The following is a 119,397-nucleotide window of genomic DNA, read 5'->3' as shown; positions in this document are numbered from 1 at the left end:
AGCAAACTGCAGTGCAAACTCCCAAGAGCTGAGTCCTGAGAAGTTTCTCCATGAAAGCCTTTTTTTAACTCCGAATTCATGCCTTATTAAAAGTTAAGATTTCAGCAAACTGACAGTTTCTGTTAAAATTTAAAAAAGGAAAGCAAACAACCCCCCCCCCCCCCCCAAAAAAAAAAGAAAAACAACAGGTAAAGCTGAAAGTCTCTTAGTTACTTCTTATTTTGGTGTATTTTTTATGTTTCTGGTGTATGCAGATGTCACTCTGTGGCTCCTTATCTTTCAGTTGCTGAAGGACTTGGAAGGCAGTGAAGTTACTTGATTTGTTATGAGTTCCAAATTTTCCTTTAATTTGTAGGCCTTCAGACAGATCTGTTTCAAAGGATATAGAGTTACAGCTCCAGCACACAGCCTAGCCCAAGGAAGCAGCTTGTGGGAGCAAAGCTGTGGGAGTTGCCAGAGAGCCCTGATGTGCTCCACAAGCTCTGCACAGGGAGGTTTCTTAGGGCTGGTCCAGGATGCAGTGACTGAAGTGCAGCAGATCCAGCTCAAAAACAGTTTGGCTCTGGAAGGACAATAGTTCAGGCACGTGGTTGGTGATAAAAGCCACTTGAGAAACTGGAGAAACTTTCGGAAAATTATTGTGAGCTCCAGGCTCCTGAGGTACACAAGATAAACAGGATGACATGGGTATGTTTGTATAAGAGCAGTTCTGCAGCAAAGCATTACTTAAAAATAATTAAATGGAGAAAAAATTTCCTTGCTCATATTGGGCTGGCTTTGGCCCTCACCTCCTCACCACTCCCAGATATTTCCCAGGAAGAGACTTCCCTCTCCCTGCCCTTCCCTCTCCCTGCCCTTCCCTCTCCCTGTTCAGCCTTGCTTTGCCTTCACCTGTGTTTGTCTGCCACTCCAAACATCTAAAAGAAAACCTCTTTCCTCCTCTGTTTTGTTTTCCTTTCATTTCTCCCTGATACAAGACTAGAATACTTGGAAACAGCATCTTGGAAAGCTACCAAAAAAAAAAAAAGAGTAGCATTGAAGGAGGAAGTGGAATTGTTTAAAATGGGTCTTTGGAATTCTTCTGCAAATTGATTCAAATATATATTAAAAAAAATCAAAGACAGAAAAAAAGGGAGGCAGGGCAGGGGGAGGATCTGTAAGGGCAGCAAGAAAGGGAGAGGAGTTATGTGTACATCTGACACATTGAAGAATTTCCCACTGGAATCTAAATTTTATCATGTACTCTTTTTGACTTCTGTCATACACAGTGCAGCTCTGGTGATTTGTGGCATTCAGTATTTCCTTGACAACGTATTTCATGCACCTGCATTGCTTAGTCAGTCTGGAAAAGGGTTTTCTTGTCCTCTATGTGATTGTATATTTACACAAGGCATTCTCTCTTCAGTGAAATTCAGATGTTTTCTGGGTGACCATATCTGATATGAAGTGGTCTGGGAGGCCCAGAAACCTCCAATGAAAAATGGTTTGACACAAGAACTGCTTCATCATGACCATAAAACCAGTCATGATGGTTTCTTAGGCAACCTTTTCCAATCATGGCAAGCTTTGGCTCTGCCTCAAGCTGCTGAACTTTGATTTTCCAGTTCACTCAATAAAAACCTCACCATTTAGTGACTCCCTACTGATGCTGTGTGCAAGTAACACACCAAAGAATCTAGAGCAGGAAATCCCATGGGGTTTCACATATGGGTAAGATCATTTCTTCAGCCTCAGGTTTTATTTGATAAAGATATTTGTCCCAAGGTGGGAGGAATCCCTCCTGTCTACAGACACCTGACTCAGCCCTGCTCCTGCATCCTGAAATCAAGGAAACCAGAAGGGCTTATTCTTGTTTCATGACTGACCCTTCTTTATTCCTGTTTCCCAAGAAGGATAAGCATAATGCTTTTCTGTTCTGGAGATGCTTTTCAGAGTTGGGAGGAAAATGAAAATATTTGCACAAATGCCACTTTTTTTTTTGTTGTTGTTTTCTATATTTTTGCAATAAATGAAATGAAAATTTGCAACATTTCTTTGTTCCAAGACAGCTGTGTATAAATTTTTGCCTCATGAAAAGTAAAGTCTGAAAGAGTGAGACTGGAAAATGAAACAGCATTTTTTTGTTTCCAAATCTCCAGGGTCAAGTCTTAATGCTCTCTGTAGAACCCTCATTATTATCCATATCACAAGATTACAATGTGAAATAAATTCAAATTTGCATATACCAATGGTAAGGAATTTCTGAAAGCATTTGATGTAGTCAAGGTGCAATGTCTTGCAGAAACTGCCTTGCCAGTACTCCTGGAAGACAAAAGTGTTTGAGGGGGATGGATGAAAGGCACAGTGCAGCTCACATTTGGTTTTACGTGGCTTTTCAGGGATTTCTGCTGGCTGGCATATTTTCAAGACAGGATGCCTTTGTGTTCTAAGAGCTGTGTAGTACTGCAGGACAGAATTGCTTTCTGGTCTATTTTTAGCTGTATTAAATCTTAAGGAATAGTTCAAAATGATGAATTTATGGAAACAGTTTTGCTTCCAAAGTTTCTTGCCATTTCTTTCTGTTTCCCCTACTCTTTTCTCCCTCTCCCTAATTCCTCCCCCAAGTGCTTGATATCAGCATTTTTAGAGCCCAGTTAATTAGGGTTTGGTGAATGTAGTCAGAATTCATGTTGCACAATTTTATATGAAGAATTTCCTTGAGATATTTTTGTCTGCTATTGCAAACATACAAAATGGTCCCAAATGTCACACTCAGTTTTGCTCTCCTCTCCAAATTGTTCTCCATAACTTATGCAGAATCAAAGTTTCTTTCATTGCTTTCTAGATGGATAGTCAGCACTTTTCAGATGAGTTATCACATCAAAAACAGGTGAGGCACTAGAGCAGGTGAAAATAATTTCAAGGAAGGATTACGTTCTGTTCAGTGGTTTGTCTAAATTACAGATTAAATTTTCCCTTCAAGAGACAGAGGCAGGTCTTGAAATTTTAGGCTATAATTTATTTTCTCTTTTTTATACAACAGTAATGCCCATATATTGATAATTTCTGCCTAACATAAACAAGCTTTTCACTGAAATATATTAAAAAAAATTTGTTTTGGTGTTGGCAAGCCCCATAATTTTAGCAACTTGTTTTTAATCCCCTGGTATCCAGGGGAGAGGAGTCCTTATGCAGCAAAGGGCACTTTGCACAGCTTCAAAGTGTGCACCCTGTCTGATCATGGCCCCTCTGATAAAGCAAAGGCCCCACATTGGGAAGATCTAAACCCAAAAGAGAAGCAAACAGGGGAGCAGATACTGGGACAGCTCCTGTGTTTTCACTAATCAACACCAGGGATAGAATAGCAAGTGCTGCATGTTAAACCACATCAGGTGCTTTTGGAATTTTGCTGCATGTTTTTGAAAGGATGTAAATGTTGTATTGTTCCATTGAAAACCATCAGGTTAATCATCTGAAAAGGGAGCATCCCCTTTGGCTTCAGTTTTAGCATGTTAATGTGCTTTCTTCAACTCATCACAAGGTGGGTTGGGATACAGCTCATAATTCAATATAGCTAATTGAATTATGAATTTTTGATCAGTAAAGATGAGATGAGTTCTTAGATGCAAAAATTAATAGAAGCACCTCTAGTGGGATGAATAAAGATGAGAATAAGGCTTTTGTCACCTTTCCTGTTAGGTATCCCTTAAAAATCCTGAAAAAATCTCAGCAGAGGCACCAAAAAAGATGCCTACAAGAGAAGTTTGTATCACAGAGAAACTTTATGCTTCACTTTGATAAATGTTTGCATTCCAAGTAGAAATTTATATGACAGAAAAACTGTTCATTTGAATTGATGGTATAATTCCCAGCAGAACAGCAGGGAAGAAGGACAAAAGAATGGGTTTCTAAATAATATCCTTTACTAAACTTTTAAACAGAGGTAAATTGCTATTTTGTCTGTATTTTTATCATTCCACAGCATTATGTTTCCCCATGCAAGGATGTGGATGTACAAAAATCAGCTGCTGCAGTGTCTGCAGTTGTAGAATGAACTCACTTTCTAAGTGCAGCAGCTCTTTCCCTTGTCCTCTGATGTGTCCAAACAGGAGTAGTTGATATGAACAGAAATGGGAAATGCTGTGCAGAGGAGGGAGGCTGCACATCCATGCTTCTTCCCCAGCAGCCTTTGTGTATTGCAGGGTCTCACAACAAGGGGGTAGTGGACATAGCATGATAGAAAAGAGAATTTCATGGAGTAGAAATCTGTATTTAGAGTTGTTTTCTTTCTACAAAGTATGAGTGTGTGCAAAAATAGTCAAATAGTGCCCACCCAGTTGGGAAAAGGCAGAATTAGGGAAGGGAAATGGGAGGAGCATGTCCATGTCATGTCCACAATGATGTGTAAGCAATAAACCCTCTGTGGGTGCACTGTGCCTTCTCCAGGCCAGTGGTGGGCTCAGGATGATGGGCAGAGTGTCCTGGGGCACTTTTGGTAAACACCATGAGCAAGGATGGCTTGTTTACAAGGAAATTGTGTGGAATTTGAGTCTAACCAGCACAGAATTGTTCATGAAAGTATTCTAAATGCTGAGGGCTGTAAATCTGTGTCAAAAGCAAAATTGCTTGTATTGAGGAGGGAGAAGCATGACACAATTGTAAATAGTGTGTGGAGAGGCAAGAATATTGGAAAACTGGGATACTCTGCTCAAAGGTGTGAAAATGGCATAAGTACAAATGCCATCCACTACTTGTAAAGTGCATATAAGTGCTTTCTTGTCACTTTGCTAATTGCCTAGAGGAGCCTTGATGTTGCAGCTGTGGCAGAAAGTAAATACTTGGCTATTAGTAGCTGAGAATGAAACTTTATTCTTTCAGAAAGAAAGGAAACTAATCTGTCTGTGTTTGCTGTTGATTTTATATGGTAAATTATATCTTCTATCAACAAGTTACTGTTGGCAGGCTATATATATTTATCAAGATGTTTGTGGTTCATTAACTCCATGAGGGTAGTCAGAAGCTAAATTAGCCTTGTGTTTTACCTGTTTGTGCATTTTCATCCTCTTGTCCCAGCCCAGATGAAGTGGATTAGTAAGAGACTGTGCCAGCTGAGGAGGTGCAATCTTACCTTTTCAGATAGATTTTTTGAAGCGTGTTTTCCTTATTGCAGCCCACAAGGGTTGACTTCACTGCAAAGGGAGAAAATAGACTGTGTTTTCAATCTTGGTCCCCTGTACTAGCTTTCATATAGATCACTAAAAGAGCTCTTTGTTATATACCATGAAAATTATTTTGCTCAGGACTTGACTAATTTCACATTTAAAATCCTCATGGCAAAAGAGTTAGGAACTGATTTCAGACAAAACTACTCTCACACTTCCAGATCTAAGATTCCTCTTTGGTGTCTGCTTGGCAATTAGCAGCTGTGAAAATCAGCTCGTGGTAGGAGGAGCTGAGACACCAATTTGCACTGTTTAAAATTGGGGTCTCAGCAGGCAGGGCAGGAGCAGAGCAGCCCAGCTGCCCTTGGGCAAGGGGAGCTCTTCCCTCTTGGGCCACAGGTAAGGGCTGCAGCTCCTCAGACCCCAGGGCTGACAGCTGAGCACAAGTGACACTCAACATTTGTGCTCTGATGGGATTTTTAAAAAATATTGTCCAGGTAGGGAAAAGAAAAGCTAAACAGAATTAAGAAACAAGGAAGAACTATTTTGCAAATGCAATCTGATGACTGTTGTGTGGTCTCAGATCTCAGGTCTATAAATAAGACCTCATTTTCTGTTTAATCTGACACATGTTTTCAAGTATTAAATTTTATTGCAGCGAATTATTTTGTGTCTGTTTTCTTTTTCTTTTCCTAGTCATACTGATTAAATTCTGCACTCTATTAGATGCTTGTTAAATCTTCAGTAAAAAACCCATTAAGGGTTTACCATACTGTAATTGTCATACTACATTTAAAGTAAAGAATACTTGAATACAGGATTTTTAAAAGCCAGTATAACAAAGAAATAATAATGAAATTGTTAAAAAGGAAATGTGGAAGGCAGATAGAGTTCCAGTTTCCCTTGCAAGGCACTGGCAATCTGTTTTTGCAGGTCACTCAAGCTCTAATACCGCAGAGCATTTTGCTTCAAATGTTGTGTGTAAAACTCCATTTTAGGTTCTGACCCTTTATCTCCCTCTGCCTTGTGAGAAAATGAGTATTTGCTGTAGGGAAATTCTTTTCTGGGGCCCCAAGATTTTGAAATTGAATGGGATTGGACACATTGTCTGTCTTGTCTGCTCATCTCCTAGTCCTTCATGCTTTCTGTCAACTTGTCTATTCATACTGAATTATGCCTGCCTCCACATGAAGATTGAGACACACTGATTAGAATCAATCATCTATAATTGATGACCATGTTTGATTTAGCTGTTTATGACAAAATTATTTCTTTAAAGATGCCAAATTTGTATTGCAAGCCTGAAGTGAATTATAGCTGCCTGTGTTTAATTGCAGTTGTTAGCCTGTTTGCTATTCCAGCTGCTGTTTAACAAACTTGTGGTGTGAGTTTGCAGTCTTGCAGGCAAAAGTGCATTGTTCCTCTAAGAATTCAGAGGATATTGGGTGGAGGATTACGTGACCAGCATCAGAAAGAACGCTCTGAGAATGTAGAGTGCTGTGTGTGACCCATAGAGAAAATGGTAAAGTAGCAGCCAAAGTTCATCTGGGGGGTTTAGTAAGCAAATATCCCCACTAGTGAAATAGGATCATTTTTCATAGCACTTTTCTTTCCCCTTTGGGGCCTGCTCAGACATCATGCTGTTTCTAAATTATTAAATTAGGTCTTCCTTGATCATCCAAAGGTCATGGTGCCTAATGTGTGTTAATGTGATGGAAGTGTCAGGCACAATTAATTTCAGCAGTAAAACATGGGTTTATAGTCCTGAACGCAATAAATTCAATGTGCTCTGGACTGCTGGAGTTGGGGAAATTTCTGCACCATTAAGGTTTGATGGGGAAGTTCATGTCCTCTTTAGGCAGGAAGGGGGAGCACTGGGTGGAAGGTGGTGGGATATGCCTCAGCTCTGTGATTACTATTGCTCCTTCTTTGAGAGGTTATACATCAAATGGACATATAATCTCAAAATTCTGCTTTCCCTCTCAGGCAGAGCCGGGCAGTAGGGTTTTACACAGTTTGCATATTCTCTTAGCTGGTATCTTTATGTTGAGAACATTCCAAGGCACATTTTAGGCATCAAAACATCTTTAATCTTGATTCTGGGAAGAGTACATGCTGTCAGAAACAGATCTGTTCTATACAGCTTGCTACTGAATTTCAAACTTCTGCCATGAAAAATTCAGGTACAGCTAGCTGTGGATGATAGAAATGGGTAACCCACAGGGGAGTAGTAAAACTGACTAAATTGGCATGCTCTGTAATCTGTCTAATGGGGCAAGATATTATGATTTACTGTAACTGTATCCATTTCCTGTCTATAGGCAGGAGGAAAAAAGCAATAGTAGCAGATAGGCAGAAGGAGATGGATCAATTTTAATTGAAAATTCTGGTAGCTTTGCTATTGAAAGATGAAAAGCAATGTCTAATTGGGGTAAATATCACTGACAAACCAAAGATTCCTGTATAAGCTCATTTACATTTGCAGAATACCCTGAATTGTTGAAAATTTAGGACAACATATACAGAAACAGCACTTTGAGTAGCAAGGAAATAAACAGTTTTCTCTTATGAAAAATGATCCTTCTGGGAAAAATCCTGCCCTCCTAAGTGGCCATTTGATGTTTTTAATAGTCCTGTATTATTCATGGGGAATCATTTCTCATAAGTTGTGGTTTCATAATGGAAAAAAAGAAGCTTCCTCTTCTCTGGGAAGAAGGAAGAGACCGTGCAAATCTTTTTGCACATAAAAGAAGTTGGCCAAATTTTGATGCCTGGCTTCCTCTGACAGAGGAATTCTCTTTGGTTGAGAGCAAAAATGAAAACCTTGAATAAAAATGTTCAAATATGAAAGTTTGTGATGAGCAAAATTCTAGCTCCAGCTTGATGGTTCTTATTCCAGTGTCATGCAGTTTTCCAGGGAAATCTGCTGAAATACAATGGTGACACAAATAATGGGAGGCTTATTTAATTTTGAGGCAGACAAAGAAAAAGTAGAGAGCAGTAGGCAAATGAGAAGAGTGAGGCTGAAAAAGAGTAAATGCCATAGTGATCCCTTTGGGAGCAGTTAATCAAATGTATAAATATAAACTCAGAGAGTGCTGATTAGGAGATGGAAATGAGGAATTAATGGAGGGGAAGATGTAGTTTAGGGTGAGCATCAAATTGAACTTGACTGTATGTGTCAATAGTGCCATGACCTGCAATGTTGTGGTGTATAAACAGGAGAACTTGGTGTGGGAGGGCTGTCCCCAGAGTGCTCAAAGTACACCTGGAAAGCCCCTGCTTTGGTCCCTGCACTTGTAAAAATAACTCAAATGACTGCTACAGCAACAAGGAAAATCAAACCTGAAAGATGCAATGGGAATAACAAAAGTCCTTTTTTCTCTCATTTGTGTAAAGAGTGCCTGGCACACTACTGCCATCATATAGATGCAGAAAACAAGATGTGTAAAGTCAACCAGTAGTGGGAGGTCATGCTGTTTAAAAAGGACAGTCTTTATTCCCTTTTCATTAGAAAAGAAATAAAGCTTCAGAATCTGTGGAGGAACCCTAGCTTTCCTTGATGCTTTTAGAATATTCAGTTCTAACTTTCAGCTTTTAGTTCCAGTAAACAGCCATCTAAACATAGAACAAACAAGGAGGTCATGCTACACTGGCAACAAGGATGTTAAACAAGCCCTTCAAAAGTTATCAGTAATAGCAGACCTTGGAAGCAAATCTCGCATAATTTCAACAGTGATTTGTTTTTTAACAAAACCAGAATTTGGAAAAATTGAGTTTCTTTCCAAAACATGTCAAACTATTTGTTTAGAGATAAAGTATTTACTGTGGAAAAACTTGACTTCATATTTTGACAAGAAATGCAGAATGTATTCTGGTAGGACATTTGTCTGCAAACTATGTGGTAGATCTCACTAGATTTCTTCTGCAAATTTCTTCTGGTTTTTGGATTTGGGTTTTGGGGCTTTTTTCCTAACATTGGTACTAAATGTATTTATGAAAAACAAAAATGAAAAAGCCCATGTAAATCACAATAAAGCCCTAAGTCTAGCCCTAAGTGCATCAGCAAGTTCTGGATCTCATTGGTTTTAATATATTAATTTAATTTTTTAATCTCAGGATTTAAATTTAGGTATGTGCACCAGGTGATTTGCAAAATCAAGGCCATATTAGAGATATTATCTGCATGGATTAGTTATTAGGGATTTAATTTCTGTTCTGTTGTGGGGGTGGCTGATGTCCTGCATGTCAGTTTTATTGTGTACAGGATTCACCAATGCTGCCGTGTTTAGGACATTGGCACCCATTTAGGAAGTTCCTTACTGGTTAGTGTTTTGCAAAATTTTGTATGTATGAGGTGAAATCTCTGCCCTGTTGAGTCACACTAGAAAGTACCTCAGCTGAGTCCTCTTTTCCATTCCGAGACCAAATCCTTCTCTTCATGTTTTTGCTTTGAGCTGCTTTGTTACCTTCTCAGGAGACAAGAGTTTGTTACATTTCCTTGGTGGCATTTTTGATCTTAACATGCAGCTTTCTTTCATATCTGCAGACTATTTTTAAGAGGGTAACGAAGCCAAAAGGAAAATGTAAGTCTGACTGAGGTTGAAAGATTATCATGCAGGAGTTCAGCTTGCCTGGAACATGCTAAGAAATTTGGAAGTCAAAAGAAGTTGACATCTGTTTGCATGAAACTCTGACCTTGTTATTTTGGCTTCTTACAAAATGGAAAAAACTGTATGGGAGCTGTACAGAAAAAAAATTGCATTCTGATGATGCTTTTACTTCCTCAGAGAAACCTGTTCTAGTAGAAGTTTACCTGATTCTGTAGTACTGTGTGTTTCTACCATCCCAGGCTGCAGGCTGGCTCCAGGATGCTCAAAATTTGGCTAAGACATGTTCCAAGCTCCAAAAAAAAAAAAAAAACAGCTTTTTAGGAAATCTGCCCAGATTTCCCAAAAGGTGCTCCCATGTTCATCTTGCAATCTTGACTTCCATCTTTTTGTGATGAAAGGTGAATTCAAGCAGCCTTGGTGATCTGGAATTCCTTAGGTAATGTTTATTGGTTTCCCCTCTACAAATGGGATATTTCTTGTGGTGTTAGGTGTGTCCAAACCTTTCTAGCTGTTCCTATGGCAGAGTAGAATGGGTTCTCTGAAGCCTTCCCATTCCCCTCAGCCCAGGGTGTCACAGCAACAGCTCTGATTTTTCACTTCTTGTAAGAAACCAGGATGGCAAACAGGAACTTAACACTACAAGGAAAAGAAACAGACTGCAGGTTTGAATGAGGCAGAGCAAGAATGTCCAAGTCTGCTCCTCTTAGGGCTGTATTTTGGCACTCTGACTCTTGGCCAGCATATGTCCCTGTTCAGCAGAAGGAATCATTCAAGCAATCTGTGCTAAGACTTGTCAAAGTCTAAATTAAAATGCAGCAATCTTATCCTGGCTTTTTTTTTTTGTCCAAGGCTTTTACAGCATGTTTCCTGCTAGTAAATTAGAGAGTGGGGAGGCATTTATTTTGGTGATAATTGGGATTATTGATTATGTATTTTACATCTTGTGCATCTTTTAATCTATGAAATGAGTGGGGTTTTTATCATTTGTGTCTTAAGGGAAAAAGAATCAGGTGATAACATGGCTTCCACACAAAGACAGTCCCTCTGGTCTTTTGAGACAAATGTAAATGTACTGCTCTTTCAATTAGCTGCATTTATGATGATGATTTTGTGTGTGTCTCTTAACCTGCAGAATCTCCACTGAATAGTATCAGAATTCAGTCCTGTGGCTCATAGCTGCATTGCAATTTATTCCAATCACCTCCATTATAAGAAAGCCTCTTAATTATGCTCAAAATTCTTTGAAGTTGAGAACAGTGCTGCAATGAGTCAAGATGTATATATGGTGTTTTCCCAAATGGCACAGAAGTGAAGAGTACAAGGCGGTGTAGGAACATACAGTGCTGTGGAACTTTGAGGGTTTAGTTATTTCAGGGAGCAGAACTGTTGACTAGAATTCAGATATAAACTCAGATTAAACTCCCTGTGCTGTAGCTGACTAGTTGAGTGACCTTAGGGAATGCCCTTATTCTTCTTAAACATTTTCCCTTTGATAAAATAAGAATAATGTGACTGCAGAGAGGCACAATGGTTAAATCATACTTTCCCTAAGTGCTTGGAGATCTCTTAAGGAAGGGTGTGTATAAATGTGATTATTTATTTTTCCATCACTTTAATCTTTTGAAGTGAATGAGTGTTGCTAAATTCTGTCAGTTTAGAAGCATTTAGATGTAGTAAAATTACAGGTACAATTTTTCTAAATAGCAGTATTAATGATGTTTTGAATCTGCAGTTCTAAGGGAATTGGGAAAAAATTAGGGTTACAGGTGTAGTGATAGCTATCACAGAATATCTGTCACAGAATTTCAAATATAGTCCCCAAGGAGAGATGCACAGGGTCTTCAAAGAGCTTTAGGAATGAATATGGCAAGCTGGTCTGCTTTGTTCACTTGGTTTCTTACATTTGTTCTTTGATCTTTTAATGTGCAAGGATTGGTATTTTAGTCTTAAATGCACTTTGGGTTATATTTGATTTTTAAGCTTGGAAAGTAACTACTTGAAAGAAAGCTTGTGTTTTTGTTGGCTTGTGGAGGGGCAGGTGAGAGAGGGAGGCTGAACATAAAATCTGTTTTCAAGAAATACTTGTGAGATGCTACAAAGCTGGCCATCACAGAAATCCTCATATTAGCTTAGCAAGAAGTGCTCCCTGTTGTTCAGAAAATTGCAACTTTTTGCAAGGACTCTGGCCTCAGAAAGCAGCCATAATAGCCAGTTCTGACAGATGGTATTAAACACACAGGCAGGGAACCAACATGGTTTTGATACTTTACTCCCATTCCAAGCTCTCTCAGTGCATGTCTCCTGGGTTAATTGCTTGAGCTCTCACAGAAGGAATCCTGGCTTCTGGTGCAGCAGCTTGTCACAAGAAGTGGTAAGAAATCACACAGGATTCTGAGCCTGGAGCCTGTGAATGTGTCACCCTGGAAACCACTTGCACCTGCAGGAGTGAGTCATGAGCTGAGCAATTGGAGGGTGATTTTTCTGGTAGGCTTCTGAGCAGCAGCAATTCCTCACCGACAGAGAACAGAGAAGAGCTTTGTTCTGGCACCTCAGCTGCTGGGTGGGCACGAGCAGGGGCAGCAGCTCCCCTTGTCTGTGTCCCACTGCAGCCCTGGCCCCAAGGGTCCCTCTCCTTGCCTGCCCTTGCACTCCCCTGGGGGGTGATCACTGTGCCTGTAGGTGACATACAGGAAAACAAAACAGAGCCTGGCAGTCACTACAGGATTGCATCTTTAAGGTTGTCAGGCACTTGTCAAAAAAACAACCATGAAGACCTTGACTGCAGTTTAAGGAAGTCACCTCTCAGAAGTGTATTGTAAAATTCAGAGTCAGTACTACATTAATATTGATAAACTGGTCTTTTATTCTGCAGATAACTTTCTAATCAGAATGGTATTTGTCCTCTTACAAAGCTCATTTGATTTGAGAAGCAGGTGCTTATAAATTAGATAGCTTCAGTGACTTTAGAGTGGAACAGACAATTAACACCAGCTGAAGATTTGTGCTTGAAAGTTTTACCAACCAGATATTGCTGTTTTGTAGCACCTTTCATCCATGTCTCACAGTGATTTGCAAACATTAAGTTTCATAGCACCCCTCTGATGTATGTAAGTGTTGTTAGTCTTAGAAATGTGTGAAATATTCATGACAAAATTGGAGGCATTCAGTTTACCCCCCTCACAAACTCAAAAATATTAAGGAAATGCAAAGTTATTTAAGGTTATCTGCATTGGAAGATTTGTCTATTTCCCCTCTTTGCATATATCTGTTCACAGTCAAAACATCTATAATATTTATGATAGCCTCCTTGTTATTGTTGCAATTTTCATTAGGAGTGATTGGTTTTCTTTCACGTAGTTGTTACATTTTAATTCTTTGCACTTCCTTGTTAGCCAGTTCTAAATAGCTGCCCACTGTGAAAGGAAATCAGGCAGGTGTCTCCTGTTCTTTCAGAAATGACATCTTTGGGTAGAATTTATCTGGGCACATTTATGGCCAAACTGAAATGGAAGAAGGAAGCTCTGTGGCAGGAGAATTTGCTGTTGTTTGATTTCACCAGAACTGCCAAGGGTTTTCCTCTCTATATCGCAATGGATGTGCCAACATTAGTAGTTGAGGTGAATATTGAGGATTTTAAGGTGAATTTCCTCTCCCCATACTTTAAGCCATGCCACACAGAAGTCACAAACCCAGAGCCAGTATTTCTTTGGGATGAAGCTGAACTAAAAGTGCACCCTAGCCACAAGTGGCCCAGCTCATGGACCATGGCATTTGGCCACTGCTGTTTTGTTTCCCAGAACCACTTGTCTTGCTCTGCACTAATGGGGGCCTGCACGTTCCAAATATGCCCCCTTTTTTTGCCAAACTCTGTCTCAGCTCCCTGATATTTTTTAGGATGGCCAGAGTTTAAAGAACAAGTGCAGCTCTTTTTTTGGGTCTCCTTCACCCCATGTGGTAGGGAGGGGGTGTATGAGGGATTTGAGTGACCTTAATTATTTTCTGCACTATAGTTTTTTGTTGGAATATGCTTCATCTTACGTTGAAGTCTGATTTGTTTACTCTCTGTGCAATTTAAGCACTGATTTTTTTTTTTTGTTTGGGTTAGTAGGTAATTCATTTTGTACTCTTTAAAACTAGTTTGCATGTTTTAGTGTGGCTCTAAAATAGTTTGGGTTTTGCTGTTCTAACCATGCTGAAACTAAACCACGTGTTGTCAAGATTGTCAATGCTCTCTGTTTTAATACAGTTTTTCAGTCTAATTGACTAAGCAGCAGGAAGAGGAAGTGTTGGTTACTGAAAAATGTTTAATTGGAGCATTAGGATTGTCCACATTATTCTCTGGACTCTGGGATCTCGCAAGTGTGTAGCAAAGAGGACTACAATGAAACTAAGATCCAAGATACTGAATGATTCATTGCTTCCTATGTCTGCTGTAATCCATATAATTTATCACAACTGTCTCTGTGAACTTTGTTCGCTGTATTGGGGTCACAATGCTCTACACCCTCCATTTCAGACAGCAGGACTTGGGAGAGTTTTCTTTAGGAATAGTTGACTTTCCTAATGAAAATTAAGAAAAGAAGTTATGACCATTGATATTTTCAGGACATTTTGCACTGTGTAAGTATTTTAAGCTGGGGAATGTCCTTTTAATATTCTATATTATTTAATTGCTTTGCTAAGGCTTGGAGGGTTGAAAGTTGAGTCAGTGTGCAGAATACAGAAACAGAACTCCAAAAGACCAGAAAAAAATACAGTATTTTAGAAGTTTATTCTAATGTGTAGTTCAGTGTCAAAAGGAACCTCCCTACCCCCACACGCATCATAAAGGAAATAGTTTGACTGTTATTTTTATTTGCTTATTTTCAGCAAATGAAATGATAATGAAATTTCACATCATCAGGCAGCTGTGGATGGTAGAAGAGGAAAGGAGGCTCTGCAGCCATGTAGACATATGTGAACATGCTATTTTTTAACCCTTTGTTTGTTTAGATACCTATGGATGGAATTTGATGGGTTAGCAGAATTTGGGAGAATTTTTTCTCTTTGATAATTTAACAGTAACATTTCCCTGTAATGCTAATACTCTGTATTTGCCAAGAAAATTCAGGCTTTGCAGTAAGCCTGCAGTGGTAAAAATAATTTTTAAAAAATCAATATTGTCCTTTTCCTGTTATTTATAGAGTGATAGTGGTACTGAGCAACTATTTCTGAAAGGCTGCAAGCAGCTTTTTGGAAATGAGTTGCAGATTTCCTTGGTCAGAAAATGATGCACTTGCTGAAGTCATGTTTGAGCTCAGAATGGTCACACACTGCAGTTCTGCAGTGTTTCCCACCAGGCACTTTGGGACTCTGGCTTGGACCTGTTTGTCTCTGGAAGGGATCCTGCAATGATGACTGAGTAGCATTTCCCCATCCTGGAGCTGCCAGGAGGATATATGGGAAATTACATCAGTTCATGTAGCAGACGTGGGGACATTCGGCAGAAATATTCTGCTGAATCACCCTGGTAACCAGCCCAACTGCAAATCACAGTTCTGAAAAAAACCCCAAAAATGTCAGGACAGAAGGGCAGGTGGTTCTCCAACAGGAAGGAAAACCAGCCTGTCAAACCCAGCAGGCTCCAGTGGCATCTTGAGTATGTAGGAGAAAAGGAGGTGAAAAACGGGGTGCTCTGTAACTGCAGTTTTTGGAAGAGGAAGATGAAACAAGCTCAGATGCAACCTTCCAGCTCCCTAGTATATTGAAGAGTTTGTCACCCAGGCAAATATTAGGCAGAGAAAATCAAATATATTTTGTTGCTGTTGATTTTTAAGGAGCAAGAAGACAGAAAATTTTAAATTCTAGTAAGGTCCACATGGTGGGCGTAATGTTGTGTTGTGCCATAATCATTAATTTGAGGAAGAGTGTTGTGTTGGAATCTAATCTAGTTAGGATCAGTTCCCTTTTTAGCTACTACTGTATTTTAAAAAGGCAATTTTTCAACCCTTTACTAATGTAATTTATCACCTACATCCATGGCTCTGACAAGATACTGGCTCTTGTGTTATGCATAGTAATTGCTGCTGCCCTCTCTGAATTTACTGTGTTTTTATAGCTAGGCTACTTCTGCTCCCAGATCTGCTTTTCTGGCAAGGATATTATAATGAAACACAAATGCCACAATTTTTCATCACATGGAACATATCCAGTCTGTGATTCTCTCTGTAAAATGAGGCATAAAGATACTTGGTATAAAGTGTGTTATATCCTCAAAATGAAAATGTAAATTTGATGTACTAACTGAGTAGGGGAATGACATATAACAGGGTAACTCATTAGGGACCAGGTACAAAAAAATGGCAATCAGATCTCTGATTAAAAGCTACTTACCAGTGACTGCTGGATGCATAATTAAGGCAGATTCTTTACAGACTTCAGTTTATGCAAGATGATTACAAATACTTGGTATTTGAGAAGTTTGTTCACATAATGATTAATTTTAGGCTTCTTTAGCTTTCTTAAGAAGAAAGGGCATAGCACTGACATAATTTAGACACAGAGCTCCAAGCTCATTTTTTCAGCCCGAGAATCTAACAAATCATCCAAATTTCAATATTTACCAATTATAATTTATCGTTACAATTAAGTTGGAGAGGCCTGAAAATTAAAACACAACTCAGCTTTGATACATTATTAACTTAAAAGCCATCAGCCAGGGTAACTGTAGCATATCAGCTCTCCTTATGGAAAATGGAAAATCTATGAGATTTAAATCTGTAGGATTTACCAGGACCTTTAAGGTCATCTTTGGTAGAAATTTCATTGGAAAACAATACTGGTGCAAAATATTGCATACAATGAGTTGTATATAGTAAAGTTCTTCACCTGAATAGCTCCATTAATTATAAAAGCCCTGAGAAATCCTGTGTGCTTTCTTGAAATACATATTTAAGTATTGAATGCAGAGCTTTTGATCATAGGGATGACAAGCAATTTCAATTCCTTTGCAGCCTTACTATCTCAGATGCTCATAGAGAGAATTTGCAACCTCTTTGCTTATTGCTAAAAGTGAAGTTCTCCTGTTAGGGCAGCAGAGATCCAGAAATTGCAATCTCATAATGAATATGAACATCCAGCTGGGATTTAAATCCCAGCAATGGAGCACAAAGGGTAATGCATTAAAGCTGAGTTCTCATTAGTGAATTGAACCTTGGCATTGTGGTAGGTACAAAATGTCTATTTTGTAGCTAGCCAGAAATTAAAGGAGCAAGAGTAGAAGAAAATGAGCAAAGCTTCTAAGAATGTGGCCTTGAAAATTACAAATGTGTTTGTTCAGGAAGATATTTTTAATGAAGTGCTTAAAACACCAGTCATACCAACTCATTTTCCTGCAGTTTGGATAATCGAGGTTAGAACTATTTTAATCTCATCTCCTCCTCTTAAATTTGGTGGCATAGACAAGTATCTTGGCCTGAAGACAATTCTGTTCTGCAGAACCTTTAGTCTTCTATTACCTCTATGCTATGATAGAATCAAAATTGTACTTAGGGTTTACATAATGGAATTGTGTCTAAACAAGCATTTGTTTTAAATTTCTTTTACCAAATGAGTCTACAGGTTTGTGGCCACAAATCAATTGAAACGGAAAAGTTGACATATGAAGTAGGTGTATGTATATTTGCCAGCCCACACTGTATCTTGTGAACAGGGAAGGGTTTGAAGCCCACCACATTTATGAGAGTATTCACTTCATTTTTCTGCATTGTCAGCCTAGGCCGCTGACTTCTGTGAACTTGGTTCAAAATAATTGTTCTCCTCAGAACTGCAGCCATTGCTCATTGTCTGACAAGGCAGTCAGCACAGACAGCTTGGCCATCCAAAAGAAGAACAAGCCAAAAAGAGAAAAGTTACAGGTTCTGGGATATTTTTCCTGTATTCAGCTCAGCCCAGGAAATGCATAGTTTCACAGGTAGAAAAAGAATATTTTGTCCTCAAAGCATATGAATGCAAATGATCTTCTAGTACATATAGAAAGTATGGATATGATTTTGTAAGTCAATAGCTACAAATCCAAACTGAAAATGGTTTACTATTTTGATCTCTCCACAGGGAAAAAGAAGGAATCCAAACAGCTATGTCTGAAATGCCAGATCTGGAAACAGAGGTGAGAGCTGATATCTGTGCATCAATTGCTGTGTACAGTCTAGTGCTGCTCTGTTTTGACATGTGGCTAATTGTGGCTTTTAAGAACAAGTGGAAAAAACCAAACAAACCTCACGTGTGTCTCATCTGTCACCATGTTAATTAGTGTGTAATTCATCTACTACACACAGCTCTTCAAAGCAAGGAGGCTTTTCTCAAGATCCCTTCTGATGCAGAGGGCAGTGCTGTGCACAGAAATGGTGCAAGCTAAGTAGTGACAAAAGTCAACCCTTTTAATCTTTGAAGACCCCTGTCACTGATGCTCTGTAAAAAGCCAAAAAGATTCTGTTATCAAGTTGCTTTTCTACAGCTGGAGGCAGTGGAGTTTTTAAGGATTTATGCTGTTGTGAAATAAAACTTATCGGTGTTTATTTATTTCCTTGTGGCTGAGAATGTAAAGAAACTTTTGGCTTCCCATCTTTCCAGAATGGAGATCCTTGTCCTACAGGAGAGAAGTTGAATAATTCAGATGGATATACTTTATTTTGTTCAATTAATAACTGAATTACAGATCCATAAAGCAGCTTATGACCACTTGTACCATTGTATTTCATGTGCAGTGTCATACCAAGATACTGATTGGTACTGAGGGTTGGCCAGTTCACTTTGCAAACCCAGTCTTGAATTGGTTGTGTTGGCACTGTAATTTTCACAGTCTTGTGAAATTACAAATGAAGATATGAGTGATGCTCTACAGTGTCTTTCAAACTGTTGATAATTAAGTTTTCAAATTCTGTGTACTTAGTGTATTGCACACCATTCTGGTGTATTATCGGTAAATTTTTAAGGGAAAGAGAGGATCTTAATTTGAGAAGGAATTTGAATTGGATGCCAGTTTGGTGACATACCTAAGCATTGTACTGGGCTTGACAGTTGTATCTAGTGTCATCTTTGGTATGTCACATCTCAGGGGAAAGAAATCAATATATTTTGATGGGGAACTTGCACTTCTGAACAAAATTTTGATTGTGGGTAAATCTATTTAATTAAAATTAAATGGATTTGCTGTGGATTTCATCAGAGTGAACAAGATAAAATCTGGCCCAGAGCCCACCAAATGTTCCAGAACTGCCCACTTCCTATGAGACGTGATACTGTTTTCACTATATTTGATGAATTTATGCAGCAATAAACTCCCCTCTTCAGAAAAATCTTTTTTGAGCTCTCCTTTATGAAGTGCAAAGGTACTCTCCCTGCCTTGTTATCCAGATCCCATTCACAATGTGTGAAGTTATGACATTTTATTCTTTGTGTAAATGTATTATAGGGAAGTAAAGCAAATAAAAGGTAATGAGAAGATGAGCTTTGATGGTATTGCAGGAGTGCAGTACTTCAGTGAAACGAGTGACAGCCAATAGTGCTGCCCTGTTTAATCTTTTCAAACACATTTTGCATTTAATTCTAATGCTCTGCATTAATTCATGTATAATATGCCTGTTGATAACAGGTTTATTTAAAACTCATTTAAAGTTATAAAAAATGAGATTTGCATGGAAAAAGTCTTTGGAACTTTGTATTTCCTCCTTTTTCCCCCACTCAATGTACACAACAAAAGGCTAATGTGGTAGATGTCCATCAAACTTCTCTTGGCATTCCTAGAAAATACATTCTGTATTTCTGAAAACACTGAAATACATTCAGTATTTCCCAAAAACCTTTATGTGAAGGAGGCAGGCAGGGGAGCCAGGGCTGCCAACTCACCAAGGCTGGGAGCCTGAGGCAGTCCTAGCTGCCCTTACTGGGAATGGCTGCCGTGGAAAAGGGCTCCAGCATGCTGGAGAGGCCCCATGGTCCAGTGACCATTATTCCTGAGCAGGAGACTCTGGTGTTTGTGGAGGTGCCAGGCAGAGGGCCTGGAGGGGGTGGCTGGCAGCTGCTGTGCAGAGCAGCACCTGCTCGGCTCGCCCGCCTACCCAGATCACCCTTGTGCTTCTGTGCATCCCCTCTGGCACTAGAAATGCAGCTTTTTCCCTCCTGCTCATCCAGTTTTTGGCTGTATTCTTAATTCTGCCCAGGAGGAGGCATTTGAGTAACAGTTGTTAAAAATTTGGGGATGTGGATACCTGCCCATTTGACACTGGGGCAAAAAGCATGAATAAATCATGAGGTATCTTAGTCATGCCTAAGTGTCCAAAAGCCTTTTCCTTGCTGCTGCCCTGCAGTAAATCTTCCATTATTCATTGTGCTGTTTACACTCCAGTATAGGTATTTATGCTACAGTATGAAGCTGTTTTGTTGAAAACACTGTAACCTTTTTAACCTGCTTGCCTCTCCTACTTACCATATTTTTTTATGTTTTTTTCTGTGATACAATAGGGAGCAGTGGTTGCCACAGGAACTGCAATTTTGAACAAGCAGACACGTAGTTGTCACTTTGCCATCCGAGAGCAGAGGGACAGCACAGGTAACTCCATGAGGGATAGGGGTCATTCTGTCCCTGCAGTAGAGACATCAGTTTTCTAGCTACATCTTTCTCGTTATACCATGTTTTTGGGGTAATTTTTGCTGCATGCTTTCTGCAGGTCAAAGCATTAGGTGTTGTCAGCTGGCTTCAAGGAATAAATGTCTTGCTTTTGAAATTACTAGATGGAAATTGGTGAGCTCTCTGCTGGCAGCAGAGGTGTTTTGGATGTGTTGTCTGCAGACTAATGGGCACAGCACTCTGGGACCTTGCAGCAGGTCAGCTGTAAAAAGTCAGGCTTGTTAAGGAGCACACATTTCTCTCACACTTGGAATCCAGCTATTGACATCAGTGCTTCACTGAATCATGAAGCAAGTGAGTCCTGGGCTGTTGGCATTTAACTGGGTAAACATCTTCCATGGGCTGAGCTCCTTCAGGGAGCATGTTATGAATGTTTCTTCTTCTTCCTAGGAAACCATTTTCTGTACTGCCCATGATATTCTTGTCCCTTTCTTCTCCACTCCCATAATTTGGGGTGATCACAGCTCCCTCAGTGGTCCTTCCTTTATAGTCTGATGTTAGCAGCTGGCACCTTGCTGGAAGTACATCCTAAATCTACCTGCTTTGTTTCCTTGACTGGCTGCCAGAGAAAAATTATTCCTCACCATTTTGGAGAGAGGACTCCTCTTCATTTTCCTCTGTAGCCTGCTGATCTCAGTGAAGAAATGAAACAACTTTCCTCTAGCAGTCCATAATGGCCACAATGAAGGAGGAAATCATTTAAGGGGAGAACAAAGCTGGGAAGGACAGGAATGTGTTTGAAGGGGTGTGGGGAGGGGAAAGACAAAAATCTTTTCCTGTTATTAGTAAGTCAACGCAAGCGTTTCTTTGGCACATTCCTTTTCCACTTGATATGTTGCAGTATTTATTAGGATTTCCCCACTTCTGTATTTTTTTAAACAATTTAGATACAAGCAGTTATAACAGCTAGTTCTTTTCATTGGCTTGCAAAGCAGAAATCGTCAAATTAAAATGATTTGTTTGATGATTTTTTTACAAGTTATTTTTAGAAAAACATGTGCTCTTCCAGAAGTAGAACAAAAAAGACAAACTTGTGGGAAAAAAATAGAGCTAATACAGAGGTTGGACTGAAACAACCTCTGCAGTACAAATTTAATTTATCAGTCCTAGAAAGCAGGGGTTGTGAACCAAAGTTAATGAAAAGTCAGGACTAGTGTTATTTTATGGAACTCATTCTATGTGAGGCTGCTTGAGAACAAGCATTGAGCCTCTAAAGAAAGGACTAGGATGGCTTATAAATGTAAAGTGTATTCCTGGATAAAAAAAATCAGCTAAAGAACTGGGTAGATTTCAGCCAGCCAGTTGTTTCTACGCCATGGCTTTGGTATAATTCCATGCTAGTCATGGCTTTATAACATGTTAGGATATAAAAAAGGTGATTTGTCTTTGGCTGTGCATGGTGACTGCCAAAACAGCATGAAGCTGTTTTAATTATCTTCCCAGAAGACTAAAAGAGAAATTACAAATCTTAAGGGAATAACAGACACTTTTGAAATTAGATTGCTGTCACTTGTACAATATCTGACCTGGTGTCTGTCTTGTGAGGTGAAGCAATTGGGTAGATGCTAATGTAAAAGTGAAGGAATGGAAAAAAGTGGTATTGTACATATCTATTATTGAAGATTCTGATTTACTTTCTTAATGGAATTTTCCCATGTTAGCAGCATGTTCCAGCTGTGCAATAAGTCTTATACAATCCCCAGCATTTAAAATTACTACATTAAATTTAGAGGATGTGTGTCATCTTTTTAATACAGCATAAGATATCTTTTTGGTACTGTTCACTACAAATTTTTTCTTATGTTAGTTTATGCATTTAGCTTTCATCTCTGAAGAACCCCATTATAAGTGAATTAATACAAAGTGCAACTGCCATTAATATACTATAGTGTACCTCAAATTTTTCCTTTCTGATAGTTCAGGATGTATGGATTGCATAAAAATGTCAGTTTTATATATAGAAGTTTGCTAGGCAAAGAGCCCAAAAACCTTTGAACCAAGGGGCAGGCATAAAGACCCTATATCAAGAAGTGAATGTACAAGGTGGCTTAGGAAAGCAACTAAAAGTCTGATAAGTCCAGGAGCCAGCCTTGGGAACCACGGATAATGCAGGAGATGCACTGGAGTGAATGAAAGTGATGATGATGTGGAGAATGAAAAATGCTTTGAAGAACTTTTGTCCTAGGTTGGAAATTCAATTGGTTTCCTTTTTCCAAAGTATTTTGAAAGGCTGAGGTGGTTGCTTCTGAAACAGGAATTGAAGAAGAATCTTAGTCTTGATATGTGCTCTCCAGAAGGAAGAGATGGCAAGGCACCAGGAAGTGATGCCATCACATGAAATTTACAGGAAGACATAGTTTATCCTTATTGTTCTCTGAATAACCAAGTCCACCCAGAAAATATCTACTAAATGACCCAAACAGGTTGGTCCTAAATCAGTGTTTCTTGCAATTCTTTACAGAAATCAGGTAGCTGTCCACGTTCCTCTGGCAGCCCTACAAAGTCAGGAGTGCGGGGTAGAGGTAATGTATTTTTTATGAGAGTTAAAATATTCATAGATAGCAGCTGAGCTGCTGGAGACAGCAGACTGCTTTCACCTGGGAAACCTGCCAGATGCCAGCTTAAAGCCCAGGCTGCCCTCAGGTGCCTGCCCTTGGTGGGGCTGGTGTCAGCCCTGCATGGGCCAGCACTGCCCAGCCTCTGTGTCTGCTCAGAGCCTGCTGCTGCCTTGGGGCTGGGTGGGTTTTCATGCCTTCCTGGTGTCAAACCTGGCAGGGTGTGTTGTTCACAGGCTCCAGTGCACCTGCCAGCTCATCTGCTATCAGCGTTTACGTTGAACTTTTTGTCCTGAGTTTGGGGCTGTCAAGTGGAGGGAGCAAATTCTGGATGGTGGGATATGGCAAAAAAATCTTCTGTTTAGCTTTAATTCTAGGCAAGATAAGTATTTTGGGGTCTAAACCAACCCTTCAGGATTTTCTGCTTTTTGTAATGTCCTTCATTACATCATAGAAGTTACCTTTGCTCTTAAATTATTTTTTTGAGTTTAAAAATGCACACAGTTTTGGTGTGGGTTGTCATGCCATTGTACTCTCTAGCTAGCAAATGTTTTAACTCAAGGTCTTATTCTAAATATGAAGTTCTTTTTCTCAGCATCAGTTTGTGGTGGCTGGATATATTGTTGTTGATTATTTGGATAGCATATAGAAGGACTCTGGAACAAAAATGCACATCTTTTAGAAAGAAAACAGAGATCTAAACCAAGTTCCCTATGCCATGGCATAGATTCAAACAGCTGGTTTTATCTGTTCTTTGGTAGTACAAATAAGGAGGAATTCAGAAAGCAGCAGCTGGGTGTATTAGGGGATCAGTTCCTTTTTTGTCTGATGCTACATAAATAAATCAATGCCTGATACTGATTAATGTTTTTATTTGTCTCTTGCCATGCTTGGACAAAGAAGTTGCTGGTGGTAGTTTTCTGAGGGGGTGCCTTGGAGTGGGGTTTTTAAAGTGAATTTTAGAAAAATTTAGAGCTCTCTCCAGAAGTCTAGTTTTTTTAGATTGGTGGAGTGGAGATGAAGTAATTTTGTTAATTTTTTCCTTAAGAGGTAAGAAACTTGGTTTTGCTAAGACAAGTCATTTTTCCATGTCACACATTATCAAGGAACTGAAATGTGCTCTGTAGTTCAGTTCCATGGGTTAAAATACCTTTCTGCCATGGGACACCAATCAGTCCTTTCTTACACTCCTGCTTTCTTAAAAGCCTTTCTGTAACCCAGTGTACCTGCATTCAGGGCTGTTCCTGAGTCAGCTTCAAGGAAAATAATTGTATTTACCTAAGCAAAGAGCTCTACTGATAATATTCCCCTGTAGTATAGGGATAAAGTGCTTCTAAATGAAACCATGCAAGGAGAGTTTAGAACTCTCTTTGCCATGATTTTAATCAAATGATTGCTTTTAGTTTTGTGATATTTGCTATTTTGTCCATAATTAATGGTATTAAGCCAATGTAAATAAAATAATTGCTGAGACAAGATTTATTTGACAGACAATGCATGTATGATTAAAGTCCAACTTTGTTACATTTTTGTTTTAGATATTAGTTTTAAATAGATTTTTTTCTAATTAGTATAACCTAATTTATCATTCATGTATAGTGTCCTATAAATAAGGTGGACTAACCCCGTGATTGATTGAAAAATTGTTGAAGAATAGCTCAGTGTTAAATGAATTATCCTCTTTTTTAAGACCAGGTATTGTTCAAGGGAGTGGTTTCTGGTAGCTCTGTTGAATACAAATTGCAAAAAAAGCTACAAGCTACAGATACTGATCTTAACTTTCAAAGCAAGGATTGAGTGTTCAGGAAAGTCACTGGAATAGCAATTCTACAGGCTTTGTTGCACAACCTGGTTTAAAATAGCAGCCAAGCTTTCAAGTTTCTCCTCTTTGTTGTGCCTGTGTTCTTTGTAAATAAAGTTGAAGGAAAGGCTCAAGTATAAGAATAGCTATTTCTCATTCCTACCCAATTATTGGCCTTTCTGGCAATGCAAACACACTGGTTTCAGGTACAAATACTTCCAGTCTGCAGGGGGGTGTGTGTGTGATTGACCCAGCTCATTAAGCTTCCTTAATGTCCTGGTAACCAAATTACATTAGTCAGTGTCATCTAGATTTGTACTGATGGTTCAGCCCTAAAACTTTCCAGTCTCTTTAGTCCCTTGAAGAAACTCTTTCTTAAGAAGAGTAAGCACTTCCCATTCAAAAGCTCACTTTGTGGAGAAGTTTTACTCTGAGTGACTTAAGATTGTTATGGAAAATGTAGGAAGTTGCAACAGAGCAAATGCTAAGCCCATGGTATAGAATGACAAGATGAATAATTTATATGTCCATGTATGTGTGTTTTTAAAAATCAGTTTCTGGTGTACCTCTGGAATCTACAAAGCTGCTATTGCAGTTGTATGTCTCATGACATGTCATTATTGGAGACAATGTTGTAACTATGCAGGTTCGGTCTGGTTTGTTTATTAAAGGAAATTCACTGTCTTGGATACATAATTTTAAGTTAATTTCTTTTTGGTGTTGGTGTTCATGCCACTGCACATCTACTGCTGTTGCTGTTCTGATCAGGGCACCTTTCAAAGCTCAAAATATTTCCTCAGTGTTGAGCCAAAGAGTAAGTGAGAATGGTTCACAGAGTGGAAGAGAGATGATGTCACTGTAGGAGACCCTCCATTTACTTCTATTTATTTGCATCTTTGCATGTGTGTAACCATTTCTTGTGTGTCTGTATTTATATATCTTTTAAGGAGGGGCAAGTAGCATATATCAATGTATATTGACACTATCAATATACATTGTAGTAATACATACATTTATGGGTAGGGAAGCTCCTCATTAGTACCAAAGTTTGATCTAAACAGAACTTAAACCTCTAGCAGATAAGGCAGTGTAGGGTGAAATATTTTCCTGTGGGATTCTAGGCCTTTCTTTCCTGGCAACTGGCTTCCAAATACTGGCATTTGATTATATCAGCCCATTAAAAAACCCCAAATAGTAAGGTCTTCACACATACTTTTTTTGCTCATGGGACTTAGAAATTCTTTGTACTGAAAAGATTCAGGAGTGTCCAAAGGAAATTGATTCACCCAAAGTCAAGGACACCATCCATTCTTCCCTGGGTCTGATGGATAAATTTTCATGAAGGACCCATGGTAGTTCCTCTAGATCCCCTTCCAGCTTATCAATTACATTAGTAACTGATCTTGCTTAATGTAGGAGTATCAGAGCTTTTTCATGTGACCTGTCAGGACGAAGTTCACAGCTGCTAAAGATATATCTTGCAAGATCAGCCCCTCTACTAGTGCTAGATGAGTCATGGAAATCAGGAAAAAATTAATGTGCTACTTAGGTTAGTTCTACCTGGAATGGAGTGGAAGCTGTCTCTCTTTTTACAGGACTTGGAAGTACAGTTGTGCCTAATATTTGTCTCAGAAGTCCCATTTATGAGTAATTCCTTTTTACTGATCAGGCAGTCTGGCATGTACAAGCACTTGGTGTCTATCCACCCACACTTTGTCCTTTCTGTCTTCATCTGAAATATTCCACTCTGGGGCTCAGTAATGCAAATTTGATGAACAAATGATATGCTGCAAGAGGGAAAATGCAATATGAAGTTAATGAGTTGGTTGCTGCTGCTTTCCAAGTGCCTGAGCTCTTAGAACAACTCACAAAACCAGAGATTTTCAGTTTTCTTTTAATGTTTCCCAGCTCTTTATGTTAAACTATATGAACTCAAAGTATTGGTGTGGTAAAGCTCTTTTATTCCATTGAAGGAGAAAAATGGGAAAGGTATTACCAGGATATTATTAAAAATACAAGCACACCTGGATTTTTCTAGAACTCTTCAGTGTTCACCATGTACACAGTACTGCTAATCATGACATAGGTTTGTACATTTTTTGAAGGCTTAAAATATACTTTTTCTTTTCCTGGCAATTACAAAGCCTGAAAGACCCCATGGCATTAGATAGGCTCTGAGTGTGAGCTGAGATTTCTCTCTGCCTCAGGTACATGCCATGGGTCTTTAGGTAGGATGCAGTGACCTAGAGCACCAATCAGGATAAAATGTGGTTGTTGTTATTAATAGCCAGAATTACAGCATGGTTATGCCATCTTGCTTGGGTCTGCAAAGCTATCTTCTGTGATTTTCAGTGCCATAAAAAACACTTTTTCTGTTCTATCATCTTTTTCCAGTCAGTTTCCTGGGGCTGCATGTGCAGAAGCTTGAGGATTTTTATGGCAGGAGAAGGAAGAGTCCTTCAAGTTCAGGATGGGCTTTGTTGTGTGTTAGGTTCCAGTGGTGAAAACTGACCTTTTTTGAGCTTAGCAGTTTACTGGAGTCTCTAATGGGATTAGAAATGGAAATGGGAGATAGAAGGGAGGTCTGAGGTGACCAAAGGAGGCAGGTTTTGGTACAATGAAAAATTCAAAGTGTGCCAGCTCCACAACTATGTAAGAGTGAGATGGGTGTTAAGAAAGTCAGTGAGGAACAGGTTACTTCAATCAAAATGGAAAATGGGCCTGGGCTAGAGGAGATGTCAGAGACAGATGAGGTAATTTATGATATGAGTGATATAGAGCATCATGCATTGTGAGTTATTGAGTACAGCTTCCCAAATGATTCCTGATCTCTCATCTTCTCACTCTCCCTTCTTGTTAACTCTTCTCAAGTAGTGCTGCTTGCTTAGCTGTTTCCTTAGACCTCTTTCTTTCAGGATATTCCAGCATTCCCTAACTCTGTTAGTGCTTTTTGTATGAATTAGCATTGATGTGCTGAGGCACTGGGAAAACCCAGTTTAAAAAAAAAACATTAAAAAATATCTTGATTTCTTGTTTCTGGAATACTTCTTTCAGGAGAATAAATGAGGTCAAAACAAATTTTCTATGGGAGGTTAAAATCCTGTGTTCAATATACCTGTACAGTCTGGTGATTACAGCTGCTTTTCACACAGTGTTCTGAAAGGAGAGTTTGTCCCTGCAATTTTGAAGGTGAGAGGAGTAGAATTAAGACTTTGCCTAATTAGTGCTACCTTTCAAAGGTCTATTTTAAGCTGTCTTCCTTCAGCCTCTGAACCATGTGGTAGTTTCCAAAAATGTAATTTAATCATATCTGATTGCTCACTGGAATCTGCAATTAACTTAGGTGCAAGGGAATTAACAGTATTTGCCAGGTGCTTCATAACTTACTGGGAGCTGCCTGTGCCACATATATGTTAACAGTGTTGTTGGCTGTTTAAATTTATTGCCTAGAATATTTTAAGCTTGTGATTGAGTAATTTTTATTGCTTCCTTCCATTTCTATTCTTAGGATGACTCAGATATGAAATACCATGTAATTATATTCTGTATACTATCAAACTATCCCTTGCAATTATGCCACATTGTAGTTGTTCTTTTGAAATATTAGAAGCTACCTATCTAGGAAGTTATTTTTGGGATGCAATTGGTTGCTAGAGTAAAGATGAATTTTCAAGTAATTCTAGATATATGTTGAATTTAAAAAAAAAACCTTGAACTCATTTTTAAAAAGTAGTTCTCATCTTAGAAATCCTCTGAAATCCAATTCCATCAGAAAAAGTAGAAGTGGTTTTAGAAAATAAATTTTTCTGTAGGGACTACATTTAGTTTTAGAATCAGTTCTTGCATCAGTTGCATAATTAAAAATGGGAAGAGAATGGAAAGATTGGCCATCTGCCTGCAGGGAAATAATTTACTTTGTGTTTGGAGTGCATTTCTGAGACCCAGATTAGTACTCTAATCTCTCTCTGAAGCTCTCTTGCATTACAGATTTCAGAACTGCAGGACAATCTCAGGAGACAAAGGCTTTGTACTTCATTTAGTTCTAGAGTTTCGTGAAGGTTGAATTTTGGACTAAAGTAAACCTCAGCTTAGTTCTTGGTTCAGAAGTCATGATTGTTACAAGTTTTCATACCTCAGTATCTGGAGAAGGGGTTTCTGCTGTCTGACATCTCTCTTTGTCACACTTGGAAAGGTGCCACTCATTAGTGTCTGAAATTCCCTGGAAAATTACTGTGAAAAGAATTGTGAAGACAAATATTTTAACTAGAATACTTCCTTAAGCATAGCAGCAACTCTGAGATTTAAAAGTTTATCTGTACTCTGGTGGCCAGGGATTTATCAGAAACTGTGGCTTCAGACCACCACTGAGATGGAAGATATCACAATAAGCCAGCATGAAAGAGAAAAATCACTCTTGCCCAGTGATTTCATCAGGCACTCAAGATGATGCAACTTTCATTTCCCCAGCACAAAGCAGCAAGTGTGTGCCAGAAGCAAAAGCACGAGGGGATCTGCAGTGAGTTCTGCACGTCCCCTGTTACCTGTTATTTGCATTGGAACCAGGAAGAAAATTGCTCAGTCCATTTACAGCTCTTTTTTACTGCTTACAGAACTCAGGAATACTGCCTTTCACTGAAAAGGCTGTGCAGATCTTACATTTCCCAAGGAATAATGCATTCCCATAAAGCTGTCAGATTCTGAAAAAGCAGAAGATAAGGGGAAAACAGCACAAACCAAACAGATTTGACAGTTTATCACTGTCTGAACGAATTGCAGTTGATGCAACCATATCAGAGACTTGCAGGTGTTTAGATTTTGAGATGACATTTGAGACTGTAAAAGTAGTATTTGCAGCAACAGCCTTGATAAATATAATCCTGTCTGAAGCTCTGTGTGCCCCCCATACTGATAGGACTTTAGAAGGGGAGAAAAGGTTCATTTATAACCACATACAAGGAAGTCAACAAAAGTTACTGAAAGCTTTTTTGAGACTGTGAGCTGCCAAAACCAGCTAACTCCTCTAGCCAATATAGATTGCCAAGAGATTTGCACAAAGTGTGTGTGAAGCTCCAGAAAGACCAATCTAGAAATTTGCATCTAAATATTTTGGGTTTGAGTTTTTTTTTCTTTTCTGGTAAAATCTACAAACTTAAGGGAACAATTGTCTGTGGAAACTGGTTTTCTCTCCAGTTTACAGTCTGGAAAAGCCTGATCCTGACTGCTGAAGTGACCCCAAAGACTGGAGAACAGGATATTGTACAGCACTTCCTTGTGTCCATACCTGCTTTTAGACATTTGGCAGGCTACTCTTCTGCTTATAGAGAAGCAAGAGGAACAGTTATTCCTACATTTGCCCCTGAGCTTTCTTCCCTTTCTTCTGCTGCTTTCTACCTGGTTTTGCCTTTCTGTTTTAACTTTCTCTGTTCTCTCCTATTTTCCTTCTTTCTAACCTTTATATAATTATATGTTGTTTTCTTCTTTTTCATTTCAACACTTGTCTAATTCTCATTATTATTGCTAAGTCACTAAAAAGGGCTTCTTTCCTGTCTTGCAGAGTCAGACTGTTTGGAGAGGTTGTCTGTGATGAGTGATTTCCAGAAACACTAACGTGATGGAGTCATGGAACAATCAATGAAGGTTAACTGTCCAGAGGTAATTAAAAACCTCTGTGTTATTTTATTACTATGAAAGCCAAGTTCCTGCCAAGGCCTGTCTTGTTAAGAAGATGCCAAGTCTCAAGGAGATGGTTCAGTAGTACAAGTCATGCTTTAGTAGACTGCTGAGCAGAATGTAATGGATCCTGAGAACAGACAATAGGTAATGCCTGTCTTGAAATAGAACTGGAAGGCAGTGATTCTTTTTGCATGTAAAATACTAGAGAAATGATCTTGCAATGATTATTCATTAAATATTTTTAGATTTCAAGATCCTAAAGTGATGTTTATACATAGGAAAAACTTGCTTCAGGCAGTTTGCAGAGGTTCCTCTAAGTCACTAAAAAAAAAAGTTGATTTTCCAAAAGAAGCAAATACCACTCAGTCTATGACAAAAAATAATATGCTATGCATAGTAAAAATGGAGTAAGTTGGGGTTTATTTTTTCTGGGTTGTTTTTGCTGTGTTTTTAAAATGCTTTTGTTAAGACTTTGCATTCAGCTGGGTTTGCAGAAGTGTTGGTGCAGAGCTCTGCCTGACATTTTGCTCAGGCAGTGCAATAAAGGATGAGCTGGCACTGTTAGAACTCTGCAGGTGGTTGAGTATAGCAGGAAATATACATTTCACTAAGAACCTGGAATTCAGGCTTTCATGTGAACTATCACAAACATGGACCAAGTACCTTAGTGTGCTGATTCTGGGTTTTCAGTGTGGTCCCAAAAATTCATCGCCATTTATTGCTTGAGCTGAGTCTGAGGAGACTTATCACCATCCTTTAATCTTCTTGCAGGTTTTCAGAAAAGCTCTTAATATACTGCTGCATGTTAGAAGTTGTCAGCACCATTGGCAAGCACTAAAGATGAACATGAAGGAGTTGTTCTTTTCTGGATGTGATTAATTCTGGCACAGCACTTGTTCCCATGGCTGAGCCCTGTGTGCGCTGCTGTTCTTGTCAGGTTCGTTATGTGTGTTTTCTCTTTCCAAGGTATTGTGTCTTCACTGTGAAACATTCACTCAGACTCAGATTTGGCAGACAGAGTCTGAATCTAGCAGCATGCTGGTTTCCAGGAAAAAAATAATTTGTTCCTTTGGAGGGAGGGAAGGGATTTGGGTTTTAAAATGCTTCATTGTATTTTATAACACAGAACTTGCTTTATTTTTCTGTATATAATATTTCTTGAGCAGTTGCTTAGGAGTGACCTTGATGATTGCTGAGTAAATTATAACATATTATGTGAAATTTCAAGTTCTGTTCCTAAATGTTAAATTCTAAAAAAGTAATAATAGCTCAGAAGTTAAGATACTCTTAATATGACTGTTGACAAAATGGGGTTTCTTTTCCCAGCTTAGGGCAGTATTTCATGAGTGTATTTTTAAAGTACCTTTTCCCCTCTAAGAAGTCTTGAAATTTTAACATGGCTAAGGAAACTAAGTAGAGACAGGTATTGTGTGTAATCTCCCTGGTCAGCTGAGAGAGACTTGAGAGGAAGCAGAAGGTGTTTAAAGATCTTCTAAATTAGATACTATTTATAGAGATACAAAATCCTATATGGTGTTGAACTGAAGGTTCAACTAGTTCACTCTTCTATTTCTAACAGAGACTACATAAGAAAAAAGATCAAAGAATCTTACATAATTGTATTTCTCATCTCAATTTGCCAGGAAAGCACAGAGGTTGTTAGGACACCAATATGAAGAGGTATTAGTATTCAATACCTGTGCTAACAGTTTCCTGTCAGATTTTCTCATGCTACATAAAGTGAACAATGTAAATAGTTTCTAAATATCAATAGATTTTTATTGCTGGGACCAAAAAAAGCCATAATCCTAAAAATATTGACTGATCAGTAATAACTCTTTGGGTGTTTATATTTGCATTGCAACATAAGTAATTTATAGACAGTTGTTTTTCAGCTTCTGTAATGCCTTAAGACAAATGCATGCTTTTCTGCAAAACCAAAATCCATCATAGCCAGGGCAGATTTGTGGTAAAATGAGGCCAGTTTAGTAATGAACTTGAAGGCTATAGGGATGTTTCTCATCAGTGGTTTCAATACACTGATCCATACTTCTCCTTTTTATTTTGGGCATAATTTATTTTGCTTTACATAATGCTGACATTCTGGGAAACTTTGCCTTCATGAAGAACCTTTAAATGATAACAATGAATATTTAACTATGTGAATAGTTAACTATGGGCTTTTGCCAGTTTAAGAAATAAAATATTCCTCCTCAAAAGCACATTTACATTAGGACTTCCTATTTTGTTGATTCCAGCAAACTTTTGATTTAACACAGATGAAGGATGCCAAGTACATGGTCCAGGAGTCTGAAATTGTGCTTACTCCCAGATTAGATCAGGAAGAGATTGGAGCAGTGATGCCCTCTCATTTAATTCTTGTCATAAGGATTAGGACTTTAGAACAGCTGTCTATTTTTGTCAGCAATATTTGCTGTTCTGAAGCTGCCACCTCAGATGCCTCATGTATGGTGAATGATTATCACTGTTAGGCCTGAGGTGAAACCAGTTTCACAGAAAATAGATTGATGAGTGTATTTTTATAATAGAATCATCTTGAAATGAAAGTAATTCTTCTGTTTCTTGAACTACAATTTTATCTACTGGCAAGTAAGGAATTGCATATTGCAGTCATTCTTATTTCAATCAAATCTGTGTAAGTTGGGATACAGACTTCAAGCCAACAGGAGTGGGGTTTTAACATCATTACTAGGTTATTATATTTATCTGTATGATGAATTCCTGGACTGTGTTATTCCACTTGAATACAATCTTCTGAAAGTTAAGGGTCTGAGTACGAGTTGCTTGAAGCCACAGCAATGTGGCTTTCAGCCAATGTATTTGTAATGTAGTTACTTGTTAAGAGAAAATACCATTGTACATTCTAATCTTCTATACTGCCAGTACTGAAGGAAGCCTCCCTCATCTTTTTTGCTCAGTGAGATAATGTGGCTGATAACCTTTGTATAGTTCAGGGACTTACTTCATTGCTTTCTAATGGAGTTTCTGGAGAGTATAGATTTAGATTACAATGTGGAATGGCCATAGGGCCTCAGGGAAATATGCTCTCATTAATGGACTTGTTAATGGTTATCATTGGAGAGGCTCTAATAGTATCAGATGTAAATGTTGTCAGAGCAGTCCATCTTTATCATGCAGATATGGAGATGCATCATTAATTCACACAGAGATTCTCAGATCCTCAGAGCTGTGCACATTGATGCAGGATGATAAGGTCTGAAGGAAATTAAAAGCCGTCCGTTATCAATTTAATATTTCAGATTTCTGTTTCCAATTAATATGGTCTAAGAGATAGGAGGAATTGAACCACAGCAGAACTGTGGGTCATTCAGAAGAGATCAAATGCAGATTATTGCTCTGTCAGTTCCAGCTTCATTATGCTCATTGCATTCTCTCTGAAAGGTAAGAGACAATGCAAACTTATATCAATGAATTCTCACAGCTGAAAAGTTAAAAACATATATGCAAGCACAAAGTTATACCAATATAAAATAGTTTACAGAATCTAAAAAAAAAATTTAAACAGTTTTTTGGCCTTTTTTCCATTATTAAATTACAATAGTTTCTTTTTCCTTTATCATGACTTTGGGTATATTCATAATGCATTGAACGGAACAAATTATAAAATGTCTCAAATTTGTAGCTTTAGACCCTCTACATTAATAACCTGTTTGATAATTATTTGCTGAAAAGGTGAAAATTCGATTACGAATATTTGGTTTGGAGTTTTGGGGTGGACTCAGGCTTTTTGGGCTAAACACAGCAGATTGTTTCTTTGTAACCCTCTGAAATAGCAGTGTTTTCAGAAAAAAATAAGAAATGCAATTTTTCTGTATGCAAATATAAAGGTAGGTTTTTAAAAATAGTAGCAGATTTATAACTCTGTTGTCACTTGTTTTGGACATAGTGGCTGGGTGCTAAGATAGAATCAAAAATTGGCTTTTCAATGGCCTGTTCTGATATCAGACTGTGTCCTACTGGATGGGTCCCCTAAATGCAAGGGAGAGGGGGGAGTAAAAGAGCAGATATTACAAATTATGGTGGTGATAAGTCCTCCTAAAAGGAGGACAAAGTATGAGTAGATAAATGTCATTTATGCTGAATTGTAACCAGTTGTGGATGATAGAATTCAATTCCAAACTTGCCAAGAACAAATGACAAGGTGTAAAAGACTTTGCTCCTGGAAGGTGAATGGGATATCCCTAATGAGAGATAAACCAGGTGAACAAAGGATGGAGACATTATTTTAGATCAGTGAAGATCAGTGAATGAAGCATGTACATCAGACTGGGTAGCTCTGAGAGGAGCACATGGAATAGGGAAAACATGAACAGCACATGACTGGAACTGGGAGGTCCAGAGATTCTCTTGACTCTGTCTAATGATGTTCCCATGTGGGGGAAAATTTTAAGAACATTTTTTGTGCCTATCTCTGAAGTATAAATCAGCTACAGCATTTATCTGCTGCAAACTATGGAACTGAGAGTTTCACAGCAATTTTTGAAAAGAGTAAATTGTAAGGTCCATGTCTGGAGGATGCTATCTGTATCCAACTGCCAGGTGTTTTTATGGCTACAGATGAAAGGTTGTGGAAAGTGAGGTCTTGCAGGGCTGGAAAAAATTTAAAATTTAGTATTAACATAGGCAATCAGACACTCTTCTTTTATGCAGAACAGCAGTAAGGAAAGTCATCTGTGAAATCAGATCTTAATGCAGCTGTGGTGAGAATTCCCACTCGGTGCTCCCAGCAGCCAGGGTGGAGACACCTGGGCTGGGACTGTCCTGGGTCAGGCAGGGGCAGGTGCCACAGATCCTCTGCTGCTGCTGCTGACACAGGGAGTGAGCAGGAGATAAAACACACAGCTCTTAAGTAAGGCTTCAGTAATTTTAGCTTCATGAGAGGGAGAAACCCTGTAAAAAGCTTTATTTCTAGCATTTCCTGCCCACACTGATGTTCACTTGAGTTTCACATGGCTTTTAAATTATTGATAAATCTATGAAATGAAGGATTCAAATGGTTCATCTCCAATGAACAAGTGCAAACATCTGCTATTGGTCCATACTGCTATAAAATATAATTTTATTAAATTGCTGCTACGTGTCAGAGGAATCAGTGCAGTTTTCCCAAAATCTTACATATTCCTCTGGCATTATTTCTTGTTGCAGTACACTTTGCTCATTTTTGCATCCCCAGACTAAAATATAATGCTCACTTGCTTCTTCTCAACTGTTTGGGCATTGTCTTTGCTGGGGGGCTGCCAACCCTTGCAGGTTTTTGACAATGTGGAGTGTATTGTAAGGCCTGTAACAATTACCTGGCTTGCTGTGAAATTTTGGAGGAGTTGTACATTAGCATTATTTGTGCCATTTTACCTCAGAGGATGTCATCTCAGAGGATGTCTCTCTTATCCAGACTCATTTGTTGTGGGTTTTGTGTTGCAGCCAATGCAAAATACAAAATTTGCCATCTCAGCCTCTTTGTCACACTTGTCACCTGCTTTTAATTTCCTCCTAGGAAGTCCCTTCCTATCCCCATTGTATGGTTCTAATTTTGATAATCCCAGTCCTTCCAGAGCTGTTTCCCCAAAGAAATATTTCACTGTACACACCACTTAGTGTGTTGATATTTCTTGTTAGTATGCAGCGTTGTGTTAGCTCCTCTAGATAACCTTGATAAATTAAAAATTGGCTTATCAATATTCAATCAACCTAGCTCATTTTTCCAAATGTCTGATTTCCTTTCTGTCAGAGCAGAGCTAAAAAGGCACTGCAAAAATAAATGGAATTAAAATTGCATATTTTTCTTTGAAACAGAAATTAAAAATAAATCTTCTGCTAATGCCACCTTAAATGCATTGGTTTATCAACAGTGAAATAACATACAGTGGCAGATATGACATAAAAAATCATTAGTTTTAAGTAATGAGTTGTTCTTTGAATACAGTGAACATCTAATCAAGGCATAATTAGGAAAATTTGGGAAAGCTAGGCTTGGTCTATTCTGTTCTTTGTATAACTATTGACTCTTGCTAATTCTTCTGCATATTTTTTAAAATTTCTAGAGGTTTATATATTCCAGAGATCCGGGAGGTAGGTGGAAGGAGCATCTTGTGGACTTGTAGCATAATGACAGCAGCATAATTTTCATCTTGTGTTTCATTGCCTTTGCAGTTTAGAAAGCCTCAAAAATTTCGCAATCCTTTTGTGTTGCACCATTGCTATTCAGTAGCTCTCTGTGACTGTCCCACTCAGCTGCTTTCACTGCTTGGGACCAGTTCTTGTGTCTTTTGCCCATCACTTTGGTACTTGGAGTATCAGTTATTCCAGGGAAATGACAATGTTGTTCCAGCTGTATACCAAAAATCTGGCAGTGCATCATGTGAAAGGACAGGCTCACAGGAATTCACCAGGCCAAGCTTTGCAGAAGCCCCAGGGGTTTGGGGGGCCTGCACTGCAATGCAATAAATAGACCTGATTGTCAGTGGGCACATGGGCAGCAGCAGCACTGTCACTGAGGGGTCTCACATTCCTCTCTGCTCGAGAATGGCTTCCTTTGGTGTCCTGGCAGGGACCCTGAAGCTCCAGGATGTCCTGTGATGTGTTCCTAAAAACATGGATGTGCTGTTGTTTCTCAATGGCTTCTGAAAACAGTCAGCACTGTCAGTCAACAGAAGGCAAACAGAGGCCAATCCTTCATCACAATATATAGACCTCATTAATTTATATATAGTAAAATATCATTAATTTATATTTTATCATTAATTTATATATAGCCTTGAAGGCTCTAATTCATCCATTAAAGTTTCCTGGGAGTTTATCGGCTAGGTTCATTCTCTATTGTAGCAGCTGTGCTGGAAACAGAGGCCTTCAGCAATTCTTTGGCTTGCTTCTGTTCTGTGCTTTAATGACTTCTAATTTTGTGGTGAAAATATATTCCTTTTTTTGGGGGCTTCTTTTTGGGGTTGTTTTGTTTTGGCTTGTGTTTTTTGTGGGCGGGGGGGGATATCTGTAGATCTTGCATATCTGTGTTCCAAAGTCAGTAATGCATTTTGCTGAGTTCTGCATATTGTACTACAGTTAATCTACATAGGTTTTACATTAAGACAGTTAAAATTATTTCATCTCTGCCAAATTAAAAAACCCAAGGTCAAGCAATTTCCCTAGAATTAATTTATTCAAAATATTTAAACAAAGTCCTCTGGGTTTAAAACCTTAAATTTAAAAGGAAAATTAAAAACCAGTACTTGAAAATTAAGTAAGATGACTTTTGATTAAACCCTGACAAGATTCAAGAGTTTGCTTTGCTTTAAAGGCTCCGGACCATTGTTGCTAATCTTAAAGGAACCAAAGAAAGTGCTTCAGATAGTGTATATGCCCTACAGAGAAAAAAATACAAGGGGGAATGCAGGCAAGGAACTGCTGTTCAAACATTGTATGTCTTCAAGCTGTTGCAGTTTTATATTAGATGAAAATTTGTGTGTGTTTCCCAGTGGGACTGGCAGTGCATTTTTCAAAAGTGAGGAATTGTAAAGCATATACAGCATCAAAGATGCTATTTGATATCATTAAAATCTTGCTCTACTGGTTTTGCTATCATCTGTGGAGAAATGGAACCTAGGAATGACCTTATGGTATTTTGCATCAAAAGCTTCTTTGTACCTTGGTCCAACCACGTTCACCCCGGATTAAAGCTGCCAATTTGAATTCTATAGAACAATGTCCAGTTTTGTTACCAAAACAGTGCAGAGGAGCAGTGCCATCCTGCTGCTGGTGTTGGTGTCCACCAAAAGGATTTTTAGAAGGAGGAAGAAAAAGTGTGCCCATTGCAGAGTTAATTATCATCTATGTTTAGAATGTCTGGTGCTTCTTTAAAGCACAAGCCCTGCAAGTTTTGCACAGTTAATATGTACAGGCTCAGTATATCAGGCTTCTCTGCTATGGCATTCCTGCAAGGGTGCACAGTTTACATCCCTGGAGATGTGTGGTTGTAACTTGTTCCATGTCCTCTGCTTAGTGTAATTAACTTCCTTCCACTGCAAGAAATGGGTTTTTTCCTGTAGGGTTTGGAGTCAGATGGAATCAATGGAAACACCCAAAATTAATAGCTGGTGAGAAGGGGGCCCAGCCTGAGACACTGCACACAGGATGGAAGCCAAAGACTGCTTTAAAGGTAAACAGTGCTTTGTTGTTTGCATTACAGCAGATAGAAAAGAAAAAAACATTTATCAGTAACAGAAGCTTGAAATATGCAAACTGGAACAGAACTGATATTCAGCTTCAGTGGCAAGGAAACTTTGGTAACCACAGTAACAGTAGGCAGATTCAGCCTCGTGAGTTATTCATCCTTGCAACAGGAATTCAGTAGAGCAGTGGTGAAATTTTTTGCTTGTCCTTTGGAAAAGAAAAAGCAGACCCCAAGGATGATAATGGGCAAGAGAAAACTCTTGAGTTTGAATTTTAATAGAAACCCAAGTTTTAATAGAGAGCCCTAAGTTTCCCCACAGTCACTGTCTTGTATGTACCTGGTCAAATGGCTTCACAAGGAAGAACTGAGAGAATAATCTCTTTCCTTCCATTTTGCAGTTTGTTAGCTTAGCTCTGTGAAATGCAGATTTTCATGATACTATACTGGAAGCTGTGCTATTTATGTGCTTCCTTTTAAACAATGTTTGGATTTCATAGTAATTCACATTTTGAAGTCAGCCTTAAAATCTGCACTTCTGTTGATGTATAAGGAATGGTTTTCTGAGGTGTGGAGTAGTGGCATAGCCTGTCAAACCCAAGAGGCTGTCAGTGGCAAGATCCACAATGAGAGAATTCTCTTTCTCCTTTGCAAGAATTCCTTTGTGCAGTATCGGAGTGGTGGAGGGAGAGAAAATTTATGAGAAATTCTTTTTAGCCCTCTATGCACTGGACTTCAGTCCTGGAACTAGACTACAATTATACCTTGAAAAATAAGCTTAACCTTTGATGAGGATGCATACAATTGAATACAAAGCCATGCACATTTTTGGGATAAAATAAGGAAATTTTAAGTTTTGTTTAAACACCTTTGTTCTCAGAAGTTTTCTTTTTATGGTCACAAAGATGTTGTTGCATGAAAAAGTAATTTCTGGCCAGTGATCCAAAATGCATTGCCAGGCACATCTGGGGAAGCAGTAAGGCTGCTGGGAAAGGACCTGCTCACCTCTGGAGTGGGATGGCACTGGTGCTCCTGGCCTTCTCCTGTAGCTCACATTTCACCCTGTGCCTCTCCCTGCAAAGTCCCACTCTCCTCAGCAGAGGCTGAGTGAATTTCTTGGGGCAGGTTGGCAGGGTCAGGCTGCTGACATGCTGAGGTTGGAGAGCCTCAGTGTGCACCTTGGAACCCCTGGGGCATCCACTGGGCTGGCTCTGCCCAAGTAAACCCTCAAAATTATAAACTTATTTTAAAATACTAACAGGCAAGTAATGAAAATCCTCTTTAGACAATTCAAATGCTACACAGAAGATGGTGGCCAGCCAGTGCTAGAAAAGATTGCTGGTGACTCTTATTTTAATATAAGAAATCTAATAACTGAAACTTCTTGCTAGGATGAGAAAAACACTTCTTTGTTTTAATGCTGTATTGTGCATATTTTTCCACTTTAACAACAAGTTTAGCCAAAAAACACGAAAAAAAATCTATAATTAGCTCCAGCTTTACAAGTATAAATCCATGTGCTAGTTAGCCTTTAGTAAATAGCCATTTGTGTTAAATTCATCAAGAATTTCTCATTAAAAACTGAGCACACATGAATTAGCTTGACAGGGAAGAACTGCTGGAGCATTTGCTTGGATTTGGCTCTGTGTGTTCCCAGCCTTTGTCTTCACTGCAAGTGTAGCTGGCAGCTATTTCACCCAGCCTAGCCACAGCCTTGGAGCCCTGAGTGATCTGATTAACAGCTGATGAATTATGAGAACTCGAGCTGTGGCTTGTGCTTGAGGTCCCACTGCATTAAAGCTTTGGTTCTCAGCTGAGTCTGAACTTCATGCCACAGACCCCATTAGCTTGGCTTGGCTGGGCTGGAAGCCTGTATTAAAATTAAGTCTGAGGCATCTGTGATTGGATGGGAGGTAATTCATGGAAAACAGAGATGTGTGCAGCTTTTGCCATACTGCAATGAAAGAAAGCTGAATAAAGATGTGAGGAAGCAGCTCATGAAAAATGTTTAAAGCTGAAATAGATTCACTTGAGGCTGAAGCTCTTTCATTATGGGGTGTCAGAGTAACCCTCAAACAAGGTGCTGCTTTACTTTTTTCTGTTGACACTAGGAAAATCTCCCCAAAAATCTAAAAGTGCTTTTTTTCTTTTCAAAGCACACACACTGAAAGGAGAAGTGAAGGTGATGAAGGAGAATGCTAAAATATGAATAGAAGTTATAATTATAGCAGCCACTATTCTGTTAAACAGAGTTCTCTGTTTTACCATAGATTTCTAAGCTCTCTTGAGGAGCTGAAACACTAAGACTAATTTATTGTTAGCTTTGTTGTAAAATGCTTTAGATAATGAGTTTAATTATTTGATTAAGTGAGATGTTTTCATATTGAGTCATCCAAACCATGGATAGTGAACTGCCTACTATATTTATTGATTTATCTTCATGAGAAATTCAGGTCTTTTTCCGGGTAAGTGTGCGAAGAGTTAAAAAACCCTCATAACATGGAACAAATACTCTATTTCATGTATCTTTCACCTGGTTAAATTTCCTTAGCATTGGCTGATCCACATTACTCTGCACACTTTCCTCTAAAATTTAAATAAATTGAGTGGGGCTTTATTATTACCCCCCGGTTCAATATCACCCAGGCTCAGCTTGATCAAGGCACAAGTGATGGGCAGGATAAGCTAGAAAAGAAGATAAGCACAAAAAAAGAAATTATGGTATTGCCAGAAATGCCTTAAAAATGCTCATTGGAACACATAGAAATAAATTATGTTACAAAGAACATTTTGCCTCCCAACCTGTGGATATTGCATTAAGCTCCTACTTTGTTTCCAAGTCTATTTATAGTTCCTAGATTATGTGAAATCCTTATGAAATTGTTTAGTACCCATGGTTACCAAACACGTTTCACAAACTAACACAATTCTAATGCTGTGATATATCAGCAAGTTTTTTCTCTTTTCCTAGCCGTAGGTTTCTGGTAGAAATCCTCAGAGGTATAGATGATAATAAAACCCAAAAATATTTCCTGCATTTGCAGTAAGCTGTATTTAACATTACCATTTCTGCATGGCTTTACTGTCAGTGTGGTATTGTGGCACCTTGGAAGCATAAATGTTCTTGGCCTGCCTTGTATTCCAATGAAATGTGTCAGTCTTTAGGTGCTGCCATTTCTAAAGAGATCACAGCTAAAAAGCCTTCGTGCCTAAATCTGAACAGCACCTAAACCACATAAAACTTCCTTTATACTGTCCTTTTCTGTTGCAAATGTAAACAGACAACAGCAAGTGTTGCAGCTGTAATAATTCTCATGCCAGAGGTCCTGTGATATTTTCTTATTGTGGTAGGATTCACACATTTTTTAATGTTTTGTTCTTTTCATCTGATGATTCAGGAAACGTGTGAAATTGAGGCAGGGGTGCTGTGTCTTACGAGTTCTCTGTGATGTAAATATAGGATATTCACCAAAGACTTTTCCCGCTATGAATGATGCCCTGTGAAGGGCAGAAAGCTGGCACAATTGACATAAGACAATGAAACTAAAGCTATTTCTCACTCCTGTTATTTTTCCCCTCCTTTTTAATGCTTTAAGCCATTATTTGCTTTTAATTTTGTCCCTCTCCCATTTTGACACCTCTGAAATGTATCTCACGGACAAGAATTGTGTGATTCCAAGGAGCTACAACAGAAAAAAATAATAATATTTACAAACTGTCTTATTTACTCCTTTGCTGTTTTCCTCTAAGGATCCCTTCATAGCCCTACGTATACATCTAACTAAATCAAGTGGCAGAAGCCAACATGACACCCATATGTGCAGTAATTAGCAGGTACAGGCTGATTGCCATCAGAAGTGGGTAATGTTTCAGGACTAATGGGCCGTCACAATGGGAGGGCATTACAGCCTCGGCACCTCTTTGGTGCAGTAATGTCATCCTGGGCGTTTTCTGCTTTTCTTGCAGACAACAGCTTGAAATACGATCACAGCTAAACCAGGTAATCCACCTGATCGAAATCTGCTCGCTAAGGAAAAACACTTGGGAAAAGCAAGCATTTGGAGTAGCGTTAGTAGTTCAAAAGTATGTTAAATCATTTAAGGCTTGTATAGTTTTTCCCTCCACTCATGCTACTTGTTTGTTAAATAAAAGCTTCCAGGAATCCATTCAATTCACAGGAGAGCTACAAAGCTGATGTTTGTGTCCATTGCTGTGAACTGTTTATTATATTGTTGCAATTCATCTCCTCCTTCAGATCTGTGTGGTAGCTGATCAACACAATAGTTGGAAACACATGTGAAATGCCGATTGCTCGGTAGATTTTGGAAGGGGGGGAAGTAAATAGTTCTCATGGAGCTTTATTTGTAGGACATAGATCATAGTTGCATTTTATCATTCTCTATAAGGAGTACACAGGGATTGGTAGGTGCAGTGGTTTTATTTTTCAGTGGATAAAAAATAATTCTGTTCTGTTCAGTGCTGCCATTGTTCTGTTCAGTGACTGGAGTAGGTAGGGAGAGGATCATTGCTGCTTCTGGCCCTGGCCTGGCTGCTTTCACAGCCTGCCAGGTGCTGAGCCTCACCTGCAGCAGCAGCAGCTCCTCTTCCACCCTGCAGCCTGGGGCTTGGAGCCAGGGGAGTTATTTTGCAAGGGCTCGTGCAGAGTGCCTTCCCATCAGGGGACGGCTAAACAAAGATCCACTCTGTGAGTTGCTTAGGAAGGCAGAGACTGTTTATGTCCTGCAAAACACATTATAGCAGGGATAAAGAGTATTTTCCCTACTCTTTTTAGCCTGCCTCTGAAGCTTAAACAAACTTGCCTTAGCTAGACCATGGAAAGTCTGCCTGTGGAAGGAAGATATCTGATATCTTGAGATACAGGATGCCAACAGCTATGAGCCTCACTCTTCATTTTATTCCTGCCTTGGGAACAGGCCGTGCAAGCAGACCAAGAGTTGGCAGTGGGGAATGACTAAGCAGAAAACAGGCAGCTGCTCAGAAAGTCAAAGTCAGGATGTCAAAATTCCTATGTGGCTGCACTGCATTCCTCACCCAGCCATGGAGGAGCTCTAAGCCTGAAGCCCTAACAGAGGAACTGGCACCCAATAAGGCCAGCAAAGGGTCTGTGGTCAGGGTGTGGTGGGCTGCTGGAGGCAGGAGCCTGGCTCCCTCCCCTCTTCCCCAGCTGCAATTGCTCTTTGCTAAAAGCTCCTCGTTAAGGCCCCTTTCTTCATGAGCTCCAAGTTATCCAAAACTGGGATGTGTCTGCTCAAATGCTTAGACTCTGTAAATCCAGGGCCATGCTGAGGTGCCAGTATTTGTGATCTGAGCCTCAGAATACTGTAGACAATCTGATCTCAGCATCTGCTGTGTGAGATAATTGGTGTGTCTTGGCTGTGAGTCTGGTGTTAGGCTGAGCAGAAAGATGAACACACTGTGCAGATTAAGGTGAAGCCAAGAACAACATTTCCGTGAATGCGGCTGGAAGTGAGTTTGTCCACAGCATGATCTTGCAAATGTGATGTCTCCCCATGAATCATTCACTCTCTTTCTTCCAGATACTCTAGACTTCCAAGTAGTTTTGTTTCTTTTGTTATTTATGAGGAAAAATACCTATCCCTGTGTTTACAGCCTCTAGACACAATTCTAAATGTCACCATCATCTGAGCCGTGTGAACCATGCGAGTTCACCCCCATTGTGCACTTACAGGGCCAGACTCTCTTAACGAGCTTGATTGGATCTGTTTGCCTAAAGTTTGGCACTACATCAAGTGTGATTAAACCTATACCTACAATCACAGAGCAGTAGAAGGAATAGCAGGAAAAACAGATACTCAGGAAAACAGTTCATTGGAAGAGAAGTGAATGATGCCCACTTTGAACATGAGGTATTTGATTTATAGCGATTTATGGTTTAAAATCTATGTGCTTTCAATGCTATTTGCAAGTGTAAATAATAGTTGTTAATATGAGGCCTTTCTGTGGGCTCTCAGTTGTGCTATTAGAACAGCAGGATCACAACAAAAGTGATCAGATGAAACATTTCTTTAATTGTAAGTTTTAATTGTAAGAGTTGTTTTAATGTCACTTTCTCTTTTGTGAATTGGGGCTGACTGTGTCCAGACACTCATGAAGGCCAGTACACCTTCAAGTCATTTACCAGAATTTTGAAGCTAAACATATTGGAGTCTCAGTTGACTTCCTTTTGCCTTGGCACAAACCCTGAGATAACTGTGATTGGAACTGAATATTTTAGTTTCAGATTTCCCTGTTCTACAAAAGGAAGAACACCTATCTTACTGTGATCCTAGAAATTCTTAAAACCATTCTAGAGACGCTTGTGCTCAGATGTAATTTCTACTGTAGTAACTGAGTTTTTTTGTGAATTACTTGCAAACCTCTCTGAAGCTCTTGACTCTCTTATTTTCTGTTGTGATTATTCTTCCTCCCTCTTTCTCTTTTTTTCTTTTTTGTTCCCCTGCCAATGCAAAGCACATTTTAAAGTCACATTTTCCAGACATGTACTGGGGAAGATGGATCCTAAAATATGAGTTTAAATTCACTCTCTACATTTTTACAGGGCTCACTGCAAATCCTGTGTACAACAAAAGAGACTTTGCATCAGCTCTAACAGATTTCAGCTGGAGAAAACATTGTATTTTCCAGTAAAATGCTGTGTCTCCATCCTCTTTTTTTTTCTTCACTCTTAATTCTCTCAATTTTTTTAAGGTTTTTTTTTAAATCTGGATGCTCTTTGCTTCACTTTTCTCCCTATTTTATTTTTTCCTAAGTGGGATTTGATCCCAGTAGAGCTGGGGTTCAAGATGATATTTTAGGAGCAGAATATGACTGAACAGCTCATTAACTACAGTGAGTATATTTATCTCTTATGAAATAATCCCATACTCAAAGTGAAAATGTTAGTTTCACTTTAGAAGATGCTGTTCACACTTATGTAACTTTATTGTTTAATAAGAAAAAAAAAGACCTAGAAACTTGCTTTTTTCATACTTGACAGTATGAACAGCAGTTTCACACTGTAAATCATACTGCATAATACTGCAGTTTCACACTATAAATCTGTAAACCATAAATTATAAATAGAGCCTATAGCTACATGTCTGTGTGCCATTACCACATTTTTATAAGTTTTTCCTATAGTAGTTTAACTCTTTTTTAGAGTTTCTCCTGCAGGTACTGCAGGTAGGTGATGATTTTCTGTGCCCACAGAAGGTGTAGCAATGCTCTGTGCATGCTGATCTTGGCCTGGCCTGCTGCCCTTGCAGGGAGCACTCAGTAATTTCATTTCTGCCTTTTGCAGGGTTTCAGACCAAGGACTGTGCAGGCCATTCCCCCACCAGGGTCAAATGCTGACCACGTCCATGGAGTGTCACAGCCTCTGAGGGTGGCTGAGCATCATCTTCAGAGACATCAACAAACTGTGTGAGCTCCTCCCAGGGCCAAGGCATTTGCTTTCCAGCCTTGAAAATACAAGGTTGGTTGAAATTATAAGCTTACTTAGAAATAAGCAGGAGGTATTCTTTTGCCTTTAATGAAGTGCATTTCACCCCTTACATTCTACAGCTTTTGAAATCAAAAGAAAAGACAGAGACAAAAAAATTCACTTATTTTTTTACTAAAGCTGTCCCTCAGACATGATTGACCAGCAAGTATCTCTTGGAAGGATGGTGGATGCAGGTGCACTGCAGGTTTGTGCCTCTGTCTTTAGTGCTCTCTGACAATAGTTGTTCCATTTTAATTTTTTCCAAGTTAATTTCTTTTTCTGCAGATGTCCTCTTTTCTTTTTGAAGTTTTTGGCAATAAGAAGGCTTTCCTTAAATTGTAGTGAGCTATGATATAGTTTCTAATGAGTATGAAAGGCATCAACATATCAGAGGCTGCCTGCAAAAGGCCAGGCAAGTGTTGAACTGGTCCCTCTAAGACTTGAGGAGATTATATGCTGTTGTAGGAGCCCACTGTGCAATTACTTCACTTTCATTGTCACAGATGGCTACTGAAATCCTTCTGTCTGATAGTGTTTGATCAAGCATTTAACATTTTGAATCACAGTGGACTAATAAAATTCAGAATGAATCTTGAATATTTTAACTGGATTAAATGTCTGAGAATCTTTTTGTCTCAATGTGCCATGCTTTTCTACCTTAAGAAAACCTCAGGCACTTTAAAGCTGTGGTATTAAAAATGCTATTTGCTGCTGAAGATGATATAGAGTGATGAAAAGAATCCCACCTTTCCTTGGTGGCTCTGGCTGTTCCTTTCTCATCATAAAGTATGTATTAGCTCTTTCAGACAGCTGAACAGTCCCATTGTCCTGGGCACAGAAAAGCATAAAATGACTGCAATCACTTTGCCATTGTGTTTGGAGATTAAAGGACAGGACCTGACAAATGAGGCAGACCTTGAATCAGAAGAAGAGGTAGCATCAGATAATGCAGCTAAACAGTATGTCTAGCACAGATCAGCTCTGAATGCATTCTTGGCCAGCCATTCCTCTGGCAACCCATTTGCCAAAGAAGGGTCCTGATTTATCTTTCAGGTAGTATTGATCTTTAGTTCTAGTTCTAAATATTACTTTGTATTCAGCTTTAATTAACATTTGTGATAGCCTTGTAAACTTCCAGGAATGCTCAAAGAGCACTCATAATCCAGAAAATTATCTGGCTGCTTATTTCTGTGGTTGTTCTCCTTACTCCCATCTTGCCACCCTCATCCTGGCAGCACATATTTGTATCAATATCAGTTTTCTAATGTAAAAAGCAGTGTACAAGGATTTGTGGGAAGGTCTTGGGATGAGTCAACTCTTGGCTGCTGTCTCAGCAGCAGAAGGCTGTGGTTTCCATTTCCACCTCATGTACTGGGCTCACACCCAACGCTTGGCACTGTCTTTTGGTGACAGGGGGTGTTTCACTGAGGAAGATGTCATCCTGAACATGACATGATGAACCCAGAGCTATTGTTTCTCCATCTGGAAATGAAAACCCCAAGGAATACTTCAGACAGTGCAGGAGCTCAGCTTAGGGCATGGCCAAACGTTCCCAAAATCGTTGCTGTGGCCATTCACATGTGAGATGTTCAGGACATGAGGTTTCTGCCTGAGGAGTTTCTGCAGCATCACTGTCTGCATTGTTCTCATCAGTGCACAGCATCTGTTGTGCCATTTGTAAAACACTCAGATTTCTGTTAGCAAAGCAGAAGTTTTTCTTCTGTGCAAGTTGCAGGAGCTGTAACAAGTCAGCTTTGCTGCTGCCTCTCCTTCCCACCTCTCTGCTGCTGCAGGGAGAAAGTCACTTAAATGTGTCTGCCAAGGGAAATACTGCAGCTGATTCCAGAGTTTTTGGTGCTATGGAGATGGAAGTTCTTTAATTATGGAGCATGTTGGAGGCTGGAGCAAGGGGCCAACACTGACTGTTTAAAACTGTCTTTAGTAAAGGAGATTGATGCACCTAGGGAAAATTGAACATTTTTGGCTCATTATGATATTCTGCTTTCAATTGAATTTTAAAAAAAATATCTTTCTATTATCTGTGTCTGACTCCCTGTTACCCCAGTTTTCTGCAGTACTCTATAATCTTACTACAGATTTCTGCTTGTTTTCTTCCACTTGTCAGAGAAAGAAACAAGGAAAGAAATCTTCCAAGTACTTTCTCTTTTTTCCTTTTGTTATAAACATGGAAAATTGCTGTGTGAGAACAGTGATAATAGCCAAGGACCAGACTTCAGCCCTGTGTTTTCATGCTTTTCCAGGGAACATGGTGATGATTATGAACTGTTGCAGTCTCAGCCCATTAACGAGTTTGCTCTCATACAGAGAGCTGATAGCAGATTTCAGATTTGGGGCTAGACTCACACAAAGAAAACACTTCTGTTTGTTCTATTCTCTTCATGCTGGATGCCACACTGTAAAGCACCAGCCTTGCTGCTATCAGGGGTGAACTTCCCTCCCTTCACCACAAATCTAATCTTAAAGAGCAATTTAAAATGCACTATAAAAGTATCTTATGGTGTCCTCTTATCCCTAGGCAGGGGACACCAGGATCCTACCAAGGACACCATCGTGTTCTAAATGCCCTGATATTCACAGCCTCTATGTGGTCACTTTGGAGAGCTGAATCTTCCTCTCTGTCTGAGCTCAGAAATAACTCTTGATGGAATTTGGTGGAAAAGCAGTTCTGAAAAGTATTTAAAAGTGAGAATAAATATATTACTTGGTACCACGACAAATACCTTTCATCTTTTAGGTGCTATGAATGTGCAAGTAAATTGGTTTGCAATTCTCATGACACAAAACTAAGCTGAGAACTGTAAATAAAATTTGTTTTGCAGATCTCAGAAATAAGAAAGCATAAAAGAGAGCCTGATCTGTGAGCAAAGTTGCCTATAAAACACACTCCTCTCAGGGAATTTAAGTAGTTTTCCTCTTTAACAAAAATATGGCAGTTAGATGCTCTGCCAAACTTTTAGTGGCTGAAAGCTCCAAGATCTCTGCAGAAATCTGGAAAGGAGCCATTTTGGAACATGATTTTTATCAACAGGGATTAGAAGGAATGATCAAAACAAATCTGAAGTTTTAACAAACAATCAAGTTTCCATCTTCACTGCTTAGATTCCTGCAGGTAGTACTAAATTGCAGGTAGCAGGTGGGACTCTTGTTTTTCATTAGACTTTAATTTCAATTCATATATATTTAAAATTTATAACAGGTCTCATGAATTCAAATGAGACATCACAGTCCACAGATAAAACTGCAATAACAGTTATAGAGATTTTAGAAAATAGCCAACCCCAGGTGTTGACTCATGAATATTTATACACATCAGACATCAATGAAGCAAAACACAATTTAGACCTGATCCTATTCCAATAAAATGGATAAAAAAACCACTCAATACTAGAAAGACTCCTTTAAAAGACATCTGAGAAAAAACCAACAATTTTTCCCCATCTCCATGTGTATCCCCAAATATAGGGTGTGGTAGAGGGATCTTAAAATGAAAATATGGTTTTGCTTTTTTTACTTCTTGAGATGGTTATTCTTCTTCCTCAGTTTGGAATATATTCTTATCTAAGTGCATGTAAGCAAAGCTATTTTTTGCATACAAAATTTTTTAATTGTGTCACAATATTTGAGTTTAAGCGTATATTCTTTGCATGATAAATTTCATGAATAAAAGCCATCTCTGTGACACCTGTGAAAGGAAATACATACATAAAAACAATTTAAAGTCAATAAAGATTTTATTTATATAACTGGAATACAGCCAAATGGATTTTTCTCACTTAAAAAAAAAACCCATTCATTCAAACTGGAGAAGTTTCCATTCCAAAAAATTCTATTTGGAGTGTTGTAGGGAAGGAAAAAAAAACAAGTCTGGAACTCCAATGAGATAGATACAAACACCTGGTAAAGTATGAGCTCTAGGTCAGATTCTGACTTTATTTGCACCTTTGTACATACTTGGATATTTCCATTAAGTTACATTGTTAAAGATTTATTTCATGGCAGTGAGACCAGGATCATGCACATGAATGTCTGACAAAACAGAAGAGACAGTTTGACAGATCAGGAAAGTAGGACCTGGACTTTATCTAGAACTTAGACTTTCCCTCTTCCCTCAGTTCTGCTTTTTCCTCCTGAAAACAAAATTCCATGAACCAAGGGGACAGTCAAAAGGGGAGAGAAAATGCTTGTGGCAATAAAAATAATGTAAATAAAGGTTCAGAAAACATGATCCATTGCTTAGAAAGACCCAAATCTGTTCTTTTTTCCCTAGTGACTGCGGATGACAGGGGAAGTTGTGCGTTCTGTTCCATTTCCCAGGAGTCTGACACTGTCCTGCCCTGGCAGGTAAGGATTTACCTCGTGGCAATCAGATTTCATGAGGTCAGAGGAGCAGAGCTATGGATTCACAACTTTTTATGTGTTCAGTAGCCTTTAGCTTTCTATTTTGCGTCAACTTCCAGAACTGGCTACAGTTCCAGGAACAATATTAATTGAATAAAACACATAAATATGAGGAAAAAAATTTTTGCAAATATGGCAGAAGCGATACCTCAGTTCACGGTGGTTTGTCTTGAGCACTTAACATATGAGAGTTTTTTAGGAGCCTTTATGTATTTGTGATGAAGACTTTGAATCCCAGATTTGCAGAAAACACTTAAGGATGTTATTCCATTAGTGTTCCATTTAAAGTATTTCACACTTAATTAGGTAACAGAAACAATATCAGACTTTGGTGTTTACATTTTAATCTGGGTAAAGTCACAGTGAAAAATTAATGCTTTGATGGAAAAGAATTATCTTGGGAATTATTTTGTTATAGACAATAGGGCCAAAAATAATTGTTTAAGTTCTGGTTTAAAGGAAATGCAAGAGGACATAAATAAAAATTCTTTCATGTGTGGGATCAAATGAGGACATTAAAGTAGGCTGCCCATCTGGCTACCTTGTAGGCAATTTTGCATTTTCTTTCATTTATTTTCATTACCTTTATTTTTAACACAGAATAAAGTTCTTTTGCTGAGCTTAGTGTTGCATGTGAAGGGGTAAATGTCCAGGTGACACATGACAAATGTCATTACTTGGTTCACTGCAACTGTGTAAGGAAGAGCAACCAGTTTTCCTCACGTGGTGTCCAGGATGAAAATCGGGTACAGGCAACTTGGCATCGATCCCACACTTGGGAAGGGACTGATGTCAGAGGGAACAACTGGCTTAGGGGAATAGAGGAGTTAGATGGATGCTTGCAGCCTAAAACCATGACAGAGCCTCATCTGTCTCTGGATATCAAGGTAAAAACAGGCAGTGGCAAACACCACGGGGCTTCTTTACATCAGCAGGGAATGTACTTTGTGTCTGCTTAGTCACTGTAACTGCTAACAGAACTCTGCAATATCTAGGGAAACAGCTTAGTGCATATTAATTTCTTGGAATCACTCAAATTAAAGCAGAAAGTACAGTCAGCTTTCTATAGACTCAAACAATTAAGGCAAATTTAAATAGATTAAACACATCTGTCTGTACTTAAGAAGAAAAGGGATTAGGACTTAAATGTAACAACATAACCCTTGTTCAGCTGTATGTCAGGCACAGTTTGGAGCTCTGTGCTGCATGATGATTAAAATTCATACAGAAGTTTTGCTAAGAGAGGGAAGACATTTCAATTCATATCTTCTAATTAATTAACAACTAAATATGACATAAAGACAGCATAAGAGAAGGAAAGGCTCTGAGTCATCTCATACCCTGGCACTTTGTTGCCATAAGGAGAACCATCTTTGCTACAGTTTCATGACTCTGCACTGCTCGAGCTGAAAATTAACAGTGTGCAGGACTTGTATGGAATCTAGTGAAATTAGGTTTCCAAAATGAAATGGGAATGACAGAATGTGTGCCACATTCAGATGAGCAACTCAGATGTCAAACAGTCCTTCAGAGAGACCACAATGTTCTGTGTGAAAATCTATTTGAAGTGCACCAGGAGTACATTTAATCAAAGCAGCAGTGCTGGAGACTGCTGTGTGCTGTGGCCACAGAGCAGGGATGTGCTAATGGAGACAAGCTTTGCTCTGTCCTCTGCAATGTGCTTTAACTCTGGCACTCAGCTGGCACAAGTGGATCTGGAATGGATTTCCTTGCAGCAGCAGCATGACTGTGTCTGAGGGAGCATCGGTGAGGGCAGGACAGCAGTGTGGCTGTTTCATGACTTTAGTCTGTATTGTTGGGGCTAGAAAGCACGGCGTGATTTGTAGCTGAGAAATCAAAGTATTAGCAAGCTGAGGGAGAAATCTCAGGTTTTTCTCAGTCTGTCACCAAACCTGGTAGTAATGATATTAAATATAACATACATATACCCACTCATGGGAGGGAAGCAGGTGCACACAGACAACTTGCCTACCCAGGCAGATGTGCACCGCTGGATTCTCCCGCTGTCAGCACAGCGGCTCTTCCAGCCGGGAGCGGCCCTGGCACCGCAGGGCAGCCGCACCGCCCAGCATCCCAAACCTGCAGCTCCGGGAGGGGACTGCGGGACCGGCGGGGCTGCAGCTCCGGGAGGGGATTGCGGTGCCGGCTGAAGGATGCGGAGCTCCCCGGGGCTGCGGAACCGCGGCGCTGCCGCTCCCCCTCGCGGCCCCGCCGGCCCCGCTCCCGGCGCTGGATACATCAGGAACGTTTGGGTTTGGAACACTGATACTGGGATGCATCAGGCACATTTGGGTTTGGAACACTGATACTGGGATGCATCAGGCACATTTGGGTTTGGAACACTGATACTGGGATGCATCAGGCACTTTTTGGGTTTGGAACACTGATACTGGGATGCGTCAGGCACATTTGGGTTTGGAATGCTGGTGCTGGGATACATCAGGCACATTTGGGTTTGGAATGCTGATAGTGGGATGCATCAGGCACATTTGGGTTTGGAATGCTGATAGTGGGATGCATCGGGCACATTTGGGTTTGGAAGGCTGGTGCTTGGGTTTCTCTCTGTGGCACCAAGCAGCTCAGGCAGTTGTCACTGCTGGCAGTCACTGCCCTTCCTCAGGGCGTTTGGAGGCTGCAGCAGGGCTGTGAAGAGAGGCAGGGCTCCAGCCAGGAGCTGCTGAGCTCAGGGAGAGGTGGGGGTGTTGGTACCACACGTTCCAGTGGTGTCAAGATGAAGCAAGTAGGCAGCATTGCTTTAAACACAAGAGATGCTCTCCTGCCTGCCCTGGCTGCCTCTCTGAATTCCCCCTGATGTTTGACCAAATCATTTGGATCCTTTCACCCTCCCACACTGATTTTTTTTCTCCCAAGATTTCTCTTGTTTTATGAAACATGTAACTATGACAATTGAACTTCAGAGCACTGTGGGAGTTTACAGAAAATGAACCAATGCAGTTTTTTTGTATTGTGTTTAGAAAATTGTTTACATTTTAAAAACAATGCTGTGTGCTTCTGGACATTAGTCACAATTTTTTAATGCCTAAGAGGGAAAATAATGAACTTATTTTTGTACCTAAAAGAAATATTAGTATCTAGAAGTATATCCTGCATGAGGTACATAGCTAGACATATGGCCAATGAGCCACTTATTTTAGATAAATACTGCATATATTTTATGCTCATTATTTGCACAGATATTGATCCATCAGAAACTAATTAACCAGTATCCTCAGATAACTTATACTCAGTGTTCCTGATATCACTAGGTTAGATTTCTTGTCAAAAGATTGATGTGATGAATCAATGAAGAATTTTTAATGAAGCAAAAAATAGCATAAAAAAGAATCCTACATAATGTAATCACAGGTGCTGAGCTCAAACACCTGCAGTATGACAGACAAAGGAAGAGATCTGATATCTTTATTAGAAAGAAATAACTGTCTTGTTTCCTTTCAAGGTAGATAATTTATTCATGACATGAAATTTAGGGAGTCCAGTAGTGACTTGTTTCTTTTCTTAGTCGGTCAAGTACAAATTAAGTTGATTTTAAATATGTTCTTTTTATGCAAAATGGCAACAGATGTTGGAGCAAATATTCCAGCATCACATAGGTTTGTTCCAATTTCAAACTGGTTTTGACATTAGCTTGTAATATGTTCCTTCCTCCACTGGAGGAATCAGAGGGTTCAGGGTGACCAAGTGTCATCTCAAGGTCTCATTGAAAAGTGAAGGAAAACGGTGAGATTTTAACTTAATAGTCTGAAATAATTATAGGGTCCACTACAGTAAATCAGTTCCTGCCTCCCGAGTCTACTGAAAAAGAGCTGTACTCGAGGTTTGGGATACATCACAGCTCCCCCAGTGAGGATGACCCTGGGCAGCTGATGCACAGCAAGCACTTTTGGGAAAGAGCTGATTGTAAAATGTTCCAGTGGCCTTGTAAGGACAGCTGCCACAGTAGCTTTGCCAGTGTAAAGGGACAAAAGCATCATGGTTCCTTCATCCCTATGCCTCGTAATCTCAGTGTAAAGTATAGCTAGAGCATATGTGTATCTTTCCATTATCACCATTCACTTACACCATTGCTACCTCTTATGCTCTGTGAGGTTTTTATCCTCTATAAGCCTTTTATTCTCTCTGTGACTTTGCAAATGTACTTCACAATGCTTTGAAGATTAATCCTGTAATTAAAGGGCATAGTTAAATAATAAAATTCTGGCTTGCTTATACTGAAGAGATATGTACAATCTTCAACCATTAAATTGCATCTAAAAGCATATTTCACTCAAAGAAACAAAGTACCAGCAAATATTTTCAAAGGAAAGATTTAAAGCTGCTGATTCATGACATACCACCTAAGCATGAATGTTGTATAGTATGCTTTGTCTGGAATACACTTTAGTTAAGGTGTAATGTTTAATTCATCTCTACTATTTTTATATGGCAGTAGAAATACCTTTCTTTCTTATTAAACACAAAAGGCTTCATTTTCCCAGTATATCAAGGTAAGAAACCACAGCTGATTCACGAGGCAGTGATATGTGCTGAATAAAAATCTAAATATCCTACAGAACAAATTACTCCAATCCCTATTTGATGCATTGTCTTCCTATAGACAAGCAGTTCATAAGCTCATTCAAGCCCTGTTTCTTCAGTTACCAATTTGCTCTGATACCTGCCTTTGTTGGAGAAGCTGCCCCACATCCCCTGCCATAACAAAGTCATCCTGCTGCCTGAGCAACAATAGACTGAGCAGTCCAGCCCTCTGCCAGAATTCAGCAAGGCACATCTGGAAGTTACAGTCATACAGTCATCAGATGTTTGGGCAGCAGAATACCCTGCTTCTCCTCATTTGTATTGAAGTGTTTCACCTGGGGGATGATTTTATCCTCTTGATCTTTCAGTTTTGGCTTGAAATAGAACCCTGGTGGTGACTTTTTATAGTTAATGGTCCATCTAAGTCCACTAGGACTTTCCTTAACTTGCAGCCATAAGAAAAAGAAATGATGTGTTAAGCTCAAAATATTAATTCTTTTTTTTTTTTTTTTAGGATAAAAGGATTCATCTGATAGAGTATTATAGGAGTACTGAGTGAAATGCTGTCTATCCTGTGAGTAAAAGTCTGAGGGTAGAATGGACTGAATCATAACAAATGTTTTGCTGAGTAGCAAATACCTGTAGGAAGCATGACCTCATTGAGTAATTGAGCAGTACATGTAATTTTGATTTAGCTCAGCAATATCATATGCATTACTTAAAACAGATTGAACAAAATACTGCAATGTACCAACTCTGTACAGGCTGTATAGGGTAAGGGGGAATTTTGGGCAAACGCAGGGGAGGGAAAAGCAACAGTGGAAAAGATTTGATGGGGAAAGGGTTTTACTGAGTCTGAGTCCTTGATCAGAGAAAAGGGGACCAAGAGAGTGTTTATAAGCTGTGGGAGGTAAAGCTGGTCAATGACCCAAGGATTATGGGCCCTGCTCAAAAGGTCTTGGCCTCAATATAGCTCAGAGAGCCAACATTGCTGAGGTATTTCAGTCTTATAAACTGTCCTGCACAGATATATATGTCTCTCTTTCTTCCTCATTCTCTGCCTGGAAGAAAAAGCACTATTTTAGTTGCCCTGTGTGATCTTTTCACTTTTGCCAGTCGGTGCTGTAAGGGAAAACAAAGAATTGAAAAGCAGTGTCCTTTCTATGGAACAGGTAGCAACAATCCTGTAATCTCTATTTGAAATCTATTGGTAACTGGAAATAGAAATAGGGTGGTCTTTCTCTTTGAGTCTAAAGAAAGGTGCTGGACTGACAAGATTAACTCTTGGTACTAGTGTTTGTCCTCCTGGGTTTCTCCTAAAAAACTTCCTGTTACCATAAACTCAGGTTTCTCACTTCCTAATTGCTACTCTTAGTGAGGTCAGGCTGTAGCCTGGTTTTTTATCTGGAAAGCTATAGAATTTAGATTTCTTAAAGGCTGTCAGAGGCTGAAAAATAAAGAAACAGTTCCAGTGGGAAACATTTGACAAGAGCAGTGTTAAAGGGTCAGCCCTTGTGAAATCCCAGGGTGATGAGATGCTGTCAAAGCATAAATTGCCTTCTAGCAACTTACTTTAATGTCTATATGCATGCATGCATATATATATATATATATATATATATATATATATATATCTCCATAATTTTTCTTTTTTTAATCTTTGTGCATCTTTAGAGCAGAGTGTGAAGGCAAGGAGGGAGCACAGGCAAGGGATGTCCCTATTCAATCACAGCCTAGTCTGTGTTTTATACAGAAAGAGGGTAGTAACAAAAGAACTAATTTCAATGAGAGTAGCAATCCCACACCAATTGAAGTACTTTGAGGAGAATTTTTTGGAGATTCTGTGACCTTTGTAAATAATTGCTCCTCATTGTTGAAAAGCCAGGTGGCACACAGAACAACCTGCAGCACATGAAGCAGCAATCAGTGCAGGGTGCTTTTTCCTTCCTTCCTGTGTCAACACTAAGCTTTACATTAGTTTTGGTCTCTCTTGTCATAACTTCACATATGGCAGGTGCCATTCCTGCTTCCTGTAGACTGGCACAGCTAGGACACCACCAAAGCTCCTGTTAATTCAACCATGGTGTACCTGTGCATGAATGAAAAGCCTGATTCTAAGGAAAGGGGTTATTCTGAGGATCTTTTAATACAAAATTTAAAAATTACTTCTTTTATCTTTCACTTAATTAAGTTTTTTAAAGATAAAGCAGTGCATAATTTCCCAAAATTTTTTTTCTTCAAATATTTGTATTTTAGATATTAATCATGGAACTCTTTTTATGCGGTATGTGTTCATACCTTGTTTTGAACACTAGCACTGGTTTTTAATTCTTCTCCTTTCCTGTATTTGTGCTATTAAAACAGAAAATATGAGACCTAAATGACTGTTAGAGCTGATACAAAATTTTTCAGTGGACAAGTATGCAATTGTGACTGCCAAGCATAAATATTGCAAAAATCTTGGTTTTAAATTGTATAGCGTGAGGCTACAAATACAGCATTTCATTTTCTTAAAAATTACTGCCTACCTAAAGGTTGCGGTTGTACAAATAGCTCTGTACCATGGAAATGGCAGGACAGGAAAAGGATGTTCCAGTGCTAAAAATGTGCCCCCACTTTAGTACAAATTATAAATTATTTAGAGGGCAAATTCAACAAAGTGGCTCTTTCTACAGACATAGAGTGACAATGTCCAAATCTGAGGAAGTGTTCAAACATTTAAAATTTAACAGGATCTGTCTGAAAGAACAAGGAATAAAAGCTGTATGAGTGGTGAGAGTTCTGTTTGCATGTATGCATGCAATAGCTCCTAGTGTAGATGTTTAGCTTGTCCTTGGGCATTTTGAAAGATGCCTGTGCCTTATGTTGCACCCAGACACCCAGCACAAGCAGCAGCTGAATGATGCTATAGTAGAGGAAATGTATTGTATTTGAATATTTGTATTTGAATATCTGTATAGAGGCTTTGCCCCAGAGGTCCCGGTTGTCCTTGATGGGCTGAGCTGCGATGTCCTTAATTGGGCTGCAGCTGTGACCAATGAAGAGAACTGAGATAAAAGGGGGTGGGTTGGCCAGTCAGGGAGAGCCTTTAGGAGCTCTGAACTGAGAGAGAAGAGCATGTAGAAGAAGGTGTCTGTGCTGTGAAGATCTGCAGCCATAAGGACACACTGAGGAGGTATGGACTTTAGAAATCTGATAACAACAATATAAGACTCTAGAGAAATAATAGAACAACAACATGATGCTGCTGCTGCCACCAGCTTCACATCCTCCTGTCCTGGTGCAGGCCCTGAAGGAAAACTGCCAGCCCTAATCCTGCTCAGACTTTCAAGCAGCCCAGTGTTTGTGTACTAATGAAGACATGGTTGCTTTAAAGGAGAAGAGAGATGTTTGGATATGCAATTATTTATTTTATGTTTATTCATGGCTCTAACTTCTTAAGTGGATCCAAATGATTGCTATTTAAATTATGTAGTGCTATAAATCTGTTTAAATTTTTGCTCAAGAATACATAAATAGAAAAATACATCGCTGGCATATTTCTGATCCCATCATAAACATTCTTTGCAGATTTTTGTTTGAGAACCATTTCTGGCTAATGTAAAGCTGGCTGCCCAAGCTTTAGTGTCTTCTAACCTGCTAGAAAACTCAGGTAAGTACTAGAATTCAGCCTTGTCATCGTGGTGCTGTTGTAGCTGCTTAGAGGCTGAAGTACATTTCTTTAAACTCGAGTGTCCATAGTGTTTCTTAAAGTCAGTGACTTTAAATGGCATAGCAGAGGAGGGAAATCCAGAGCCATTTTTATTAGAATGCTAACCTACTCTTGCAAGGTCTTTGAACATATTAAAGCAAAATTAGAAACACTCCAGGTATCCCTGAAAATATGATCCCTGATGAGAAGATGATTTTAACCCTAAATCAGATACGAGACTAATATAAGGAAGAAATAGAAAGAGCTTACAATCTAATCTACACCCAATGCTAACAAACATGTTAAAAATAAATTCAGGCTTGTCATTTCTGTCAGATTTTAGAAGGTAGAAACTCTTGTGTTTAGACTCTCTGTAACCAGATATAGGAGGGCAGCCTATAAAGCACTGTCTCCCCTGAGGCCACAGGAATGACTTGGGGTCAATATTCTCCTCTGATAAACAGTATAAAATCTGATTTTTCAGTGCTTGAGTAGTGCTAGCTTCATATACTGCCAAGATTTTTATTCATTTTAAACTGGGTTAAGAAAAATCAGCTTCTCTGTCATTTTTCAAAATCTTTCTCTTAGGCCTCATAATTACTGAAACTGAGTTAGTAACTTGGCACACCCTGCTTTTATTAATCAGGGCTCAAGGACTAAATCATTGCAATTTAGATGTATGTGGAAACAGTTGGAAGACACAGCTGAAGTCCTCTAATGACTAGTTGTGGTAGACAGCCTTATAAAGCCCTAATAATATTTTGATTATTCAGCTCTGATAGCTCTGATATTTCTGAGTACTGGGCTATCAATTAGTGAAATCATGAAACCTGATATTTTGATCAGGGAAAAATGGTGTATGAAACTGAAAAGAAGCATCATTAGTTCTTTCACCACTGTGCTGTAGGTAGGGATATCTCTGTTGAATGTCTTCCACAGCAGCCCATAATTAAATATCTGCTTTATACAACAGATGATAAAGTGACAGCTGGGAGTGGGTAAAAAATACTGGGAAATCCAGATGGGATCTGAAGATCATGAGCTTGAGGAGAATATATTGCAAAAAAAAAAAAAGAAAAATATTTTCTGTTTGTATTTCAGATTTTGTATTTACTGCTAAGTTCAGCATCATGCAAATTGACTCTTGACAGAGGAATGAGCCAGAATTCTTGCATTCCACAGAAACATTTTCCTTGCTTTCATTATATTTTTAATCTCTCCTAAATGTAGAATGTGTGTGGGCAGAATTTTCACAAGCATTGTTGCTGGTATTATCAAATACTCCAGAAGCCTGATTATGATATACATTTGGTCTCTATTATATCATGAATTAGACATATCAGTTAATTAGTTATCAGCTGCTGTTCCTTTGTTTGTACAATGTATTTATTTACCATGAAAAGAAATTAGATCATTTGTTTAGATTAATTGGGTAAATGTACATACAATAAAGTGGCATGGGGGAGGAATTTGAGATCATTCTATTAATTGCTTAGTGGCTAATGGGAGGTTGAACTCCAAAATTATTTCTGCTTGAAACTTCTCAAAGCAACAAAAATGATGGGGTAAATAACTGAGTGCACTCTCTGCCTCTGATTTCCATTTTTGTCTTCTTTCGATGGAGCTGCATTCAAAAAAGGTTTCTTGAAAATTCAGAATTGTATTTATATAGATGAAATTCTGATGGCATACCTTGTGTAATAATGTTAAATTTAACAGAATAATTTGGTCATTAACCCTTGCAGGCCAGACTGAGCCAGTGTTGAGCACTTCAGTCCCAGGAACAAGTGGCATCTCTAGAACTGCAAACATATTCCAGGCTGTGGCCCTGCTCAGAATGCAGGGCCAGGCAAAGGGAGCAGAAATAGAAAGAAATGGGGATCAAAATGGATCCAGGTACAGTAAAGTGGCTTTCCCACAATTTATCTCACTGGTAACTATGTTCAGCTATTCTTCATTAAAATTATGCTTAGTACAGTCCTCAACCTTCCAAGCATGGAAAGAATGTTTGTGACCATTGCTGATCTGAAGGTTTATAAAATCTCCTGATTTCATGCAATTCTGTGGTAAAACACTAGAGGAACTTGAGGGCAGCATGGAAAATGAGGGTGGAATACTCCACAGGTAATTAATCTTCTATGGCTCTTTCAGTTCTAGATTACCATGATTAAATGTGCTCTAGACTGGTAGTGAATTAAATCTGTTACTAGTGTTGTTCAGAAGGTTTTTCACAAATCCTTCATACCTTTTTCTAAGGCAAACATGGTGCTGTAAGATACATAGCCCAGTTCAATATTTTACACTAATATGGGAAGAATCTATAAGCATTTAAATGTATTTTTTTTCCTAGAATAAAAGCCAGAAGGAAATTAAAGGCCAAAAAAGGGGGAATTCTATCGACTTAAGGATGTTTTTTAGTCTAAGTTGTAACTAACAATTCATTAGCTATTTGAGAATGCTCAGGCAAAATCCTTACCAAGCATGCTCAAAATGACCTACAGTTAAAGGATTTCTGCTCATGATTAAGATAATTAGAAATTAGCCAGTGTTAAAACTAAAAGAAGCTACTCAAACAATTACATCTTTCTGGACCCATGAAAAACATTATCCTGACACCTGTTAAATGCTGCAGAAATCTCATGTATCTAGAGGGTTAGAAGAAGGAAATTTAACTTCAGAGAAGGTCTGAATTTCCTCAACACTACCAAGTTGAGGAAAAAATAGAACTCTAATGCAAATATATGTGTCATAAGAGATGGAGTACTCAGGAAATGAAGCTGCTTGCAAGAAAGTACTATTAAGGCATTAAACCAGTGAAAAAAAAGTGTAGAAGAGAGGGTTACTAAAGGTTATGAAAAGTCACATAATCCATCTCTCTGCCTGAAGGAAGGCTAGAAGAGTAGTGCCTTCAAAGCCAGCCTTGAGGCACTGTGCTTCACAGCTCCACTGCAGCTAATGAGGCAGAAAAATTAAACCTTTCTGATTCAAGCAAGCAAGAATTGCCACCCCTGCCCCAGCTTTGGACACTGGTGGTGGCACATCTGTCCATCCATGCAGGCAGGCAGCAGAAGGGACACGGGAACCATGAGGGAGCCACAATAGCTGGGCACAGACAAGCAGCCTCATGCAGCACCACTGCAGCTTCAGTGGCAGGAGAGGAGGCAAATTTGCCCTTCTGCCTCACAGATCAGTCACTGCATTAGCCCTTCCCAAAAGCCTTTCATAATTAGTTACATATTTATATAATTAATATATATACAGATATATAATTTTACATATATATAATACATATATACACATATATATACATATATATAATATATATACATATATATAATATACATATATATAATTAATATATATACATAATTAATTACATATTCTACCTCAGTTATGGCTTCACATCCCTCAGTGTGGCTTCACACCAGTGCTTGTGGTTTCTTTGGAAGCAGCCTGGGGAGGATGGAGGAAATGCCTCTCAAATATTCCACACTTGCACCCAGTTCTTAATCCTGCCATTATCCTCCCAAGACAGGTATTTCAGGAATAATTTATTTTTTGCCTTGCTTTCCTATTTTTCTCTTTAAAAATGTCACTGGCAAAACCATCTAATGCTATTCTTTGCAAATATAAGGAAAAAGGAAACGAATGTTTGCATTTTGCAGAATTCTTGAGAACAGGTGAGGAGGATAATAAAGATAGGCAGACCAAGATAAAACAGCAATTTTGCAATCAGAGGAGCCTCCAAGCTCAGCTACTAATAGAGACTAAAGTCAAGACAAGCTTCTAATAAGGCCAGTAGTAACTCACCATAATTATACCTTACAGTAATGCCACTTCATCATCATGGCACAGCTATAAATAGAATATCATCACTTCACATTTTCCAATAAACTCAATACATTCTGAAATAAGGTAATAAAATCTGTGATTTCAAATAGTAACATATAGCAGCTGCTATTTACCACAGAAACCCCCTTAATAAATGCAGTATTATATTTCAGAAGAGAGACGGAATTTTGTTCTGAAATGATGACTTATTTATTTCTGGTATATCTAGGTCAGTGCTTGGTCAGTTGTTTGGTGCATGTGGAAAATTGATTTCTGTGTATATTATTCTGTGATGAAAGAAGAAATCAACTGCATAGCACTGAAGTATTTTCACTGTTTTACCTCTTTCCATCAGGTAACTTTCCAAAATCTTTCTGGGAAAACTGCAAAGAAAGCAATGCCTCATTTGCACTTAAATAATTTTACTAAGGCCAAAAGGAAGACTTAAAGGGCCACTCAGCAATCATAGGAATTTATTCAAGCAGGATCTAAATGCAAATGTCTGAACTTCTTGAATATATTCAGTTCAGCAATTCCAGTTAAGATCCATAGGTATCAAATATTATACTTTGCATTTGTAGTAAAAGACCAAGGTTTCCTTTTATTAGTTATAATCTGCATCCTAGTAGTTTTAAGAGGAAGCTGCAAATGTTTGCAAAGTTGTGAGATTAATTATTTGCTTCATTTGCACTGTTTCTCTTCAGCTTTTGTGATTCAACTCATTGGGTGATGAAGTGTTGAGGTTCTCTTTGGAAACATGGACTGTGTGGAGCACAAAGGACAGCAGTCACAGACATGAGAAAAGCTGGGTGGCAGGGGTCAGCCTTTTCTAAGAGGAAGTAAAAGGCCCATAAAAAGTGTAGGCAGACAAGGTAAAGTAAACAAACCTGATCTAAAGGGAAGAAAGGCCCAATTCCTCTTTCCAGGTAGAGATAAGGTCCTTGTTTAGACAGGAGGCACTGATGAAGCATAGACAGGGCATTCTGCTAGATGCTTCCCTCATGCAGCTGCCTTTGGGAAGACCAAGCTTGGGTTGGGAGGTGATTTGGGCAGGTTTTGTTGTGCCCTCAGCTGAGGGATGCAGCCAAAATGTTGCATGCCCAGTGGTGATTACTGACGGCATAAACAACAGCAAATTATTGTTTACAAGAAATGCACTATTCCTCCTAGAAAAAAACATTTCCCAGAGTTACTGCAGCTTTCTCAGAGATCTGACAGAAGTAATTCTTCAGGATCTTAGTAACAAGAGTATTGATGCAAAGACCATCTCACGGGGTCTCTGGTGGTTCCAGGGCCCATTTGATCCTGCACCCCTAGATCTTTGAGAGCTACAGAGCTGGAAACCCCTTCATAAACTCTTCATTTGGAGCAGCAGCACTCAGCTGTGCTGACATCAAAGCAAATTGGCAAATTAGCCATGCATTTATTTGTATGCAGTGTTCTCACATGTGGGGCACTTTGGGAAATGAGGTGGCCTTGCTAGCAGGCTCCCAGAAGCTGCCACTCTGCTCTGCTGTGCTGAAAGTAATTTAGATGTATTGTGTTTCTGGGTCCTCTTCATCCTCCTGTTCCCAAAAGGCAGGAGTGCTAGTGGAAAATTATTAAAACCTGCTTTTTGAAGGTGACTTGAGACATCAAAAGCACTTCATTGCCAAGCTGCTGGGCTGCTTGCTTCTCCAAGGAAGTCAGCAGAGAGTAGTGCTATAGAATAAATAGCAGCTCAGCATCACCATCACCTGAAATGGATGATATGCAGGCAGGAGAAATGCTTGAGCATCCTAATATTCAAAGTGAGATCAATAGAGACAGAGTGGTAAAGAGAGAACAGTGGACAAAGGTGTAAGTGAAAAGATGGATCCTGCTGGTAATTTCAGACTCTAATCTACCTGTCACTTGGTAGAAATGTGCATGTTGCTTCATAGATTGCCAATATATCATATATAATGTTTTTTATTATATTGCATAAATGATGTCCCCATTATGCCTGTACTGCATCTCAGTAACAAATTCACTACTTTAGCATTCCTGCTTGGATTTCACATTGAGGTTTGTCAGCTACATGAGCCTTCATTCACTTTGTCATCAGTGAAAATTTACTTTCTTGTATGCTGCTCTTATCACTTTCAGACAAACAGAAACTGTGTTTGGTGACTCACTAACAGGAAGAGAACATTCCCTCTTACTGTGAGGTGATATTAATGACAGTAAATCTTCCTGTGACCTTAGTTAGCTGTCATTTGCTAGGCAATTCCTGTGTGTCTGAAGAGCTGTAATGTAGCCTATGGTTATCAAAAATAAGATTAGGAAAGGTGTGAAAATGATGATTATTTTTTTAATTTTCTCTTGTACGCATGAAAGCTGTTTGGGATCTATTTCACATTTTTCAGAATTCTGCCTATTTAAACTAACATACTGAAATTAGATTTCATTTTAAAAAATGAAAAAAAATTCAAAAATTTCAAAAATTCTGAAAACTCACAGCCTTCATGGAGGTAACAACTCCATTGAGGTAATTGAAAACTTTGGGGCACCAAACTTTACAAAAAGATGAGAGCTGTGTTTGAGCTGTAGCAGACCAGAAACTTACTTATTGCTCAGCTACTGGAGCAATTCCTAACAGAAGCAGTCTGTGCCAGAAGATCCTGTTCTGTTATACACTTCAGCTGGTGGTGTAAATTGTATTTAAACCAGGGTCATTTAAAGATTATTCAGACTGTCCAGGAGAAGTGACTGGCAGAGTCACAGTCATTCTTAGTGCACTGGAGCTGCAAAGCTCCTGTCAGACAGGACGTGACTGAGAGGTATTGGAGACTCCAGGGGTGCTGTCAGAACACATTAACAAACCCATTTCTGCATTTCTGTCATCACATCAAGATATCTTTGGCTCACTGTCTTTGGAAACATTTAGTGTTTCAAAATCCTGGGTCTGAAAAATCTTCATGACTTTGATATTTTGGCAGCTACCTTTTAAGAGCAGTTAGGATTCATTCCCTAATATTTTTCAGATACCAAGACATATACTGTGGAAAGGTACTGTAGAAATGCAGCAGCTTTGATTTCTAGTGAGAAGCAGTGATAAAAGGTTAATGACAACAGCTAGCTGTTTGGTTTGTTCCATAAATTAGCCAAAACAGAGGGGAGGGGGTTCAAATCAAACAAATTTTTTTAAGAGTCCATTTTGGTTTAGTCCATAACGTGGCGAAATTGTGCATGACAATTATAAATGATAAAATTTCATCTCTGCTGTCCTTGTATTCCAAAGAGTCAGATCTAGAGGAGGCACTGGAGAGGAACAGCTTGCTGGGCATTGCTGCCCATCCGCTGTGTGACAGCCTGTGGCTGCATTGCAGGGAAGCAGCAAAGCCTTGCAGCATTCCTGTAAGGGAGGTCAGTCTGCACAACAGCCTCTGCCCTGTGACTAAGCTGGAAAACTACTTCAGGACTATTCAGAACTTTAAAAGTGGTTTTGAAGTAAAGAGGATGAGTAAAGAAGACAGGATAGGAAGCTTCTGTACAACTCACATTTTTTGGCTGAAGCGAATACAAGAGGACTGGTGGATATTAGTGGAAAGTAGGTAGCAGGTACTCTGCTTGAGTAATTTTAATTGTGTTTAATTTGTTTGTAAATATTGGCTGTTCATTTTTTTTTTCAGTTCAGCATTATCCCTGTCAGAGGAAAGGGAAAGCTTTGCAGTGTCTCAACTGTTGGTCAAGCAGCCCGAATACTTTAATTAAATTCAGATGGAAGAGACAACTATTTGTGGAAGCCAGACTAGTTATTTCATCTATTTGGGTAATAACTTTTTGAGGATGATAACTGGGGGAGGTGTTAGTTTGTAGATATTCTCTTTGTGGACATTCTCACAGTTATGTCCAACTGTGTAAAAGCATCTGGTTTATTAAGGCTTCTATATAATATGAGAATTTACACAATAATAGTTTCAATATTGCTTCAGCATAGTGCACTTGTTTAGTTCAGAGTTAGCACAAAGGAGTGTGGAGTTACTGCAGATAATGTAAGTCAAGCCACCCCTGATGCTGCTCCACAGGAAGCTCTGGTACATCAGTTCAATCTGGACCACCCTGTACTGCAGTACTCTTAGCCTGAAATGTTCACTGACACACTCAGCGTCCAAGGGAGTGCAGCAATGGACAGTGGAAGTGTTTTACTAGAGGTGAAAAGCTACATTCCCCTTTGTCTTTATTTGTTTACTAAAAATTCAGAAATGTTGATCCTAGAGAAGAAATGTAGCTCTTTAGCACAAGAATTCAGTTGACTTTGTTGCAGTTGAATCCTAAATATTTTAAGAACACTTCAAAAGCAGTGATTTCACCTCACACCCCTCCTGCTTGGTGAGAGCTCAATCAGATCTAAGTTCTCCATCACAGCATTTCAGGCCTCAGCTCTTAATAGATATGCTTATTAATGTATATGCTAAAGGAAGCATATGGCTTTGCAAATCAGGGAAGATTTTATTTAGCAATAGAATTTTATTTAGAGATTGCTCATTAATTCTTTAAAACAGCTTTTGGTTACAAGTATTTGCTTAAGTTTATGCAACATAAATTGCATATAACTAAAACTCAAATTATTTCTTATGAATAATGTATTTGAACAAATATAGGCCTTCAATGTATTTGCAGAGCATTTGTAGTCAGCTCACAATTTTTATGTCTGAGCCCATTTTTTCAAGTTGTTTACTCGTTTAGGTTAGAAGTGGGATTTTATATGTCTCCAAGTGTTTACTATGCAGTTCTCAAGATGTGTGATTTACTGCTTGAGGTGCTTTTTTCCATCTCCTTGAAAATCTCTGGGAGTCCACCTGCCTAATAGCATCCTGAAACATTTATTGTGTTTGCTGTGCAGGTAATGGAAGGGGAAGCATAAACTGATGAAAAACATTTCTCTGCTTCTTGTGCAAATATTGAATTCATGCAATGGTTGTGCCATCATCTAATAAACTCTTTTGCATTCCTCCTATATGAAAATGTATGTGTCCAAATATTCATGGCTAAATAGAATCACCCTATGCATGAATTAGCATAATTCAGATTAAAGCAGTGGAATAAACCTTGAGAGATACTTCAAGAGGAAATAATTTTGTTGCCAAGTCATGTTTTCTGAAACAGAAATGTTTCTTTCAGATCAGTTTCTGAGCACCTGCTGGAAGTGTTGCTGTTCTGGACCCCGATGTCCTGGTGTAGCCCCGCTCAGCCTGACTCTGGCCCTTCAGAGCTGGCATGGACTCAGGTACTTCTCATTTCTTTCAGCTGATGCATTTCAACAGTTTCTGCTCCCCACTCAAGCCCTTGCTGGTCATTCAGGACTCAGGTACTTCTCATTTCTTTCAGCTGATGCATTTCAACAGTTTCTGCTCCCCACTCAAGCCCTTGCTGGTCATTCAGTCACCCCAAGGCTCCAGTCACACTTGTGCTTTGAAAGGGACAGCTCAGGGATGACAAGCCCATGAAAATGAAATGGCTTTCTTCTGTGGCACTGCTTTTCCTGGGCAACAGGATTTCCTGGGAACCAGAAACTCTGTGGCCAAAGGGCTGCTTGTTCTCCCAAGCATTCAAATAACCTCTCTGACTGGTGAGAGTTTCCTGTCCATGCAAGGGATGGGGGGAAGCCACCTGTGGGGGCTTTCCCGTTCTATTCCCTTTCCACTCAGGTCTCTGAGAAAAAATGAGTCATGGATTGGTTTCCACAGATCAGTGGCCACCACCCTCTGCCAGGGGACTGAGTTGCCAGGACAACTGTTGCCAAGACATGCTGCTTTTCCTCGGGAACCATTTCAGAGTGTTATTTCTGTACAGCAAACCATCTCCCATGTCTATTGTTACACCCACGTGAGAAGCTATCAGAGTTTTAGTTCCATGTGGAGATTGGGAAAGAGCAGCAAGGGAAAACAAGTCCAGTTACCAAAGGGGAATTTGTGATCCTAGAGGGATCGGCACAAACTGTGTGGTCTGTCAGACCATACATGCACTCTGAAAACAGAGATCCCAAAGCCCAGAGCTGGGAGCCTCTTCAAACCATGAGATCAAAATAAATTCCCAAGCTTGTAACAGTTTTTAAAAATATTTAGTTTGGAATAGGATAAGATCCCTGGGGATATTCTGCCCTGTAATAAATAGCTATATAAGCTCTTGTGATTGAGTACAGTGGCTCTGATCAACCTCTGCATGTGCTGGAAGCAGCAGGTATCATCACCTCACCCAACCTGGGACATGTTTTTTGTAATGACTGATGTGTCCTCAAAGGATCACTCTTTTCCCTTGGGAACTCACTGCTTGTGAGTTTTATATCACCTGAAAGATTGTCTTAGCTTCACTTTGTTAGTGGTACATACACAGCAATAAAGAATCCCATTGTTACAGATGATTTTAGAGTTTATGATTCAACTGCATTCATTTCCTTTTCTTTTTGTATCAAATTCTTTTTGTTCAAGTGGAAAATGGTTTTGATTATTCTGTAATATGAGATAGCATTCAACTGAATGGCTGTAAGTTAGTTAAATGGATAAATGCCTCTGTTAAAAATGGAAAGAAATTTAACACTCTTCTTGTCCACCAGAGGTCCCTTACAGGCCACTTTATTCATTGGTGGCTGAGCTTTCACTTGCCTAGTTAGCTTCCATTGTTTTCCCTATGGAGTACTTTTGGATCAGCTCTTGAAATGCAGGTCCTGAAGACCCTACTAATGACTTTGAATCTTTTCCAGAATCATTAACTTAAAGAAGCAGAAAGGAAAAATTCTGCTGAAACATAATAAAAATCATGAAGAACTGTAGGGACTGCCTTGATCCCATAACCTTGGTAGGTAATCTCAGTATTTACACCTGCTTCACAAGTTTTGCTGGGCATATTAAAAGTTCTTGAGTGTGAGCCAACTCTATACCCTGTATCACTAAATCTATATGGGATCCTTATCTGGATTCTTATCAGCTCAATCTTCACAAAACCTTTCTCAATATGCACTTAAGTTGAGAAGCAAAATGTGTTTACGGCTTCTGATACTTCAACTGTATTTGAATGTCAGCTCTTGCATAATAGTGTAGGCTTCTGCTTCATAAATGTTTGCTGCAAAATGATGAAAACCCTTGAGAAATCTTTATTTGACAGATCAGTTGTCAAATGTGAACAACTCATACAGCTTTGGCAAAAGCTGCCATTCTGCATCTTCTGTTGCAGCCAGAGTGAAGAGCTGGACATCTGCCATGGTGTCTTATGAGCCCTTAAGCATCAAGATCACCTCTTCATGGCCTGTGTTTGAAGGAGTCTCAGCAGAAAAGAATGTCCTTCCTCTTACATTTCATTTACAGTAGGTGAAGGAAAAGCAAAGGAACAGAGTGGGAATATTCCTGTTCCTCCAAGCTGAACGAAGGACAGAAATTTCCCAATGGTGTATTTAGCTCAACAATTAGATAATGTGTTCTGAGCTTTGTATGTATGGCCTTTGTTTTTGTTTTGTTACTGTTTGATGGCAACATTTAACCACTTGCTCAGAGCAATATAGTGCTGAACAGTCCAGCATCATACAGGTGTATCAGCATCAAAATATTTTTGTTTGATTCAGTTGAGTAAATATCAAGGTGTAAACTCAGGTTTAACCATGAAGCACTGCAATTTACCTTTGTATGCAGGTGTACTGGAGCAGACAAAAACCTGCAATATTCTGTCTCTCTAGCTCCCTAATTCTTTTAATGCTGGGATAAAACCTCAGCTATTCTCAAGGATAAAGGCATAAATATACAAAGATTTACACTGTGCTTAGTTTTCCAGTTGCACTAAGCAATGAATTCTTTGCAGGAGTCAAACAGGAAGCTGAGTGCAAAGTGGTCTGGAGCTGGATAAAAACTTCTGTGGAATGATGGGTGTCCCATATGCAGATGCATTCCAAATGTGTAAGGTAAGATCCCTTAAAGCTCCATGAAGCTGAAGAGAGAAGTTCTTGACTTTACAGTCAAACTTTTTTGACTTTATAGTAAAAGTTTTATAATGTAATTAAGTAGAAGAGCTGACTAGGGATGGTAAGAAGAGCATCTTGATGTTATTTTTCTTCATTCAGAATCTCATGTTTTAAAGCTCACATGTCTTTAACCTCAGATGACAGGAAACTCAGCAGATTTTCAGAAGAGGAGGAGAAGAAGCTCAATACAGGTGTTCTTAATAGTCAGTATCCCAAGTGAGGGATCCTGTGGGAAGCAACGACTTTGAATGTCAAACAGAACTTCCTGTGAATTAAGCAGGTGGTTTGGATTTTTTGGTCTGGTCTGCTTCAGAACTGTCTCACTCACTTAACAGCTGCTGTCAAGATTATGCTCAGCCTTGCAAGCTGTGTTATTCCTGTGGCATTGTTCCTAGTGTGTCCTACTGTAGAAATTCCCTTCTCCCTCACAAGAAGTTGATACTTTTACCTTGCTCTTAATATACCAAGCAGTCACAGGACAATTGAAGATTATATCACTAATGAGGATTGGCTATTTCAGGATAGAAAACAAAACACAAAGCAACTGTTCATGCGCACAGTCCCTTTGGCAGGCTGACAAGTCAAGAGAAATAAAGAACTTCAGCTCTCCTCCATCCTTCTGATTGTGCAGAAGCATGGATGCATGGTAGGATACACAGGCAAGAGATAAATCACTACTAATTCACAAGAAAATGATCCTGCACAGGACAGCTTCCATTTTATATATTTCTAAGAGCTCTAATTATGCTCACTGTATGAGTACCTATTAAGAGTCATGCTCCATGATGCCTGCTCTGAGGTTTTTTTAAGGCAAGGTTATTCCTAGAGTTTTGTTCTTCCAAAGTCTTTAATCCTGTCTCTAATTGTCTCAATGAAAAGTGTGAAACACTTTGTGAACTCCTGGTTTCAGAATAAAAGCACTCTGATGGTCTGACATCAAAGAGAATCAATGAGGTAGCTGTGCATTTCTTCCCAGTGCTTTAACCATTTATTCTTTTGCAAGTGTCTGGGAGCTGTCACCCTGCTATGTTGTGATGAAAATAATTGGGTATAGCTCCCACTTCTGTTATTCCCATATGATATTGCTGCTGGTGAAGAATACTCAAAACTGATGGCTCCAAAGGCAAGTTTGAAACTTCAAAAGCCAAGTGTTCTCCTGTGCTGAGCTGCTTCCTTCTCCAAGGAAATCTGCAGAGTTTCACTAGATAGTCAAGAATACACAGACATAAAACCACTCCCCCAAAATAATGGTCTGCAGAAAGAAGGTACATTCAAGGATCTAAATAGTGAGGAGCTCTCTATGCATGTATAAATCACAGCCAAGTAATTCTGGAGAAAGATGTAGAGATAAGCAGATAAAGAAATCACAAACTCAGCTAAGAAAAACATTTAATAGTTTGTGAATACTAAGCCACCTGCCCTTATTATTTTTATTTCTTGTTTAATGCAGATATTTACAACAGTCCTGTAAATTTTGTTCTTCATATAAACATGCTGGGTTTGGCAGAGTTTAGTGAAATTTCTGCTGTGTGGAAGAGCTATGTTTCAGCAAGATGGTGTCTTGACCTGGTGGGAACCTAGGGGTGGGGAAATGGCTGACAATCCTGTCTGCTTCATACTTCTGCTTTTGCAGGCAAGCAACCTCCAGGGAAGTTCAACAGCTGTACAACAAACCAGACATTCTTGTGGGTCACAAGGTTACGAGTTGAGCCCTGAATGCTGCATTTTGACAGTGTATAAATCCCATGTCTGCTTCTTGGCCAAAACAGCAAAGGTCAGCGTGGCAATCTCACCTTCTTATTTAAAAAAAAACCCAACAGATCTCTAATTCCAAATCTCTTTTTAATGATGTTGGCTCTACAATGTTTTTATCAAATCATATATGACAAGTAGCACTGCTCTGAACTGATGTGTTCATTATATTTTTACAGACACTAAATTTATCCTAGCTCTTGAATAGGAAAGATACAAGGCAATAGCTGACAGCCTACAACTTCTCTATCTGATGCCACCAGAAAAGAGAACAATAGCCCCAAAAATGGGATCCTGGGAACAAAACCCCTCCTGACACTGCTGCAGGGATTGAGAGGTTTAATTTTTGCAGCTGGAAACATCTAACAGAACTTATTCATAGTAAGAAAATTTTCTGCAAGCAAAATTGCTAAGAAGTCTCTTCCTCAGCATCAAATCTTATGTTATTAATGTTGCAGAGCCACCTAGCACACACTGTATTTTCTGTGTCCACACAATGGCCAGCTGGGCAGTGCCAGCTCTGTTGCAGGACAGGCAGTCACTGCAGTAAAACAGGTCTCAAAGAGCCCTCCCTCTCCTAGGTTACTGAAAACTGGATCCACTGACTGAAAAAAGGGGAAAAACCTTACAGTCAAAACTCAGTGCCTGCAGTTGTGCTGATTGCTGAGTTGTTCATCTGTACTGTGCCACAGCCCAAGGCCAGGCAAAGAGCAAAGGGCTCACCCCAGGCTGCCACATGCAGCCCCTGTAAATAGGGGTGGGAACACTGAGGTTGGCAATCATCAGGATTGTGCAAGGCAGAGATAAACCACTGAGCAACCCCTTGCCAAAACCAAGCACAAAATAACAGCTTTTAGTAGAAATGCAGAGGATATACCTTTTTCTTTTGGCAGCCTTGTCCTCGTGCTAAAAATTCAGCCGGTTTCTGTTTCACTTGTTCCCTCCAGCTCTCTGTTGTGCTGGCTGCCAGGCAATCAAAGCTTCCCTGTGTACTGCTGTGGTAAAGGTGCTGGGAAGTGAAGAGTTCCCTTGCTGGGATGAGTGTTTGTGCTGGGGCCTTGCAGCCTTTGCGGGTTGATGCAGACATGATGGTTTGGAAGGACTTTGGTGGGCTGGGCCCAGCCAGCTGACAAGGAGGGCTGTCAGGAGGGTGCAATCTCACAGTCTAAGAGCATTCTGCCCCTGAGTAGTCTGTGAGTAAATACGGGGGTTTTAGGACTTTAATTCAACCTCTGCTGTCAGGTTTTGGGCTTCTGGGCTGATGACCAAGAGCTGTCACCTCCAAGACCACATGTGGAAAAAGGACTTCCTGCTGCCTCACCAGGTTCCCCTCTCTGCCATTACCTGCATTGGGTCAATCATGGCTTAAAGCATATTTTAAGGAGGAAAAATGAATTACCTGAGACATCTGTCTTCAAAAAGGACTTTGCAAACTAGCTACCTCCTAAATATAAGTTTCAGGGCATCTTTCAAAGCCTAATTCTGATCTCTGCTGAGAAATTTCAAACTGTGTAAGCCTTGGGACCCGAAGACTCCAATTAGATACACACAATGTGATTCTCCACATGGCATTCTCTATCCTTCTATAAGTGTGGATTGCAAAACCTGTTTTGGGGTGAGTTTTATTTTTTCCTTTTCAGCTCCCTAAGATTTATTCAATTTTTGTGACAAATTTGGTGCATTTTGCTTTTTTTCTTTTAACCTAAGCTGTTGTTGGTGTTAATTGTCATCAGTTGCCTTGGAAAGTGATGTAATTGCTAGGAAAACCCACCACCATTTTGCCAAAGTGTAAACAGGCACTTGGGCTCTTCTAGAATAAAGGATTGGAGCACCCTGGAAAAATATGGATGTAAATAGATCTTAGCTCCTGGCTGGCAAAACCAACAGAGATTTGTGTGATGTTGAATCCCTGCGGGGAGTGAACTTACCTGAAGGCTTACATTTTGTTTACAAGTTTTCTTTTATTTTGAGCTTTGTCTTGTTACCTTCAAGGGAGACACCAGCAATGCCAACTTCCCTAGTATTGTAGAATTAGCATAGTGTAGAAAATCGGCAGAAGGAAATCCTTACAGGGTGTTAAGAAATGTCTGGAGTCCATGAGATTGGATAAGAAATGGAAACCAGGATTCAGGTTTGTTATACTAGTTAGCTAAATACCTTCCTTATTTTATTTTAGTATGTGCCATTGCTCTAAACTTTGATGGGAGCCTAATGGGGGAAGCACAAAGAAGAATATAGAAAAATGGTGCTTCTTAACCTCTGCTTTTTATCCTAATTATAATGTTCTTACAGTAATATTCTAATGATTATACTCTATATGGTACTTTATCAGATGAAACCTGACAGGGGAAGCTGCTCTCTGTGGGAAATCTTTTCTGAAGATTAAAATAAAGAGAAATAATTGAGGCGAATAGCAGAATTCATGCTAGATCTCGTTACCCAAATCTGTCAACCAAATGGTGTTTCCCAAGGCTTCTCTTTTTTTGACTGCTAGAACTGGGACAAATTAAGGCCACTTGCCTTTAATATGTAGCTTATGTACTATAAAAGTTTGTCAGCACACGCTTGTGGTAGTTTAATTTTGGGGGTTTTTTTCAGTTAAAGAGAATACATGGGGTGTGATTGCCTCACATTTGATGCTCATATTGCAAACAAGGGCAATCCCTGTGGTGCAGCCTGTCAGAGCTTTACCTTGTGATGTTTCTATCTGTTACTGCTGTTCTGCTCAGAGAGGGCAGCAAAGGATTGCAGATCTTTTGGAATCCAAAAGGAGCTCAGCTCTGAGATGTAATACTGAGGAAAAATGTGTCTTTTTAATATACAAAGGAGAAATAGAGGGGACATTCAGATCATTGTTGCTCAAACATACTTGAGCTTTTTGTCCTTTCTAGGTGTGGGTGTATTAGTGGAGATTCTGGTAAGAGAAGCACTTAATCACTTTGAGCTTAGGCATTACCTGATAGGTGTGAAGAGTCCCAGCAGAAGCACAATGAGCTGTTGAGGATTCATCCTCAACTGGAATATTGCATGACTCATTTGGCATGAAGATAAAGGCTGTACATTTCAACATATAATGAACAAAACACTGAAATTAATTTGTAGCACGGTGAGATTAATGACTGTTGTGATATTAGGTGTTTTCATTAGACCTCAAGACTTTCAGACTGTTATAAGTTTGGTTGTTTCTTTTCAATATGCACAGATACCATCAGGGGCTATATGACATGATTCAGACACTATCTCTTTTGCCTGAAGACAGGAGTGTATTTTCCAGGTAACACCTCAAAATTATGCAAATGGAGAAATTTATTAAATGACTGATTTGTCATGGATCTGTGGACTTAGCAATGATTCTTTTTCATCCTTTCAATGCCTTGGCTTTCACTGCTAAGAGTAAGTTCAGTTAGCACAGAAAAACCTGAAAAGACAATTTATTCCTGCCCAGAAGTTCAGTGCAGTGCTCCTGCAGCCAGTGTCTTCCCAGCTAGAGATGGTCCCAAAGGTGCAAAGGGTGAACAGGTACAGAGCCATGACCATTTAGCAGTACTGTAATTTTGACACTCCCTATCATCCCTTTACTCTTGTTTCATGCCTCCTCCAATCTTTCATTTAATCTCTTCTCTCATTTTCTTCTGCCCCACTAGCCTTTTGTCGGCTCTGCACAATTTCAGGAAGCTGAACATGCTTTCTGCATTTATAATGCTACTCTAGATACTTGGCTTTTAATAAATAAAAAAATAATATTGTACATTTTCACAGCAGCCCATAAAATAGAGATGTAATGAGATTTTAATCTGATCGTACCATTTGTACTCTGAATCACTTCCTATTATCTCCTACTAAATTATTACTGCTCCTTCTTTCCAGGGGCCAGCTCTCAAAACCAGAAATCATGCTTGCTAGATTTGCCTCCTAATCTGATGGTCATAACTTGATTGCTTCATACTCTCTGCCCCAACAGCAGAATTCCCCTAAGATGTGATTTGTCAGGTAATTTTTTCATGTGCTGCTGCAAGCAGCAAATGGCTCCAAAATGCTTTCTGTCATGTGGCAGAACCCAGTCACACTCTCTGCCAAGTGACCAAATCAGTTTCTGCCCAAACTCTTAATAAGTAGATATGAAATTGTACATTTTCTTACCATATCACATCTGTGTTATCATGTGTAACCCACCCACCTTGGAATGAGGTGCTGGCCTTCCATCCACAAAAGAAATTCTCAACGTTATCACTCCATATGAACTGTGACATAAAATTCCAGTGGCATGCACTGAGATTCTGCATAGATATTTTCTGGTCCACTACTCCTCTGTGTGCCCTCTGCAATTCCATGGTTGAAATAAGCAAAGCCAGCTTATTTTGTTGGAAGATACTTTCAACAAACTACTCCAGAGAGGAATCCTTAATAATGCTGTGATTTAGTTCATTTTCTAGATCATATCCTGTGATGTGGGATTGGATTACACTGAACAAGACTGGCTTTCTGGTTTAAGAGAATGGAACAACATGAGGGCATTTATTTCATGGATTTTCAGTGCCATATGTAGGGGTAGTAAAGGCTTTTTCATCAAAGTAATGCATTTCCTAGGAAATGAAGATTTCCATGGGAATAATTCAATTTTCCTGAGATGTTTTTATTTTCCTGGGGTTGGGCAGAGCAAGGGGGAAGGAGTTGGTGTTTGGTGCTCTCTTAAAGCACTAAGGAAACAAAGTGGGAGAAAAATTTAGGAAACATTTGAATAATTTTTTATTTTAAGTTAAATTCTAGGAGAAGAATTGAGAGGCCTATAGAGTTTCCCAGGAAAAATGAGACATTCAGGAATAAAAGGAACTTTAGAACAGCAAGGAGAGAGAGGAATAAAAGTAGAATATGGAGGTAAGAAATAAATTGCTCATGTTTCTATAGTCTGGTTTTCAAACTTTTAGTATATTCTCCAAAAAATATTTGTGTTAGTGTCTGGTATTCCTATAGCACCATTTCAGGAAAGGTGTGAGTTTCAGAAGTGTGGGGAGCAGATAAAGAAACCATCTGTTACATAGGAGATGAGCTGCCCAACAGAACTGGAGGGAGAAATTGTCTGGAATGAGTCATAAGCTTGTTGTTTTCTGTGGGTGAAATATCAAGCCCTCTATCTCATGTTATAAACAGCATTTTTTCTTCTCTCATTCTTTGCCTGTTCCTGCATTTTTTGCTCCAACTTTAATTAATTTTAAAATGTTCACATGTCTGTTTTGCCTGTGAGAACTGGGCTTTTCCCTCTGAACAGAAGATGACTTTGGCAGCCCTGAGAATTCAAAGCCTATCCAAGTGTTCACTTTGGTCAGGGACAAGGCACTCCCAGTTGGACAAATTCCCTGAACAAATCTGCAGTGTGGCCTGTGATTTCTGCTCTGGAAACCATATATCTCTTTTACGTGGCATCAGATTACAGGAGAGCTGAGCATCTTGGAGACAGGTGTTGTGCAGTCATTTTAGTATAAATTATTTAACAACAGCCTTGAGTCCCACTTATAGTAACTGATGACTTGCAGAGACAAGTAACTGCTTTGGAAACAGAAGCACAGGTTTTGGAGGCTGAATTAAATAGACACAAAAAAGGTAAGGTAAAGGTAAGTATAATTTTTGGCCTGGTAAAATGATGGATGTGCTTGTGCTGTGCCTCTAAAAGGGGCCTGGAATACCCAGAAACAGGGTGTATTTATAGTTGTTCTCTCTTGAACATTCAATTTTGAATCTCCTAGTAAAATACAGATTTCATATTTTCAATCATTATGTGTTAAAATGTGTGTTTCAATAAGTTATGGCATGCTCAGCAGGCTGGTGGTTCCTTCTGCCTGAGATCCTCATAAATACAGCGTGAGAGAAGCATTTGTTAATAATCTTGAAACAAATGAAAAATTTGTCTCTATTTCATCTTTGAGCTGAGGTGTAAACTTGGAGATTACCCTAATGCAGCTTCTGATACATTCTTTTATGATGTAAATAATGGACAGTGCATACAGTCCTATGTTTCTTCAGTATTTAGTGATGCCTTTGTTCCTGGGGCACTTTTATTCTAGTTCTAAAATTGACTGATAATGATCACTTAGAGCCCAGAGTGGTATTTATCCTCTGAGTACAGAAGTCCACTGCAGTAGCTACTGACATGGAAATAATTTCTTTTTTGAAGTTTCAGCTATTTTCATGCAGCTCTTCCCATGTGATTGGAAAATGAATTGTGCTGTAACTACAAAGAGGAATAAAACAGTAAACCAGCCAGGCAAGTTGCTTTGTGTGCAGTAGAAAATCATGAGAAGAGAACAAGATGATGTGTTCTGGCAATCTATAGGCATCAGCTGAGGTACAGGGGATGTAAATCAAGATTTAGATGCAGTGGAAAGCAGATTTTTTTTTGTCTTAAATTAAATACAAAAGCCTGCTACTGAAATGTTCTCCAAGTGGAATTTAGCTCATGCAGAAAAAAAAGCAAAAGGCCCTGTTTGGTGTGATAGGTCCTTAATGTGAGAGAAGTGATCCTATTAGCTTTTATGATTTTCTTGATGGGAGCTTCTTTCACCTCAGGTGAACTACAAAATTATGGACTGTATTCACTAGGAAGGGGTGGATATCATGGCAACAAAGCCCAGTACTACGAGTCTGACAATTAAGAAAAATGTTTCCATTGAAGGCTGTAAGTGTTTAACCATGGAGGAGCAGATTTTCAATTTGTCTTCCACTTAGTTTAGGACTAAGCTAAGTGCCTCTAAGGAGAGGAGGATTGTGGCTACACTGGCAAGTTATGGACCCATGGGAACATAGAAATGTGTCTGTACAGAGGAGCAATTGATGCCAAGCTCATCTGTTTTATAGCTGTTATTTTCATTGCCTAATTCCCTGTCTACCTTTATAAGTAATGACATTTATTTTCTCTGCACTAGGTTATACAGGTACAGCAAAAAAGCAATTACTGAAATTGGTGAAGGATATGAATTTTCCAGAGTATGATTTATCTGCTGATCTGCTTCATGCCGTCCTTGTCATTACTGGCAAAGTATCTTTGCAGTTCTTAAGTGAACTGCATTCCTTTTCTGCATTAATTGGTGTCCTGCAGCTATGAAAAACAGAGCATTTAAAATTTTGCCTGGGAATTTTTAATCAATATTTATTACCTAAAACCACAGGAAATGGTGCAATATCTAAAAGATGTATTTGGGTTTAGGGATCAGAAATAATTCAGTCTTCAATGCATTCATTTGGAATGATTATGTAAGTCTATTTTGAGACACAAAAACCACTGTGAACTGTTTTGAGACCATTTCATCTGGACCTGAACTAAGAGCAGTGATATGTTTTGCCCCCAGTGCATCAGCCAGTAGGTTGCAATGACTAAACTACTGATTTGGAAAAACAAACTGGAGTAGTATTTTGAAGATATGAATGGTTGCTTTCTTTCAGCTGGTTTTTTTTTTTAGTAATACTATTCCTGATGCCATTTCAGCCACCTTCTCAAGGGTTCAGCTTTGAAGTGTAATTTAGACTGATTTTTACATTATTTTTCCCAGCAAATCTCCAATGGAGCTGAGAAATTTATGAAGCTTCTTGTAACCTTAAGTTAATGTTTATTTTCAGAGAGCACTGTGCTTCATTCAAATGACATCTATACAAACCACAAACTGGTTTGCAGGTAAGTGCAAAAGTACTCTTATGCTAAACACACTGGAAGTTCTCAAAAGCAGAATGGGAAAACATTCCTATTGTATGCTCAGTTTCCTACAGCCCAGAGTTGTCAGGTAATTAACTTTTAAACCAGGCTCTGTACAGGAAAGGCATATTTGGCCCCAGCAAGGATTGGATCTATAGAACATCTGAGCTGCACTTCTTGGCATAAACTCCCAGTCCTTGAGCTTTTAGGTTCCTTCTGATGCCACTTCTCATTTCCAGCATTTCCTGTCCTGTAGGCTTACCCTGGTGTCACCATCTCAAGGGAAATGCTCCCCCAGCTCTAACACCTCCTGTGCAGAAGGGAAGCTGCCAGATTCCCTTTCTTTTGAGAAAACCAAAGTGCTCTTTATTACATTTTTATGGTGAAAGCCCATCTGTGCTGGAAAAGCAGCTGTGCAAGTGTGGCTCTGTCAGTCTGGGCTTACCTGGTCACCTCTCCTGTCCTGAGGCAGTGCCCAGAGGAGCAGAAAAGTAGTGCTGGAATCTGACAGCCTGCAAGGCCATCATGTAGGAGCAGGCTGATCTCAGCTGGACAAAAGTCTACAGGGCAGGAGCCACACCTGGAAATAGAAAATGAGCTCTTTACTAATTCATATTACTTGAAATTTTACAATTGAGCAAGGTGTTATGAGATGTGCCCTAAGTTCTGACCTTTTTCATCATTTATGTCAGGGACACCTTTTCTTCCTTGAGAAACACCTTTCTTCAGTAGGTGCTAAAAAGAAAGAGTCTGAAATTGTGGTCTATTGTCTTCCAGAAGGCTCAAATCAGCATTCCTGATGACCACTTAATTTTGCATTAATTATAAACTAATCTGTATTTGTTGTTATATCCCTGAATAGAACCAACTCATATTGTGCTAATATGACCTCCACAGGGCTTATAAGTAATTCAGGATGAAAGCAGCATTTGTTAATCAGCTGCTGGGTTTATCTTTCTAAAACACAATTTCAGGTTAAGTACATACTCAGGAGGAGCTATCCTGTCACATGTAAAAAACCACAATCATTGAAAGGCTCTTTTCATTCTCTTTACTTTTCAAGTGGCAATTTTTAGTGGAAGCTACAAGGTGCAAACAGGAAGCCATTCAATCAGTAGCAGCTCATACTTACTGCTTTAATTTTTACTTATAACACATAAATATGGGGGAGCAGGTGGCTAATGTACAGTTAGAACAGAGGAGAGGTGAGTTCTCTGCTGTGGCTGGTTTCCTGGTGTGAAGGCATCAAACTCTTCAGTTTAAACATGCAGAGGAGAAGCTTTATGCAGGGCCTGTGAGTGTAGCACTGCCAAATGGCTCTGCTCTGTTCTTAGCACCTGGAGACCTAAGGAGTGAAAAATAATTCTTGGGTTGCAGTTTGGCCAAAAATGCTCAGGGGAATAAACAATGCAAGATTGCCTGGAAAGCTGGGCACAGCCTTGTGTCTCTTTTAAGCTCTGCTGTATCTCTCAGCACCAGCAGCACGACTGGATACTCTGTGCTCTCTCTAGCACAAATGACTTTTTCCCGAGGCACCTACAGTTAAAATCTCTTTTTATGGCCTGTGACCCCAGTGAAGATTCAGACATCAGTTGAGCTGTTTAGATCAGTGCTTCAGGGTAGACACCTGTAAGAGCTTTTTCCTGGCTTTCTGTGAGCTCTGGTTTGTTTATGACTTCAGCTGGTGGCACAGTTTGTCCCTCTGAGCTGAGCTTCTGTGCTCATCCTGCAAAGAAACTTCTGGCATATTTGCAGTGGGAGGAAGACTCTACAATGTGCAACTGGCTGGCATCCTCTTCTAGAGTGTTTAAATTCAGAAAAAAATTCAAGCAGCTGGACTAAATACACAGAATGTGAGAGCAGCAGGTCGACCCACGTTTAGGTGTCTGATTTCAGAGCCTGAGATTGCTACCTTGGGCTTCATGCAAACACACCTGCAGCTGCTCAGCAGTGCAGCAGCCTGAATTTCACTGTTTCTTTGTGCCTTTTCTCATCAGGCTTTCTGGGCTTACTTGGGAGGATCCTTGGGAGAATCTTTTCCCTTTCTTCCCAGCTGCACGGCTGTGCTGCAACACTTGGCCACCTTTGCCTTGTGCTTCAGGGGTGTAGAAAAAAAAGTTCTATGCAAATTTCCATCCTGCCCCAACAATTATACCCAAGCACATTTGTAATTCACAGTTTTGTTTTGATGTAAGAGAAGTTAAACCATGCAAGTTTCTTTAGCTGAGATGGACAGACACAGTTTCACCAAATTTAGCTTGAAATCCTGAAACCCCTTCAGCAGAATCATATTGTCTACATTAGTTACTCTCTTGATTATCTCCTGTCTTGCACTTTATGTGTCCAATGACACCCCTGTGAAGGTGTCCCATTCAGAAGTGGTTTGACCAGCACTACATTGGCTACAGATCACAAACATTTAACTTGTCTATCCCCTTACACCCTCTCCACCCTGCCTAAGCAACCATACATATTCACAGAAAGGAAAGACAGGAGGAAATTGTGCACTATTTAAATCCTTTTACCTTTTTATTCTAGACATGCAGCTAAAATGGAAAAGGGGTTGTATTTATGGGACTTCCTAAGCCTGTTAAGTAGATCTTTTATTTACGCATCAAAAAGTAGTGGAGCAAATGTTATCTTGAAGTCTCTGATTGTCCTCTATGGGCTGTTATTTTCTACTACATGGTATTTAGTTTCAAGCTGCAATTGCCACCCTCTGGAGAATCTCATCTGTCATTTTCATGAGTGAAGTGCATTTCTGGGTTTCATGACTAATGGTGAATAGAAGTTAAAAGCCTTTCAATGGAAAAGTTCTACAAGCAAAGTGAAAATATTTCTATTCTTGTTTCTTTATAACATCATGTTTTAAATTCTATCTTAAAGCAAAACCTGTATTTTTAATAAGTGTTGGCAACAACATGGCAGGACTGGATGACAAGAAAAGTTTTCAGCTTCTCACACAATAGCAGTTAAAAAAGCTATTTAAGAAATATTTCAAATGTATCTGCAGTGCTGAAATGTATTATGTATATCACTTCACTGAAAATTGTATATTACTCTTTGTCTCAAGTTACTGGGAGCTCTCCAGTGGTTTTGAATACTGCAGTCCTAAGGTTTATTTTTGTCAAATACTCTCAAAATAGTTCTGAATTTGGTCTTTATTGTGGCAAACTGTGTGAGTTGTTGAAAATATAATAGTTTACATCATTTATCTCTGTAACAATAACAAAGTCTGTTCAACAGGAAAGGTAAAAAAACCATAAAAGATTGCAGTGATTAAACTGTTGGGCCCCCTTTGTGTGGGAAAATAGATTCTAGAGAAATGCAGTGTACTACTGGCATGGTGACACAAGCACCAAAACAGGAGCACAGTTGTTCTCAAGGATTTGAAAACTAGATTGTATAAGTTCATACTTAAAATCACTCCAGCTTTAGGGGATTGTCCACAGGAACAATGGCAGTGGCCTGAGCCTGTGCAAGAGGAGCTCTGCTGTACCCAGCAGGCTGGGCTGTGCACAGGGCTGAGCACAGGCACAGCTGGGGAAAACTGGCTTCTAGCTTGGGTCCCTGAGATGTTCTGGTAAGGCAGACAAACAGTGAGACTTCTTGAAAAACGAGAATGTTTGAGGAGTTCTTGTGTAGATTCCCACTCCTGGGAAACTCCTGTCTGCCTAGAATGAGTCCTCAAATCCAAGTAAGAGTGCCAAAACCAATTTATAAATAAATATAATTAATACTTTCATTATACTATAAAAGGTATATTTCATACTAGAATAGGTAGCTGAAATGATTCTTAATAATTGTATAGAGTTTCTTTTGTCTTATTAAACATTATTTTTGTTAGTCTTCAAAACTACATATAAAGCCACTTAAAGGCTGTAAGAGGTGACCCCCATGGAATAACAAAATGATATTTTATTAGTTAAGTGGTTGACATTCCTGGTTATTACATTTCTCAAAGTTATTAAATATTCTCTTTGATTTGTCATTCAAGTTAAGTCTGCTGTGTTTTAATAACCGTTTAATAAACGTTTTCAGTTTGAATCATTTTGGCCTCAAGCAACATTCAAGATCTTCCCCTCTCTTGAGAGGGAATCTGAGGGTGTAGAACTCTGTTCATTCCTGTTTGTTTTATTTCTATTTCTTTGAGTCTTCATCTGTTCCTTGTTTCTATCTATTAGCTGAACTTCAAGGGGCTTTAAATAGAGCTTTTCTCATTTACCCTTGCAGGAACCTTCCAAGAGTATTTCTGCACCAAAGCCTCTGCAATAACTGCACCTCAGGTAGTTTCAAGTCAGCTGGGATGTATCAGTCAAAGGTAAGGAGATGAATCTGCCTCCTTGGGCACTCACAGCCTTTCCTTTGCATGTCAGCCCTTTGCACAGAACCACCACGTGCAATTGCAGGAGCTGGGTGGATGCAGGCTGAGCCTCACCAACCATCAGGTGCTCAGGATATCTGCTTTTCAGGGGAACTGAAATGGTGAAGTACTTCATTAGCTGTCTGCTATAAAATGCTCCTCTGCTTTTGCACGAATTAGGATCAAACATGTGCAAAAGAAGCAGATTTGGTGTGTTAAGCTCTACGTGCTTCCAACAACACAATCAGCTAAAACACTGAGAATTTTGTGTTCGCTCTCCTGAAAAAATCTGTGGAAAATGGAATTCTGTAATACCTGTTGTCCTAATTTTCAGCTCATAACAGCAATAAAAACCACAATAGGTGGTGTTTGCTGAGAATTCATTAATGATTGTGTCCCTTCAGTAAAATACAAGGCAGCTTCATTTCACTGTGATCATCAGACCTTAACAGCAGCTTGGTGAGTTTATTATTTTCCTTTGCTACTCTGTATTTTCTGCCACGTGTTTTCAACCACAAGTTTCTCCCAAGGACTTTGAATTTCTATTGCAAATAAAACACTGACAATGCTTTTGGATACATATGTTCTAACACTCATCAGTGAGACATAACACAGCCATTTCCCAGCAATAACAACATAATAAGAGCTTGGCAGAATTTTTTTCCTATCAGCAGGCTAGATTATTTTAAATTGATAACAAGAGCCAGGTGGCTATTCATAAGGGCAAGATATGAATTGCAAGCACATGTTTCCAAGGCAATGTTGGCCAGTGGCTGTTCAAGCATAAATTGCTTCCTATTACCACTTTTGATGGGAGGTAAATGGTGCAGCTCATCTCTATGGGAACACAAAGTGGCAGGACACCTCCAGCATTTCTCTTTGCACTGTTCCCAGTGGAGGAAGGCAATGTTTACTGCTCTGTGACACACCTAAGTGACATTGCAGTGAGTAATTTCCTTGTGCTCTTGAACAAAGATTAGGAGTCATTCCCCATGCTGTTAAGCAGTATTCCTGTAAGGGGGCTGCTTGCTGCAGAAGATGAAAGGAGGAATTAGAGTTGGTAATACAGGACAATACAGTTGTCCTACAGGATAAAAAGGTGAATTGATGATCTGAGGGGGAAAAAAACAGGATTCCTCAGTGATCCTAGGAATAACATCTCCCTTTAGCTAGCTCTGAAACAGGTAAGAAACAGACTTGAAAACATTACTAGGTTTTGAATTTAGAGTGAAATGTTTCTGCCTATTTATGAAAAGACAAGACAGAAGCTGATTAGAGTGTGGTCCAAAGTTTTACTAAACCTGGATAAAGAATATGGGAAGGGAGAAGGGAAGAGCATTTGGCCTGCCCAAAGGAAGGAAGAAGGCTGTGTCTAAAACTCTGTTATTGTCAAAGTAAGAGCTGCTTGTTGCCTTTGTTTTAATGTGCTGTTTGGTTTTCTCCTTTTTTAATTCAAGGCATAGAAACAATGGCTCAGTCAAAATTACTTTAATCTAGCAACTTGCCTACCATTTTCACAAAACCCAAGAGACCACTTTGATATCTGTAGTTTAAATCAATTATTTAAAGTATATGAGAGAGAAGGAATCTAATGTAATCTGAAAGCAAAGGCCAGGTACTTCTGTTAACATGGGTTTAACTTGAAAGTTCTTTGGTAGGAGAGAACCATGACTTTAAGAAAAAAAATTGAAATCTGGTCACCTCTTTTCTTGATAGCAAAGTTTGAATTGTTTTTCCTAGAACAGAAAATTGATAGATTGAAAGGGATTTGGGTTAAGGTTAAGGTTCAGTTCAGTCTGGTGAAGCCAGCTCTTTAAAATCCAGTGCTCCAAGCTTTGCTCCCCAAGTCTGCTTGGAAACTCATGATCTATATTCAGTATTCCTTCTTCTTCTACATCTACCTGTGTACACTTAAACATAGAAATCTCCCTGGGATTCACTCCCCAAAATAACAGTGTATTATTGAGCTGACAGCATTTCTCTGATGCCATGCTTTTTTCATAAATATAAACAGGTCTCATCAGCAATTACATTCTTCCTGTAATGTGTTTATCCTCAAGTTAAGGTCTAGGGCACACACAGCACAGTTTTCTTTAAGTATTAGCAGTGGGATTAAGTGACACACTGTTGACATTTTTTCCCTCCTATTCCTGCATCAGTGCACTGTAAATTAGCATACAAATTATTTTATCAGTGTTTCTTATTTTCCAAAGGTGGGGGACTGTTGAAATTCCCATATTTTTGTTTGGTTTTGTGTCAATAAAATTGAATTGCAGGAGGGGAGGAGGTAACACTTGACCTAGTGGGTTGTTTCATGACCTAAGAGGTGACATATGCTTAGTGCCCTGTATTTCTGATGAAGACTTGAGCTGATGCCAATGAGCCCTCTTAAAGCTAACTATAGACACTTAACTCTGTATGATTTAAAGCTCAGCAAATAAATTACAGTGGAAATACTAGAATGCAAATTTTAAAAATGACTATTGTTTTGAAAGAGGTAAACATGGAGAATGGACCACACCTGCTTGTCACACAGATGCTGTACCAAGGACTCACTCAGAGAATCAATATCAGGAACTTGCAGCACAGTGACACACTTTAAATTATTGCCTCACAGATTGCTAACATAAACTAGCAAGGCAGTACATCACTATTTTATGTGAAAGAGCACAGCATACCTTTACACAGATCAGGAAATGCTAAGTTATCATAATCAGTTACTAATCAGCTCACTTCAAAACAGCAAAATGAGTTTACCTTGTGTTCTAAAAATGAGAAGCTTGAAAGCTGTATAAAATTAGTTCTGGTTCTGAACCCCCCTTGGCAGTTAGTTTTTTGAGGGTAGCATGCAGAGCTGTTACAGAAAGAAGCAATCTTTTTGGCCATATGGCATCTTGAAAATCAGATTCCATTTTTTCCCCAAGTTCTCCTTTGCTGAGAGTTGAGCAGGATTTGGGTTTAATCCACTGTCAGAACATCATATTTAATATTCTTATGGTTCTTCCTAATGCTAGAAGGAGGCATGCAGTACCTGGGGTCCTCTGAAACCATTAAAATTCCCTGCTGAGCTTTGTGGGTGTTTCCCAGCTAAAGGCCTTCAGCCTTTATCACACAGGTTTACCTGCAAATTTCAGAATTCCCATCCCAGCTATTCTACAGGGATGCTAGGTTGCAGACAAAATATTTACTTACTTTCTTCCTTGTTGAGTATGTTTGTTTTCCCTCATTCTCTGCTGCATAACTAAGGAAAGTAAATGAAATGACTAAGTAATCTCTCACATTGGATTATGTTTTAGATTTCTTATCAGATTCCATTGTGGAAGTATGATCTGACTCATGGGAGAACAACTGTTACCAAATGTATCTTTCTTCAAAAGTTTTACCAAAAGATAAGAATTGATAAGGTTTTACTAGATCATAAGCCATGTTTTGCTGATGCCACACGTTCATAAATGGATAGAGATAAGCTACTGGAGCTTTATTGATCTCCCTGTTTAGTGCTTTCAATTCTTTAATTTTATTATAATATAAACTGTGTTAGGTGGAAGAAACAGTACAAATCTCCAGAGACTTATCATGTTCATGTGTTACAGCTGCCTGTATGTGCAGTGATGCAGCAGAAAAACCAGCCCTTACAACTGTTTCAGAGTTGCCTGGAAATTGGATCTGTTGAGATTTTGTCCTGGTAACGTTCCCAAGAACTTGGGCACCCAGCAATATTTAAAATATTGCTTCTCAAAATCTGGATCCATTAAGTCCCATCTTGTTCTGGAATTGAAGAAATTTCCTATGTTCCCCAGAGGTCTGCTGCCATCCAGAAACAGAATTACCTGTGTCTTTGACTGTGCTCAGTTGTCTGGTATCTGTGCTATTTCCAAACTGCAACAGGAATTAGAAAGAATATTTTATCTGTTGGGTACTGTCTAATCCACATTTTATCCACTCAACACCAGTTTTTTACATCTACCTCATGTGGACTACAGAGAGAAATAGTTTCCATTGGTGCTGCAAAAGGACTAGTGTGCATTCAGAGCTCTGCTGCCCATCTGGTAGAGGAAGGACTTGGAAGACAGATTGTCCAGAACATACATTTGTGAGTATTAACTGATCATTTGCTAAGAAGGAAACCTGCTACATCCTCAATTTGCTATTTGTGGGGGGTTTTGAGATAGAGAACAGGCCATGCTGGGCACTTTTGACTGCAGGACAAGGCTCACAGTTCTCAATGGAATTGGATTTAAGTGCCTGCACTATGTCTAAGGGGAATCCTAAATGTATCTTCTGCTTTGGTATTTTATCTTGGCTAGGTCAGCCAGTTGATATGAAACATCTCTAATTGCTGAGCAGGGAGCCTAAAGGTGTTAGATTGCAGCTGTGAATCCTGCTGGATTCATTCAGAAAGAATAACACTATTATTATTAGGGGTGATGACAAAACTTAAATAGCTTATGTAAAATGCAAATGAAAAATAGAAAACATCCTATCCTTAAGAGACCACAGTATAAACTGACAAAACACAGAAAATCTGTGAAGCTGAGGTACTTCTATCTCTCAGGTGAGGCACTGATGTGTTGGCTTGCTGAGGTTTATAAAACAAACCCCATCTAGGATCAAACATTTTAGAGTAGAATGCATCAGAACCAGAAGGAAGTTACAAAATCCCAGTATTTATTTCTAGGAAACAATAGGAGCAAAACCTCTGGTTTCTCTTTTTGTTTTGGTGGTTTTTTTTGTTTTTTTTTTAATCCATTTGAAAATTTTGTGCATGTCTACAGATTTTTTCCAAGATCCATCTCTGACCAAGAGAGGAGCAGCTGTCTTGTGCAAGAGAGACCACAATGAGCATTCTAGCACATAGCTAGAAAATTATATTAAGGTAAGATAAATACATCAGATACAGAGAGGGGAGGAAAGTTTAGAATTCTGATTACTGGGTCAGACTATCTGGAAGGTACCAGGCTTCCCTAAGATTAATCACAAGAGTATCTTTCCTTTTACACGAGCCACTGGTGGCCATCTGCCATTTTTTGCTTTTATAAAACAACAAACAATTTTAAAATATGACCTAAAATTGCTGAAAGTTACTTTACAGTTTTATATCTTTTGTGTCTACAAATCTGGGGTTATCTGTTAGTTCTGGATTGTATTTTCTACAACTTTGGCTGTATTTTGTTAAAAAAAAAGAAATTTCTCAACCCTTAAAACTGACTTCAGTATTTGCATACCAAATATATGAGCAAAACTGAAAAAGTTCATTAATGGCCTCATATCCACTTCAGCCATATCGTTTAACAAACACTACACTATATAAAGGGAATTTGTGTGAACTGCTTTTTCATTTCATTTTGAAGCAGAAGGGTAAGTTGAATTTCCTTTTAATAAATCACAAAGAATTTCAGCTAGAAGGCAAACCTGTTCCTTTTGATTTCTGTGGTCATATTTATGTTCTAAAATTAAATTTCCCTTTATTAGTAATTTTTTTACTTTGCTTATACTAGCAATTTTGGTAGATAAGGAGGTGCCTGAAGGACACTAGATAGTAATGACTGATGAAGGTCATTAAAACTGGATTAAAACTGAAGAGCTGTGTTTTTTCAATTTTGCTATATAACTGATCAGGAGTCTGACTCTGCATCATAATCCAATTATGAGCTGGATGCAGTAGTCCATTCAGATGTAATTCCCTGAATGATCATCACCAGGCAAAGGGTACATGTTGTAATTGCATTTCCTTATCTCAAGGATGTGACTATGCCTATCACCTCAGGTAGGTTTCTGTTAAGGTCTTTAATAATCTGCTCTCTCTGAGTCACTGGCCAGAGTTTCCAGAGGGGTCTGCTGGCCTTTAGTAAAGGGTAAACAACTGGAGATGCTTCAAATTCAACAAACCAAACTGAACAGCACCTTTAATACTGCACATGTGCTCTCAGGTGGATTTGATCTTACATTCTTTAAAGTGCAAATTCTTGACCATATTCTGTTAGTTAAACAGATCCTATGTGCTGCAAATTTATGACATAATTGAATATTTGTGTATTCAAGGGTATGTTCCATCAGATTGAGGTTGATGAGACATTCCCCTAGAAAAAAAAGTTGCTGTTGATGCAGATTAAAAATAACCTCAGAAGTCTTCTATAACAGAGTCAATATGGAAGATATAAACAATGCTTTATCTTTTAAAAGTTCACCTCACTTAATAAATGACACTAGGTGATATTTTGATTCTGCTTGGCATATATACTTTGAAATGTAACAGCAAATACCTTGTTATAGCTTGATCAACCTAGGTGTTAATAATCTTACAGCATTCAAGCCAACCAAGCTTTTATTTTAAATTTTAAGAGGAGCTAGATTTAGAACCTAGTATGTGTAAATGCTGATTTAAAAAAAAAAAACACGGAGCTTTTTAAGAGAGAGTAGGTACAGGATCCTCTTTGATTTGTGCCACTAGAAAAGTGAAGTAATGGATATTAAGTTGTTTTGTATGAGTCAACTCATGAACATCACCCCACTGGAAACAGATACACATTCTGGCATCTTGAACCTTTCTTTATATCTCCTGTTACTTTAACTGAAAGATGTCAATAACTGGATATTTCTATGCCATAGTATCTTACAGTCCTTCAGGTTTCACAGCTGCACAGCACACACACTTTGCTGTAAACAACCCACAATGTACAGTTCTAAAATGCTTTTCAATCGTGATAGCTCAGCACTATGATTATAACCCTAGTTGTTGTTTTATCTGTGGGGATAAAATAAGATGAATAAGCCTATTGCCAACCAGCAAAAAATTATTTTCTACAAGATTAACTGTCATTTTCAAGCTTGTGGAATTTTGTTCAAAACAGGATAGGAATGTCAATTGAGCCATAAAGTTTTGCCCATGTGTAAAACAGTATCAGTTTATGCCAAATAAATATGCTTAGATAGTGTTGGGCTTTAACAAGCTCCCAAACACGACCAGTTCCACTGTGACAAATCTGCCTTTCAGGGTAATATCCTATGCATCATCCAGTGATTACAGTCCTTGCAGACAACTAATGGCTTAAGTGTAATCAGTTATCTCTGAGTTTATAATTTCTCAAGGATTAATCCAACAAATAGTCAATGACAGTGAAAGGGATAATTTATCTTCACTACTCCAAGTTTATCAGTCTAGAAAGAATTTTGTGTATGAACTACACAATGGTTGCAAAATAAATCTTTTACACCTGAACTATAAGCTTTATTTAAACAAGTAAATAATGTAAATTTCAAGAAGGGATGATGGTGGGGGGAGAGTGTGCAGCTGTATGAACCAATGTCTACAATTTCTTACAGAATTGCCTGACAAATGTGTGGGTTTGTTTTTTTTACAGCTGGCCTGAGAAATCATGCTGTCTAACTCATCCTACATCCTCATAGCACTGGCTGCTTTGTCAGTGACTTGCCATGCCCAGAGTAAATGCCCAGAAATTTCTGGGCTGCCTGGCATCCCTGGAAGGAATGGTCTCAAAGGTAAGCAAACTTCATCTTTTGCAAGAGACCCACCTGACAAAGGCTGCATGACCAGAACAGATAACACAGAAGGACACGTGCTCTCAAGGAAGCAGATGTGTTAAGCACAAGAAGGAAAAGAGAATGGAGGAAATGGGCAGTTTATTTTTTCTAAAAAACAGGTCTCCTCTTTCTTCTGGGGGAGAAATTTATATACATATTTATATATATGTAGAAATGCTTTCTCCAGGTCTGCTGACAAGGCTAAAGCATGATCAAAATTATTCCCAGAGTCCCTGTATTAGGTCAAATATGGGGTTTTTTTAATGGGCTGTGAAGTGCAGTAAGAGCTGCAGTATTGCTGGGGATGCAGCAACATTTTGTTTTTCTCCATTGCTGTTTGTTTTAGCTGTGAATTGTGGATTATGATCATGAGAATACATTAGTGACTTTATTCTACACATAGGACCCCCGTTACCTGAGGAAAGTGGTCTGAAAAAAAGAATCTACCTTTACAGTGGGTTCCCATCTTTAGCAAGCAGCACTGGATGTATTTTACACTATTCAGAAACCTTCCACTGCCACTGTTTATGGCTCCCATTAAAGCAAGATAAACACCCAGCACTTTAAAAAGAAACTCACACGGCGCCATAGGAACTGTTTCCTCCTCAGAGTGTTCCTCATGCCTGTCATCACCAATGAAACCTTTGGCAAAGCCAGTTTCATAGATAAGCTAACAAAAGGCTTCAACCTGTAGAGCTTCAGTTTCTTTTCTGCAGAGGAGAATTACCAGCATTTCAGATGATTGGATGTTTTTGTTTGTTTAATCTAGATTAACAACAATGTGAGAAAATAATGGGAAAATATTTATTTTACTCTTGCTGATATTAAAAAATACATTTGCAAGTTAGTTCTGGAAAGTAATGGCTTTTATCCATGGGATTGTTCCTAGCAGCACAGCCTAGTATAACTGTATAACTTTTGTTTTTTTCTGTATAGGTCTGCCTGATTCTCTGGCCAGCAAATTTGCTTTAGCAAATTTGAAGCACCGGCTTTTCCGACTTGAGGCTGGTAATTCTTCCCCTTGTTACTTTTTCAGCTCACAATCAATTTTAAGTGCAATAGGCAAAGTTATTTACAGAACCATGACTTGCAGGAAAGAAACTGCATTTGGAATGGGTGCTACACTCCAAAACTCCATTTTCTTACTGAAAGCAGGGGAAGTCAGGGTTCTTATTTCCCTGGTGAGAAGCAGATTCCTCTTGGCAATCATAATGCACATTTATTCAAATTAGGTTTATTTTTAAAAATACTCCAACTACCTGTTGTTGTACTTTCCACATGGATTTGTGGAAACTCAGTCTTGTACCACTTTTATCTATCAGCAACCAGCTTGTTAAAGGTGGTAAATTGTTTTGTACTGAAAGGGATTCACAAAACAATTATCATTTTTCTGTTTCCTTTGCTCAAATCTGAAGCATGCTGATCATCATCAGAAAGTACACAAAATATAACAGGGTTGATATTTAGCAGATGTTGGTGAGACATCCTTGTCTTGGAGACAAGGACAAGTGGTCACAAGCAGAAAAATATATTTAGTGAACAGTTAGTGAATGGGTAAAATTAAGGATCTTTATTTATCTTCTTCCTTAGCTCAATTTTTCCCTCTGTTCCTTTTAGCACTTTTAGTTTTCATCTCTTGATTTCTTTTACTTTGCTTTTACATCAGTATGCCATAGAGAATTTACAAAGCTAACTCTTTTCATGTTTCAGTGCTTGCTTTGAATGGGAAAATGAGAAAAGTAGGAGAGAAAATACTTGCTAGCAATGGGAAGAAAGCTGACTTTGCATCTGCACTGCAATCCTGTGAAGAGGTTGGAGGAACTCTTGCAGCCCCCAGGAATGAGGAGGAGAATAAAGCTATTTTGGACATTGTGAAGCAGTATAACCAATATGCTTACCTGGGCATTAGAAAGGGGGAGACTTCAGGTCAGGTTAAGTATTTAAATGGCATGCCTCTGAGTTACAGCAACTGGCACCAGCATGAGCCCAATGGCAAAGGGAAAGAGACATGTGTGGAGATGTACACTGATGGCACCTGGAATGACAAAAAATGCAACATGTACCGTCTCACAATCTGTGAATTTTAAAGAATGGCCTTTCAGCCACCTCAGAGTATGGAGATAATGAAGTATCTGTGTTTCAGGTTGATTAAATTTCTGCAATTTCTTTGTATCCTAAAATATAAGATGAATCATATTGTGATCTTTTTTAGCCTTAGGAAAATGCCAAATGTGCTAGGTGATTAACATGATTAAAATGTGCCTGAACTGATGTGCCTGATGTTGTTTCTCCCTTTTGGAGGGTCGGGAATACCTCAGAATTCATTTCTCATGGCAGACTGTCTCGTACCTTAGATTAGAGGAAAATTCCAAGGTTTGGGAGATTGGAAATGCTGAAGTTAAAATTTCCCATGGTGTCATGGCTGGAAGCATTTTGAAGTACTTAATGTTAAGTTCTTAAGTTTCTGCCTCAAAAGAGATGCACAGAGGTTGACTTCACTGGAGCAATTATGGTTTCAGGTTTTGGACATCACTTTCAATCACAGAGCCTGTGTCACATTGAACCACTCACTGATTCATTAGTGTCCACCTTTTGTTTTATAAAAATATCAATAATACTAGTTACAATTAATTTTTCTAGTTTCAGAGGCTACTCTCTATAAAACACAAAGATGAATATTGCACTCAATTCAAGTAGATAGAGTGTATAAAATGCCAAAGATTGCATTTTGTTGCTAAAACAGCACATTCCCTCAGAAAAACATGAAACTGCAGTGTTGGAAGGCCACCTGTCTTTTCCCAAAGCAGATAATGTTTTGGGAAGGCAGCTAAGAGTGGAAGTTCAATCAGTTCAAACACAAACATCTCTGCTGAGGTTATATACCAAGCAACAGCACAGACAGACTTCAACTCAAATCTGGTAGGACCAGATGAGCAGAGTTACCATGGGCAGCTGAGCAGAGTTACCATGAGCAGCACATTCTCACATTCTTACCTTGCAGTGAGGAAGCCCTGGGCTCATCCATCCTCATTTACACACTACCTGATGGAGGGAAAAAAAGAAAGCACCAGCTTTAAAATTCATGCATTAAACACAATCTCCTCCCCCACATTTGGCTCTGTGCAGGAACCCCTGGGAGCTGGACCTGACTCTGGGCAGTCCCAGATGTTCCCAAGGCTCCCATGAGGAAGAGGGGTAGGATCTATTCCCATTCACTGCAAGCCCTGCCAAAATTTTGGCAAGGGGTGCTTCACCCCCAAGGTTCATGCAGCCCTCCACTGATTAGAGAGCAGACTGGGATTCTGAAATGGAAAAGGTGCACCCAGGACCACGCTGGATGGGTTTCAAAGTGTGAACCTGCTTTCAAACCTGCTTTCCAAAGCAGCCTGTTCTGAGACCTATGACCATGGTACCATTTTCGCCAAAAGTTTCAAACAGGAAGGTAATAAAGCCATGACAACTTTAACTGTGGTTACGTTGAGAAAAAAGGTAAGGCTAAATTTATACCTTTTCATTTTCCTGGGTTTAGATCTGACCAGCTACACTAAATCTGCTAGAAAGTGTTGAAGGTTTACTTAAAACTACCTCTTAAAGATTAGTATTTTAATAAGCAAACCTCATTAGCAGTTTTTGAGTCTAACTGTGCAGTTTCTTTGTTAGAGCAAAATGTTTACATGTCACAAAAAGTCACCGAAGCCTTCCCCCAAAAAATCCCTATCAATATCATCTTTTACTCTCTGAACTGAAAAAGTATATTCATTTACATATATCTCTGCCTAGTTTTGGGGCATCCTATTCCTTTAGTTAATGAAAAATTTATTTCTACCACACTTGGGGTCGCAAAATGACTGTAGAGATCTCTTGTAAAGACCCTTAATGTGTAAAAATGTTTTACAAATGTTTTAACACCACATAACATCTATATCTAAACAGATTTAGACTTCAAGACAGAAGAGTGTATTTCCAGTTAAAAAAAATAAGATTTTCATTTTCCAGTCACAAGCTAGTATTTATTACATCAATAAGCAAATTATCTAAGCTAGATCTAAAAGCCCAATTTTTTCTGCTTTAGCCATTATGATTGAAAAAAGGAGAAAAAAAATCAAATTAAACACATACATGCTGCTGAAAAATAAAAGCTCCTCAGATCCAGCCAGAGAACTGCTAGGCAGTACTTTCCTCTTTATGGTTCACACTTGATCTGTAATGTTGCTTGATTATTCTTTGCAGTTCCACAGACGAAAAGTATCCAGAAATTGTTGGTTTTTTTTTTATTTTGATATGGCTTTTTTTTGTGTGTTTGGTGTATAACTCTATCAATTTATACCCTCAAATGCTATTTGAAATACCAGCATTTCAGTCTATTTTTTGTGAAAGATCTGAATTCTCCATTTATGTATTTTTTAAATTTTTTTTTTTTTTATGGACAGAGAGGTTGGGCACATGAAGAAACAAAATACATTGTTTCTGTTCTGCAATGGTAATACAAAAATTTTTTATAAAATCTTTTCTTTAAAGTGCAATAATAATTCCTGATGTATAATTACCAGACCAGGAAAAATCCAGGTTAATATTTTTTTCCTAATTTATAATAATTTGCTACAGAAGTGCAACGTAAAGGTAAGAAAATCAGAAAATTAATTACTCCCCACATGCTATGGAAGTTATTTTTTAAGAATTAAGATCCTAGTAAGTCAAGTCAAAAGATGGCAAAAATTCCAACCCTTTTGAGGCAAGTGGATCCTGTCTCATATAAGAGAAATTGAATATAGTTAATAAGGTATGTTTAACAGTAAGATTTAGGCCAAAATATTATGGATATTTATTTCAGAGAGAATTTTCTCTGAAAATTTTCAAAAACCTCACACCAGCCCCCATCAATCCCTACCACATGTGAAGAAATTGACCATTGATTCCAGCAAACATAATTTTTTCTGATTTTTGTAGAAACTTGATTAAAAAAACCCCATGGCTCATGTTTCTTGAGAAAACTGAGTTCCAGTTCAACTTTTTGTGAACCTAACTGGCAGGATGTGACACAGGCTGGCAGGGCTGCCTTATCTTGTATAAATTGTGAGCTGGAGCTCAGAGTATCAGGTTGCAAGTGATCCTTCATTATGGGAAGCTGAAGCATACTTTTATAAAATCCTATTAGCCAACAGCTACACGAACACAGCTGATTCCAAAACACAATAGATACAGGATTCTTGGAAATTAGAGTAGCTTATTTATTATAAAATAAAATCCTATTAGTCAACAGCTACACAAACACAGCTGATTCCAAAACACAATAGATACAGGATTCTTGGAAATTAGAGTAGCACCTTAGAAAAAATGATAAGAGGTCTGGGATGTTTTTTTGAAGTCCCTGTTAGGGTTTGGCAGAATTTGCCTTAAGGGCAGTAACCCAGGTGATGCCAAGTGAAACCTGGAATGAAGCTTTCACCCATCTCTGTCCTTGTGGCTCAGGAGCTGAACAATACTGCAGAGAAAGGTCCCTTAACCCTTGAGGAGGCTGTGGCAATGGGAAGTATTTAACTGTAAAAGAAATGAGATATTGTCTTGCTTTCCATTGGCTGTACAGCTTCTGTGTTTTTTCTCAGCTGAGCTGCACCAAGTGACATGTCAGAGACACCCAGAGCCCTCCTCGTGCATCCTTCACCTCAGTCCATGGGGCAAGGTGGCAGTAGCATTCATGTGCACTGATCATAGGTAAAATGAAACTTTCTGCTCTAAAATGCTGCTCATCGTTTAATTTTTAAAAATGCCTGTTGAAGTCTGCTATCCCAAGTGTCTACATCTTGCTGAATTGCTTTTTGTGCTCAGCAAAAATAACCTTAGCCCTCCTCTGAGAAATGGGACCTCATGTCTCCCCATGCTCTGTGCTCTTCCTGCTGTTCCCAAGTATAAGAGAGTGGCTGGGGACAGTCTGACAATTATTCTGAAATGCAGAAAACACAGGACAGGGTGGAAACAACAGCAGAAGATTAACAAAATCCACTTAAACAGAAAATATTGCCAGGGCTGAGGTCATTTAAATACAAACAGAAAATAAGAAAACAATTTTTAAGGTTACCTGTGAATAGTACATGGAAGAAAAACCCGAACTTTCAGGAGACTAAGTATACCAAGGCAAGGCTAACAAACAGGCCTGTGGAAGGAGCACACAGCCATTCAACTCTGCCTGTATTTCTGGGCAGCTAAGAGAGCAGCATTGACCAACCTCTGTCCTTAGCAGGTTTTGCCTTTGCCTACATACACTGCACAGTAATACCTACTCAGAATATCCAGCATTTGCTTCACTGCCACTGAAACTAGGAAACCTTATTGATTGATGTGGAAACTGAAGAAAAGTTGCCTCAATACTCAAAACTAGTTTGTTCTTTATCAGATCTGTGTGCTTGAATCTTGCTAGACCTCTGTGATATGTGATTCAAGGAAAGATCAGAAAATAGTTTACAAGCTATGGCAGTTATATAAAATAGTCTATTAGGCAATCATAAACAAGCATATTAGAAATGAAGGTGCATTTAAATGTGTATTTAACTGGCACCATCTTATCAATACGCTGATGAAAATCAAGACAAGAAAAGTTTATAGTTTATCAAATCTACATCAGTTTTTCCTCAGGAATCTATCACAAGAAACCTTTTGTCCCCCTCCTGGTTTCCCAGGCCCTGAGTCAGCATGTGAAACCCACAACTGCAGACCAAACCTCCTCCTCTGGTCACACTTGCCTAACTTGTGGTTTCTTCCAGGTGCAGTTAAATGTTCAAGCTGTTCTCACCATGGATGCAAAAGGCGAGGCTCTGCCAGTGACCTTTTCCAGGGCTCATCTAGAACCCAGCTACTGGCTTGACTCACGTTCTCTGTTTGATTTTGGTGGGGCTTTTTTCCCAAAAAATAAAAAGTAAAAAAAAATCTCTGGCAGAAGAATGTTGCAAGCATTACATCAAACACTCAAAAGCTAAGGAACTTGAAATTTGACAAGAAGCTTGAAACAAAGGTAACTCATGCAAATTTAAAACAGCCCTCTTCTGTCAGTGTGCATACAGCTGGGTACTGCCTATTTGTTTTTCACAGGACTGGTGCCCTCAAGGGCACTCAATAAACAATGCAGCAGGATTTAATCCAGCATCTATGGGCACACCACCAAGGACAAAGGCCTTGAGGCACAATCAGAGGCTGAGGTGAGTGTGGAAGTGCAGGCACGGGTGCATAGTGCCTGTGGAGGTGATCTGGCCTTGCCCAGACCCAGTAGCATTGGTTAGAATAACACAGATACTGCTGACATTCCCCTTCCAGTCCCAAAGCACCTCCTTCCCCCGCTGTCCTGGCTGTTGGCCTTGCTGCAGCACCAGGATGCTGGCCTGACAGCACAAGCATGATGGGGCTGCATCTGACTTGGTTGAACTGGAACACAGACTCAAACACCTTTCCTCAAAGCCTCCACTGCACAGAGCTGAGAACAGCTGTGAAATACTTGGCAAGGCCATCTCCATTGCAGTGATGCTTCTCATCTTGGGCCTCTGTGATGCTTCTCATCTTGGGCCTCTATACTTGCAGGGCTGGCATAAAGCAGCTTTTTCCCTTCACTGACAGGTCCTTGCTCAACTGGAGAAAACTGCTCTTTTTGACACATAAACCTCCCCTGGAGCATTCTGTAAGTTATTTCAGCATGTGTCTCTCTAGCTGTCTCCTCTACATGTGCTGCAGATTTGTCATCTGTCTTTGCTGCTACAATTGTGGGGTTCTGTTTAGTTATGAAACTTTGGTCAATATCACTGCTAAGTCCTCAGTCTAACAAAAATGATGGTGGTGTTCCTGGTGCCTATTGTATTTTAGGTGAACTTGTTATGGCTTATCCTCTGTGACATTTCCACACCCACTCTGTGGAAACATTAGGTATTTCAAATATGAATTGAGAAATTTGTTCTGTTCCAGGGCTGGTGTTTTAAAACCTGGGAAAATGTTTCTACAAGTTACAAAAGTACTTTCAAATACTTTCCTCATGTTTTAAGTATGTTTACCTCTTGAAGAAAACATTCCCCCTATCATTCAAGTTAAAGTTCATTCAATTTCCATTTATATGCCAATTCATATCACATGATGTATTCTTTGTGCTCTCTGTAGATAAGAAGATGAATCTCAAATTACATGCTGTATAAATTGGACCGTTTAATGAGTCTTTCTTACTTCACACTGGAGCTGCTAGGTAAGTTGCACATCTTTAGATAGGTTGCTGTTTCAACTATGTTGAATCTATTAAACTGTATCACAAAACTTTCCAATTTCAATGTGTGCATCAACATTTTTATTAACAATTGCACCTCTTTTTATAGACCACGTCACCTTAGGTGAAGAGATGTTAAAAAATGGATGCTGCAATAGAAGAATAAGTATTAGCAGTTGTTTTGCTCTTAAACCAATTGACAAGGACAGCATGTCCCACTTTGTCTTAAATATTCTCTTGCTAAAGCAGCCATGTGTCTATTGCTCTCCTGTAAAATGAAACTATAACTTTTTGAATGGGGAAAAATGGCATATAATGGTATCTGATGTACAGGAAAGAGCTCTGAAGAGATGTTTTGGGTTTTTTGCTCTGTAGACTTAGCAGACTGTCTTTTGGGAAAATGTCTTAATTGTCTGAAATAAGGTAACTTTGCAACTACATGAATGGCATTCATGTCACTGCAGGCAAATGTAATATTTGTAAGACTTCATGCTCAGAAAAATTCTATAACACTCTCCTTTTTTATTTAAATGCAGGACTCTACCCTGGAGACTAAGCCACTCTGGTTTACCTTTAGCTTTAAATGATGCTGTTCCCACAACTGCACAAAATCTTAGCAGTAGCTTTTTTCCTGCTCCCATTCTGTGCTCAAGGTAAACTTCTTCCATTCTTCCCTTTCACGTCTTTGTTTGGAGGTAGGGACAACAGTGCAGATGAACAAAAAATACCAGGTATGTGAAGTTATCTCCACTTTTATCTGTTGTGTTCTATTTTAATGCTTTGAAAACTCAGTGCTATCTACTACAATCTGCTGTGTGATCTACTTGAAATAAAACAATCAGGACTTAATATTAATTTCCTTATATGAAGTAATTATTAATAAAAGTATAAATAAAAAGTAATATTAAATCTTTATTTAATGATGCAGTGGTTCAACTCACAGAGAAAAGTTTAGAATTTTCCATAGACAAGAAACTTGTTGCTGAGTCCTAGGTTGTAGCTGTAAGCAAGTGCTTGAATAGCCTGAAGGATTCTATCAGGGATTCAGTCCCTAGACACAGTTAAAAATCAGCTAAACCTACAGCACAAGTGCCAGAGTTTTGCCTGGACTGGCTCAATCACTTAGAGAGAAAACTATCTCAGTTTGTCAGTTCCAGTTTTCCATAACCATCCCTGATCTGCAGGTGACTTCCAAGAACTTATCCCCAACCCATACAAAGATTAATGTGTGAAGATATCACTTGTTTAAAACACAGCAGTAAACCAAAACTTGACAAGCAAACATTTCAAAAGTTTGTATTAATTTCATATGTGAGCTCTGCTTTATTTGAAAGCCAAGCCTGACACTGTAAAGCAAAGTGCATGATAGCTGGTTTTGTTCACAGATCACACAGCTCTGGCTGGTAATGAACATGGGGACCCCATCCATCAATTGGAATATCGGATTTCAAGAATTGAAGGAGGTATTTTATCTGTCTTTACTTTCTGCTGCTGCTGCTGCTGGGTTAGTGGGGATAGATCAGGTGGGCAAAAATTGCTTCTTAGTAAGAAGGCAGAATTTTCTGCAGTTTTATAGCATTCCTTTTTATATCTTCTTCACTGGTATATCAATGAGTGAAAAATTTCAAATGGGGGTGGGGGAGAGGGAATTAGATTTTCATAACTAGTGGGAGACACCTGGGTAACAGCTCTAAAGTATGAGTGCAAGCAAGGCAGGAATGTGCCAGATTAAAATCCCTGCCTATGCAGAGCTGCTCCATGCACACCTTGTGCCCCCAATAGACAGACAACACCAAAAACATACTAAGAGAATCATGACCAGATCAAGTCTAAGATCCCACACACTCAAGAACATTGGTACACTGCAAACCACCTCAGAGTCTTATAAAGTATCTCAAAGAAAATCATATGCCTTTTTAAAAATAAAAGAATTGCTCATTTCCTTTCCTCCTCCAAATTCTTATGTGATTCTCCTGTTTCATCATCTGTGTGTTTCTTCCCTTTTCCCCCTTTTCCATTTTCAAATTTCTTTGATTTCAAGTTCTCCTTTCCTTTACCTTTTCCTGGGTTTAATCTAAAGTTATGGAGCAAAGTAGCAGGAGTTAAAATTTACAGCAAAGTGAGCACACAACAACGCAGACATTTAACAGCTTTTCCCTCCTCTTGCAGTCCTTCGCTTGAACAAGATTATAACACAGTCAGGAGGAAAAATCTTTGCTACCAATGGAAGAAGAGCTGATTTTGATGGTACAGTGGAAAAATGTAAAGAGGCTGGAGGCTCTATTGCCACTCCAAAGAGCCCTGGAGAGAATGATGCCATTCTGTACTTTGTGAAATATTTTAACTCCCACGCCTACCTGGGGATAAAACAATCCCTTATTCCAGGAAGATTCCAGCTGCTGAACGGTGCTCAGCTGAGCTATACTAACTGGTATCCAAATGAACCTTCTGGCCAAGGGGAGGAGAAGTGTGTGGAGATGTACACTGATGGCACTTGGAATGACAAGAAGTGTAACAAGAATTACCTTATTGTCTGCCAGTTTTAGTGCTGCCCTTGCTGCTCTCTGGAATATGCTTCCCTATCACTCGTGTCTGCCTTTGTAGCTAGTGAACTTAGATAAAGCAGCATGAAAAAATAAAATGCACGACTTCCCAGTCTGATTTGTCTTTTAAACAAATGCCAGCCATAAAGAGGAAACTGTATAAGGAAAGCAGAGGCCATTTTGTCTGTTTGATAATCATTGCCCACTGAGTGTCTCAATACTGCTGCCTATGGGTTCCTACTGCTGTTAGCCTGCTGATTTATTACAAGACCAAAAATTAGAGTTCTTGGCTGCATATCTAAAGTGACTTGCAGCCACAAGATCTTCCAGTACTCCTTTACCTACGAACCTCTACTTAGTGTGTATTTTGATCCTTTTCTGTGAGTTTCCCTCACCAAAACTGCCCATTCAGACTCTCTGCTCAGCCCACAGTGCTTTGGCCACCCTCACCCCCAACAGATGCCCTAAATACACAAGCAGGACAGCTGGGGTGGCCCAGAGCCACCCTCCTTACATTTCCCATGGGAAACCTTCCGAGTCAGCAGGGCCTTAGCCTTTATGCACCTCAAAAGTGGTGACCAGCAGCCACCTGTTCAGCAATTCCTAATGCCTTTCCTGACTCAAGGAGAACAAGAAGACCAAGGTCCCCTGGCACACGGGATGTGTGTGGAAGAAAACAGAGGGGAGACAACAGGAAAATTACTGGGCCATTGAGATTTAGGGAAAATTTGCAGGCCAATTTTTTTAGGCTATATTGTCATAAGATTCAGATACAACTAATTTTGGGCACCACAGAGGTGCTTGTCAGACCCTCACTGGGATTCCCACAGGGCCAAGGCTGGAGGATGCCAAGTGACTGAACACTCATTGCAGAAGCTGCTCATTCTCATGCAGCTCACCATCTCACCATCCAGCTTAAGCTAAAGGATTAACAGAAATCTTCCTCAGCTTTCTTGCTTGAATCTGTTCATCTCCTGAAGGTGAGAATTCTCCAAGTTTAGATTTACAGTTGTGCAGCATAGCTGCACCCTCAGAGATGTCTGATTTGGATTTTTCCTTTCTTCAGAGCAGTTGACTTCAACATGAGGCAATGAAGGCTCTTCATCAGCTCCATGGCATGGTGCAAAGGCTGGCTGAGCATCTGGGGATGCCTCCATAAAGCCAAATTCCTGACTGTGAGCCACACTCATTCCCACTGTGTTAGTCCCAGCTTGGTCACAGAAACCTGAGCAAGGACACGTCCAGCTCTAGAGCCAGATCAGCTCCCCTCACCCTCTGCATGACAGGGAGACAGAACAGCCAAAGTGTGGAAGGTAACAGGGGAGGGAAGGTGTGCTCACAGCTTGTGTGAACCTGGGGGCCAGCAAAGAGGCTGCTTGGGACCTTGTAACTGTGCAAACCACTGTAATTCCAGAGCAGCAGCCTGCCATGCACAACATTCCTGCGCTGGCTTAAATTCAATTACAGGATTGTTTCGGGCACATGGTCTCACCACCTGCTCTCTGACAAGGAATGGGTCTTCTTGGCCTCTTTCCGCCCTCTGCTTGATGTCAGGGCCTGTGAATCATTCTTGCTGTTGTTCTCTGCTAACTAAGCTGCTTGTATTTTAGGGATTAGGAAAATCAATGCAACAAGACACCTTTCTGCTTGAGCAGCCTGGTGCCTGCAGGTGGTTCACCTCCACAGGTAGACTCAATTATTCACTCCAGCAGTACTTAAATCCTTCATCACAATGCATACAAATGGGACCCTGTTTCCAAGATCTATAAAGTAATCTCAATACATGCAAAGATAAAACTTTTGTGAGCAAAGTCCTTTTTATCCATGCATCTGTTTGGCATGTAAGGAGAGCTACAAGCTGTTAACAAATGCCTTATTTCTGGACAGTACAGCTAAAATATGAACTACTCAATCCCATATCATGCAAGGTCTAGCTAGACTTCTCTGTTAACCCAGCGGAAACAGGTATGTAGAGGGGAAATGAGGACTCAGGAGTCCATATGGCACTATTTCACTTTCAAGCTCTATTCTTACCAACACTTTACAGCTCCCCAGTACCTGCCTGCATGCATCAGCTCACCCGCCCAGTCTGCAGCCTTGCATGACTCCTGTTGTGAAATTAACTCTGCCAGGAGCACAAGAAACAGGATTGCAAGCATCACCTCAAATAGTAATTTTCCACTCATCACATTCCAGTAAAGTTTAAGAAATGTACAGTGATTAACATCAGCCTGAGAATGAAGCTGGACACACAGCCCACCATCAGCAAACCTTTTAAAGCCATGGTAAGTTTTTTTCTTCTATCCTGCTAATCTCCTGGGGGTCACAGAGTTATCTCAAAATTAAAGCTATTTGCAGGTAGGTGTGAAAGAAAGCAGCTACCTTCAGTAGGTACTGGGATGAGGACACACAACCTCAAAGCAAATGTTTGCCACCCTGCCTGAAGCTGCCACCTCCAACAACCCTGCTGGCAGCAGGCAGGTCTGGAAACAGCAGTCTTGGCCTGAAAGGCAGATTGGCTCAGCATTTGGGCACAAATTTATTTCCTACATCTGAATGAGATGGCTGTACAGCATCCTCTGATTTGTAGAAAGACAGGATTTCCCAAGGCTAGCAAGAATTTATTTCAAAAGCTATTTTTCTGAATTATTTGTGAACTTATTTTAAAAGCCTAATCCACCCTATCCTAACTCTAAATATTAGTCATGCTTTTAAAAACTGCCACTATTGGGCTTGTATTTGCCAGTACTTGTGGATATTCTGGACCACCCAGCATGCTGACAAGCCAGACTCTGTGATGTTCAATTTTCAGTCCATGGCATGCACTTTCCCACTTCTGATTGTAGGACTACTAGTACCACCACTAGGCTAAAGTAAAGTTAAAATTGTATTAATCTGAAGAATTAGTAAAAAAACAGGATAAACAGGTTTCTCAGAAAGCAACTTAGCAAGGAATTTGATTCTGGCAAGATGAAATATTAGCGTCAAATACTGAGAGACGTGGAAGTCGCTTGTCAAGTTCTGCAGGGAAAAGTGTTACTGATTCTGCCTTGTATAGTTAAAAACATTATTAAATTATTCCACCCATCCCCATGCCAAGAATTGTTTAAAAAATTGCTTTGAATCTATAAAAATATCAATCATGTGAAAAACTATTAACAACTGGTTTTTATGGGAAAATACCCTAGTTAATATTTTTTTTCTGCTTTGTAAGAAACAGAAAACCCTATTGCTGGTTGTGTGGCTTTGAGGTCTAAAGGGATATCCTTGCAATCTGAAGCTCTGCACATCCCTTTGGATGCATCCACTCCAGCACAGAACACTCCACAGATTTCATTGGTCAGTTTTTAAGGCAGGCTGCAGTTTGCCCTTCGCATCTCCTCCTGTCAAGAGGCAAGAGGCAGATGCAGCAGTGTGGTCAGGCAGCAGGGCCACTTCTCTGGGATTGGGTAGGGCCACCTCCACAGCAGCATGGAGAGGAGCCAGAGCTGGCTTAGCAAAGCCTCTGTAGAGGTTCTTACATGCACTTTATGTAACAGATACTGCAGCAGTGGTATCTTTGTGTGTGACTGAGCAGCTCCCAGGTGTAGACAATAAAACTCCTCCCCACATAAACACCTGCCTTCTACATCTGTTTGGAGAAGACACTGGAAATTCAATATAGTCCATGTGGTTTTATCTGATATCATTTACAGCAGAATCTAGTGGAATTCTTTACCTAATAAAATACTAAAAATTGTATAAAGATATCACTAATAATCAATCTTTAATATTTCAGATATATTGTTTTGTATTTTACACATATTATATATTTATATATTTACAATATATTGTATTGTACTATTGATTGTGGTTTGCCTGAGCATAGCTCTGGATTTTCAAATATTGAATGCGAAAAATGCCAATCACTTGTTTTTAAAATTTTAAAAGTTTAGTAGTAATAAAAAGGTTATAAAAATAGTAATACAATTAGAGTAATAGTAATTTGGACAATTTGAATCAGGACAATATGAGACAATAAAGACAAAGAGGTACAGACGTCTGGGTACCTTTTTCTGGGCAGCACGAGCCCGAAAAAGGACACCCGTTGACAGAGGATTAACCCTTATAAGCAATTGCCTGTTGCATATTCCTACACCTCATCCATGATGCATAAATTCCATTCAAACACAGGATTCTGTCTGGTCATCGTCAACTTCTTCCTCCAATCCTAACAGCGCCTTCGAGGCGGGAAGAAGTTAGTTTCTTCTGATAAAGGGCAATAAATTATTTTTCTCTGAAAGATTTAGGTGTCCTGGGGCTGCTATTTCACTGCAAGTCCTTTCTTTAAAAAAAGTGTCCTACATAGCATAGTTTCTATTTTAACATTTTTTTGTAAGCCAATAACTATATTTAACACACTACTTAAGAGAATTAATACAGCATTATTATTAACACAACACATAATATTTATTTTAATATTTGCAAAAAGCCAATCTTAAAATACGTATTTTTCAAGCTAAGCTGGTAAGTAGCAAGTGGGCTGTTGACTATACCTAGGTGGAAGAGAGTTGGGTGTATGAATGCCTTGGATCTGCAATAAACTGAGGGGCATCAGCCCTCGTACTCTGCAGGCTGCACATGCTGCTCACAATAATCAGTCAGAATGAGTTACTTAATCAGATTACTCACTCGTGAGTAAATAAGATGATTTACAAGGAAAGCCCCAAGTGGTTTTCTGGTGAAGAACGGGTTCTCATTTTTCACCGGGTGGCTGTGTCCTGGGGCAGGCCGCGCCGTAGGGTGAGGAGCCCGCTCTCGTTCTGCTGACCCTGAGCCAGCTGCGGGCACGGCAGAGCGGCTGCCTGGCGCAGGTTTGTGCCGCTTTACGAGCTGGGCGGGCGGCGGCGGAGGCACCAACAGGGCGCTGAGGGCTGCAGGCTGCCCTGGGGCTGGCCCCGCAGTCCGTCCTGCCCCGCCGCAGCGGCCCCGGCAGCGCGGGATGCGCGCCCGGACGGAGCCGCCGCAGCCCGGGGCACCGAGCAGGTAGGGAGGGGCGCACAGGACACGGCCGGGGCCAGCCCGGCAAAGACAAAAATACTCGGCAAATTCAGCTGCTTTGGGCCTTGCTATAAAAGTAACGGGGGGTAACTAAATTATTTATAATTCGGGTAAAAGGTTGTACTCAGCAGGGAGGAGTAGAAGAATGTAGTCACCTATATATTCCTAGTTTGGTGAATGGTTAGAATTATGTCTCTAAGTGGACTGCATAAGGCAATCCCTTATTCTTCTTTTACAGTAAGCACAACTCCAGCTTGTGTAAGTTTATTTAAAAGTGTTTAAAATCGAAATATTTCAGGACAGGAAATGTCTGTGACTCAGAGGAAGGTGTCTTCTCGCTGCTACACATTCGAGAATCAGAAACCTAATAGATATATGCCACAATGTGTGATCTATGAGAGCACAAAACCATCTTTTTAGACAAAATACAAAAATCTGAACTTGTATGTCTAGAAAAGTGTGATTTAAATAACAACCAAGAAACTCCTCTAGCATTTTTAACCTTCATTGTAGTCCCCTGATTACAATTACTTTTGGAAGTGAGGTGATACTAAGGGCTTGATCAGCTTAATCACTACAGTTTGCTCTGCTAGTTTTTTCTATTAAATAGTCTGTCTTCATCATAATTTTTGTTCTAAAAAAATCTTCTCCCAAGTTTCATACATTTAATTTCTGCACCCAATTTTCACATTAAGAGATTTTAAGCTTGATTTGTATCCCGCAGTGTCTTTACCCACTGAAAGATAAATACATACAAATTTCAGTTAAAAATAATCAGACTAATCTGCTTCATGCCTTATAAAGGCTGAAATATTTTTAAAAATAACCACTGAAATATTTTAATTAATACTTGAGTAACTTGTAGAAGGAAATATTTATAACAAACTTATTCAGTGAAATTTCTGTTAATATTTTAATGATTCTGAGTGTTTTTATACACAGTTGGTTTGAAAGGGTTGGTCCTTTAGAGACCAAAGCAGCATTATCAGATCTTTCTAAGGTTTTACATAATTGTAATGCAGCCTTTTCTCTAAGGTACCAAACTGATTGATTTGATTTCTGGTTCTTACAGGAGTTCTAAGTGACAACTTCAACTTGCAGTGTAGCTATCTCTCGAACATCACCCTCTTTTCAAGTCCATCACTGTGCCAGACATCCAGGTCTGAGAATTTTTCCTGTTCCTACCATTTGGTGCCTGTGTTTGTAGCCCAGAGGCAGGGAGGTGGCAGAGGAATGCATTCCCCTTCCTGCAGTTGCCCAGGGCTCCAAGGCGCAGCTCAGAGAGCTCCTCAGAAGGCCAGCCTGGGTAATTATCCTGGAGTGCCAACAGGAAGCTGGCAGCTCACTCAGGGCACCCAGGAGCACTTGTTGTCCCCACTTGAAGGGCAAATATTTATATCACTGACTGAGTGGAAAATGAAGCAGAACAAGTTCATTGTTGTTGGTTTCCCCCTTTCAGCTTGTGCTGCCTTCGGAATAAGCGTGTGCCCGGGAGAAGAGTGGTCACAGCCCTGCAGGGTGGGAAGGGTTTCACAGCTCTGGTTGTGCTAAAGCCACTGGGAGCCCCTCTTGGTGTGTGACTGAGCAGCTCCCAGCTGTAGGCAATACACCCCTCCCCACATAAACACCTGTTTGTAGAAGACACTGGAAATTCAATACAGTCCATGAGGTTTTATCCCATATAATTTATAGCAGAATCTAGTGGAATTCCTGACCTAACAAAATATTAAAAATTGTATAAAGATGTCACTAGTAATCAATCTTTAATATTTCAGATATATTGGTTTGTATTTTATATAAATTTTAAATTGTTTTGTACTATTGATTTTGGTTTTTTATCAATCTGACTGTATTCATCTCCACCAAAGTAAGAACTGAGCCCTGTCACTTGATTTCACAAAGACAAATCTTTGACATTAACTGCCCTAGCTACCAATCAGAATAACTTCCTAGAAACAAAAGAAAATATGAATATTCACTGATATAAAACAGACCTTGCAGACTTCAATGCCTTCTGTCATTTGATGGTTGCATTTAAAAATTTACTGGACTCCCAGAGTTTTAAAACTTGTTTTTCTGTTCCCAGGTTTTAGCCAGCAGCACCAGGTCTGTGATTTTTCAGGCACAGAATAAAAATTATAATATGATAGGCTATAATTCTGTAGTTTGGAGGCAAATAAATGATATAAATGCTTGCTAATTCATATACCAGTTCATCTTTTAGCCCTATGCAATACATTTTCAAAGGAAGCTCAAGTGAGAGCAAGTTACAGACTGGGAGGCCACCACCTCCCACAAGCATCTTGCTCAAGGGAACTTCTCAAGTTACCATAACTAAAGTTACTGTAAGATTCAGAGGGCTGTCTTGAACCTTCACACCATTTCTGTAGACTGCAAATAAGCCTTTTTTTTTTCCTTACAGTGCTGCTGCCTTCTGCACTTTTCTTCATTGGACATTGAGGAAGTGCAATTCCCCCTCCCAGATGCAATAGTGGGATAAATATATCTGGGGGTTTTGTAAGGTTTTCCCTACTGTTACTTCTCCAAAATCAAGATGTCCATGTGTAGTTTGGAGGGGCCAGGGAGAAACAAGATTAGCAGAGAAAAAGGCAAGAAAAAAGGGCCACAAAGCAAGTCAGAAACTGAGTTATTTAAAGGAGTTAACTAACAAAGACATTCACATTAGCAGACAGGAGGCCAATAGCTTTCAGGTGTGTGGGTTCTGGCAAAGGACTTGCAGCCCTTATGGCTTTCAGGTGTGTGAGTCCTGTGGCAGGAGTTGCACTGAACACTGCATTCCTTAAGGCACCCTCTTAACACTCCCCACCCTGGGACATTCCCTGTGCAGCACCTGCAGGCAGCACTGAAGCAGCACAAGGAAACTCCCTCAGCAAAAAAAAAATCCCTCTCCAGGTTAAAAACAGCCTCACACCTCTCTTCACCCAGCAGCCAGTGGGAGGAGAGGAATAACACCCAGGGCTGCCACAGGAAAGGTGAGAATATCACACAGGCTGATGGGCTCTGCAGCACAGCCCCAGCTGCAGATGAACACACACAGAATGGAGGAGCTGCTCTGTAGAGAACAGACACAGAGCACAGCCCACCTCAGGGAATGGCCCTGGGGGCAGCATTCCAGCTCCAGGCACCCTCCTGCCACGGGTATGTGGCTTCACTGGGGAGAAGGGAGCAGTGAGAATGCCCCAGGCCCTGAGCTAGGGCAGCTCCAGCTGCATTCTCTGTGCTTGGAAGATTTGAGATTAATCCAACTAGAACATGACACAGTAGCCAAGGAGATCTCCATCAGGATCTGCTGATGGATAGCTAGGTTTCATTAAGGATATCATGAATCTACCATGATTTGTTACTAGACATACACTGGTAACACACACTCTCCTTACAAGACACAGGAAGAAGAAAAAGAGTTACTGGCAATTTTAACATTGTCATGTACACAATTGCTGGAAATTATTCAAATTTTCTACTCTCCTTAGACATAAATACTCTATCAACCCAGTTTCCACCTTCACCTTTACATAAAGGTCAGGATTTAGTAACAGAAACCCAGTAAAGCACATGCTTGGACAAACCTGAGGCCTCCTCTGGTGAGTTGTTGTCCCAATTCCCACAGCACAGGCAGCGCTGCAGCCCCTCAGGAAACCTCCTCACTACTGGCACAAGGGACTGGGGAGGTGCCTCTTCAGGCCCTGGCACCTCATTTATTCACCCACTGTACAACTTTCAGGTGTGTGGGTCCAGGAACAGGACTGGTCATCCTGAGGACTTTCAGGTGTGTGGGTCCTGTGGCAGAAATTGCATTGAACACTGCATTCCCTAGGACACACCTGTTAGCACTTAACAGAATCAACACAGATTAACTCCTTCCTAAGCACCCTGCTCTTTCTAAAGTCTTGGACATGGAAAAAGATAAAATATGCATTCTGATGGCAGTTCAGTTTCCAGTTCTCCTTTCCATCATAATCTTTTATTTTCAGCTTTAGTTTTGCTACATATTAGTGTAGTAATCATTTTGTGTAATGATGCTCCAAGTAGAAGCAGAGGGCCTTAAAAATCGAAATTTTCAAGAGAAAGGCTTACCCAAGGAAGGAACAGTGCTTTAGGGTGGACAAGGTGTCACACCAGCATCAACTGCAGCTGAGCCAAGGGGGAAAGGCAGGCTGATGCTCTATGGAGGCACAGAGAGAGAGAGAAAGAGCAGGAGCTCCTCTGGGGTCTGCAGCCCAGGAAATGGGTTTATTTTTTAGGCTGAGAAAGGAATAGGCCAAAGAGGCTGACACCAACACAACTATTCAGAATTAATTCCTATTTGCAAGTAAATAATGCAGCATATTTTTTGCTTTACAGCTTCAGACTGCTGGCATGGAGGAAGTCATGGTGGAAACAATCCTGCCCCCGTGGGAAATCCTGGTGGTCATTTTTGCTGCAGTGCTGGTGATGAGTTTGCTGATGCTGCTGCCCCCGGCTGCGGTGGTGATCTGGAGGATGAGGCGAGCGCCGCAGATCTCGCTGCAGGGCTCCGTGTGAGCCAGCCCTGCTCCCACCCTGCCCTGGCAGGATGGCTCACACTGAAAACACCTCTCAGGGTCACCCTCGCTACCTGGGATCCACCCCAGAGCACTGGGTCTGCCAGTCTCTTGCTGCTAAGCTCCTATGAAAAGAGAAATTTTTTTTGTGATTTTGCGGCCATGAACTGCAGTTCTCCACACTTTGCCTTCCGTGTTCTGGCTGGGTTGTAATTACTGCTCCTGGCTCAGCTCCTGCACTGAGTTCTTCTCTTGTGTTACAATGGACTGGAAGAGAAATAAGGATAATGCAGCACTGTATTCCCTTAATTAATATCAGGAAAACCTCCCTCTATATGGTTACACTGTAAATATTACTGAAGCCTTTAGCTGAGTGACACTTATGCAGGTGGATTAATCCGAATTATGCAGGATACTCTGGGGAGGCAGTGGTTTAATCTGGTTGTATTGCAAAACCTAAAAAAAAAATAACATTTCAGGGAATGTTTCAAGAAATAAGCCTCCCCTGCTTCTGTTGTTTGATCTGGAAATATAATGGTTTAAAATGTTATTAAATTCTTTCATTCTATATGAATTTTCCTCTCTCCTCAACCCCCTAGTGCCAGAACAAACCCCATCCTGGGACTAGAGCAGGAGCATCAGGAATGGTCCTATGCTCAGACAGGCCAGACACCAACAAGAAGTTAATGCAAACACACAGCAACCATTTACATGAATGAAATTAAGCAAATGTACTCTGGAAAATAACACAATTAAATTTACTTTAGTTCTTAACTGTGTCATATGGGCTTATTGAGTCAACTCCCTGTCTCATATATAAATAAGAACTCAGGTGATGGGAATAGAACAAAACTTCTTCTCTGCAAGTTTTTGAAAAACACCCCAGCAACCCAATCTCCAGCTTAATATCAGGTTTATGACAGATGATAATTAAAGCTTTCCAGCCTAATTCTTCCACACTGTGTCACACTCACTATGAGGATTTATGACCCACAAATGAAACAGTTCCTGCTAGTTTACAGGCTTCATTTCCTCATGAAATAAAATATGAGTGGCTTTTCTTTTCTTTTGTTGGTTGGTTTGGAAAGTCACTAGAATAGAATAACAAAATTGAGAGGAAAAAATGGGGTTTAGCACCAGTAGAAAAATTATACCACAAAGTACTCCAGATATTTTACATGAGCATCAGTTGATAATGATTTGGCTGGAAAGACTTAAAAACATTTTAATTTCATTTGATAGAGATCATTTGTTTGCCATAAATAAATAAATAAAACCCAAAACTCAGTGATTTAAAACTCATTGTTTTTAAGACTACAGCACTTTTGTCTCCAACACAATGACTTAATTTACTGCTGCATGGTTTATAAGCGGCCAAAGAAGCCAACTCAACCCTTTTCTGGTGTAATTATCTGTTCCACTCATTGTCATATGACTGTCTGTCTCTGGGCCCTAAAGCAGCTGGGGTTATTTATGGGGTTTTTTGCTTGTAATGACTCAATTCTGAGCCTGAAATATAAGTACATAAATATATATATTTGAAGCATTTATCTGATTAATGAGGTAAAGGTCAATTCTACACCATGGACCACAAAACTATGTGTCTGAGAGATCAATAGAAACAGGGAAAAGGTAAGAAAGGGAAAGGAAACACAGATGAGTCTGTCTTCAGATCTACAGCTTCACTGTTTGCTCAACAGAAGAAAATTAAAATATTACCTCAAGCACAGATTCCACTGAAAACCAAGCAAGCAGTATCTAAATTTCTTGTTTATATTTCACAATAATTCACATGTACATTGTTTGGTATCTGCAGCTCCACAAATAAGCTGGATCTCTAGTGATAAGTTGCCTCTGATCTTCACTTTCGCTTAGTGCCAGGTGGGCAATGGACAATGGACAGGTTTTCTGCTGCTGTTCTAAGCCCCAGTCAAGCAAGCAAGTGAATAAAGTGAATACCCCTACAGCCAGGAACTCTTGTCACTTACACAGCTCAAATGGTCATCAGAGCAATAGCAGTGATTAACTGGCAGCTGTAAAAGTGAGTGGAAGTACAGCCCCTTCTCAGTAAAGAGGACCCCTGACACAGGACAATTTCTGACAGCAATCAGTGTTAGCACTGTCTGCAGACATCCTTAAGAAGTTAAGCCAATAGGAAGGCATCCATTAAAAAAATCTTACTTAATTCCAGCTAGACAAATTAAAGCCATAAAAGTGATCTTCTCTCTTGGACACTCTTGCCATGAGCTGCAGGATTAGATTTAGCCTATGTACCCGTACCCCAAGGCTGAGGTCACGACTACGATCTGCAGACCTTCAACAAAACCAAAGCTGCGTGTTCACAGGTGCCAGCTGCGATTTCACTGCTCTGTTCTGCTGCCCCAGTGCAGCCAGGGGCTGGCTGTGCTCAGGCTGCTGTCAGTAGCCACAGGTGACACAGTCGGCCCCCGGGTCCCGGCTGGAGCCGTCGATGCCGCGCTCGGCCAGCTCCCGCAGGAAGATGTTCAGCTGCTCTGCCTGAGCCTCAGGGAGGGCAACCGTGTGCACACAGGTGCTGTTGCTGGGGAAATAGGCAGATTTAGCTCCACTGATGGCCACCTCAGAGGCTGGAAAAGATCAAGGATATAAATAAATAAATAAATAAATAAGCAGCTGAGTTCACTTAACTTAGGTTTGTCCTGATCTTTGCACATGTGCTGCCATTCCAATTTTCTAAACTAAATTCTCCAACTTGGAATAAAAGTGGCCAGATGATTGCTTGCTTTTATTAAGCCATGGAAAACAACTAGCAGCTGCTCTAGCAACTAGGCACTGTCAACAGTAAAATGTTTTCCATTAAGCATAGGAGAGGTAGGGTGGCCTTTTTGTGTATCTGTATGCACATTTGTTTTTAAATTAAGGCAGTAACAACAGAGTCATAGAGCCTGCTTTGGCTCACAGATTGAGCAATGGATACAATGGGAGCAGTCTTACAGTCCCTTACAGAGCTGCCATGAAGAAGGCAGCACTGCTGGCTGGGGCCCAGCTGCGGGGCTTTATTGTGTGTACATACAGGTGTTGGCCAATTTGCTGAGATTCTTCAACTATTGTTGCAAGATAAACAGTTTTATGTCCTATTGCTGTCTGACCAGTGGGTCACACAACCCTTGTGCAACATGGGGTTTGTGTTAGGGTGATACCAATTTACTGTTTTTTTAAAAAACAGGTCCTTCTTCCCACAAACATTTGCATAAATGCCATATTTAGTGCCCCAAGTTGAAATAGCAGTGACTTCATGAGAGTATTATAGCTAATGTATTTTCTTGCTCATCAATTTGCCAGCTCAGCACTGACTCTCACAATGTCACACATAACAGGGCTGTCATGAAAAGAGAAACTTTTCCTTCCTCCTATTTTTTTGAACAAAAGAGATGAAACCATGAGCAGACACATCTGAGGAGCACTCACTGCTGCAGACTGCCAGTGCCTTTTCCCCAACAAACTGCGTGGTCCAGGAGAACCCCGTGGCATTGCCACACTCCTCATACAGCCTGCTGCTCCTGAGGAACTGGAAGTCATAACCCTTGGGAAACAGGGGTGGGAAGAAAATAAACAAACACTGTCTTAGGGCATGACATGGTAGCTGCAAGGGGAAGAAAGAGTCAGGGCAGGTAAACACAAACACTACAACCTCTCCCAGCCCTGAGGGATATAAAACAAAGTAGAGCAAGAGAATTAGGCTTTACCAAATAAGCAGTTGTAAAGGAAGGAATAGATGCAGCAATACATAAGGCAGGAATGTTACCTTGTTGCACATGGGTTTGCAGTACTGAGTGTTGTCAATGGTCACACACACCAGCCCCCCGTTTTTTGGGGCCACTGGGCGTGGGCATGGAGGTAGCTGCTTGCAAACTTTTGGGTGGATAAGAAGAAAATAGAGTGAGGAAACAATATATTAGAGTGAAAGTGGGCATAAAAGCTTCTCCTTCCCGAGCAAATTCATTGACCTGTCTCCACTAGCTGACATCATCAAACAAGCATTTTTGTTTGTTTACAATTTTTTGTCCCCCACTTTTTTTTTGGCCACACCCACCGAATTTTCCCATCACTTGTGACTACAGGATCAGCCCCATTACGCTTCAGAGGCAGCTCACTGTGGCATTTGAATTCACAGCACTGACATTCAGTGCTGTTGTGGCCAAAACTATCCAAATATTTCTTGGAGAAATATGACTGGCATGCCAGCTCCATGACAGCACAGAGGCTCTGGCTGGAGGGCAGAGCCTGCCCTGCTGGCCCTGTGACTGCTCTGCTGCTGAGCCCCAGGGCTGGGGCTGCAGGGGCAGCAGGACTCCCTGTTTGTGCTCTCTGCCTCCCCAGTCCCAGTGCTCCCTGTTGCTGAGACATCTTTTACATTATGCCCATCCTTTCCTAAAGAAATGCAGACACTTGGTTCATTCTGTGTGCTTGGTTCATTCTGTGTGCTTCTGCTCTGCCCCTTTGTTCAATGCCCAGCAAAGGGGCTGGTTCAGGAGGGGCCTCACATTGCTCCTGAACAGGGCGCAGCAGATCAAGAGTTTCTTGCAGTGTCCATGCCAGGAAATTGACTGAAGCTTTTTCACCCTTGGCAATGATTTCAGGCATGCATTTTGAAAATTTCTGTGGAGATAGGGGAGAAAAAGTCCAAGTTGAAAAGGAAAGACTTTGGAGCTTTAGAATTAACCTATCTGTGAACATATGTAAATAAAGAAGCTCATGTATTTCTAGGTCGCTACTGTTATTTATCTCACTATATTGCTTATGTTCAAGCTACTTTATGTATCTGGAGCAGGGCCAAACTGGAAAACACACCTACAAGGACACTTTTGGGACTAGCAGTATCAGGAGCAAAGCTGTGCTAAGTCAGATGACACTAATGTTTTTCTGCTCTTGCGTGTGCCTCCCCTCCCCAGCGTGTACTTTGTACATTGCCAAAGCAATTCATGAGTTGTGCTTGCCCAGCCAGGGCAGGCAGACACAGGAGGAGCCCACCAGCACAGGAGGTGGGTGCAGAACAGACCCTGGGTCAGCCAACCTCTTACCTTGAGAAACCCATTCACATCATCTATGGTTGTACTTCTGCATTCACTTTGACTGGCAAAAGCTCGGATTTCAGTAAAATCTAAAAGACAAGCAGAAGCAGGTACTTAGCTAGGTCATGACACATGAACAACCCCAAATACCACTTGTGCAGAGGAAGTGTCCTTCTATCCTGCTTGTACCCTATCCCTCAGTCCTAGTACCAGCTTGTATACCTGAGGTGATCAGGGCTCAGTTCTGAATAATCTGTACAAATATTGATTTGTTGGAAACAGCAATGTGAGCACCTGTTTGGAGCCCCTCGGGGCTGGGTTCCCAAGCAGGCTCTTCATTTCTCTAAATATTATATCTTCATTTCTCTCTATTTAAACAATTGTTACTCATATTCAAGACCATCTTACCTGCAAGAAGAACCGCTAAACTTAGAACAAACAGCGTTTTCCAGGGGAGGCAGGAGCCGAACATTTCTCTCTGCAGGAGACCACGGTAATTAATTACTTGGTGCTTGTGGTGCCTGAGAGCCAAAGCCCTGCAGTCAGGCACAGAGCTGTGTGCCTGTGTGTGGCTGGCTGCTCACCCTGTGCTCAGTCCCCAGCACTGCTGGGATCAGGGATTAGGGGGAGGCACACATTGATTGCCCCACTTGCTGGGAAGCACGAGGAGAGCTTGCCAGAACAGTCTGGGGAGGCCAAGGGCACGTCCTCGTTAGGGCACTGAGGCAGACGGGCTCTGCTGCTGCCAGCTCCACCGGGAAATTTTCACATTAACTGGTTACTGTAAACATGTTTAGTGTATGCACATTCTTGCATGCTCTGGCTCTCTCACCACCTTCCCATCTGTCTGTGTTTGCCTCTCTCTCTCTCTCACACACACACATACACACAAACACACATACTTTGATAAAGAAGATGTAATAATGCCTTAACTTGTATGTCATGCTCCAAGAGAGAGCTCAGAACATCAAATGACAACAGATGTGAACCAATGGGTTATGGTCTGTATCCTGTAGCATCCAGAGTTTTACTAACGTCTTTCTTCTTTTTTTTTTTTTTTTAATGAAGTCATGAACCTCATGTGCTTAAATCCATTTATGGGAAGAGCTGAATAGGTAGCAAAATTGCCACAAAAGTTCCACCTTTTCTACCCTGCACGTTTACTAGCAGATTAATCCAATTGTCTTAAGGGTGTGCCTGACCCATGTGTGCAATGCAGGGTTCAGAGTCACAGCCTGTCACACATCTACACACAGAGCCAGGCTTTGGGACAGCCTCACCTTCCTGCCAACCAGCTGGGCACACACACCCCCTCCTCTCCAACAAACCAGTAATGGTTGCTGTAATGGTTGCTATTGGCACCACCTGAGCAGAACTGTTCCTTTTGTCTGTGGGTGTTTCTTTTTGTTGAGCATGGACTTTCTGTTTTCATGTCATGTTATGAAACACAGTTTTTAATTTCTTAATTAATTTAAAATTATTTATTAGTTTGTTTTGTTATTAGTTTGTTTTTATTAATTTTTCATTCACTTACTTCTGGTGGTTGTAGTGTACTACATTATGACCTGGACCTCCAAACAGCTTACCTTGCTGAGGCTGACACACACATATTCCATACTCCTTGGAAGATAAGCAATATGCAGCTAGGAAAACGGGCCCTGGGAAATCTTAAACTCATTCTCAAAGATGCAGGTGGTCTCTAAGCTATTTTCCTGCCAAAATGTACCCAGGTGGGTACCCAAGGAGGCCAACTGATTAATGTGGTAAGTCCTTGGGAGATCAGAAGATACACACAAACCTGTTTATCTCAACTTACTTACACAGAACACAGAGCACATCAGCATAAATAACAAAAGTGGAGAGACCTCTGGCTTGACTAGATAGAAATTGTGTTTGTGACATACTTGAAAGGAATAAATGGCAGCTTTTACTTTAATGTTCATCACAGGCACTTTCTTTCCACCACCACATCTGTTCGGGAGGCGCTGTATGAAGACATTTATTTAGGAGATAAACACGGGGTGG

At 39.7% G+C, this 119,397-nt stretch overlaps 1 protein-coding gene and 1 long non-coding RNA gene across 2 annotated transcripts; both read left to right on the top strand.

Moving 5' to 3' along the window:
• The first annotated feature begins 17,548 nt into the window (after positions 1–17,548).
• Positions 17,549–94,235, top strand: SFTPD (surfactant protein D). The gene is made up of 24 exons (XM_071438759.1): positions 17,549–17,705; positions 17,846–17,900; positions 20,255–20,342; positions 30,331–30,428; positions 31,221–31,386; positions 38,531–38,640; positions 45,974–46,147; positions 50,445–50,518; positions 55,647–55,706; positions 58,703–58,784; positions 60,569–60,719; positions 66,308–66,447; positions 67,800–67,905; positions 69,379–69,473; positions 69,849–69,978; positions 70,467–70,566; positions 72,260–73,993; positions 75,581–76,368; positions 77,135–80,041; positions 84,293–88,515; positions 89,198–89,298; positions 91,784–91,922; positions 92,901–92,972; positions 93,675–94,235. Exons 22-24 carry the CDS (start codon positions 91,799–91,801, stop codon positions 94,049–94,051), a joined length of 573 nt encoding a protein of 190 aa, XP_071294860.1. The 5' UTR covers positions 17,549–17,705; positions 17,846–17,900; positions 20,255–20,342; positions 30,331–30,428; positions 31,221–31,386; positions 38,531–38,640; positions 45,974–46,147; positions 50,445–50,518; positions 55,647–55,706; positions 58,703–58,784; positions 60,569–60,719; positions 66,308–66,447; positions 67,800–67,905; positions 69,379–69,473; positions 69,849–69,978; positions 70,467–70,566; positions 72,260–73,993; positions 75,581–76,368; positions 77,135–80,041; positions 84,293–88,515; positions 89,198–89,298; positions 91,784–91,798; the 3' UTR covers positions 94,052–94,235.
• A 13,186-nt stretch (positions 94,236–107,421) lies between these two features.
• LOC139595305 (uncharacterized) lies at positions 107,422–113,095 on the top strand. Its single transcript, XR_011680999.1, has 3 exons — positions 107,422–107,765; positions 108,853–108,940; positions 112,143–113,095. It is a non-coding gene; the product is annotated as an uncharacterized lncRNA (long non-coding RNA).
• The last annotated feature ends 6,302 nt before the right edge of the window (positions 113,096–119,397 follow it).

The sequence above is a fragment of the Agelaius tricolor genome, unplaced genomic scaffold, assembly GCF_023055355.1.
Source record: "Agelaius tricolor isolate 1412-34295 unplaced genomic scaffold, bAgeTri1.0.p SCAF_13, whole genome shotgun sequence".
Taxonomy (NCBI): domain Eukaryota; kingdom Metazoa; phylum Chordata; class Aves; order Passeriformes; family Icteridae; genus Agelaius; species Agelaius tricolor.
The sequence above is the reverse complement of the archived record's forward strand: the minus strand, read 5'-3'. Positions and strand labels throughout refer to the sequence as shown.

Bases quoted from the DNA above. Each gene is read 5' to 3' on its own strand.
- SFTPD (XM_071438759.1), top strand. From the start codon at position 91,799: ATGCTGTCTAACTCATCCTACATCCTCATAGCACTGGCTGCTTTGTCA. The intron at 91,923-92,900 runs GTAAGCAAACTT...TTTTCTGTATAG, and splicing joins TGGAAGGAATGGTCTCAAAG to GTCTGCCTGATTCTCTGGCC. The intron at 92,973-93,674 runs GTAATTCTTCCC...TTCATGTTTCAG, and splicing joins GCTTTTCCGACTTGAGGCTG to TGCTTGCTTTGAATGGGAAA.